This window comes from Scyliorhinus canicula, chromosome 12 (assembly GCF_902713615.1).
Source record: "Scyliorhinus canicula chromosome 12, sScyCan1.1, whole genome shotgun sequence".
Taxonomy (NCBI): domain Eukaryota; kingdom Metazoa; phylum Chordata; class Chondrichthyes; order Carcharhiniformes; family Scyliorhinidae; genus Scyliorhinus; species Scyliorhinus canicula.
In genome coordinates, this window is record NC_052157.1 from 82,997,873 (window position 1) to 83,142,051 (window position 144,179).

At 46.0% G+C, this 144,179-nt stretch overlaps 1 long non-coding RNA gene across 2 annotated transcripts; it reads right to left on the minus strand.

Moving 5' to 3' along the window:
- Positions 1–33,266: 33,266 nt before the first annotated feature.
- Positions 33,267–101,641, minus strand: LOC119974926. 2 transcript variants are annotated; one of them, XR_005462609.1, is made up of 3 exons: positions 101,594–101,641; positions 101,299–101,325; positions 33,267–33,293 (listed from the first exon to the last, which is right to left on the minus strand). It is a non-coding gene; the product is annotated as an uncharacterized LOC119974926 (long non-coding RNA). The 2 variants fall into 2 exon arrangements; XR_005462608.1 differs by lacking the exon at positions 33,267–33,293 and adding an exon at positions 81,452–81,534 and having other exon boundaries at positions 101,594–101,618.
- Between the last annotated feature and the right edge of the window lie 42,538 nt (positions 101,642–144,179).

Consider the following 144,179-nt stretch of genomic DNA (forward strand, 5'->3'; position numbering starts at 1 on the left):
ATGTGCAACATGACAGCCCTCAGCTTGTGTGTACAGAGGGACACAACAATCACAGTGAGACGACTGGTGACTGAGGTGACACAACGTTACTGAAAACCTCATTTGCTCGAACATTTCCACAAGTAAACGCATTCCTCAACGTTTTGACTCCGTTCAGGGAGCATCTCGAAACCTCAGCTGACTCAGGTGAACCAGAAGGGGCTCCAGAGGGGGAGCATAGAGAAGCCAAAACGGAATCAGGTGAAACAGACCAGAATCCAGACGGGAAGCATCCACAAGCCAAAGCTGATTCAAGTAAGTCGGACACGACTCCAGATGGGAAGCACCGCAAATTCAATGGCGGCACCATCAAGGAAACAACAGATGCCACAAAGAACGCGAACACTAGTAACTGTGTGAAGGACTCGTATTATCCATATAGTGTTGTCCTTGAGCGCAACAAACATGACAACAGAACCGACCAACACAACAACAACATCAAAGACAATAACAAGAAACGTACCACGGCTACATTGACAACAAGCACGGCAAAATCAACACCAATGATACTACGGCTGGTACGATATGGTACAATTCTGCAAATGCGGGACACTGTTACTGCTCAACTAAATACAATAATGGACCGTGGCAGGACGATGCATCTGAACAATTGGCTTTTGCTGCACTACCAACATGCAAACTGGCTTTCAGGACAGAAGCCATCAAGAATTGATACTATAAGCATCTAAAACAAGACACAGCCATCCCAATCAGTCAATGAAGTGATTTGAATACCTGAACACCTCCTGATGACCAAACACCAGGATACTGACGGCGTTCACAAGGGACTGACAATGTCACCATTGACACGTCCATTTTAGATCATATAAATTCATGAACTATTGGACTCATAACATTTATTTTGTATTGTCTTATCCTCACAGTCATCACATCTATTATTTAGTCTTGTATACTATTGTATAGTCTAAACAGTCACCATAACTTGTACATAGTATCACTTATCTACCTAGTTTGTTCAATTTATTTTCACACTGTACAGAAAATATGTGACACGAAAAAAGGGTTATGCGGTGATATGCATCACTGGAAATACGCGACGGGTTAATGTAAATATACGTAGACTAGACATACACTAGATGGAGCACCAGAGATTTCACACACAGACATACAACCAATAGGCCAGTTAGATAGGACACGACCAATGGCCATTCATGACACATACCGAGGTGACACGAACACAGAAGGGCACGGCACCAACCCCTATAAAAGGACACAGCACACATGCTCTTCCTCTTTCCAGTGGAGACACTTAGTGAGTACGCAGGGTTGATTGAGACATTACACCAACCACCTGGATTGTAGCAAACTGGGCTGGTTTAGCTCACTGGGCGAAATCGCTGGCCTTTGAATCAGACCAATCAGGACAGCAGCACGGTTCCATTCCAGTACCAGCCTCCGCGGACAGGCTCCGGAATGTGGCGACGAGGTGCTTGTCATAGTAACTTCATTGAAGCCTACTCGTGACAATAAGCGATTTTCATTTCATTTCTGAGTAGATACAGGATTAATAGGAGAGTCGAATCCAAGTAGGAGAATCGTTAACAGTTTAATAAATGAGTTAGAGCTATTTTAAGTCTGAACCTTCTTTTGTCAGAGTGCACATCAAGGAAGCACCTTATGCTACTTCAAGAGCATAACAAAACCAGCTCTTGGCAGGAATTGAATCAGCCGCTGAAAATTGCCGTGAATTAATACGTCAGACGGGCGTCGAGGTAGCTCCAGCGTATATTTCAGCAGGAACGGCGGTTGACCCATTTGCCATTGTACCTTTTCAAACGAACAGAGCAAAATTCTGTGTCCAAACCTATATTGACGGAATGTACCTGGAATTCAGTTGTTGCTGTTGGAATCTAGAATGTAGAAATGTCCACGTTTCAGTCATATATTGAGCGCATGCATTTTTCCTGTGTTAAGTTGAGGATGAAATTGTAATTATGTTGTACTTATGCCCTTATGTTTTGGCAGTTCACCAATTCAGGGACGTGTTAATTCCGTTTATGCCAAGTCAATATAAAGTCGATATTCATGATCCGCATTGCATTTTGCAAGGAGGATGAAATATTTATCATGTCTTTCCTATTTGGATTTCTCAATTTTTTTCTAACATGCTGCCTGTACAGTTATCGGTCACCGTGGTGTCAATTATCCCTTTAAAGATGATTGCCCAAACATGCCAAATGACGATTCCAACATGTAATACAGCAATATAGTTCAAGACTTTCGACCTAATTACTGTCGCGAATTCATGATGGAGCCAGTTATAGACCATTCTCGATATCTAGTTCTGGAAAAGTTATCAAGCGATAGTTTCCAACTGGCCCACTAAAAATAACGTTCGTGTCCTCGTGTTCAACATTTCAGTTTTTCTTTACTAAAACAAGGCACGAGCAAGATCACCAGACGATGATGATCTATACAATACCTGAATACACTGTTTCATCAACTACACATCATGAACTCGAAGAAATCCAGTCGGTCAACGACTGAACAACAATGTTTATGCTCCGGTTGCGACTTTCCCACAGCAATTATATTCGTCCTGGAATGCGGGGACCTGATCTGCACGTAATAATGTTCCAGATGTGGCCTCACCAGTGTTTTTTTTACAATTGCACTATTATATTCTTACTTTTAGATTTTGTATCCCTGTCAACAATCTTGAACATTAGCTCTGCTTTCTTTAGAACCTTGGAGGATTGAACCTTTTGTGACCTGTGTACTTGTACACCACGATCTCTTACTTTAAGATATTCCCATTTACTTTGTATTCACTAAAACCATTTGGCCTTCATCAATGCATGACCTCACACGTTTCTGTGTTAAATACCATCTTCGACTTTACCAACCACGCCAGAATCTATAGCATTTAGGCGAGGTTAACTGCCAAACCACTGTCTGCAATTTGGAAAATATTTGTGTCATCAGGAAATTTTCCAATTATTGAATCTGTTCGAATTCTATTCAGTTGGTCTGTGTTGCTCGTCAGTTGTATTCTTGAACTATTATTCCATTATCGCTTCATCTTTGACCCTTGTTGGAAAGACTAACTGCGGTTTTTCTGCCACATTCAAATGCTTTGCTTTCGATTTCCATTCACATAATGCCGAGTGATTTCCTCCACTCCAGGACCTCTTTTGAACTGAATGCAGCATTTTACGTCACCCACTTTGCAATATTTCGACGCGGAGAAAAGGCTGTGTACCCATAAACATCCCCTGTCTTAGAGATCGATAACCCCAAGCCAAATAAGAAACTATACCAAGGAATCCAGAGCATAAGCACTCAATTTGCTTAGGCGCCTGGTCAGGCCTCAACAATACCTAACATGCTTATCCAGACTTTTAAACAGTTTTAAACTGAGCAGAAAAATCGATGTATTCCAGGAGAAAAATATTATAAAAGTATTGATTAATTTAAAATCATATTTCATTGAGGCAAATGAAAATAAGACAATGTTTCCACTTTTACGACAGCCGAAAAAATCTGGTTACAAACAGTTCCTTCAGATTCATACACGAGTTCGATGAAACCAGATTGCACATGTAATTAAATCCCTTGTTCCGCTTGCATGAATAGGCAAAGATAATACTTGTCAAGTCAATCTTTTATTCGGTTCGGGACATTTGTTCAGGTTTCTTTTAAAATTCTACACCTAGCAATTTTACTAACCTCGCAGGTAGATTTCACTCTGTAAATTTCCAAATCAGCATTTATTGTTTCTCTCGTTCTACACTCTGATCAGCTCCTCAAGCAAACGTTCTGCAATGAGCTGTCTGCCACTAAATGAATTATCGTTATTATGTCTGATTGTCAACGTCTTTTATACAAACGGACAATGCCATGTACCTGCAACTAGCATTCCACTGACAAGTAAATATGTTATCAGACTCTATGGTGGGCTTATTGCTGGTCAAACAAGATAATCCCGAAAGATATTTATCTTTCGTAAATCATCTTGTCTCAATCGGGAAATCCTTGGTAAAGCGGGAAAAGATGGATGCAAGCCTATTCCTCTGAGTGTAATGAAAGCAGTCTTTTATTTCATCATGTTTAACGCCTAATGTTCCATAGAACATATTAGACTCCATTTCAGGATCACAGTTCTCAAGAGGTCCCTGACACGACACAACAATAGTCTGATTTGCTTGTCAATAATATCCTCTGCAATTGCATAATTATGGAATCCTGCCCAATGTCTCCGATTTACCACCTTTTCGACCCACTTCAGAAGTCTGTATGTTAAGTCCAGGATATTTCGAGGACTTCCGGTGGCGGCAATGCGGAGCTAAGGCACACGTTCGACAGATCCCCCTACCGTAGGACGTATGGGCTCTTTTAAGGGCACCAAACGGCGCTGGTGCAATGATTCCCGGTGTGTGAAGGTGTCTGGAGTAATAGCCCGCGGGATTTATGGTGCTGACCCGGAGTAGGGCGAGGAAAAAAACGGCAGCAGCTCCCCTAGAAAAGCGGGGGCAGGTGATCAAAATGGCGGCCGGTGGAGCCCCCGAGGAGTGGAGGCAGTGGGCACAGGAGCAGCAGGCGACCCTTCTGCGCTACTTTACGGAGCTGAAAGTGGAGTTGCTGGACTCTTTGAAAGTTACTCCAAGTAAGCTGCTGGAGACCCAGACAACCCAGGGTGCAGCGATCCGTGAGCTGCAGCAGCAGGCCTCTGAGCGCGAGGATGAGTTCTCGGCCCTCGTGGGGAAGGTGGAGATGCACGAGGCGCTCCACAAAAGGTGGCAAGATTGTTTTGAGGAGATTTAGTTTCGGTCAAGGAGGAAGAACTTGCGGATCCTGGGCCTCGCAGAGGGGATGGAGGGGTCGGACCTGCCGGCTTATGTGGCCGTGATGCTGAACCCGCTGGTGGGGGAAGGATCTTTCTCTCTGCCCTTGGAGCTGGAGGGGGCCCACAGAGTACTAGCCAGGAGGCCTAAGGTGAATGAACCCCCGCGGGCGGAGCTGGTGCGGTTCCATCGGTTCAGTGACCGGGAGTGTGTGCTGCGATGGGCCAAGAAGGTGAGGAGCAGCAAGTGGGAGAATTCGGTAGTGCGCATCTACCAGGACTGGAGTGCAGAGGTGGCTAAGTGGAGTGCCGGGTTCAACTCGACAAAGGCGGTGCTCCACAGCAGGCAGGTGAAATTCGGCATGCTGCCGCCTGCGCACTTGTGGGTCACCTACAAGGTCCGGCATCACTATTTTGAGTCCCCGGAGGAGGTGTGGGCCTTTGTGGTGTCTGAAAGGTTGGACTCGAACTAGGGATTGGGGACTGTGGGTTTTTTTGTATACTGCTAATGCTGTTGCTGGCTATTCTGTTTTTTTTCTGCTTTCGGATGGTGTTGGTTATGGTTTTGTGTTTTAAGGGGGGTGTTGGGGTCTATTTTTTGGACGGGGTTGGTGGATGGGTTGGGACTGCTATTTGGGAGCTACGTTAGGGGGGGTGGGGTGGGGCAGTGTGAAAATGCGGGATTTCACCTGGTTTTCCGAGCCGCGGGACGCGGGGTGTGGAGCTGGAGGCAGGGGGGAGGGTGGAAATCAGTTCCGTTTTCCCGCGCTGGAGCGGTGCCAAGGAGCTGCTGCAGGGTAGGGATGACCCCATATCGGGAGGGGTCGGAGTTAGGGCGTGAGCTGCCGGTGTCAGCAGAAGTCTTTAGGGGCAGCAGGGTAGCATGGTGGTTAGCATAAATGCTTCACAGCTCCAGGGTCCCAGGTTCGATTCCCGGCTGGGTCACTGTCTGTGTGGAGTCTGCACGTCCTCCCCCTGTGTGCGTGGGTTTCCTCCGGGTGCTCCGGTTTCCTCCCACAGTCCAAAGATGTGCGGGTTAGGTGGATTGGCCATGCTAAATTGCCCGTAGTGTCCTAATAAAAGTAAGGTTAAGGGGGGGCTTGTTGGGTTACGGGTATAGGGTGGATATGTGGGTTTGAGTAGGGTGATCATGGCTCGGCACAACATTGAGGGCCCAAGGGCCTGTTCTGTGCTGTACTGTTCTAAGTCAGCTTGCTGATGGGAGTACTATGGAGGGAGTGTCGCGGCTAGGAGGGGTTATTGATTGGGTGTTGGGGGGGGGGGAGAATACCGGGTTGCTGCTGGAATGGCCAGGGAGGAGCTGGTGCAGGTCTGGGGGGGGGGGGGGTCGGGGTGAGGTTCTATCGCCATGGGAAACGGGCCGCGGGGGTGGTGCTGGCTAGGGGCGGGCAGTCGAGGGGCTATGGCTCGTCGGCGGGGGAGGGGGGCGGGGACCCCCTGATCCGGCTGATCACGTGGAACGTCAGGGGGCTGAATGGGCTGGTTAAGCGGGCCCGGGTTTTTTCGCATCTGAAGGGGCTGAAGGCGGACGTGGCCATGCTTCAGGAGACTCACCTGGACCAGGTTCGTCTGAGGAAGTGGTGGGTGGGGCAAGTTTTCCATTCAGGGCTCGACGCGAAAAACCGGGAGGGGGGCGATCCTGGTGGGAAAGAGGGTGGCGTTTGAGGCGTCTGAGGAGGTGGCTGATAGTTGCGGCAGATATGTGATGGTGAGCGGTAAGCTGCAGGGGGAGAGGGTGGTGCTGGTAAATGTATATGCCCCAAATTGGGATGGTGGTGGTTTCATAAGGCGTATGTTGGACCGCATTCCTGACCTGGAGGCAGCGGGCCTGATCATGGGAGTGGGACTTCAATGTGGTGCTGGGTCCCCCACTGAATTTTTCTAGTTCTAGGATGGGCAGGAGGCCGGCGGCGGCCAAGGTGTTGACTGGGTTTATCGACCAGATGGGATCCCTGGAGGTTTGGGAGGCCAAGAGCTTGGGAGTACTGTTTTTCTCCCACGTGCACAGGGTTTATTCCCGTATTGATTTTTTTGTCCTGAGTAGCGGGCTGGTCCCGAGGGTGGAGGATACCAAATATTCAGCTATAGCGATTTCGGCCCATGCTCTGCACTGGGTGGACATGGAGATGGGGGAGGTGAGGGACCAGCGCCCTCTCTGGCGTTTAACAGTGGGTTGTTGGCTGATGAGGAGGTGTGTAGGAGGGCCAGGGGATGTATTGAGAGGTACCTCGAGGCCAATGATATTGGTGAGGTCCGGGTGGGGATGGTTTGGGAGGCTCTGAAGGCAGTGATGAGGGGGAGCTCATTTCCATCCGAGCCCATAGGGAGAGGGCACGAGGAGGGAGAGGGAGAGACGGAAGGGGGAGCAGCTGAGTGTAGATAGGAGGAATGCAGAGGCCCCGGAGGAGGGATTGTTGGGGAAGCGGCATAGCCTGCAGGCAAAGTTTGATTTACTGACCACCAGAAAGGCGGAGACACAGTGGAGGAAGGCGCAGGGAGTGGTCTACGAATACGTGGAGAAGGCAAGCAGGGTGCTGACGCATGAGCTCTGCAAGTGGGACGCGGCGAGACAGATTGATCGAGTGAAGGATAGGGGTGTGAATGTGGTGTGGAAGGGGGTAGAGGTTGAAGGAGTCTTCAGGGACTTCTACAGGGAACTGTACCGGTCGGAGCCACCGTTGGTTGAGGGGGGGGGGGATGGAGAGCATTTTGAACAGGCAGCAATTTCCAAGGGTGCAGAAGAAGCAGGTGGAGGGACTGGGGGCGCCGGACGAGTTGGAGGAGATGGTTAGAGGAATTGGTCACATGCAGTCGGGGAAGGTGCCGGGACCGGATGGATTCGCGGTTGAATTTTATAAAAAATATGCGGACCTGTTGGGCCCCCTGTTGGTTCGTACCTTTAACGAGGCATGGGAGGGGCGAGTTTTGCCCCCCGACGATGTCACGGGCGCTGATTTCCCTGATCCTGAAGCGAGGTAAGGACCCCCTGCAGTGTGGATCAGATAGGCCAATTTCACTGTTGAACGTGGACGCCAAGTTGCTGGCAAAGATCTTGGCCACTAGAGTAGATGACTGTGTGCCAGGGGTGATACATGAAGATCAGACGGTATTTCTAAAGGGGAGGCAGCTGAACACTAACGTGCGAAGGCTGCTAAAAGTAATAATGATGCTGGCGGAAGAAGGAGAGGCAGAGATTGTGGTGGCATTAGATGTGGAGAAGGCCTTTGATAGGGTTGAGTGGGGGCACTTGTGGGAGGTGTTAGAGAGGTTCGGGTTTGGGGAGGGGTTTATTAAATGGGTGAGGTTGCTGTACGGGGCTCCGATGGCGAGTGTAGTGACAAATGGGTGGAGGTCCGAGTACTTCAGGCTCTACCGTGGGATGAGGCAGGGGTGCCCCCTGTCCCCCTTGCTTTTTGCGTTGGCAATTGAGCCTCTGGCCATGGCACTAAGGGAGTCGGGGAGGTGAAGGTGTCTGGTGCGGGGTGGGGAGGAGCACCAAGTGTCACTTTATGCAGGAGTGGGACATGCTGCCACTGTCGTTGGCGGGTCGAGTACAGTCCGTTAAAATGACGGTGCTCCCGAGATTTTTGTTTTTGTTCCAGTGCCTTACCATCCTTATTCCGAGGGCCTTTTTTAGGAGGGTGAATAGCAGCATCATGGGATTTGTTTGGGGCATGGGACTCCGAGGGTGAGGAGGGGCGTTTTGCAGTGGGGCAGGGATGGAGGGAGCTGGCGCTGCCCAGCCTCTCTGGGTACTATTGCGCCTCTAATGTCTCGATGGTACGCAAGTGCGTACTGGATGGGGAGGGGGCAGCATGGAAAAGGATAGAGATGGCGTCCTGCGGAGGCACAAGACTGAACGCACTGGTAACGGCGCCGTTGCCGCTCCCTCCCACGAGGTACATCACAAGCCCGGTGTTGGCGGCTACCCTCAAGATTTGGGGGCAGTGGAGGCGACACAGGGGCGAGGTGGGGGGCTCGGTGGAGGCCCGCGGCGGGGGATCCAACGGTTTGTCCCGGGGAATATTGATGGCGGGTTCCTGGGGTGGAATTTGACGGGCATAAGGAAGTTGGGAGATCTGTTCATTGACGGGAGGTTTGCAAGCCTGGGTGAGCTGAAGGAAAGGTTTGAGCTCCCCCGGGAATATGATCAGGTACCTTAAGGTCAAGGCGTTTGCTAGGCAGCAGGTGGAGGGGTTCCAGTGCTGCCCCCGCGGCATAGGCAGGGATAGGGTGCTTTCGGGGGTGTGGGTCGGGGATGGGAAGGTGTCTGATATCTACCAGATGATGCAGGAGGTGGAGGAGGCGTCGGTAGAGGAGCTGAAGGCTAAGTGGGAAGTGGAGCTGGGGGAGCAGGTTGAGGAGGGGACAAGGGCGAACGCCCAGGAGAGGGTGAACTCCTCCTCTTAGAACATAGAACACAGAACAGGCCCTTCGGCCCTCGATGTCGTGCCGAGCCATGATCACCCGACTCAAACCCGCGTATCCACCCAATACCCGTAACCCAACAACTCCCCCCTTAACCTTAACCTTACTTTTTAGGACACTACGGGCAATTTAGCATGGCCAATCCACCTAACCCGCACACCTTTGGACTGTGGGAGGAAACCGGAGCACCCGGAGGAAACCCACACACACGGGGGGGACGTGCAGACTCCGCACAGACAGTGACCCAGCCGGGAATCGAACCTGGGACCCTGGAGCTGTGAAGCATTTGTGCTAACCACCATGCTACCATGCTGCTTCATGTGCGAGGCTTAGCCTCATCCAGTTCAAGGAACAGAACAGGGCTCATATGTCCGGGACGAGGATGAGCAGGTTTTTTGGGGGTGAGGACAGGTTCATTAGGTGCTCGGGGAGCCCAGCGAATCATGTTCACATGTTTTGGGCATACCTGGCACTGGGGGAATTCTGGCAGGGGGTGGCGAGGACGGTATCGAGGGTAATAGGTTCCAGGGTCAAGCCAGGCTGGGGACTCGCGATATTTGGGGTTGGGGTGGAGCCGGGAGCGCAGGGGGTGAAAGAGGCCGGTGTTTTTGCCTTTGCGTCCCTAGTAGCCCGGCGGAGGATCTTGTTGCAATCGAAAGATGCGAGACCCCCAAGCGTGGGGGCCTGGATAAATGACATAGCGGGATTCATTAAGCTGCAGAAGGTCAAATTCGCCCTGAGGGGGTCGGTGTACGGGTTCTTTCGGCGGTGGCAGCCTTTCATCGACTTTCTGGCTCCACGATCGGGGACTAGGTCGGCAGCAGCGGCAACCCGGGGTTAAGGGAGGGGGGTGTTCAGAGGTTTATTGTTTATGTTAATTTAATTAATTTTCAATGTCTTTTATTGTTCATCGGGTTTGGGGGGGGGGGGGTCGTTATATGCGTTGTTACGGCTCCGGGGGTGTTTATTATTGTTATTATTATTGTACTGTTGTTTCAATAAAAATTATTAATTTTTTTAAAGCTCCAGGCTATTTCTGCAATGTTCAATTGAACGCATGTATTTGCTATATTAATTGGTACTACTTAATTTTGTTACTTTTAAGATGGAAGAATAAGGAAAATAGCAATCGTTTCGTGGTACCTGCTGATTCGAGGAGCTGGCTCAACTTCACGATCACTGTTAGAAAAGATAAAGAGGCCGTGACAAATTGTCCATTAATTGACGCATGAGGCACATGTTAGATAGAAAGCGGCAAACAAAGGTAATATTGATATCTTGGATCAGATAACACCTCGCATCTACACGTGGTGCAAGCAACATGACATAAATGGAAAGCACAGCTTCAGCCACAAAACTTGATTCCCAGAATTGGAAATATGTCCACGGCAACAAACATAACTATATATCGGTCAGTCCAGATGAATTCAGTTTTGTCCACCGTCTGTATTTAAGCCCCATGACATGGCTGGAGTTTTCTCACAAATAAGATGTTCAGAACGACTGTGCCATGATTTTACACATGAAAAATAGAAATTAAATAAAGAGGACTTTTTTTTCACTGAACTCTTGCAGAATGATACCCGGGGATTGCACACTGAGTTATGGATAGTAATACTGCTGTAGCACAGAAATGCAGTTGTCGCTACATTAATGCTTGTATCGGCTTTCTGTAAAAGGAACAAAATCAGTCCATGTAACAGTTTTAAATGACAGAATATGTCCGATGGATACTACAAATATGTACGTAACCAAAGGCATTGAGATCACCATAAACTCGTTTATCTTGAGTCTTATTTAAAAATACTTAGTTGGATTTATTTACGTGTTTTGCTATTCAGCACAGGTAAGGCGTAATGTGAAATGCTCACATAAATGGACCAGAAGATAAAACAGAACAGGCCCTTCGGCCCTCGATGTTGTGCCAAGCAAAGATCACCCTACTTAAACCCACGTAACCCGTATACCCGTAAACCCATAAGCCAACAATCCCCCCATTAACCTTACACTACGGGCAATTTAGCATGGCCAATCCACCTAACCCGCACATCTTTGGACTGTGAGAGGACACCGGAGCACCCGGGGGAAACACACGCACACACGGGGAGGACGTGCAGACTCCACACAGACAGTGACCTAGCCGGGAATCGAACCTGGGACCCTGGAGCTGTGAAGCATTGATGCTAACCACCATGCTACCGTGAGGCCCCTTAACTGATTATTAACTGGTGCAACTGGGCTTCTTGTGACGGGGATGTGGATGAGATGTCGCTCAGAAGATGGCTCTCTTCCCGCGAATCTGAAGAATATGCACTTTTTGACAGAAAAACGTCGGCAAAGTACACAAACCATCTCCACACCACTAACTCAATGAAGAAATAAGGACAAAGATCAAACAACAGCTACTCCAGATGACGCACGGGGACCTGGAGTGGGAATCATCCGCTCAAACTGCAATCTGCTGCACTGAACAGCACATGTGACGGCGAAACTCGGACGTTGCCAGACCAAGAGGAACTGACCGGCCACGAGAGAAGCGCCCACGTCCCCACCACCACACCACCCCCCCCCCCCCCAACCACCACACCAGGGGATGAAAGTAGGACGTTACTCTCAAGAGAGTTGACGGATCACTCAGATGCGACAAAGTCAGACAAAAAAGGGGTGAAGTCTGCGTTGGAGAAAGCTCTGGCAAACATGCAAATAGCCCGGGACAAATCTGAAAAGCGACGGGAGACCCAGGAGCAAAAAAACACAGATATGAAAGGGCTGCAAAAGACCTGAGTGACCGGATCGTCCCCCTGGAAAAAGTGATTGGCAAGGCGGGTTGCGACACAAGGCAACTTCAGAGGAATGGTTGAGGATGAGGAAAACCGGTCGGGGCTGTCGAACCTCCATATAGTGCGCCTATCGAGCGGGCTGGAAGTCAGGAAATCCACAGACCATGTGGCCCAAATTCTGGGTAAGGTGGAGGGAAATGACAGCTCCAAGAACCCACCAGAAATCCAGAGGGATCTCCAGTCGCTCCGTCCAAAGCCCAAAACCTGGGGAACAGCCAGGGGCTATAATTGCAAAAAATGAACCGGTCAAGGACCGTGGTAGAATCCTCCGATGGGCAATGAGTCCGAAAACTGCAGCTGTGAATGCCACAACATCCGGATCTAACTGGACATTGGGACTGAACTGGCCAAATTCCGTGTCGAATTTAACAAAGCAAAAGACCCACTGTGTTGAAACAGCATCGGATTCGGAATGTTGTACCCAGCCAAGGTCCTGAATACGCATCAAGTCAGGGAACGCATTTTCATGTTCCCTGCGGACGCTGACATCTTTGTTGCAGAGGACGGCCAGGAGATTTGGCAGTAGGGCCAACGATGAAGAGGCCGCAGAATTAGACATTTAAAACACATAGTTCCAACAAAAACGTTTCTACCCCTTTTACAGTCTTTACCGCCCACATTAGACCATGACTACAACGACAACTTTACGGGGAGAACACTGTCTGGATTTCGAGATGGGTGTGATAACAGGAGGAAGGAAGATAGAAGTATAGCTGTGCACAAGGTAACGTGGAGAAATTGCGGGCAGAGTGCTCAGAGGTCGGGCAATGGAAGGCATTGCATCAAATTCCGAGTGGGGGATAACTATACTTGCGAGTTAGCTCGCACTGGACTTCACGTGGAAGATAGAAGCCGCGGCGCGTCCCCCTCAAGGGGGAATGTGCCTGGCAGAGGGACGGGGCAATAGCGGACATGAATGTGTAATCAGTGGAAGACAGGCGGATGGTGTGTAGCTATGGGATTGGGAAAGCAAAGGTTGGGCGCGGGGAAAGACACCATACGGGATAAAAAGTGATCACGGATGCATTAGACTGGCTATAACCGGATGCACGTGGCCACTTTTAACACCAATTCGCTGCAATCCATCACTTCTGAATGACCCTGGATAAAGAAAAATATCGCAATTCAGGGGTTCATCCACTCAGCCAACAACAGTTGGCGGACATGTTGGATGAGTCTTGGGAAAAGGAAAACCACGGGATGCAGTGGCCGGACTTCACAGAGAGAACAGCGACTGCGATCATTTTCGACAGCCACCGAACAAAGGGAAATCACGGCGTTCAGGGGTGCGTCCAAAAGGCAAGTATGGTTGACACCACAGGAGCGGGGCGGACGGGGGGAGGAAAAGGAAACCCACAAGGGTAATCTCCTGGCACGTTGGGGGACTTAACGGCCCAGTGAAAGATCCAGAGACATCGCTAACCTGAAATACATGAAAGCCAACATTGTCTTCCTCCAAGAGACGCACCTGGGGTAGAAGAATGGACAACGGGTAAGGAAAGGGTGGGCGGGACAGACCATGCCTGCTACGTAATAACGACTATGTGGTCGCGATTTTCTTAAATAACAGAACTATGTTAACGGCGACATATGTGGTTACTGAGCCAGAGAGACGGTACAACCTCGTGATCAGTGTCACAGATGGGATACCGGTTGTCCATTGTGATGTGTATGCTCCCAACTGGAATGTTGGAGGGTTTATGCAGAAGACAACCGCGTACATTTTCTACATAGACACTCAACTGGGGCTATTTAGCACAGGGCTACATCTCTGGCTTTGAAAGCAGACCAAGCAGGCTAGCAACACGGTTCAATTCCCGTAACAACCTCCCCGATCAGGCGCCGGAATGTGGCGACTAGGGGCGTTTCACAGTAACTTCTTTTGAAGCCTAGTTGTGACAAACAGCGATTTTCAGTTCATTTCAACTACTGACAATGGCACTTGTGGAATGGGTGGTGATTTTACTATGTAAAGGACCAGCGGGCGGAGAAGTCGAATCCGAAAGCGGGAAAGACCTCCAGCATGGCAAAAGAGCACAGCCTATTCGTGGAGCAGATGAGGGCCGCGACCCATACCGATTCACCTGTCCAGGGGAAAAGGAAATTTCCTTCTCCTCAAAGTATATACCGTCTATTCCCGAAACGACGTCTTTTTAGTGGGAAAATTGGTGCCTTCAGGGCCAAGAGTCCGTGATCATAATATATGAGCATGCTCCACATTATGTGGATGTGGGTTTGGAGACGGGCTATGCGGAAGTTTACCCTCCCCCGGAGGATGGACACGGCTCTCCTGTGTGACAAGGCTTTTTAAGAGAAAATATCACAGGCCATAGATGAGTACATTACTAATAAGCAGAACGGCGAGGTCTCAACCTCCACGGTCTTGTGGGGCGCTGAAGGCTCTGATCACAAGAGAAATTATCGCTTTTAAAGCACGGAGGTACAGGAAAGAGGGCGACTACGCAGAGGTTAGTCGACTTCAGGCTGGATGTGGACCAATTATATTCTGAGAACGAGTCCGCCGAGCTCCTGGTGGAGAAGAAAACACTTTTGAAGGATTTTGATGTCTTCTTGATGAGGAATGCAGTGCACCAACTTCGCCAGCAAAGGGGGCCCATGGACGTAGACAAAGACAAGTCTAGCCGCTGACGCGCTCACCAGCTGAGAAAGTAGACAGCCACGAGGGAAATAGCACAGTTCAGGGACAGCAGACACACATTAGTAGTTGATTTGGACAAGGACGACAAGGTGTTGATCCTTTTCCAAGGGGATGTGCACCTCTAAGCCACCAGTCTGGTAACCAAGAATAATGCAGTTCCTTAATGGACTGTCCATGCCTGTTCTGGATGGGTACAGGAAACTGCTCCTGGAATCACCGTCAGCACTGAGAGTGGTCATGAGGAGAATTAGCTCCATGCAGGTGGGGAAGGCACAGGGACCAGATGGTTTTTCAGCGGGTTTCTGCAGAGAATTAGCAAAACCGCTGGACCCAAATTTGTGGGCATTGTTAACAGACTCGCGGGGGAGTGGCACACTGCCGCCTACACTAGCACAAGCGGAAATCACGCGAATACGTTAAAAAGCCAAATATCCAACAGAATGCATTTTTTCCAGACACATATCAGTGCTTAACGTAGAACCCAAATTGCTGGCCAATATCGTGGCCTGAAGGCAGGATAATTACGTTCCAGAGGTGGCTGCAGGAGACCATATGGGCTTTGTCTTGAGGAACATCAGGCGCCTGCTAAGAGTAAAATAGAAGTACCTCATTGAGGTACTGGAGCAGTTCGGTCATGGAACAGGGTTACTGCCTATGTGAAACACATGTCCAATGCTTTCAGGGCGAGCGTACATACATATACCACCATCTCAAAGAATTTCCATCTGCCTAGAGGCACAAGGCACGGATGTACATTATCCGTGCAGCTGTTGGCCTCATCCATCGAACCACTGGCGATTGTGCTCTGGACGGCTAAGAATTAGAAAGGGATCTGGAGAGGAGGTAGAGAGTGTGGAAGCAGCATGGAAGTAATCATGGTGTTCTTGAAACAGTTCGGAACGTTTTGGGGGTACAAACATAACCTGGGCAGAAGTGCGATCTTATCGATGAACGCGCAAGGGTAAGAGCACAGCCGAGGGGCTGTCACTTAAACAGGCCCGGTACAATTTCCACCAACTGGGATTCCAGATCGCTCACGAGTAGAACGGAACTTGTAAGTCGAATCTGACCAGTGTGATGCAGAGATGGAACACACTCCTTGATTGCGGGCGGGGGCGCAGATGATCAAAAATGAGCGGACTAACCAGCTTCCCTTGCCTATTTAGATCGATCCGGAACTCTTTCCCAAAGGCCTTATTGAACTCAATTGAGAAACTGATTATGGCGGTTGTGTCGGGAGTGAGGGGAGTGAGTGGAGAAGGCAAGTATCCAAAAGAGAGTAGTGCGGAGAACGAGATCCAGGGGTGGCCTAGCTCTCCCAAATCTACAATGTTACTACTGTGCAACGACAGTAAAGACAACAAAAGGATGGATAAATGAGCAAGAATCTGAGTGGGTACTCAAGGAGGTGGATTCCTCCAGGGGTTCATCTCCCCGGGCCCTAGCCAAGGCGGCACTCCCATCCCCACCAAATAAGTGTTCAACGAGACCACTGGTGGTAGCAACAGTCCAGTCGTGGAAGTAACAGTGACAACATTTCGAGTTAACTGATATGTTCGATAAAGCCCCCATCTGCAATATCGCCGGTTTAACGTCGCTGGCCATGGCCGCCTCCTTCAAAACGAGGAATCAGGATGGGGGGACGTTGACAGGTAGGGACCAACAACAGGGTAACAACGCTCGAATAGCTGACTGAACGATCCCAGCAGAGGTGGAGGTGTCAGACGAACCGAGGTGCCTACAAAACATCCGCCGAAAAAAAGTAAGGATGTAGCCACGACCTTCCCGACTGCCACTACCAGAAGACCTGTTGAACGCGGATGTCTTAGGGGAAGAAAACACAGCGTGACATGTACAGACGACTTTAGGGGGCGCAATATCCAATTGGATGAGAAATGTTAGAAGTGGGAGGAGGACTTGAGTTTGAAATAGTGTGGAGCCTCTGGAGGGAAGCACTGTACAGGGTTCACTCCACATTCATGCGTCCAAGGCTGAGCCTAATGCAGCTAAAAGTGGTACACAGAGCCCAGTTCACTGGAACCCGAAAGAGTAAGTTCATCGTGCAGGTGGAGCACAGATGCGAAAGGTGAGAACTCCCGGCGAACCACGCCTATATGTGATGGTCTTGCCCCAGACTTTCTGGAGACTGGACAGCCTTGTTTGAGGCCACATGCAAAGCGATGGGGTGAGTGAGGATGGGCCATGCTCTAGATGGCAGTCTAAGGGTATCAGAACAGCCAGATCAATTCATGGAGATGAGGGTGGCGCTCTTCCCTTTACCTCACTAATTGCCTGCTGCAGACACCTGTTCGGGTGGCGGTGAGGTGCACCACCGAAAGCTGTACACTGGCTGTCCGGCCTGTTGGAATGTCTTCAAATGAAGTAAATCAAATTCGCCACCCGAGTGTCGGAAGAAGGCGTTCACGAAACTTGAGAGCCATTCACTCGGTTGATCCGAGTCCTACGTCAATAACTAGGACGCCAAATATGAGGAAGGTGTGGCCATGACACAGTAAGGGAACTGGCGAGTGGGGAGTGAGGTCAAGGGAACAAGAAACAAAGACAGCCCAATAAAACATCCAAGAGAAACAAGGGGAGGGGACAACCTGAACTAAAGGGAGAAATGCGAACAGAAAACACTTGTGTAGCGAAACGCAGGCGACCACAGTCACCACAATCACCATGGCAAACACTGTAAGGGAGGAATACAAGATAATGAAGGGGAGATTGTGATGTATTTATGAAAAGTGTCAAAACCGATCTCTGTGTTAATAATTCTAATTTATCTGACATGTTATGTTGATTAACTCCACTGTTTGCTCGTATGGATATCAATCTTGCTCACCCAAAACTCAATGAAAAATATTTTTTATAAAGTAGTGCAAGTTGAATTAATATATTACTTAACACTATACTTTTAGAAGAGGTTAGCTGACTTACAGGATGTTGGTATCAGATACAAAAATATTTTAGCCCGCGGTGCCTTTGCAAATTCCTTCCAGCCAAATGAACTCAACCAGTGCCATTCTGTCATTTGTTCTCAATGAATAATTTTCCCCTCTTCACAAAAAAAATACATTTTAGTTGGGCAGTGATGACGGTGTTTTCGGCCAACATGATCTCGACAGATCACTTCACATATTGGCCGAAATTCACATAAATTGCGTTCGTCAAATGACAGTTGCTGCAGTCATCAACCACCTGAGATCATTGTCCTCGAGTTCTCGAAGGTGCCAACAAAAATATAGTTATCTTCCCACATTCTCTGCTAAGCCACCTCTCGTTCATAACATTCCTGTGAATCTTGACGCATCTATTCGTTCTACAAACTGAAGAGGCTAATTTCCGTAAAAGTAGTAACTTAGTGCGATCCACTACCTCTGGAGCCCTTCTCTAGACTACTTCCATGAATGAATTAACGAGGGAGATAGTTCATAAATTGAAGCAACGGTCACTTTAAAATGCTGCTTTTAATGAGAAAATCAAGCTACGTGTATAGTTCTGAATGTGCACACAAACGGAGGGTAGCATATCTTATTTTTAATGTATCTCAGGGAAAGAATGTCACTGGATTTTCCCCGCTTCACAAAGGGAACGGGCGAGAGGGGAGTGAGGTCAAGGGAACAAGAAACAAAGACAAGCCCAACAAAATCATGGGCAGAGGGTAACGATAAGTCAATTCATGAACTGCCTACCTCGTTATTTAATTTTTTAAAAACTGCATAAAATTTGTGTCGTGACACAATTAATCAAAATCGTGGACGCAATTTTTAGAGTTATCTGCAATTGCATTAACCTTCATATAAATAAAGAATATAGTCAAATTAGTTACAGTATAATGGAGGAGGCATTTAAATAGTTGATTGGGAATGGTTTCCTGGAGTAATATGTTAAGTAACGAACAAAGGAGCTGATCATATTGGACAGGTTGTTGTGTACTGATAAACGATTAGTTTGCAATCTAGTTGCGATAAAACGTTTGGGAATGAGTGACCATAACATGGTGAAATTCATTATCAATGTCAATAATTAAGTTGTTGACTCTGAGATCAGGGTACTGAACCACATTAAAGGTAACTATGATGGTATTAGGCATGAGCTAGCAATGACGGACAGAGAAACATAACTGAAAGGAAGGGCTGCGGATAGACAATGACAAGTTCCCAATGAATAATTTGGTGAACTCCAAAAATTGTGTAACCCTATTTGGCACACGAGGAGAAAGGGAATTGTGGTCAAACAATGGCTTTGAAAGGACATGATAGATCGTATTGGAAACAAAGAAGAAACAGTCAAATTAATAGGAAAATGTGATAGCCCTGAGGATTGGGAACACGTCAAAATTTAACTAAGGAGGAACAGGGTTTGATGAACAACTGGAAAATACAATTTGAAGTAAACTATCAGTCAACATACACACTGACTGCGCTCAAAGAGTGATGAAAAGAATCTAGGCCCCGAAAAGTAAGAAACGGGGTGATTCATGACAGTGAACAAAATGATGGCTGCGGAACTACTTTCACACTTTGCATCTCACCAAGAAAGACGTCGATAATTTACCGGAAGTTTTAGCAAAACCCTGGTATCGGTGGGGGCCTGAAGGAAAATAATCTTATGAAATATATCACTTGAGGGTAATTAAAGGAACTGAAGTTGGCTAAATCTGCAAGGTCTGCTGATCCTCATTCCAGAGTACCTAAGATGTGGCTGTGGAAAAAGCAGATTCATTGCTGGTCATTTTCCAAAATTACTCGGACTGTGGACATGCTCCAACCGGTTTAAGGTATTGAATGTCATCCGATATTCAAAAAGGGATGCATAGACAAATCATAGAATTTACAGTGCAGTGCAGAAGGAGGCCATTCGGCCCATGGAGTCTGCACAGTCCCTTACAAAGAGCAACCCACTCAAGGCAACGTATCTACCCTATCCCCGCAACCCAGCAACCGCCACTTAGCTTTTTTGGACACTAAAGGCAATTTAGCATGGCCAACCAACCTAACTCGCATATCTTTGGACTGTGGCGGAAAACCGGAGCTCCCGGAGGAAACCCACGCCCACACGAGGAGGACGTGCAGACTCCGCACAGACAGTGACCCAGCCGGGAATTGCACCTGGGACCTGGAGCTGTGAAGCAATTGTGCTAACCACCATGCTACCGTGCTGAACTATCGACTAGTGTGCCTACCGTCCGTTGTATCACAGCATTTAGAATGCAGTCATGTAATTAGGCAAAATCAGCATGGATTTGCGAAAGGAAAATCATGCTTGACAAATCTGCAATAAATCTGTGAAGACATAACTGGTACAGTTAATCTGAGAGAACCGGCGGATGCTATATTTCCAGACTTTCAGAAAGCTTTCGAATTAATCTAACATAGCAGATTGATATGTAAAGAGAATTGGATTACGGGTCGTATCTCGAGATGGAAAAAACGCTGGTTAGCAGACATTTGAATAACTGTATTTTTTTCTGACTGGAAGGCAATGCCTATTCGGGCTCCGTAGTGATCTGTGCAAGGCCTCCAACTGTTAATTATTATAATAAGACGAAGGAACTAAATTCTATTTTGTAGGCAAGACAATGTGTTGTGGGAGGGTGAGCTTTGAGAATAATGCAGATATGCCACAGCGTAATTTGTTCAGGCTGACACAACGGGCAAATGCATGTCGAATGTATTACGATGTGAATACATGCGGTTTATCCACGTCGAGAGGGAAAATTGGAAGGCAGATTATCATTTGGATTAATGTAAACTGAGAGAAGTAGATACTCAGCGAGGCATTGCTTCCTTCTGCACCAATCGCTGGAATTAAGTGGGCAGGCAGAAAAGAAGGCGAATGGTGTGTTGTCCGTCGCACTGAGAGGATTTGAGTACAGGGATAGATATAGAACATAGAACATAGAACGATACAGCGCAGTACAGGCCCTTCGGCCCTCGATGTTGCACCGACATGAAAAAAAAACTAAAGGCCATCTAACCTACACTATGCCCTTATCATCCATATGCTTATCCAATAAACTTTTAAATGCCCTCAATGTTGGCGAGTTCACTACTGTTGCAGGTAGGGCATTCCACGGCCTCACCACTCTTTGCATAGAAAACCCACCTCTGACCTCTGTCCTATATCTATTACCCCTCAATTTAAGGCTATGTCCCCTCGTGCTAGCCACCCCCATCCGCGGGAGAAGGCTCTCGCTGTCCACCCTATCTAACCCTCTGATCATTTTGTATGCCTCTATTAAGTCACCTCTTAACCTTCTTCTCCCTAACGAAAACAACCTCAAGTCCATCAGCCTTTCCTCATAAGATTTTCCCTCCATACCAGGCAACATCCTGGTAAATCTCCTCTGCACCCGTTCCAAAGCTTCCACGTCCTTCCTATAAGGAGGCGACCAGAACTGTACGCAATACTCCAAATGCGGCCGTACTAGGGTTTTGTACAACTGCAACATGACCTCATGGCTCCGGAACTCAATCCCTCTACTAATAAAGGCCAACACACAATAGGCCTTCTTCACAACCCTATCAACCTGGGTGGCAACTTTCAGGGATCTATGTACATGGACAACGAGATCCCTCTGCTCATCCACACTACCAATAATTTTACCATTAGCCAAATATTCCGCATTCCTGTTATTTTTCCCAAAGTGAAGCACCTCACACTTCTCCAAATTAAACTCCATTTGCCACCTCTCAGCCCAGCTCTGCAGCTTATCTATGTCCCTCTGTAACCTGCAACATCCTTCCGCACTGTCTACAACTCCACCGACTTTAGTGTTGTCTGCAAATTTACTCACCCATCCTTCAGCGCCCTCCTCTAGGTCATTTATAAAAATGACAAACAGCAACGGCCCCAGAACAGATCCTTGTGGTACAACACTCGTAACTGAACTCCATTCTGAACATTTCCCATCAACTACCACTCTCTGTCTTCTTTCAACTAGCCAATTTCTGATCCACATCTCTAAATCACCCTCAATCCCCAGCCTCCGTATTTTCTGCAATAGCCGACCGTGGGGAACCTTATCAAACGCTTTACTGAAATCCATATACACCACATCAACTGCTCTACCCTCGTCTACCTGTTCAGTCACCTTCTCAAAGAACTCGATAAGGTTTGTGAGGCATGACCTACCCTTCACAAAACCATGCTGACTATCCCTAATCATATTATTCCTATCTAGATGATTATAAATCGTATCTTTTATAATCCTCTCCAAGACCTTACCCACCACAGACGTTAGGCTCACCGGCCTATAGTTACCGGGGTTATCTCTACTCCCCTTCTTGAACAAAGTGACCACATTTGCTATCCTCCAGTCCTCTGGCACTATTCCTGTAGCCAATGATGACCTAAAAATCAAAGCCAAAGGCTCAGCAATCTCTTCCCTGGCTTCCCAGAGAATCCTAGGATAAATCCCATCCGGCCCCGGGGACTTATCTATTTTCACCTTGTCCAGAATTGCCAACACTTCTTCCCTACGCACCTCAATGCAATCTATTCTAATAGCCTGGTTCTCTGCATTCTCCTCCACAATATTATCTTTTTCTTGAGTGAATACTGACGAAAAGTATTCATTTAGTATCTCGCTTATCTCCTCAGCCTCCACACACAACTTCCCACCATTGTCCTTGACTGGCCCTACTCTTACCCTAGTCATTCTTTTATTCCTGACATACCTATAGAAAGCTTTTGGGTTTTCCTTGATCCTACCTGCCAAAGACTTCTCATGTCCCCTCCTTGCTCGTCTCAGCTCTCTCTTTAGATCCTTCCTCGCTTCCTTGTAACTATCAAGCGCCCCAACTGAAACTTCATGCCTCATCTTCACATCGGCCTCCTTCTTCCTCTTAACAATAGATTCCACTTCTTTGGTAAACCACGGTTCCCTCGCTCGACCCCTTCCTCCCTGCCTGACTGAGATGTACTTATCAAGAACATGCAATAGCTGTTCTTTGAACAAGCTCCACATATCCAGTGTGCCCAACCCTTGCAGCCTACTTCTCCAACCAACACATCCTAAGTCATGTCTAATGGCATCATAATTGCCCTTCCCCCAGCTATAACTCTTGCCCAGCGGGGTATACTTATCCCTTTCCATCACTAACGTAAATGTCACCGAATTGCGGTCACTGTTTCCAAAGTGCTCACCTACCTCCAGATCTAACACCTGGCCTGGTTCATTACCCAAAACCAAATCCAATATGGCCTCGCCTCTTGCTGGCCTGTCAACATATTGTGTCAGGAAACCCTCCTGCACACATTGTACAAAGAACGACCCATCTAATGTACTCGAACTATATATTTTCCAGTCAATATTTGGAAAGTTAAAGTCTCCCATAACAACTACCCTGTTACTTTCGCTCTTTTCCAGAATCATCTTCGCCATCCTTTCCTCTACATCCCTAGAACTATTAGGTGGCCTATAGAAAACTCCCAACAGGGTGACCTCTCCTTTCCTGTTTCTAACCTCAGCCCATACTACCTCAGAAGAAGAGTCCCCATCTAGCATCCTTTCCGCCACCGTAATACTGTCCTTGACTAGCAGCGCCACACCTCCCCCTCTTTTGCCCCCTTCTCTGAGCTTACTAAAACACCTAAACCCCGGAACCTGCAACAACCATTCCTGTCCCTGCTCTATCCATGTCTTTGAAATGGCCACAACGTCGAAGTCCCAAGTACCCACCCATGCTGCCAGTTCCCCTACCTTATTTCGTATACTCCTGGCATTGAAGTAGACACACTTCAAACCACCTACCTGAACACTGGCGCCCTCCTGCGAAGTCAAATCTGTGCTCCTGACCTCTATACTCTCAATCTCCCGTACCCCAAAACTACAATCCAGGTTCCCATGCCCCTGCTGAATTAGTTTAAACCCCCCCCCCCAAAGAGCACTAACAAATCTCCCCCCCAGGATATTGGTGCCCCTCAGGTTCAGATGTAGACCATCCTGTCTATAGAGGTCCCACCTTCCCCAGAAAGAGCCCCAGTTATCCAGAAATCTGAATCCCTCCCGCCTGCACCATCCCTTTAGCCACGTGTTTAATTGCTCTCTCTCCCTATTCCTCATCTCACTATCACGTGGCACGGGCAACAACCCAGAGATAACAACTCTGTTTGTTCTCGCTCTGAGCTTCCATCCTAGCTCCCTAAAGGCCTGCCTGACATCCTTGTCCCCTTTCCTACCTATGTCGTTTGTGCCAATGTGGACTACGACTTTGGGCTGCTCCCCCTCCCCCTTAAGGACCCGGAAAACACGATCCGAGACATCACTTACCCTTGCACCTGGGAGGCAACATACCAAACGTGAGTCTCTCTCGCTCCCACAAAATCTCCTATCTGTGCCCCTGACTATTGAGTCCCCAATTACTAATGTTCTACTTCTTTGCCCCCTTCCCTTCTGAGCAACAGGGACAGACTCCGTGCCAGAGGCCCATACCCCATGGCTTACCCCTGGTAATTCGTCCCCCCCCACAAGTATCCAAAATGGTATACTTGTTACTCAGGGGAACGACCGCAGGGGATCCCTGCACTGAGTGCTTCTTCCCAGTCCCTCTTACAGTTACCCATCTATCTCCAGTCTTTGGTGTAACTACTTCCCTGAAGCTCCCATATATGACCCCCTCTGCCTCCCGAATGATCCGAAGTTCATCCAGCTCAAGCTCCAGGTCCCTAACATGGTTTTTGAGGAGCTGGAGTTGGGTGCACTTCCCACAGATGAAATCAGCAGGGACACTGACGGCGTCCCTCACCTCAAACATTCTGCAGGAGGAGCATTGTACTGCCTTCCCTGATATCACCTCTAGATGATTTACAACAATTGTAATGGGCAATGCTGAGACTACACCTGAAGTAATATTTGCAGTCTGGCTATATAAGGATGGAAGGATTTGCTCTGGAGTGAGTGCAACGGCGGATTCTCAGACTGCTTCCAGGGATGGCAGAACTGTCATATGAGGAGAGCCTAAATCGGTTAGGATTATATTCATTAGAGTTTTAAAGTGTGAGAGAGCAGAGCATAGAAACATTCACAATCTGACAAGATTAGAGAGTGCAGATTGTGAATGAATGTTTCTGGTGGAAGGCGTCTCCAGATATATGGGCCATAATTTGATGTTAAGGGGTAAACCTTTTAAGACACAGAAGAAGAAGAATGTCTTCACACAGACTGTGGTGAATCTGTGAAGTTCACTACCACAGAACGTAGCGCAGGCCGAAATGTTGCCTAATTTCAAGATGGAATTCGATATAATTTTTGGGGCGAAAGGAATCGGGGATATGAGGGGAAGAAAGAATCAGGGTATGGCACTTTTTAATAAGCAATGGTCATAATGAATGTTGGAGCAGGCTTCAAGGGCCGAATTATCTCCTTCTGGTTCTATTCTTAATGTTTCTATGTTTGGAGATGTAACGGCTTTGGGAACACATATTGCGAAACAGAAAAAAAATATAAAAGCAAAACTCCTGACGGCATTATCAGTCAGCATTGTCTGTGGTCAGACGTTCTGTACGGATAATTCCAAGACATTACGCAGACATAGTCATTCTGACCGTCTTCGTTAATCTAACATTTATTTTATTTGGGTCTGCTTAATTTCGTTCTACACTATTGGTCTCCTAGTTTGATTTCACCGAAAGCTTTACTTCAAGTACCAAATTTCCGAAAGGAAAATCCGTAAAAAGGGCATATATACGGCACCTTCATCTTTACGTTTAATTGTTCTTTCTATATATATATAAAAGGAAAGTAAAGAAATATTATTGTTTTATATTCAATTTGATTCAAAGTCGCTATGTCAATATTATCAAAACTGTTAAGGACATTGGGCCATATTCTTTTTATTTGATGGAGCTATATTTGTTTTCGATAGATATGAAATTGTGTGTTTACCTGTCTTCAAAATTTGGAATACACAATTCATTTGATTTCTCCAAGGTCTTGGCCAACCCAACTGCGCTGTACATCTTTGTATTCTTGGGGCAAAAACCAGGCAAACATGGGGAGAATGTGCAAACCCAAACAGTTAGTGAAATTATGTATTTTCCATTGATTTTCTGAAAACAAAACTGCCTTGAAAATATGGGAAAATTTTCGTCACTCATGTTTAATACTTTAGACTCCGACTCTAATTTAATTTCCACTTCATGCGGAGGAAAATTACATTAATTGGAGCTTTGAATTCACACTCAACCCTGTTCGCAAAGAATTAAGGTGAAATTAGATGCTTTTACCAGAACGATGTGCAACGAATATCTGCTGTTAATGTTCATCGCCTTTCGAAAAGACACGGGCGAAATAAGCACAACGAGTAGTTCAGGGGTGGACGCGTCCTACATAATTCTGAAAGATCAAATTCTAAACATGTTTGGGACAGATTTATCATGGTTATCTATCCCAACATACTGAAAAACGCTGGCGAGATTTCACAACCTTCCTTTTTCAACCTATGACATTGGCAAAAAAGTGTTTTCAATACGGTCAAACGGCCTTCGTGGATATTATGATTCACAAAGTGTCTGTCTGGTTTCGAGAATTATTCGTTACAGCTCAATGTTCTCCAAACGACCCAAAATGTACTTGCTTCCTTGAAATACAAAATGTGCAACTGGTGTGGGAAAGATATTGTGTTAAACTCTGCCAATATCGAAGCATATTTTTCAAATCTCGGTCAGTTCTTTGCAATTCGGTTCTCTGTCAAAATAGTTTAATCTAATCTCGTAACATTTAATCTCATAATCTTTACTGTCACTAGTAGGCTTATATTACCACTGCAATAATGTTAGTGTAGAAAGCCTCCAGTCGCCACATCCTGGCGCCTGTTCGAGCTCGCAGAGGTAGAAATCAGAATGTCGAAATTACATAACAGCTCATATTTCGGGACTTGTGTGAGGAAATCGGAGATCCCGTCGTCAAGCCACGCAGTCACAGGGAAAACACTCCGCACAGACAGTGCCCCAGTCGTGAAGAGAAACTGGACACTGGCGCTGTGAAGCAACGATGCTAACCACTGTAGGTACTAGGTAACAATACCAACAGACACTGCACATTGCTATGAATTAGTATTGTAAGCGGGCAATGAGTCGGTCGAGCGTATATTTAACCAGTGACGGCAGCTGAACCATCTGCAGTTGCACCATTCTCTGTACTCTAAAACCCGTATTGAAGGACAAATGCTTAAACAAATGCTCCATCCGAGATCAAAGGTCCTATTCACTTTATATTCACGTTCCAACTTCATTTTGAGTGCACGGCGATTTCGCGCATTGCATTGTGGAATTAATTGCTTTACTTATAGTTAAGTATTTTGGGATTTTCCCCATTCGGAAAGCACCGGGATTAGCACTGTTGCTTCACAGATTGAAGGTTCAAGGTTCGATTGCCAGCTTGGGTCATATTCTGTGTGGAGTATGCGTCTACTCCTCCTGTCTGCGTGCGTTTCAGACGGGTGCTCCGGTTTCGTCCCACAAGTCGCGATAGATGTTCTGATAGTTAATTTGGAAATTCTGAATTATCTCACTGAATAGCCGAACAGGCGCCGGAATATAGCGACTCGGGGCATTTCACAGTAAGTTATTTACAATGTTAATGCCAGCCTCCATATGACAGTGAAGATTATTGCTGTTATTACCTACAATAACGCTATTATTCCAGGTTAACAAACAGATAACGTTTATGCTTTCCGTTGCTTTGAGTAAGAACCATGAACTTTCCATCATGCCTTTCCTGTATGAACTTCTCACACTCTGATGGTACAATTCCGGCACACAGATTCGTCGCCCCAATGTTAAATTATACGTTTAAGAATGGTTGTCAAAACATTACATAGTAAGTAATCTGTCCGTGACCTGTTCAACAACGACCATTCCACCATGTAATAGTGTAATCTTGTTCTTGTCATTTATACTGCTGGTTGCGGTTAAGTAGTAATAACTATCGCCACAGAAGTATAGTCCTGCGAAAGTGATCAACCAATAATCTCAAACTGGCTCTTTCAAAATATTGGATTCCTGGTTTTAAAAATGCTCTTTTGTTTAATTTTCAGAAAGACACGAGCAAGCACATCCGTCTGTGATTAACTATACGATATCTGAATTTGCAGTTGCCCCAAGGACAGTTCATGAAATAGGGAAATGATTCAGGGACATGCCATTCGGACAACTAATGCATAGCGAAGCTTACGTTCCACTGCTGTGTCCTGCGATGTTTTCTTACACAAATTAGACAGAGTGAGCATCCTTTTTCTGCCTCCCAAAATGTGACGTCACGTTCCTGATGAAGCCAGCTACAATATTGCGTGTACTACAGATGAACAGCAATACGCATTAAACTGCTTCGCCTAACACTATAACAAAGAAACGTCAGCAGGCGGGGCAAATGATTATTTTCACTGCAGCAAATTTAATTCCCTGAACATATTTCCCATGATCTGCATGGATATATCAGCACCCGATAGATTGCAGCAGTTGAAAAAGGCGGCGAACCATAACCATAACCATGATAGTAATGAATTGTCAAGCTTGCAGGAGGCGCCGACATCTGCTCACGGAGCAGAATGAATTTTACACTTTAGCGCCCCAGTCCTTTGGAATGAAGTACGTAATCGCATGCATTACTCAATCTGTGTTTCGAACAACATTGGTGTTGTTAGGTATAGCTTCCAAGTCTTGAAATTAGACCCTGAAGCACAATTTACTGTTCGTTGCATTTAGATTCTGTTGTACACTTATGCCTTTCGCTCACCTTGACTTCCACCTTGAAGGGTAAAGTTCACTCCTTCTCAAGTTTCCAAATTACAATTAACTGCGCAGATCATTATTTCACAAATAAATTATCAATTCTAAAGCGTTTAATCAACTCATCCTAAAAATGTGTTTCCTTGCGCACCATGAAACTACTCCGTGGTTTTATAGCATTCCATAATTTGTGTTCTGTGCTCTTCATTCCAATGTCCAAATCCTCAATGCAAATCTTGAGCAAAATTGGTTCCAGAAACAAATCATTGAGGCCTATTCAATGCTAGACAATTTGGCCGTGTTCTCGCTCCGCTTACTTCAAAAAAAGAACGCTTTGTTCTATTACCACTTATCCGCTGCCAACAGATTATCTGAACATATGTATGAACATTTTGTATTACACCTCATCCAAGATCGATTAAAATCCAGAATAAATTAAATAAATAGTAGTTATTGCACACTCTCTATTTTACTTCCCAGAAAAAAGGAAAATGTCTGGTCAAGGACGATTTATCCCTTTGAAATCAATGATGCATTTTCATTAATAATTTTATCTTTGACATAGGTTATTCTCGTTGGAATTTAGAAGGATGAGGGGGGATCTTATGGAAACATTTAAAATTATGAAGGGAATAGATAGGATAGATGCGGGCAGGTTGTTTCCACTGGCGGGTGACAGCAGAACTAGGGGGCATAGCCTCAAAATAAGGGGAAGTAGATTTAGGACTGAGTTTAGGAGGAACTTCTTCACCCAAAGGGTTGTGAATCTATGGAATTCCTTGCCCAGTGAAGCAGTTGAGGCTCCTTCATTACATGTTTTTAAGGTAAAGATAGATAGTTTTTTGAAGAATAAAGGGATTAAGGGTTATGGTGTTCGGGCCGGAAAGTGGAGCTGAGTCCACAAAAGATCAGCCATGATCTAATTGAATGGCGGAGCAGGCTCGAGGGGCCAGATGGCCTACTCCTGCTCCTAGTTCTTATGTTCTTATGTTCATATTCCAAAAAATACTAAACAAGGCGTTCAATGCTTTCCTGCACATGTACAATTTGACATCGTCAAACATGGTTGGTCAAAGTGCAGAAGAGTTACAGTCATAGGGGACTCTATAGTCAGGGGCACAGATAGGCGCTTCAGTGGACGTGATGCAGATTCCAGGATGTTGTCTTTCTGGTGCAAGGGTCCAGGATGTCTCAGAACGGGTAGCAGACATCCTGAAGAAGTTGGACCACAAAATCATGTCAACTTTAGACAGATTGGATAGCAAGAAGCTTTTCCCAGAGTTGGGGGCTCAATTACGAGGCGTCACGAGTTCAAGGTGAGGGGGAAAAGCTTAAGGGAGATATGCGTTAAAGTTATTTACACAGAGCGTAGTGCGTGCCTGGAACACATTTCCGGCGGAGGTGGTAGAGGCGGGCACAATAGCGTAATTTAAGATCTATCCAGACAGATACATGAATGGGCAGTCAGCAGAGGGATCCAGATCCTTAGAAAATAGGCGACAATTTTAGATAGAGGATCTGGATGGGCGCAGGCTTGGAGGGCCGAAGGGCCGGTTCCTGTGCTGTAATTTTTCTTTGTTCTTTGTTCTCTATGTACTGCGGGAGGAGAACACATATTGCAGCGAGTCTATATGCGTAGATATCAGGAAATAGAAGGGTACAGTCACAGTGTTGGGAGTTTACTACAATCCTAGCAACAGCCAGCGGGAGACAGAGGAGCAGATATGTAGACAGATTTTGGAAAGGAGTAAAAGCAACAGGGTATTGTGATGGGAGACTTTAACTTCCACAATATTGACTGGGACTCACTTAGTGCGGAGAGACTTAACATGGCAGAGTTTGTAAGGAGCATACAGTCTGGCGTAAAACAATATGTAGACAGTCTATCAAGGGAAGGGGCTATACTGGACTTGGAATGGGACAATGAGCCCGGCCAGGTGGTCGAAGTGACAGTCGGGAAGCATTTCGAGAACAGTGACCTCAATTCAGTAAGTTTCAAAGTGTTGGTTGACAAGGATAGGAGTTGACCTAGGGTGAATGTTCTTATTTTGGGGAAGGGTAACTAACAATTTAGGAGGGGACAGAAGAACCGAGATTGAGGGCAGGTATTTGAGGGTACATCAACATCTGACATGTTGGAGGCTTTCAAATGTCAGTTGAAAGGAAATCAGGACCTGCATGTTCCTGTGAGGAAGAAGGTTACATATGGCAAATTTCGGGAACTTTGGATAACGAGAAATATTGTAGGTCTCGTCAAATAGAAAAAAGGAGGCATTTGTCAGGGCTAGAATGCTCGATCAGAGGACACCTGAATTTAATATATGGAATGTAGGAACGAACTTAAGAAAGGAGTTAGGAGGGCTAAAAGAGGTCACGAAAAGTCATTAGCAAGCAGGGTTAAGGAGCGTGATGGAAAATCCTTACATGAAAAGCAAGAGGGTAGACAGGGAAAGGGTTTTCCAACTGAAGGACAGGGGGCCGGTTGTATATGTGGAGCCAGAGGAAATGGGCAAGGTACCAAATGAATACATTGCATCAGTATTCACCAAAGAGAAGGTATTGGAGGATGTTGACTCTGAAGAAGGGTGTGTAGATAGCCTGGGTCACACTGAGATCCAGGAAGCCGCAGTGTTGGGCGTCTGGAAATATATTAAGGTGGTAAGTCCCCAGGGCCTAGTGGGAGCTACCGCAGAATATTAAGGAGACAAGAGAGGAAAGTGCTGAGGTCTTGACAAAAATATTTGGATCCTCATAATTCTCAGCTGATGTCCCGGAGGACTGGATAATAGCCAATGTTTTTCCTTTGTCGAAGAAGGGTAGCAAAGATAATCCAGGGAACTACAGATGAGGCTTAGGTCAGTGGTAGGGACATTACTGGAGATAATTTTTCGAGACAGGATCTGTTCCCAGTTAGAAGCAAATTGACGTCTTAGCGAGAGGTAGCACGGTTTTGTGAAGGGGACGTCGTGTCTCAATAACTTCATACAGTTTTTCGAGGAGGTCAAAAATGATTGCTGGAAGTAGGGCAGTGGATTTTGTCTATATGGACTTTAGTAAGGCCATTGACAAGGTGCCTCATGGCAGACTGGTACAAAAGGTGAAATCACACGGGATCAGAGTTGAGCTGGCAAGATGGATACAGAACTGGCCAGGTCATAGAAGGCAGAGAATGGCAATGGAAGGGTGCTTTTCTGATTGGTGGACTGTGACTAGTGGTGTTCTGCATGGATCATTGCTGGGACGTTCGCTCTTCGGAGTATATGTAAATGATTTGTAAGAAAATGCAACTGGTAGATTAGTACGTTTGCCGACCACACACAGTTTGGTGGAATTTCAGACAGCGATGAGGATTGTCCGAGGATACAGCAGGATTTAGATCATTTGGGGACATAGGCGGAGAGACGGCAGATGGAGTTTAATCCGGCCAAATGTGAGGTAATTCATTTTGGAAGGTCTAATAAAGATTGGGTATATACAGCGAATGTTAGAAATCTCAAGAGTATTGGCAGTGAGAAATATCGAGGTGTATATCTCCACAGGTAACTGAAAGAGGCAACACAAGTTGAGAAGATTGTCAAGAAGGCATACGGCATGCTTGCCTTCATTGGCCGTGGCATTGAGTAATAAAATTGGCAAGTCATGTTGCAGCTGTTTATAACCTGAATTTGGCCACACTTGTCGAAAAGTGTTCAATTCTGGTCGCCACACTACCAGAAGGATAGACATAGACATAGAACATAGAACAGTACAGCACAGAACAGGCCCTTCAGCCCTCGATGTTGTGCCGAGCAATGATCACCCTACTCAAACCCACGTATCCACCCTATACCCGTAACCCAACAACCCCCCCTTAACCTTACATTTTTAGAACACTACGGGCAATTTAGCATGGCCAATCCACCTAACCCGCACATCTTTGGACTGTGGGAGGAAACCGGAGCACCCGGAGGAAACCCACGCACACACGGGGAGAACGTGCAGACTCCGCACAGACAGTGACCCAGCCGGGAATCGAACCTGGGACCCTGGAGCTGTGAAGCATTTATGCTAACCACCATGCTACCGTGCTGCCCCAAAGGATGTGGAGACTTTAGAGCGGGTGCAGACGATCTTTACCTGGATGCTGCCTGTTATGGAGGGCATTAGTTATAAGGTGATGTTGAATACACTCCGTTTGTTCTCACTGGAACGAGGGAGGTTCAGGAACGACATCATCGAGGTCTACAAAATTGAGGGCAAAGACAAGTGGGTCGTCAGAGACTTTTTCCCAGGGCAGAGAGGTCAATAACTAGGGGGAATAGGTTTAAGGTTTAAGATGCAAGGGGAAAGGTTAAGAGGAGAGTTTCGAGGCAGTTTTTGTTTTTCACAGATGCAAGTGGGTGCCTGGAACTCATTGCCGGAGGACGTGGTGCAAGCAGGAACCAGAGTGACGTTTAAGGGCAACTTGAAAAATACCTGAATAGGATGGGAATGGAGTGATCTGGAACCCGGAAACATTACCTTTTTCTGAGCATTTGTTTAATTGTTACCGCTATCCCAATGTCTTCAATACACTCCTATCCGACGCTGTTGAGAACTCGCGACTGTTTATCGTATGAAATTTATGTAACGCTCAATTATTCTCATACATCTTTTATGCTTATTGACGCCATATTAATTTATTTTGCTCACTGTGTCCGATGATTGATTTTATATAAAAATGAGGATGATAAAAAAAATTCCGTGATACCTGCTGATTCCTGGAGCTTGGTCAACTTCTTGATCGCTGTCAGGATATATGAAGAGACCGTGACAAATTCTCTGCTCATTGAGGTGCATATGGAAAGAAAATGGGGAAAACACGGCATAAGTTGAGACTTCCTGCAAAAACTTGACCTACCGGTAATACAAATCAAGGAGCCCTGGACTCAAAATTGTGAATCGTGATGTAGAGGTACAATTGGACAGAAAGTTCAGGGTGTTGGTCAGAACGCAGTTGATGAGCATACAGTAAATCCGTGAATGGGTAACCACCTAGCTGCATAAGAGAAACAGGCATGTAGTTTTTGTGCTAACTGAGTGTAGCTTGCTTGCCAAAAAAAAAATCAATTTCGATACTGTTAATGTCATTGATTTCTCGACGACGTGCACCCAGTGAAATGCACATGCAATTTGAGTGTGAAAGTTTCTTCGGGTCGGCGGACAAATAGTGACACAGAATTTTACAATCATTTGTTCAGGAAGCCATTTTTGTAACAGTGGACGTAAAACATGATGGCGGCCTGTCTCTCTTTTGCAATGCTGAATCATACACGAGTGAGACTGGCGATTAATTATTCTGTTGTGGGAGAATAAGCAGCGACAGATTGTGTTCAGCATTTCAGCTGATGCATATTTATTAAATTGGATGGGGTCCTGAAAGGGGATTTTCGGTATGTTGGTCAGGAACATAAAATGCAAGAGCTCAAAAGTGGTATCCCTAGGTTTGTGCTGAGTGGCACATGATGATCAACACATGAAGAGAAACATGGGTTTCAACAGTTATTTGGAGAATTGCTGCAAGTGGTGGTGTCTTTGGTTTCTGCATATTTGGGAACATTCCGAAATTCGTTGGACCAGTAAATGATGGACACCTTGGCCTGACGAGCATTATTCTTGTGAAACAAATTTGCCATTTCTCTTTGGGAGTAATGTGTTGCCTTAACAAGTGGATGGCAACAGCGGGATAGCTAAATTCAGATGAACGTAATATTGGTAACGGTAAAGTAGAAACATAACAAGATCAATTGAAAAGGAGTCAAACGCGAGCATCAATTCAACTTAGAGTGCGGAATGAAGCTACAGTCGAAATTAAATACGGTCAACCATTGAACATTCCTTGATGGAATATTGGTATCGCAGGCTGGGACATAATTTTTTTCTATTTATTAAATTAGACAAACCAAAAATGTTTTTCCAAATTAAGGGCCAATATAACATGGCCAATCCACCTAACCTGCATTTCTCTGGGTTGTGGGTCTGTAATCCAGGCACACAGTGACCCAAGGCATGGATTCGAATCCAGGTCCTCAGTGGCGTAGACAGCAGTGCTAACCATTGTGCCACATGTCTACCTTCGCTGGGAGAGCATTTATTGCACATCCCTGAGTGGATACATAGTCAAACACGTTTTCGTTTTTTATTTAGAGAACCCAATTATTTGTTTTGCAATTAAGGGACAATTTAGCGTGACCTATCCAACTAGCCTAGACACCTTTGGGTTGTGGGGGCGAACCACACGCAAGCACGGGGAGAATGTGGAAACTCCACATGGACCGTGTACCAGTGCCCGGAGAAATCCTGGGAGCTCCGCGACGTGAGGCAGCAAGGCGAACGGACTGCGCCACCGTTCTGGTTGTTCAACACCTTTCTGAGCATCTTAAGATACACAAATTCCAGCCACGCGAGGGCTACACATTTCCTTACCTATTTAAAAGATAATATTGTGTGATAATCGACAATAGCTTTTTGGTCATCAGGAATATTTTAATTGCAGTTGATTAGTGAATGCAAATTTTACCATCCGCCGTTGCAAGATTGAAACCCTGGACTCCAGAATATTGTCCTGCGCCTCTGGATTCAGAGTCCAGCGAAAATCGCACAATGTTCCTGCGTTGCTCAAATCTATATTGATGTATTAACTGTCACTGAAAAACTATAAAATTACGTAACCAGGGTTCGAGCAAACTTCGAATGAACTGATCACATGGGGGATTAAAAGGGGCCAGTTGCGTCTCTAGATTCCCGTTCAATCTGGATAGACACATAAATGGGCATGGGCGGGGTGTGTGGAACTTTGTCTGAAGTGAAGCCGATATAAATTAAATGAGCTGAAGTGAACATTAAAAGAATATATAAAAAATTATAGCTGAAGAAAATAATTAGCTTGTATTGTTCATAATTTAACCTTACAATGAACAGATTTTGTCAGGGTAAATGTCACACAATCGAATGTTCGATCTTAGCAAACAATTAGACGGGAATTTGTAGGCAGTGAATTTTACCAATTGAGCATTTCCTAAAGTTGTTTAATCGAAAAAAAAGAATAAGGTAAAAGGTGGCAAAGCCCAAAGCGTTGTAAAAAATGTCTATGCATACTTTCACACGACTGGAACAGTAAGAAGATGCAGTACATTTCAGACCTGGGACAGTCAGAAGTTGAATAGCACTTTTTGAAATGAAATTAAATGGAAATCGCTTATTGTCAGACATTTGGGAACGGCAACCTGGAAGACCGGTTTTGGGTCTTAGAATTGCAAGAAATGGAAAAATATAAAAATCCCTGGAACGGTACATCATCAGAAAAGGTCCTTCGGATCTCCAAGCCTGCGCCGCCCATGTTGCCCATCCATCCAGAAACATTCGACACTTCCAGGGTCCATATCCCTCCATTCTCGTTGCATTCCTGTATTTGTCAAGAAGGCCCTAAAACGTTACTCTCGTACTTGCTTCCACCACCTCGTCCGGCAACCCGTGTAAAGCACCTGCACACCTTTGTCTATAAAACGTCCCTTTCACATCTCCTGTAAACATTTCCCTTCCCATGTTAAATCTCTGGCACCTATTAATTGATCATTCCACACAGATAATAAGCTTCTACCTCGCCACTCATCATTTTGTTCACATCCATCAGACCAATCCATCCTTCCGACGATCCACTGAGAACATAGCAAGCTTATCCTTTCTCTTCTCAAACACAATGCCCTCTATACCAGGCACAATCCTGCCAATCCTCTTCTGTAGAAACGCCCCCCCCCCTCCAGAGCCTCCACTTCATTCTAGTAGTTTGGTTGACTAAAAGTAAACACTATGTTCCACGTGTGGCCTATTAACGTCTATTACTTTGGCATTTTGAAAAGTCAGTTCCCTGCCCGAAGAAGGCTAGCATTTTGTTTGCCTTTTTAGCTAATTTACACACTTCTGTTGCCAGTTTCAGTTTCTTGGGGATGTTTTCACCGAGGCCCCATTTCCTTCCAGTAGTACAAATTATTCTATAATTTACTGTATATTTACAATTGATATAAGGCCTTCGAAAACTGGTTTCTCGGCGGCGTTCACCCAGTGACGGGACATTGCGTAACAAAATTGGCAAGTCATGTTGCAGCTGTTTATAACCTTAATTTGGCCACACTTGTCGAATCGTGTTCAATTCTGGTCGCCATGTGTACGCGTAAACTGTATCTGCCATTGATCTTCCAAAGCCCTTAACACGTCTGTATCCTTCTGTATCCTCTGAGAGTCCTCATCGCTATCCGAATTCCACCAACCATCGTGTCAGTCGCAAATTTTCCATCACCACCTTCGTGTCGTCCATAAATTTACAAAGCAAAAATTAAGATCAAAAACAAGAGGAATCGTTGTTGCAAGTGTTTTCAAGATTAGACGACATTTTAAAACAGCTCTTTTCTCTTTCTATTTGTCATGCATTACATTTCTTGTTGATTTTATGATTTATTTATCTTCAGTGATGGAAGTGGATCATTTATGTGAACAAAGGTTTGTTTACACGTTTTAAATCTCTTTATCTATTTGCATTATGAGTATTCATTGCATAATGTAACGGGTGGCTTACTTCAAAATGATTGTCTGTTTAAATTTGATTATGGGCATAATATTTTAAAAGCGTTGGAGGGCTTTTTGGTGTCAATATCCTTGTAACGCCTGATTATTTTTCGGTTGCAGTTTATACAAAGACTTCAGTCCAGAAGACATCTATTCGGCACAGGAAATTTACGCTGACACTCCGAAAGAGTATACCACTAATGTCAATGCACTATTCGCTATACCCACCAAACCTTTGGACACGGCGGACTATTTAGGAAGGGGAAACTACCTAATCTGCACATCTTTGCATCCTGGAGGGAAACCGAAGAACCCGGAGGAAAAGGCATAGCACGATTGCATAGCGGTTACCACTGCTCCCTCACTCAGCCAGGGACCCTGGTTCAATTCCGAACTTGCATGACAGTCTCTTTCGAATTTGTAGGTTGCCCCCCACATCTGTGTGGGTTCCCTCCCACAGACCAATGATGTGCAGGTAAGGGGGATTGATCTTGATAAGTTGGAGCTTCGTGTCCTGGGATGTGCAGGGTAGCTTCCGGTCATAGTACGGGGTAGTGGACCCAGGCATGGTACTTTTTCAGACTGTCAGTGTATACTTGATAAATTTAATTGTCGCCATCTGCGCTGTCGTAATTGTATGATTCTGATTCACAGTTCTCCGTAATCCTTGCAGACCCGAGGAGGATGGACAAATGCCACACAGTCACCCAAGGTCTGAATTCAACACAGGTTACTGGCGTTGTGAGAAAGCAGTACTAATTACTGGACATTTTGTTCAATATGATTCCGCTTTGTTTCCTTCAATTATATTATTCATTTATAACTATCACAATTAAATGTTGTGTTCTGATATTGCAGGGCGATATTTGTGGGAGCATTTAACGTTCAATGTTAAACATCGCCCAAAAAAAATAATTGTCTGAAAGCAGTTAATATTTAACTTAACGTTTAGCTTCATCAGCTGAACAATGAAGAAGAAACTATCTCATTTTATCACAAATTTATTGCAATTAAATATGTTTCGCACTTACAAACACCGGTGTGCTGGATTTGTAAACGGGATGGAAGGTGGGGTGGGGTGGGGTTAGGAGGTAGGGGGGGAACCTTGAGGGGAGGATTTTCCCAAATTATTAATTGACCACCTCAACATCGGAATGCAGCAGGAGCTGAAGTGCAGTGTCCTGGCACACATCCCCTCTGATATCATTTCTGGGTGTTCTTTCGCAGTACACAGTTAATGGTGGTTGATTAATTGGCTGCAATATCTGTCACGCAGATATCTCACATCAGCTTTCAGGTGGCTCACATGTATCAACTAAAGCATTAAACGTTGTTAACATATTTTATTTAATCACTGAAGCTTCTAAGGATGAAGGGAGACTGGCAAAAAAACTCATCTGAAAAGAACTTGCAAAATCACATTTCACTGTAGCTTTGAATCACCTGGGAGGACATTCATTCTGTCAGCAGTGTCAATGAAGAACTAAATAGCACCAGCATCGAGGCCTTGAAGTCCTTTGGGCGTCCGATATGCTTAGGATGTCAACTTTTGACTTTGGATGACAGTATGTTTGACAGTGCTGGTTGCAAAGAAAATCTTCTGCATCCAGCACAAGGAAGGATCCCAAACTAGAGAAATACAAAAGGAAATCGTCAAAGACACGTTGTAGACTTATCTCGTGATATGGAACATAGTTGTCAAACGCTGAAAATAAACGTATTTTGTGGAAAACCCTGATTGAAGGGTCACAACTCTTCGGAAACACCTGAAGCTTAGAGGAGGACTGGAAAATGGTAACCGGCGACAAATACGACATTTTGGAAACTCCTGCAAGTGATGGATAAGAGCTGTGGCTCAACTGTCACGCTTTTCAGTCTTTCAATGACACACAGAATACATGGGCGGTAACACAGAGTATCTTAGGTGAAGAATCATACACGTTAGCGAGTGGTCACCTGTCCATTCCAGTTCTGTCCACTGTAGTTACTTTCATAGAGTTAAAATCGTTATGACAAATCAACATAAAGAAAAGATTAAAATATCGATCCCTTTAATTATATTTCCATTTTAAGCATATGCATGCACGCGAAGCACTGATGATATATAACTTTAACCTCCCCTATAAAGTCTCCCGATTTCTCGTGCCTCTGCAAGATTGAAAAATGTCTTGTAAACGAAAACGTGTTAAAACTCACCAAGTATCAGGCTAAGTGGCCCAAGGTAGCGCTGCAGCTGCATTTTTCATTCAACAGAGCGGAGCTTGAAGCGGTGGGCGGGGGGGGGGGGGGGGGGCGGCCTGGACATTAAACTTGGCCAGCCTTCAGAGCATGCCTGAATCCTCCCACATCAGTTGTTTTGTCGAGCATTTGCGGAGCACGGGCGCCCCAGATTCATGAATCGTGCAGAAAATTATTGGCCATTGTCCACAGTACCTTCTCTAAAATCTGAAATTTCTGTACTTTACGAATTCAATCCTTTCGTGACTCGCCAACTTAATGTTGACGACTAGACTCCTGGCCTAATTATATCGCAATGTTTACCAATTTTCGGCCTGCATGTTATTTCTGCTTCTTGCCTCTATTTGGCACGAAGCATTAAATCTTACTTACGGTTTGCAAAGCACGCATGACTGTTGTAACATGCGAATCCTCATAATTGGGCAGCTAGGTGGGAGGAACACAAGCACTGCTGCTTCACAGCCCAACTGACCCAGGTACCATTTCGTCCATGCGTGTGTGCCTGTGTGGATCTTTCACTGACACGCTATGTCTGCGTGTGTTTCCTCCGAGCTCCAATTTCATCCCACAGCGCAAAAATCGTCAAGGTAAGTGGATGGTCATGCTCACATGCTTAAACATGTACAGATTAGGGGGTGGGGTTGTGGGGTGTTGAGGCGCAGAAGTGGGCCTCCAGCGTGTGCTCTTTCAGATGGTAGGTGCACACTCGAAGAGGCTGAATGGTCTCATTGAAGACTGTTAGAGTTCTATGACTTTATGATTCACTGAAATGCTTTCTTCAGGAGATTGTTCTAGTTTGACATTCATGACCAGCGTCTCATTTCTGTATCCCCATTTCCGGTTATAATACTGAAGCCATAGATGGCTTGAAACATTTTCTTTCAAGATCATTATGCGGAATACAAATTGCAATAATTGGATAACATATATTTGTCTAGAACTTGCCCTCCTGTTCAGTTTAGATTTTAATTTGGCACAATGGTACTTTTCACAATACTGCTATCAAGTTATCTTTCAATTCCACCACTTGTAAAAAGCTCGTGTTTTATAAGTTATTGACATGATTACTGTGTCAAGAGATAAATTCCATACAAGGATGATTGTGTCGAACTTCCACATTCTCTCCGTCTCCGAAGGTTTCCTCCAGCGAAATTGGTTCCCTCCACAGTCCATAAATGCGGAACTCAGGTGGATCGGACATGCGAATTTTCGGACGTTTCGAAGGATTAGGTGGGATTGCTTGTATAGACTGGGGGATTGTGTTTATGTAGGATGCTAATTCTGATGTTTCGTTCAGACGCACAGGATCGGATAGCATCCTTCTGCAAAGTCGGCGTTCTGTACCTATATGAGACCGATAAATTGGCAGCAGAGTTGCGTATTTTCCATGCGCTTTCTATTTTTTATTTATCTTCAAAACATTTGAGAACAATTTCATGGGGGGAAAGCATCAAATCTATTAATAATAAAATCCCTGCGGTGTTGAAGGAAGCAATTGGGCACATCGAGTCTTAATGGGCCTATGGAAAGATTACCCTATTTAGGTCCAGGGCTCCACTCGATTCCCGCAACCCTACGTAAACGTTTTGCTTTATAAATTTAGAGTACCCAATTAATTTATTCGAATTAAGAGGCACTTTAGAATGTTTAATTCACCTACCCTGCACATATTTGGATTGTAGGGGCGAACCCACGCTAACACGGGGAGAATGCGAAAAGTCCGAGACCCAGAGCCAGATTCGAACATGGGGCCCCGGCGCCCACTGTGTCCCCCTACATAATTCCTTCAGCACTGAGGGGAAATTTAGCATGTCATATGGACATCACCTTCATATTTTGGACTGTGGCAGGAGACCGGAGGATCAAATCGGGTGCAATGGGCATGATGGTTCTCTAGATCTAGTTAATTTTGGAGAGCTACATTTCGATTTTGTTTTTTTGTGACACGAAAGAATTTGTGTTTCATTTTCATCTGGTTTCCAATGCAGGATGAACGTGCAAGTTTGCAATTCCAAGTCGACAGACGGGCAGTCTATATCGGGGAACCTCCTGGGCCGTTCTTGCGGTGCGGTGTGAGGGAGAGCACAGATGTTTTCCACGGATTATCCGTTCGTTCACCATGATTTCCACTGCTCTAGATCTTTGATGTTGCAATCCAGTGTGAAACAATCCCAGCGAACGTTATGGAACACTGGTTCGGCAGAAAGTGCTCTGTCCATTTCCTTACATAAATATTTTGGAAGACATTTGAGACAATAGAGTGTTTAGCGGAAACGTTCTGAAGGGCTTAAGAGATAATTGAAGAGCTAGAATCATCCAGCTTGCAGTGAAAAGGAAGGCCATTCGGCCCGTATAGTGGGCATGGCCCTCACACAGCGCACCCGATTGACGCCCACGCTTATGTTCTATCTTCGTAACACAGTAACCCCACTCGACCCTCTGGACACGAAGGGGAAATTTAGCATGACCAATCCACCTTCCGTGCACATCTTTGGACTGTGCGAGGAAACTGAAACACCTGGCAAATCCCACGCAGACAAAGGAGAAAGGGCAAACTCCACACAGACCCGAGACCGTTATTAAACCCGGGCCCCTGGAGCTGAGTGACAGCAGTGCTAAACAATACTGCGTTTACATTATAGAATAGATGGTTGATTGAATTGAGACAGGAGATTGCAGAACCACAGGATGCTGGGAAATGGGTCTTGAAAAAAATCATTTCCTATTAAAGGTACTTTAGACGTGTTATTTAGAACAGTACAGCACAGAACAGGCCCTTCGGCCCTCGATGTTGTGCCGAGCAATGATCACCCTACTTAAACCCACGTATCCACCCTATACCCGTAACCCAACAATCCCCCATTAACCTTACACTACGGGCAATTTAGCATGGCCAATCCACCTAACCCGCACATCTTTGGACTGTGGGAGGAAACCGGAGCACCCGGAGGAAACCCACGCACACACAGGGAGGACGTGCAGACTCCACACAGACAGTGACCCAGCCGGGAATCGAACCTGGGACCCTGGAGCTGTGAAGCATTGATGCTAACAAGTACTGTCGAGTACTTGAAGATGCTGAATTCAATTGGTTGTTGAATGAAGCAGCGGCTTCACTGTCCTTTGCATTACATACAATTAACATGACGAAATGTCCTTTCCGATCTTAAAATGGACGGAAGTTCAGTCTCCCATGTCAAACGGAAACCTCTTATTGATCTGATGTCGAGGGGGAACGTCACTGAATACTAAGGACAGAATGCATTGGCTGAGACCATATCGGCTGGAAAGTGAAAACACGCGCATGGCTGACGAAACAAGATTTGTCTGTGATACCAGTGCCCTGTGACTCAATAAACCTCTGTTCTAAAGTGATATGGTTTAAGAGGATCGGTTCCACTTGCCTCGCTTGGTGAACTCCTGGTTCTTTTTCCTCAGTGTTCCCTGCATGTTCTTCACATTTGCAAATCATTCCTGACCTGTGTGGCGAAGGATGCGGCACGCGATCCGACGAATTCAAACAAAATGGCGATGCATTCCGCTTTTCCCTAGACCCGTGTGTCGCCCCCGTTCCGTTCGCTGGTTGCGTTCTATCTTCTCGCCGCTTGTCAATGCCATTTTGAATTCAGCACAGTTAGAAATTTTACATCCCAAGGGTAAAGTCCAATATGTCTGTTTCAGGTCACTAGCTTTCAAAGAACTGCTGCTTCCTCAGATGTATAAAGATATAGGTACCGGGAACATGTATATAGACGAAGTTAAACAGACAAAGCGATATTTAAATGCGAGCACTTGCATTTAGGTCTTTAAGTCTTTACAGATCGAGAGGGAGTGGTGATCCCACGTCGAAGAGATGTGAATTGCCTGTAGCCAGGACAGTTGGGAAAATTTCGCAAGCCAAGGACAGGTGGTGAACTCCTGGTTCTTTTTCCTCCGTGTTCCTTGCATGTTCTTCACATTTGCAAATCATTCCTGAACTTTGTGGCGAAGGATGCGGCATGCGATCCAACGAAGTCAAACAAATGGCGATGGATTCCGCTTTTGCGTGGCCCCGTGTTTTGCCCCCGTTCCGTTGGTTAATGTAATGCGTCATGAATCCAAGGACGAGTTGCGCCCTCACTCACGTGTGCGGAACTTGGCTACAAGTTTCTGCTCGGCGATTGAACGTTTTCGTGAGTCTTCACAGCTGCCTTAGAGAGCGCTTACACGAAGATAAGAGGCAGAGTGCCCTTGATGGCCGAAGTGTTCCGCGATTGGAAGGGAACATTCCTGCCTGGCGATTGTCGCCGGATGGCGGTTCATCCATTGTCGTAGCGTCTGCTTGGTCTCACCAATGTACCATGCTTCAGGACATTCTTTTCTGCAGCGTATGAGGAACACAACTTTGGCCGAGTCAGACGAGGATGTTCACTGTAACTGGTGGTTGGTATTCTCACGTGTAATTGTGGTAACAAGCCGATAATATGGCACGTCATCCAGAGATCGGCATGGCAAGGCTTTGTCTTGTCGTGAACAAAGAACAAAGAACATTACAACACAGGAACAGGCCCTTCGGCCCTCCCAGCCTGCGCCGATCCGAATCCTTCATCTAAACCTGTCTCCGATTTTCCAAGGTCTGCTTCTCTCTGTTCCCCGCCCGTTCATATACCTGCACAGATGCATCTTAAATGATGCTATCGTACCCGCCTCTACCACTCCGCTGGTAAAGCGTTCCAGGCACCCACCACCCTATGCGTAATACACTTTTCACGCACATCTCCCTTAAACAGTCCCCCTCTCACCTTGAAATCGTGACCCCTTGAAACTGACACCCCCACTCTTGGGAAAAGCTTGTTGCTATCCACCCTGTCCATACATCTCATAATTATGTAGACCTCAGTCAGGCCACCCCTCAACCTCCGTCTTTCCAATGAAAGCAATCCTAATCTACTCAACCTTTCTTCATTGCTAGCACCCTCCATACCAGGCAACATCCTGGTGAACCTCCTCTGCACCCTCCACAAAGCATCCAAATCCTTCTGGTAATGTGGCGACCAGAACTGCACGCAGTATTCCAAATGTGACGGAAGCAAAGTCCTATACATCTGAAACATGAGCTGCCAACTCTTGCACTCAGTACCCTTTCCGATGAAGGCAAGCATGATGTATGCCGTCTTGACCACTCTATCCACCTGCGTTGCCTCCTTCAGGTACAATGGACCAGACCTCCCAGATCTCTCTGTACATCAATTTCCCCCAAGACCTTTCCATTGGCCACATATTCCGCTCTTTAAATTGATCTTCCAAAATGCATTACCTCGCATTTGCCTGGATTGAACTCCATCTGCCATTTCTCTGCCCAACTCTCCGATCTATCTATATTTTGTTGTATTCTCTGATAGTCCTCCTCGCTATCTGCAAATCCACCAATCTTAGTATAATCTGCAAACTTGGTAATCAGACCACCTATACCTTCCTCCAGGTCATTTGTATATCACAACAGTGGTCCGAGCATGGATCCCTGTGGAACACCGCTAGTCACCCTTCTCCATTTTGTGACACTCCCTTCCACCACTACTCTCTGTCTCCTGTTGCCCAGACAGTTCTTTATCCATCTAGATAGTACACCCTGAACCCCATACGACTTCACTTTTTCCATCAACCTGCCATGGGAAAGCTTATCAAACGTCTTACTAAAGTCCATGTTTATGACATCTACAGCCTTTCCCTCATCAATTAACGTTGCCACTTACTCAAAGAATTCTATTAGTTTGTAAGACATTACATTCCCTGCACAAAACCATGCTGCTTATCACTGATAAGTCTATTTTCTTCCAGATGTGAATAGATCCTGTCCGCCAGTATCTTCTCCAACAGTTTGCCTCCCACTGACGTCAAGCTCACAGGTCTATAATTCCCTGGATTATCTCTGCTACCCTACTGAACCAAAAGGACAACATTAGCAATTTTCCAGTCCTCTGGGACCTCACACGTGCTCAAGGATGCTGCAAAGATATCTGTTAAAGCCCCAGCTATTTCGATCCTCGCTTCCCTCAGTAACCTGGGATAGATCCCATCCGGCCCTGGGATGTCCAACTTAATGTCTTTTAGAATACCCAAAACTTCCCCCTTCCGTATGACAAGTTGACCTAGAGTATTTAAACATCCATCCCTAGCCTCAACATCCGTCTTGTCCCTCTCCTTTGTGAATACAGATGCAAAGTACTCGTTAAGAATCTCACCCATTTCCTCTGAGTCCACGCATAAATTCCCTCTTTTGTCTTTGAGAGGGCCAATCATTTCTCTAGTTACCCTCTTGCTCCTCACATACGACTAAAAGGCTTTGGGATTTTCCTTAACCCTGTTAGCCAAAGATATTTCATGACCCCTTTTAGCCCTCTTTATTGCGCGTTTGAGATTCGTCCTACGTTCCCGATATTCCTTCAAAGCTTCATCAGTTTTGAGACGCCTCGATCCTATGTTGGCTTCCTTTTGCATCTTAGCTAGTCTCACAATTTCACCCGTCATCCATGGTTCCCTAATCGTGCCATTTCTATCTTTCATTTTCACTGGCACATGTCTGTCCTGGACTCTAATCAACGTTTTCTTAAAAGACTCCCACATTTCAAATGTGGATTTACCCTTAAACTCTTGCTCCCAATCCACATACCGTGCTCCTGCTGAATTCTGTTATACTCTGCCTTTCCCCAATTTAGTACTCTTCCTTTCGGACTACACTTGACCTTGTCCATGAGTATTCTTAAACTTAAGGAATTGTGATCGCTATTCCCAAAGTAATCATCAACTGAAACATCAACCACCTGGCCGAGATCATTCCCCAATACCAGGTCCAGTTTGGTCCCTTCCCGAGTTGGACTATTTACATACTGCTCTAAAAAAACTCTCCTGAATGCTCCATACAAACTCTGCTCCATCTGCGCCTCCAACACGACACAAATCCCATTCAATGTTGGCGAAGTTAAAATCTCCCATCACAACCACCCTATTGCCCCTACATTTTTCTATCATCTGTCTGCATATTTGTCCCTCTACTTCATGCTCGCATTTGGGAGGCCTGTAGTAATGTCCCAACAATGTTACTGCACCCTTCCTATTTCTCAGTTCCACCCATATTGCCTCAGTGTTCGAATCCTCCATCGAGCCCTGCTTAATCACAGCTGTGATACCATCTCTGTCGAGCAATGCAACTCCTCCACCCCTTCTACCTCCCTCTCTATCCCTCCTGAAGCACCTATAACCTGGGATATTCAGTTATCAGTCCTGCCCTTCCCTCAACCAAGTCTCAGTAATACCAATAACATCATATTCCCAGGTATTAATCCAAGCCCTAAATTCACCTGCCTTACCTGCTACATTTCTCGCATTGAAACATATTCACCTCAGACCCCCTTTCCCTTTGCGTTCATCATCTCTTCCCTGTCTACTCTTCCCCTTAGTCACATTGAGTTTATTGTCTCGTACCTTACTGGCTTTGGTTGCTACTTCTTTACTGACCTCTAACTTCCTAATCTGGTTCCCATCCCCCTGCCACATAAGTTTAAAACCTCCCCAACAGTTTTAGCAAAAGTATCCCCTAGGGTATTGGTTCCAGTCCTTCCCAGGTGTAGACCATCCGGTTTGTAATGGTCCCAACGCTCCAAGAACCGGTTCCAATGTCCCAAAAATCTGAACCCCTCCCTCCAGCACCATCTCTCGAGCCACATATTCATTCTGACTATTCTTGAATTTCTACTCTGACTGCCCCGTGGCACTGGTAGCAATACTGAGATTACTACCTTCAAGGTCCTACTTTGTAACGTATCTCCTAACTCCCGATTTTCTGATTGTAGGGCCTCATCCATTTTTTTCTATATCGTTGGTGCCGATATGCACCACGACAACTGGCTGTTCAGCCTCCCCCTTCAGCATGTCCTGCAGCCGATCGGAGACATGCCTGACACGAGCACCCGTGAGGCAACATACCATTCGGGAGTCTAGTATTCGACCACAGAAACGCCTGTGTTACGATTGAATCCCCTATGACTATAGCCTTGCCAGTCGTTTTCCCGCCCTTCTGTGTTGCCGAGCCAGTCACGGTGCTATGAGCCTGGCTACTACTGCCTTCCCCTGGTGAGTCATCTCCCCCAACAGTATCCAAAACAGAATACCTGTGTTGGACGGAGATGACCGCAGGGGGCACCTGCACTGCCTTCCTGCTCTTTCTCTGCCTTTTGGTCACCCATTTCCAGTCTCCGTAACCAATTCTAATCTGTGGTGTGACCTACTCACTAAACGTGCTATCCACGACGTCCTCAGCATCGCGGATGCTCCAAAGTGAGTCCATCCGCAGCTCCAGAGCCGTCATGCTGTCTAACAGGAACTACAGCTGGGCACACTTCCCGCAAATGAAGGAGTCAAGGGCATCGGCCGCGTCCCTCAACTCTCAGATTGCGCAAGAGGATCATAACACAGGTCTGGGATCTCCTGCCATTTTACCCTTTACCTAAAGTGATTACAAATATAGTAGCAAATAACTAATAAGTGAAAAGAATTAAATTTTGCTTAAAAATCACAATACTCACCAACACACGAAGAGTTACATTTCTCCCAGCAACTGCTATTTGGAGCACTTTCCTTACCAGACAATCAGGTCACTGCTTTGCTGTGCTGTCACCCTTCAAGGTAAGTTTTTAATATTTTAATTTTTTTATTTTTAATAAATTTAGATTACCCAATTATTTTTCCAATTAATGGGCAATTTAGCGTGGCCAATCCACCTACTCTGCACATTTTTGGGTTGTGGGGGCGAAACCCACGCAGACACGGGGAGAATGTGCAAACTCCACACAGACAGTGACCCAGAGCCGAGATCGAACCTGGGACCTCAGCGCCGTGAGGCGGTTGTGCTAACCACTAGGCCACCGTGCTGCCCCAAGGTAAGTTTTTAAAGAGTTAAACTTACCTTCCTGACAACCACGGTTGTTTTTTTTTTGGTTAGAGGAGGCGGTAGGGAGAGAAACACTGTGGAAGTGTTTCGGGTTTAACTGTCACTTGACAACAGCCCCTCCACAAACCACCTTCAAATTACGCTGACCGCACTGCACGCATGCAAATCTCCCTGAAACAGGGGACGGCTGGTTTGTTTGCTGAAAACAATGGTTTGTTTGAGGTTGCGTGATTATTTGAAGGCAAGTCGTGGTGGTGTGGAGAAGAAATTGTCAAGATATTCATCTTCATCGATGAAGCATTGAAGGCTGCAAAGAAGATGTTGCAGTTTCTCCGCTCCAGGGAAGTAATGGGCGACGAAGATTACTCGGTCTGTTGTGTCCCGTGTTTGTCTTCTGAAGAAGTTGGTGTGATTTGTTTACTGTGGCACATTGAAACTGTCAATCGATCAGTCGAGTGCCATTTCCCGTTCGGAGGAGATCATCTTTCAGTGTTTCACAAGGAAAACACAGCTTCTGTCGCGACGTGACGTGCTTCTTACAGAATCTCAGCACCCATGGACCAGTTGAACCAGGAACCTTCTCGTCACAATAGACGCATCGGCACTCTGCACCAGCATTTCCATGACGAATAGATTGCTGCAACAGCCTCACCAACAACTGCCAATCTCCAGAATAAATTCTGCAACTCATCTGCTTCATTCTGGATAACGACGTCTTCACCTACGACAACATGTTCTTCATTCAAACACACGGATGAGCCATGGGGACCAAATTCGTACTTCAATATGCAAACATCTTAATGCACAACTTTGAATAAGGCCGCCTCACCACTCAGGACATTCAACCGACCAGATATATCGATGACATATTTTTTCTTTGGACCCACGGCGAGGAATCACTGAAACGACTTCAAGATAACATCAATAAGTTCCATCCCACTAGCAGACTCACCATGGACTACTCTCGGAAATCGCTTGCAATTTTGAACACACTCATCTCCATCAAGGATGGTTACCTCAGCACTTTGCTATACAGCAAAGCCACGGATGACCTCACGATGCTCCACTTCTCCAGATATCCCCCTAAACACATTTAAAAAGCCGTCCACTCTGGCCAAGCCCTCTGTATACTCAAGATCTGCTCAGACAAGGAGGAGCGCAACAGACATCTACAGACACTGAAAGACTCCCTTGTACGAATGGGATATGGCGCTCGACTCATCGATCGACAGTTCCACCGCGTCACAGCAAAACACCACAGCGATCTCCTGAGAAGACAAACACGGGACACAACCGACAGAGGACCCTTCGTCGTCCATGTCTTCCCGGGAGCGGATAATCTACGACATCTTCTTCGCAGCCTTCAGCACATCATCCATGAAGATGAACATCTTTCCAAAGTCACCCCACATCCCCACTACTTGCCTTCAAACATCCGCGCAAGATTAAACAAACCATTGTTTGCTGGAACCTACCCAGCCGCCAGAACAGCAACCACGTCACCACACAACCCTGCCATGGCAATCTCTGCAAGACGTGCCAGATCATTGACATCAGTACCACCATTACATAGAACACAGAACATAAAAACTAACAGCGCAGTACAGGCCCTTCGGTCCTTGATGTCGCGCCACCCTGGGAACCCCTCTAAAGTCCCTCTACACTATTCCCTTATCATCCATATGCCTATCCAATGACCATTTGAATGCATTGAGTTTTGGTGAGACTACTACTGTTGCAGGCAGGGCATTCCACGCCCTTACTACTCTCTGAGTAAAGAACCTACCTCTGACATCTGTCCTATATCTATCTCCTCTCAATTTAAAGCTATTTTTTTTAGAACAGTACAGCACAGAACAGGCCCTTCGGCCCTCGATGTTGTGCCGAGCAATGATCACCCTACCTAAACCCACGTAACCCGTATACCCGTAACCCAACAATCCCCCCATTAACCTTATACTACGGGCAATTTAGCATGGCCAATCCACCTAACCCGCACATCTTTTGGACTGTGGGAGGAAACCGGAGCACCCGGAGGAAACCCACGCACACACGGGGAGGACGTGCAGACTCCACACAGACAGTGATCCAGCCGGGAATCGAACCTGGGACCCTGGAGCTGTGAAGCATTGATGCTAACCACCATGCTACCGTGAGGCCCCTGTCACCGCGTGCTGGACATCACCATCCTAGGCAAAAAGCTCTCAATATCCACCCTAACTAATCCTCTGATCATCGTGTATGCCTCAATTAAGTCACCTCTTGACCTCCTTCTCTCTAACGAAAACAGCCTCAAGTCCTTCAGCCTTTCCGTAAAAGATCGTCCCTCCATATCAGGCAACATCCTGGTAAATCTCCCCTGTACCATTTTCAATGCTTCCACCTCCTTCCTGTAATGTGGCGACCAGAACTGCACGCAATACTCCATATGCAGCCTCACCAGAGTTTTGTACAACTGCAACATGCCCTCATTGCTCCGAAGCTCAATTCCTCTATCAATAAAAGCTAACACGCCGTACGCAATCTTAATAACCCTCACAACCTGGGTGGAAACTTTCAGGGATCTACGGACATGGACACCGAGATATCTCTGCTCTTCTACACTACCAATAATCTTACAATTAGCCCAGTATTTTGTCTTCCTGTTATTCCTTCCAAAATGAATCACCTCAGGCTTTTCTGCACAAAACTCCATTTGCCACCTGTCAGCCCGGCTCTGCCGCTTATCTATGTCCCTCTGTAACTTGTAACATCCTTCTGCACAGTCCACAACTCCAGCGACTTTAGTGTCATCTGCAAATTTACTCACCCATCCTTCTACGCCCTCCTGCAGGTCATTTATAAAAATGACAAACAGCAGCGGCCCCAAAACAGACCATTTTGGTACACCACAAGTAACTGGATGCCAGTCAGAACATTTCCCATCAACCAACACACTTTGTCTCTTATGAGCTAGCCAATGTCTGATCCAAACTGCTAAATCACCCTGAGTCCCATGCCTCTGTATTTTCTGTAATAGCCTACCGTGGGCAAACCTATCAAACGCTTTACTGAAATCCGTATACACCACTTCAACTGCTTTACCCTCACCCACCTGTTTGGTCACCTTCTCGAAAAACTCAATGAGGTTTGTGAGGCACAAAACCATGTTGACTATCTCTAATCAAATTATTCCTTTCCAAATCATTACACATCCTATCTCTTATAAACCTTTCCAAGACTTTTCCCAAAACAGAAGTAAGGCTCACTGGTCTATAGTTAGCGGGGTTATCTCTACTCCCCTTCTTCAAGAAGGGGACAACATTTGCTATCCTCCAGTTTTCTGGCACTATTCCTGTAGACAAAGACGACTTAAATATCAAAGCCAAAGGCTCAGCAATCTCCTCCCTCGCTTCCCAGAGAATGCTAGGATAAATCCGATCCGGCACAGGGTCCTTTCCTATTTTCACACTTTCCAGAGTCGTTAACACCTCCTTGTTTTGAACCCGAAGCCCGTCTAGTCTAGTAGCCTGTATCACAGGATTCTCCTCGACAACGTTGTCTTTTTCCTGTGTGAATACAGACGAAAAATTGTCATTTAGCACCTCTCCTATCTCCTCGGACTCCACGCACTAATTCCCACTACTGTCCCTGACTGGCCCTACTATTACCTTAGATATTCTTTTATTCCTGACATCTCTATAGAAAGCTTTAGGGTTATCCTTGATCCTATCTGCCAAATACTTCTCATGTCCTCTCCTGGCTCTTCTTATCTCTCTCTTTAGAGCCTTCCGAGCTAACTTGTAACACTCAAGCGCCCTAACTGAACCATCACGTCTCATCTTTACATACGCCTCCTTCTTCCTCTTGGCAAGTGTTTCAACTGCTTTAGTAACCGATGGTTCCCTCGGTTCACAACTTCCTCCCTGCCTACCAGGTACATACTTATCATGGACACGCAGTAGCTGTTCCTTGAACATGCTCCACATATCCATTGTGCCCAACCCCTGCAGTTTTACTCTCCAGCTGACGCATCCTAAGTCTTGCCTCATCGCATCATAATTGCCCTTCCCAAAGCTATAACTCTTGCCCTGCGGTGTATACCTATCGTTTTCCATCGCTAAAGTAAACGTAATCGAATTGCGGTCACTATCACCAAAGTGCTCACCTACCTCCCAATCTAACACCTGTCCTGGTCCATTACCCAGTACCAAATCAAATACGGCCTCGCCTCTCTCCGGCCTGTCTACAACCTGCATCAGGAACCCCTCCTGCACACATTTGACATAAAGGGACCCATCTAAAGGACTAGAACTATAGTGTTTCCAGTCAATATTTGGAAAGTTCAAGTCCCCAATAACAACTACCCTATTACTTTCGCTCCTATCCAGAATCATCTTTGTAATCCTTTCCTCTACATCTCTGGAACTTTTCGGAAGCCTGTAGAAAAGCCCTAACAGGGTGACCTCTCCTTTCCTGTTTCTCAACTCAGCCCATACCTCAGTATTCGAGTCCTCATCAAATGTCCTCTCAGCCACCGTAATACTGTCCTTGACGAACAATGCCACCCCTCCCCCTCTCTTACCACCTTCCCTGAGCTTACTTAAATATCTAAACCACGGCACCTGCAACAACCATTCCTCGCCCTGCTCTATCCATGTCTCCGAAATGGCCATAACATCGAAGTACCAGGTAGTAACCCATGCGGCATGCTCACCCACCTTATTCTGGATGTTCCTGGCATTGAAGTAGACACACTTTAAACCACCTTCCTTCCTGCCGGTACACTCCTGCAACTTTGAATCCTTACTCATGACCTCACTACTCTCAGCTTCTTCTGTAATGGAGCTACAATTCAGGTTCCCAATCCCCTGCTGAACAAGGTTCAACCCTCCCGGAGAGCATTAGCAAACCCCCCCTCCCCCCCCCCCCCCTCAGGATATTAGTACCCATCTGGTCCAGGTGTAGACAATCCCGTTTGTAGAGGTCCCACCTACACTAGAATGAGCCCCAATTGTCCAGGAATCTGAAACCCTCCCTCCTGCCCCATCGCTATTCAACTGCTCTCTCTCCATATTCCTTGACTCGCTAGCACGTGGCACGGGTAACAACCCAGAGATAATAACTCTGTTTGTCCATGATCTAAGTTTCCACCCTAGCTCCCTGAAATCCTTCCTTACACCCCTATCCATTTCCCTACCTATGTCGTTGGTACCTATGTGGACCACGACTTGGGCCTGCTCCCCCTCTCCATTAAGGATCCCGAAAACACGATACGAGACATTGCAGTCCTGGCACCTGGGAGGCAACACACCATCCGCGTCTCTCTCTCGTTCCCACAGAATCTCCTATCTAGCCTCCTAACTATGGAGTCTCCAATGACTAATCTTCTTCTCCTCTTCCCCCTTCCCTCCTGAGCAACAGGGACAGACACTGTGCCAGAGACCACTACCCCATGGCTGTCCTCTGGTCAGTCCCCTCCCCCCAACAGTACCCAAAGCGGTATACCTGTTACAAAGGGAACGGCCACAGTGGATCCCTGTACTGTCTACTTCACCCCCCCCCCCCCCGCCCCTCTCACCGTCACCCATCTATCATTATTCTTTGGCGTCATTACCTCCCTGAAGCTTCTTTCTATGGCCACCTCTGCCTCCCGAATGATCCAAAGTGCATCCACCTCCAGCTTCAGTTCCCTAACACGCTTTTTGAGGAGCTGGAGTCGGATGCACTTCCCACAGATGAAATCAGCAGGGACACTGACGGCGTCCCTCACCTCAAACATTCTGCAGGAGGAGCATTGTACTGCCTTCGGGTGCCTTTCCCTCTAGACAATACACAAGAAAAAGAAAGGAAGAGCTTATATGTTATTCCCTCAACCCCTTTGGTTAGAGCAGGTGAAAGGGTGCGGGACATTGCAAGTGTAGTGCGTCGGGTTTAGCAACCACCCGACATGTATACAGGTACTCACCTTACCGACAGGTCCCTGCTCCGGCTGAAAATCCGGAGGCTGCTCCCGCTGAAAGGTAAGCAAATTTAAAGGCACTCACTCACCATCACAACAGGCCCCTGCTCCCTCCGAAACTCCGGAGGCCGCTCCTGCTTGCCATCAACCGCAGTTTTTTTTGGTTAGAGGAAGGGGTAGTGGGGGAAAGACTGAGGAAATGTTTCGTGTTGAACTGTCACCTGACAACAGCCCCTCCACAAATCAGCTTCAAATTACGCTGACCGCACTGCAAATATGCAAATTACCCCGGAACAGCCAATCAGTAACTCCACTTTACTGCCCTCTGCTGGATGCCTGCCTTCACTTGAACACCTCGGGTCTCTTGCAAAGGTACACCTTCAAATTATGCTGACCGCACTGCACGTTTGCAAATTTACCCGGAACAGCCAATCATTAGCTCCACTCTACTGCCCTCTGAGAACACCACACACCATGTACGTGGTACATGTTTGTGCGATTCGGCCAATGTTGTCTACCTCATATGCTGTCGGACAGGATGTCCCGAAGCGTGGTACATTGGCGACACCATGCAGACGCTGCGACAGTGAACGGAAATCGCACGGTAATCGCGAGGCAGGAATGCTTCCTTCCAGCCGGGGAACACTTCAGCAGTCAAGGGCATTCACCCTCAGATTTTCGGGTCAGCGTTCTCCAAGCCAATCTTCAGCATTCGCAACAACGTTAAATCGCCGAGCAGAAACATATAGCAAAGTTCCTCACACATACGTATGGCCTTAACCAGGACCTTGGATTCATGTCACATTACATGTACCCCCCCCCCCTCCCCCGCCACCATCTGGCCAGGGCTTGCGAAATCCTACCAACTATCCTTGCTTGAGACAATTCGCAACTCTTTAACGTGGGATTACCCCGTTCTCTGGACCTGTAAAGTCTTAATTACCTGCAAATGCTACATTCAAATTATCGTCTTGCATCCTTGGCGTTGTCCACATGTTTGTTTCGGGAACCTATCTCTCCATTGTCCCCAAGAAGGAGCAGTACTCCGAATGCTAGTGATTTGAAAAAAGCCTTTTGGACTTTAACATGGTGGTGTGAGACTTCTTCGTGTGCTCAACGATCAACGCCGGCGTCTCCACATCATTTTCAATTGAAGCAAGCCCATGCCAGCAGGAAACCCACGAGTTGGACACTACCGGCCCGAGTAGAGAATCCCACCGACCGGATAACTCACGTGCTGCGGCAAAGATTGACATAAGTGAAGAAACTATCATTGAAGAAGACAATGACATGGAACGCCAGTCCTGATCTAAATGTGTTGCACCGTTCACAGACGTGAACGACAGGCGGAGTGGAATACGGAAAATAGTGTTGGCAAATATAGTGCAGGGATTGAAAAGATGTCAAGAAGTCAAATTTTCATAAACCGAACCAGTATGTTCAACCAAAAATGCACGGCACGTTTGTTTACAAAGCACACAGTCTCACAGTGTACGGTGGCATATTGAAATTCTGTTGGCAAAACAAAGGAGGCGCAATAGTGCAATTAATGACGGCAGCCACGAACATTTGTAAGCCTGTGCTGCGAAGCAAAAATATCAGTCAAATTTAGCTCCGAACAATTATATTAGAGAATTTTTTAAAAAATGTTTTCATGGCTTATGGCAATACAACTAACAGGCCCTCCTATAGGATAGCGCAGATCTTCTACTATGCGGAATGATAGTTCAGATACCACGAACAATATGAAAGAAAACAATATATTGGAAAGGGGTGTGACAGCAATCGGATCAGTCCATAACAGAATCGCCCAAAGGGAGCCCACGGGCAAAAGCCTGAATATTTTCTTATTAGCGTTTTACTAACTGATTGGATGCTCACTGACACCGTGATTGCAGAGGTTACTGACGCAATGTGTGGGCCGACTGATTAGCAGTGATTAGGCTATAAGCATTGCGTTCTGATCAGTGAGTCAAGATGGTCAATTAAATTATAAAAACAGGAAGGCAAAGTAATTGCTGCAGCTATGGAGAGGACGGAGGAATTAAAAATATCCCAAAGGAGCCAGTAGGTCAAGTAATGTTTAACGAAGATAAAACAAGTTGTACGGAAGTTACATATTTGCAAAAGTAACCAAAATAAATTTGAAGAAATTCTCATTGGCTGATGTTTAAAGGAAGTCACTGGATGTCCAATGAACAGAAACCATATTGAGAAGGTTCAATGGAAATAAATACACTTCCCAAACTAACAAGCAGAAGAGCAGGGAGATACATTGTTTATGCCCAGGTCGACATGGATATTCAGTCGATAATCCAAAAAAACATGTGACAGCTTGAGGTAAAAACTAACCCTGGTGTAAAGGTAAACGATAAACTATCACGTGCTAAATTAAAAAGTATACATGAGAAGCATTTGAAAAATAAACTGAATTTAGTGCCGCTTTGAAATTGGTGTGTGGAATGGTGAGGATATCCGCACAAATTATCTGAGGCGCAGGGCCCACTGAGGACATCATGCTACAAGATAACGCATGCACCTTACATGGGCAAAACCTCAGATAAGAAGGCAATGACTCATGTGTAGACATTATTATTCATGTTAATGTATCTATCTACTAAATCTATTTTTTTCTGGTAATCACGGTTCGGAGATGAATCATTTCCCAGACCGTGAACTTTGTGAACTCGCGCAAGAAATGCCCTTTTGAAACGTGAACGACTTGAGAACCAGAAGCTCTATCTGCAGGATAGGGGAACTCTAGTCCTCTCTAAATGCTTGGATTAAAAACGTCGATATGGCTTTACCTGAAACTGTTGACGGTTTTCTGTATTTTGGCACCAAAGTATCCAGACCAAAGTCTGGTTTGGCTCACCAGGCTAAATCGCTGACTTTTAAAGCAGACCAAGCAGGTACCAGCCTCCCCGGACAGGCGCCTGAATGTGGCGACTAGGGGATTTTCACAGTAAATTCATTGAAGCCTACTGGTGACAATAAGCGATTTTCATTTTCATTTCATTCATTATGCCACAAGCAAATGCGAAACATTTAGCACTTTCCGACGAGGAGTAAATCATTCATAAAATGGGCTCGCATGTAAGGCTGCACGTTTCTTAGCAAAAGTCATCCGAGGATCAAGTTACTGAAGAAAAAGAAAGCCAATTATTCCTTTATTGAATCCTAAAATGTGTGCCACATGAAATAAAAAACACATCTTACAGCATGTGTTGAGCACAATGCAGTGAACTGCTATATTGATGTTCGAATCAATGTGCAGAATGATTGTTAATGTGTACCTATTCCTTTGGTTTCACAGCTGCACCATTTTCAGTGCATGTAAATCATGCTTCCATGCTTTTCAACATATTGCCATTACTCAGCGGATATTCAGGACGCCAAAGCACGTACTGATGCAGTGGGGATGGTAACACTGACAAAAGAGAGTACTTGCAGGCAAGGAGATGGTTTGAAGTGTGTATACTTCAATGCAAGAATAAGGTGGGTGAACTTGAGGCATAGATCGGTACTTGGGACTACGATGTGGTGGCCGTCACGGAAATTTGGATAGAAGAGGGGCAGAAATGGTTGTTGGAGGTCCTGGTTATAGATGTTTCAACAAGATTATGTACGATGGGGTGGTGGCATTCTTAATTAGAGATAGTATTACAGCTGCAGAAACGCAGTTCGAGGGGGATGTGCCTACTGAGGTAACATGGGTTGAAGTCAGAAATAGGAAAGGAGCAGTCACCTTGTTGGGAGTTTTCTATAGGCCCCCCAATAGTAGCAGAGATGTGGAGGAACAGATTGGGAAACAAATTTTGGAAAGGTGCAGATGTCACAAGGTAGTAGTCATGGGTGACTTCAACTTCCCAAACATTGAATGGAAACTCTTTAGATCAAATAGTTTGGATGAGGTAGTGTTTGTGCAGTGTTTCCAGGAAGCTTTTCTAACACAGTATGTAGATTGTCCGACCAGAGGGGAGGCCATATTGGATTTGGTACTTGGTAATGAACCAGGGCAGTTGATAGATTTGTTAGTGGGGGAGCATTTTGGAGGTAGTGACCACAATTCTGTGACTTTCACTTTAGTAATGGAGAGGGATAGGTGCGTGCAACAGAGCAAGGTTTACAATTGGGAGAAGGGTAAATAAAATGCTGTTAGACAAGAATTGATGTGCATAAGTTGGGAACATAGGCTGTCAGGGAATGACACAAGTGAAATATGGAACTTGTTCAAGGAACAGCTGCTCCGTGTTTTTGATATGTATGTCCCTGTCAGGCAGGGAAGAGATGGTCGAGTGAGGGAACCATGGTTGACAAGAGAGGTTGAATGTCTTGTTGAGAGGTTGAAGGAGACTTATGTAAGGCTGAGGAAACAAGGTTCAGACAGGGCGCTAGAGGGATACAAGATAGCCAGGAGGGAACTGAAGAAAGGGATTAGGAAAACTAAGAGAGTGCATGAAAAATATTTGGCGGGTAGGATAAAGGAGAACCCCAAGGCCTTTTACACATATGTGAGACTTATGGGATTGACTAGCGCGAGGGTAGGTCCGATCAAGGACAGCAGCGGGAGATTGTGTATTGAGTCTGAAGAGATAGGAGAGGTCTTGAACAAGTATATTTCTTCAGTATTTACAAACGAGAGGGGCCATATTATTGGAGAGGACAGTGGGAAACAGACTGGTAAGCTCGAGGAGATACTTGTTAGGAACGAAGATGTGTTGGGCGTTTTGAAAAGCTTGAGGATAGACAAGTCCCCCAGGCATGACGGGATATATCCAAGGATTCTATGGGAGGCAAGAAATGAAATTGCAGAGCCGTTGGCAATGATCTTTTCGTCCTCGCTGTCGACAGGGGTGGTACCAGAGGATTGGAGAGTGGCGAATGTTGTGCCCCTGTTCAAAGTAATGGAAAGGGTACTGAGGGATAGGATTTCTGAGCATCTGGAAAGACAGTTTGATTAGGGATAGTCAGCAAGGATTTGTGAGGGGTAGGTCTTGCCTTACAAGTTTTATTGACTTATTTCAGGAGGTCACCAAGCATGTGGATGAAGATAAAGCAGTGGATGTAGTGTACATGGATTTTAGTAAGGCATTTGATAAGGTTCCCCATGGTAGGTTTATGCAGAAATTAAGGAGGCATGGGATAGAGGGAAATTTGGCCAGTTGGATAACGAACTGGCGAACCGATAGAAGACAGAGAGTGGTGGTGGTTGGCAAATATTCAGCCTGGAGCCCAGTTACCAGTGGCGTACCGCAGGGATCAGTTATGTGTCCTCTGCTGTTTGTGATTTTCATTAACGACTTGGATGAGGGAGTTGAAGGGTGAGTCAGTAAATTTACAGATGATACGAAGATTGGTGGAGATGTGGATAGTGAGGAGGGCTGTTGTCGGCGTCAAAGAAACATAGATAGGATGCAGAGCTGGGCTGAGAAGTGGCAGATGGAGTTTAACCCTGTCAACTGTGAGTTTGTCCATTTTGGAAGGACAAATATGAATGCGGAATACAGGGTTAACGGTAGGGTTCTTGGTAATGTAGTGGACCAGAGAGATCTTGGGGTCTATGTTCATAGATCTTTGAAAGTTGCCACTCAAGTGGATAGGGCTGTGAAGAAGGCCTATGGTGTGCTAGCGTTCATTAGCAGAGGGATTGAATTTAAGAGCCGTGAGGTGATGATGCAGTTGTACAAAACCTTGGTCAGGCCACATTTGGAGTACTGTGTGCAGTTCTGGTCACCTCATTTTAGGAAGGATGTGGAAGCTTTGCAAAAGGTGCAAAGGAGATTTACCAGGATATTGCCTGGAATGGAGAGTAGGTCTTACGAGGAAAGGTCCAGGGTGCTAGGCCTTTTCTCATTAGAACGGAGAAGGATGAGGGGCGACTTGATAGAGGTTTATAAGAGGGGAAAAGATAGAATAGACAGTCAGAGACTTTTTCCCCGGGTGGAACAAACCATTACAAGGGAACATAAATTCAAGGTAAATGGTGGAAGATATCGGGGGGATGTCAGAGGTAGGTTCTTTACCCAGAGAGTAATGGGGCCATGGAATGCACTGCCTGTGGAAGTAATAGAGCCGGAAACGTTAGGGACCTTCAAGCGGCTATTGGATAGGTACATGGATTAGGGTAGAATAATGGAGTGTAGATTAATTTTTTATTAAGGGCAGCACGGTAGCATTGTGGATAGCACAATTGCTTGACAGCTCCAGGGTCCCAAAATCGATTTCGACTTGGTTCACTGTTTGTCTGGAGTCTGCACATCCTCCCCGTGTGTGCGTGGGTTTCCTCCGAGTACTCCGGTTTCCTCCCACAGTCCAAAGATGTGCAGGTTGGGTGGATTGGCCATGATAAATTGCCCTTAGTTTCCAAAATTCTATGATTAACCTAGAACAAAAGTTCGACACAACATCGTGGGCCGAAGGGCCAGTTCTGTGCTATATTTCTCTATCTATCTATCTATCTATTACGGTCAAACCTATTAAATTATTTTGTATTCTTATTTTGTGTGCAGTCGGAACCATGTACAAAGTGAATATAGAAATATAAGCTATCCGACAGACAGTGAGAAAATGGCACACTGGTCACAGATATACCGGTGGCTAACAGGTAAAATTCTAAATAAATTCAACAAATCACCAAGAACAGTCTTCCAATATCAAAAACAACCATTTTGCTTCATGCAAAAGAAGTGAATTACAGATCGGAAAACAGTCATGATTCATTCCTCTACTAAAAGAACCCCTTGAAAACAAAAGTAAATAAAAATGTCAATCTATCAAGTAGGCTGACATATTGAATGTAACTGGAATTCAGGAGAGTGGCAAGACTTTGCACATCATTTGTCTGGGAATATGTTTGCGTTTGGTGACAAATTCACAACTTTACCGAATCGTATGCTGGGACACGCAGACGTGCAGCAAGAAAACTGTGTCCTCCTACTCCACTGCCAATGTCACTGCAGGCTTGTTAGAATGTCCACAACCATGTCACTGGACAGACGACCGAGTCGTCTTGCCTGTCACTCCATGCTACATCTAATACTGTCAACCCCTCTCAATCCACTGTCCTTGACTCTCTCGCATCCTGCTTGAAAAAAGCTGCCACAGCCAATCAGTCCATCCATCCTGCAACGCACACTTTCAGCGGAACTATTCGAAATAACTTAAACATTTTTGTAAGTCGCAGTGGCTATCAATCAGCTGTCGGTCCCAATGTGATTGAACTGCTGACATAAACTTCTGTCAATGGCCAATTTGCTGAACATAAGAAATAATTATAACGGTTGTATCCGTTTCTGCAAATTAAAATCGTCAATCGCATCCTGCCGTCAGTGTCGCAATGTTCGTAACTAGTTACCGACCCGTCGGTCACCGGCCACCCTTGATACATTTATAAATCATTGTTGACGTAAGTTATTTGCTTATTTACTGTACTTTTATGTATTAGTTTTCATGACTTTACCTCTCCGCGTGTGTGAAAGGGGCTGAGTTGAATTCTCAGCAAAACGTTACTCCTTTTCCATCGGCACAATAGGTTACTGCGGGAGCCGGTTTGGGATTGCGGTTGGGGGTGTTTGGCGCGCGGGGGGCGATTATTTCGTGCGCTTTCATTAGCACATTTTGCACTCCTGGGAATTCACATGACTAACGATTGGCGAAATATATTTCCCCTTGACTGCAGAATACTAATTCTACATGTCTTCTGAAAAGCAATGCAGTTTAACGCCGATTTGCATTCAACTGATCACGTCGCCGCTCAATCGAGTCTCTGTATTTCAGTTTCTGCTGTTTTGCTTCCTGTGTAAGAAACACCATTCCAAAAGTGTTCTTTCAATTTTGCGTCATCGTTCCCCTAAAATGGCCAATCTCGACGCAGTCATGCATGTAATCACTGTGTCAGTGAAGTCCATAATGTAATTCATCTGCAGTTATCAAGTTAGGTAATGCATCGGAAAGTGACTGCCATGTGTCCCAGTGATGGAACTTCTCTCAATTTTTGATGATCTTACACTGATTGATTGAAGCATCCATTGCAATTTCCATGGGTGCCTGAATCTCAGTGCATGATGGGGACTCACCTTCACATGTGCGTTCTTATCCTGCAGCTCATACGATTTCTCAGAGCAGTGCATTTTTGGAAACATAAACAACATGAGGGGCAGAATTCTGATAGATCCACGATGGAATTGCATGCTGTAAAGTTCAGAGTTCTGAGTCTCAGCTCGACACAATCTTAGATGGTTTAGTTATGCGCATAATTTGATGGTTTCCATTGATGATATGCTTCATTCGTCTTATTTGTACGAGGTAATTAACGTGCTCCTTTTTCACTTGTTGTTCAATTGGTATTCCAATTGCGGTGTGATGCCAAAAGGTAGCACCTGTTAATAAATCAGCGTTTTGTGGGCGCTGTGATGGGATTAATCGTCCAACGTGCTCAGCAGGCTTGCCTACATTTTACTTTCATGAAAATCATTCAAAATTGATAGGGCAGGTTTCCATGAGAATTTATATTCCTGCTTGCGCTCGGTCTGGCTCAATAAAACATTTGACTCGCATTAGCAAATTTAGAAAAACAACGGTTATTGTGCACGTATGGTCTGGCGTTCCAATATTCTGTCAGCAAACACTAAAGTTGTGAAAACTGAATTGCGTTTAATTTCCTTGCACCGAATTATGCACAAATTAGCAGTCACTGTCGGTTGTCGAAATTGCTAAAATACCAACGGCGTATTTCAAGTTTCAGCATTACTCTTCAATATTGTTTTTGGATCATCTTGCCATTGCTGGACTTACTCAATTTCTGATCTTCGAATTACTATTATCAATTTTTAAATAATTGCTTTCCTCTTCCGGCAATATTGAGCCCCACAAAACCGAACTGTACGCCTGGCTGGAGCTTAATGACTTGCTTTCGGATGAATCAAGTCCTTCAATTTAGGATTTGAGATTTTGTGATGGATTATTGGGCGACTGAGGGAAGCAACAAATATTTTGTCATTTTGGAGTACTTCAGAAAGTTATTTCCCTCCATCATTTGCAGAAGCAGAACAATTAATGACTGTCGCAATTATGTGTCCATGTCTGTGTATGAAGGAAGTGGAATTATGTACTGTTCCCGTTTTCGTATTTAATTTAAACCCCCTTATAACTGCTGTTTTGACATGAACAGCATTGGAAACGTCAAATATCAGTTTGATCCTTGTGTAAGTCGATGGTGTGGATTCTCCCTATCGGGATTCGCTGATGCGCCGTGAACTCTACGACGCCGAGCAAGGTTTGGGGGTCTGGGCTGACCAAAATGCGAAACTTCATCAGTCGTCTGGGGAGACGGAGCATCCCACCAAGAATGTTATACATCACATTTAAGTCTTTGTTTCAATTCAGAAGTAGTTGTTACAATTTTTTCCCAACATGGATTATTTTACGCAGTCAATATATTTTTTTAAATAAATTTCGTTTCCAGTTAAGGGATAATTTAGCGTGGCCAATCCACGTACCCTGAACATATTTTGGTTGTGCGGGCTAAACTCACTAAAACTCAAACTATGTAGAAACTCTACACAGACAGTGACCCAGAGCCAGTATCAAACCTGGGACCTCGGCGCCATGAGGTTTACGCTGTCAATATGTCCAGTGTTTAAATTGCCTCGATCTCCTAAAAGGCCGGCCTGAATTATGCAAGTCATTTCCCTTTCTGCAAAGCTCTGTTGTAAGCTGGACGCTCGAGAGGCGTTGCCATCAAACCCACAGATGCACAAAGTGCATTGCAGCAGAAAAATGAAACACTGACTCTGTCCGAGACTCAGCACGATAATTTTTTTTGAGCAGTGACAGATAGCACGTCTGATAATGAATATGAGATATTAAGCTTGCCTACATTTCATCATAAGCACTTTCCTGATGTAAGAACTGGATATTTCGATTTTAGCTTCCACTGCGAGGATTACGCTCCATGCAATTTGGCTCAGGGTAAATTCTCAATGTGATCTGTAACGTGAACATATTGTACCCGCATTACCTGAGTCCGTGCTACAGAAACGGTGCACCATGGGACAAGCATTGGAAAAAAAGTTCGATTTTCGGAGGCGAAGACTGTGGGCGGATTCTCAGTTTTTGAGTCTATGTGTGGACACCTTCGGCGCAAATCACTCAACAAATCTGGTGCCAGTAAGTGGCACCGAGTAAAATGCCCGAGGGTTGCGCTGAAAACGGCCTCAGATTGACCGGGTCCCGTTTGCGCAGACTGACGGCCTGCACCGACCGGGCTCGACAACATGGCTTCGCACGTGCGCGAACTCAACCCGCCAACCGCGACCCCGTTACCAACACCCTGTTAACCCACTGGCCACCCCACCAGTCTTCCCAGCCCTTGCAGAAGCCGATCCCATGCCAGCGGCACGGGTTCTGGCCGAGTCTGGCGTTGCCGGCCAATGCAGGCAGCCGTCAGGCGACACACGTGGGACCCCAGGCAGCCCGGTCGGGGGCCAGCATCGTGGGTGGACTAGCCGTTGACCAGGTAGTGACATAAAATGACGTGCGGCTAATGTTTGGAGGGTTCAGACTTGCAGGGGTACTCCTACCGAACGGCGATCGCGATTTGGGCGTCGGGATACGGCGAATCCAGCCCTATGTATTTCAAAATAGTAATAAAACATGTGCATGTCTGACTCATGCTGACGTAACACATTTTGTATTCGCATTAGAATCAGGGAACTGGTATAAATTTTCGATAGCATTGGGTACGACTGATAGATGACTTAGTGGTGCAGGCACAGCGAAACACATTCAGCAAGTCGAGAACAAAACAGGTCTGTAGATTCTAACATTTTTCTGGAACGGATCTGAATCCCATTTTTCTTAAGTTTCATACTTATTGTCCCACTTTCTTGTTGCGTACTGAAATTACATTCGCTTAGTTCAAAACAATGGTATCTCACCTAAATCTAGCGTGTTTCAGAATTTTAAGAGCGATGCACAGATAACATCACTATACACATCTTATAAGCACCTGGGAAATTGGACTCATACCATTGTCAGTGCATTCATCTGGCAATGTGTATATGTCACATGTATCGAATCAGTAATTTTCCTTTTTCATTTACTCCCTTCTATGTCCTGGCGTTAGTCTCATCCTGGAATGTACTTCTCATCACCTATAATAGAAACTGATGAAAATGGCTGATCAATTTACCTGCCAGCGACTTGAATTCAATGACCAATTAGGACACGATCCAATCTTTAATTATTATGTTTCAATACGTTTTATAATCAATATATAGATCTCACTCTTTTTTCTCTTATTCGCTAATTTTACTCTGTGTTAGTATTTTAGCCAAGCTTTGCTGTTTCTTGTACTCTGCACAATATTCAAATGTATCACTATGTATAATCAAATTGTAGGTTTGATCTTTAAGTTTAATGTCTCTTTAACATTTCTCGTTATGCCTCAATGTCACTACTGCCATCGGGCTTTTACTTACTATTGGTCTGTACTTATTCTATTCAATCTTTAGGTAACCTATATTTAACGCTTTCCATAGCATCACAACTGACCAACATCATAACATAATTTTTCCACTGAGGGTGCTCAAATTTGATGTCATCTTAATTACTTTCCATTTACCTAAAACATGGAGTTTCCCAGTTGGTTACCTCTTCCTCAAACAAATGTCCTATCAATTACATTATGGCTTTTGATTTCTGTGGGCTTCTTCGATGTAGAATCTTGAATTACCTCAGTTTTGTTGCGGAAGACATATGTAGCAGGTTTGTTCTCTGCTTTTCTCCGGAACATGCTGTTCAACAAAACAATCCGAAAGCTTTCACTGACTCATTCAGAAGGACGAAGTTTGATCATCTGACGTTTCAGATCTATACATAAATTGAAATCCATCTTGTCCAAAGCTGTATCTCTCTGAAAATCGTCAATTATTTATATCACTTAGCTGCACCCCACCATTTGTTTACAATGACCGATCTTGTACACGACTCACCCAAGGAAATTCTGACCCTCAGCATTTCTGATCCCTCCCAAACACACATCCGCGATTGCTGATATTAAGTCATTGTTTTCTGTTGCAAACAATAGATACTGGAAATGGTAGCAGAATCGTTAGGACACTTGCTTCACAGCACCAGGATCACAGGTTCTATTCCCGGCTTGGTACAGTATGTGTGTGGAGTGTGCACTTTCTTCCCCTGTATGCGTGGGTTTCCAGCGCGTGCTCCAGTTTCCTCCCACAGTCCCAAGATATGCAGGTTTAGGTGGATGGGCTATGTTATATTTCCCTTAGTGTCCAAAGACGTTTGGTGGGGTTACTGGGTTGCGGGGAAGGGGTGGGGATACGGGCTGAGGTCGGGTGCTCTTTTCAAGGGCCGATGCAGACTCGGTGTGCCGAATGGCCTTCTTCTTCACTGTATGTTTTATGTACTCCATATACTATCAAAATGTCATAATTAATGGGAATTGCAATCACACGACATTTGTTCGATGGATTCCCTTTAGCCATCACAAATCACTTCCCAATGCTTGTCAATACGCAACTATGTGTCTGGAATTCTTGTTACATCGAATTTGTCTGCACATATGCTCACTTTGAGATCACGGACTGGGCTCTCCAGTCACCTTCCACACGTGTTTCGGAAGCGCATCGTTTGCTGCCGGCAGGATTCGACCTTCTCATAGTTTTTCAATGGGATTTTCCATTTAAGACATTAGTCACTCGACGAAAACCGGTGAATGAGGTTGTGCTACCAGCCGGAAAAAACAAAATTCCCAACAACCGGAGTATTCAGGCATTTTAAACACTCCATCTAGACCAGGGGTGGGCAAACTACGGCCCGCCAAAGGTATTTCTGCGGCCCACCAAGTCATTAAAAAAAAAAGATTCAAAAAAAAAAAAAAAAAATTTTTTAAGGTTAATTGGGGGGGGGGGCTATTGGGTTACTTACTGGTATAGGGTGGATACGTTGACTTGAGTAGGGTGATCATTGCTCGGCACAACGTCGAGGGCCGAAGGGCCTGTTCTGTGCTGTACTGTTCTATGTTCTATATGAGGCGCCCAGAATCATAACCGGGTGAAGTAATTATTTTACTTAATATACTATGAATGTGGCCCTTGCACGGAAAATTTTGCCCACCCCTGATATAGACCATTTCCGCCTGGATTAACTAATCAACCACAAGTTCCCATAAGCTGCAGCCGTTTGCATCGTCTGTACTACGACAATTAGTGCCTCATAGCACATCGTGTTCTTATATTTTTCAATGACATGTTTTACTTTTTATTTATATGTGATGGCAACTAAACATTGACAAACAATTATCGAAGAGCTGCAGACCTATTTTAATGTGAGGAATAGGAAAAACCATACATACCAGATCATGACGAAATAACTACAGTCTTTTCGTTTAGCAGTTCAACATCACATACTGAAGACAAGAAGTTACAAAGCGAAAGTGAAGCTAGCAACTGTCTCCTTACCTTTGTAAAACTCGTTATTTCCCATATGTCAATACGATATTTAATTGCCTTTTCTTGCTTTGAACTTTTATATTTACCTATTTGACTCTGTGCACTGAAATAATACTTTGCAACAAATTCTCATATACACTAAGTCGATCTTTAACTCACTATTTCACTGAAGAGGAAATCACTCGAAATAGTGGAGTGCTTCTTGTATAATATTCTCACAACATCTTCCGGCGGGATTCAGAACTCTCGCCAGATGTTCGGTCTCGATTCCTCTGTCTCACTGTGACACCCGAAGATGAGACGTTCAACTAAATATGATGTCTCATTTGGAGCATACAAATGTGTTCGTGAAATGCAGTTCCCCAGCAGCTTGTTAGTACTTATTGTTGGAGATATTTATGCGTTCTACCTGGATCTGGGTTGTTGTTGAAAACTCAGCACTATTCTTAAATGTCCTCCTATAACAAAAAGGGTCGATATCGTAAATGGTGATCAGGGATTCTCACTCCCTGACTCCGATGCAGGCTTCAGTGGGTGCTATTCAGGGCAAACTATATTTTCAAGTTATCCCCCGGTATAACCCATACCTTCACCGAAGATATCATCTACTTACCACTGAGCAGCATCGATCCTGGGTCCCGCAATGCTAAGTAAGTAAAGTAGATTCTGGAAGAACCATTGTTTCAGGTTAAATCAAGATATTTTATTACTATTTTTCTTGTAAAAGCTGCAATCACTTTATTTACAGAAAGGTAAAAATATCTTGCTTCTGGGTCATTCTGTTTGGTTGAATGGACCTTCACGCCCAAATTGACAATCAAACTTCATTTTAAAATCTGGTCTTCTTTGGATGTATTCGGGGGTGCGCTCGGTTGCAATGTCCTATTTTTCCCATGTACCGAGCTGTGAGAGCTGACTCTGCTGGCTATCTCTGAGCTAACTCTGAGCTGACTCGGCCTCTTCTTCAAATTATAGTCTTCCTTAGATATATTAGCTGGTTTAGCTCGGCTGCCATGTCTTATCTTTCCCATGTACCAAGCTGTGAGAGCTGACTTTGCTGGTTATCTCTGAGCTGACTCTGTCTCGCCTTTAAATTCTAGTCTTCCTTATATGTATTAGTTGTTTTAGCTCGGCTGCTATGTCTTATCTTTCCCATGACCTAACTGACTGAGAGCTGACTCTGCTTACTTATCTTTTTCCTTCCCTGCTTCTCTCTCTCTCTCCCCTCTAGTACTGGTAGGTCCTGCTCTGGTCTCTGGAATTATATTCTCTTTCTAACAGTTAATATGTTTTTATGACTTTATTGTAAAGTCACCTTTATTTCACTTTGATTGTAAAAAGTATATTTGTTCTAAAGATTATAATACAACTAAGTATTCATTTTGACATGCCCTCACCTCTCAGCTCTCTGATTACATTGTTTCTTTGTGATGTTCAAAGTACATTTGTGATATTGAAAAATGCTTTGGTTTTAATAGGGGTGGGAATCGTGGTTCCTGTATTTTCCATCGTTTTATTTTCCAATTGTTCACACAGCTCATAATTTTGACTTTGCTTTTGGCTTTAAATTATGTTTGTCTTCGACTTATAGTCTTCAATTTCCTTTAATTTGCCTGATTTCTGCAGAGCTTCACACCTAGAATTTTCACCAAATTCAATTGAACCTCACCCTTCCCTTTCAAGGTGCTTAATTTCGATGCAAGTGTGAAACATTGCTTTTAGCTGTATGATAAAAATCCACTTGTTTATAACTTGAAATGATACATTGATCACTTAACTCAACTGAAACCCTCATCCATGCTTTTCCAGATGCTGACTGAGATAGATAATTTCAATGAAGGTGTGAACTGTTGTTTGCAGCTTCATACAAAAATCATGTTTGGGAGAAGGAATCTGCACTTAATTATTCTGCTCTTTGCAGCTGCAATTAAACATTCGTGGGATCGTTCCCTACATTCTCTCATTTTTCTCCCAGATCAGATATTGCCAGACACCCTTGTCTCAAATGTCATCTTTCGATATTATCAATTACATGGTGCACACACATACTTGAAAACATTCTGTGTCGCTCTTTCTCTCTGACTGGTCGTATCTACGTCTGTCTCTGGACCACTGTCGCGGGACACCAAAATATTTCCTTTCACTTTATTATGGACTCTTCTCTCTTGGACAAATAATCGGGTAGAAAATGATGGTTTCTTGATCAAACGATTGGGAGAGCACAGCTCCAGTGATAAAACAACGGGCCGAAGTCGACCATGGTAAATAATCAGGTAGCATTGAAACAGAGTTTGCAGATGCGTCACAGAGTGTAGCGACACAGGAAAGAATATTGTTTACATTTGGCCATGTCTGATTTACATTTTCCATGAAACAAGTGTGATTTACTCTGCATTTCATCTGTCTACGGATCCCTCCGAAATCACGCTAATCTTCCCACTTGGTTCCAGTTCTGACAGCGGTGTCTTTAGATGGTGATATAAAGACATGTCTCTTAATGTTTATGCTGGCAGTTGCAGAGTGTGTCTTACAAAATGGAACAGCTTGACGTCGCTGAAAATGGTTTACGTCGAATGCATTATTTTATTCTTATTCTTACTGCTAAAGAAGCTCCCACGTCAGATTTTAGGTGACATCCTTATGTAATTGATTTACTATCCTGTTGTACACTTCATTGAGGGAATATAGATAATTATCCAAATAGACTATTGTTAATACATTCTAATTATTGCCTTCCCTCTACAGGTTTTATATTGTTTCTTTACCATGCATTGTTTGTGACGGATCACTAAAGATATATCTGTACACTCAGTGGTGCAGACGTGCCAGAAAATGGCACGCAAATTAATCTCTAAATAAAAGCAGACATGTCTTACATTTCTAAACCTAGGGTAAAATATGCAATTATCGATTACGCCACACACTACTTTGTCATTTTCTTTATCCACAGCGGAATTATTAGACAAATTAACCGATATCATTAATGGATGATCCAGGGTGCAATCGAACATGAAGGCATACGTACTAAAGAGGAGCCTCCTTATCAAGGTACACTCGTGTTTCTTTCTAAAATATCTCTGGTCATATTATAAATAAAAATGCAGAATTCCAACCATGTCTTGCCCGTTATATCAAGGCAGCACGTGAGTTCAATTCACTGAAAATCAACGTGTAATGCATATGCTGGTTGAGACACACCGACGACGGGACAATGTGGTTTACACTGCTGAAGTTTAGTCGTTTCTGCCATGGTCAAATGTGCTAGGCCTATATATTTTCAAAAGTTGCATCAATCCCAGAGATTCTTCACTGCACTCACCGGATCAATTAATCTTCACTTATTTCATCAATGCCTGCCACGCTACAAAATAAATTAAGTTGAGTTGCTCCATAAGGAGCCCGTAATCTTCCAGAGCTTATCACAAAATGTGACGGACTGGTTAAAAACTCGTCCTCATTTCATCAATCATTAAGCAACGTTTTACATTATCTCTCATCCAGATACTGAAAAAGTGATGGAGGAAAATTGGGACGAGCTTACTGAAGATAACAAAATAATTGTCAAAGTAAAATGGAAACATTTGATGAAACTGTAGTGGAGTGCGACGAGGTGAGGTATTCTTACTGAGACTTTTTGAATGCGGATGAAATCGAATGGACTGCTGCTTAACTGTGGGCAGTCAACTATTTATCATTTACCGAAGCCGTATTTGTCCCCATTTAAAATTCTCTGGTCAACAACAAGTTACCTTGGCAGCATAGAATTTCAAGAAAACGTTGTGTTCAAGGAACAACATTCTGAATAACCTGACTGGCTTCTATCGTCCCAGCTGCGTGTTTTTGAGCGGAGCACCATTTATTGACGGCTGGATTTTCTTTTCCCGCTTTTTGTCTGTGGCTTTTCCTATTAAAGATATCCCAAGCCACCCTGAAAAGCGCAGACGGACAAGCAAAACCCATCACTGTTGAAACGTTCTACGACTTATCGCCATACAGTGACAATATTGTGTTTTTTACCCATCAGGTCGGCCTCAATAAAACTCGAGATGGAATTGTAGGTAAAGTATAATTTATTTTCAACCAACTTGCAAGGCTGATTCGCTCCACAGAGGTTCAGAACACACAGGCGGTCTTCTGAAGCTCCGGGCCGAGTGAAATCGGAGACAAATACATCTAGAACAGTACAGCACAGAACAGGCCCTTCGGCCCTCAATGCTGTGCCGAGCCATGATCACCCTACTCAAACCCACGTATACACCCTATACCCGTAACCCAAAACCCCCCCCCTTAACCTTACTTTTATTAGGACACTACGGGCAATTTAGAATGGCCAATCCACCTAACCCGCACATCTTTAGACTGTGGGAGGAAACCGGAGCACCCGGAGGAAACCCACGCACACAGGGGGAGGACGTGCAGACTCCACACAGACAGTGACCCAGCCGGGAATCGAACCTGGGACCCTGGAGCTGTGAAGCATTTATGCTAACCACCATGCTACCCTGCTGCCCCAATCTCTGCAAATATCATTCAAATGGCATCAAGTTTCACATACAAGATTTCCATAGGTCATCCTATACACCACCTGACCTGGCCATATATCCTGATTGCCTCAGTTCGCATTCCCCAAACCTTGGCCTCTTGTTACCCAGCATCCGTTCCCCCATCCTCCACGAGGCAGCCCTCCACCTTCCTTGCCATGCTTTCTGAATCCCTTTGTCCTTTGTTTGTGAACTCACTACTATCAGACTGGCTCACATTTACATTATTGTAACTAATATTTTAACTCCTTTATATCACAATCGTTTGTTAAATTCCTCATTCCTTCCTTTTATCATTTCATGATAACCTATCAATCCAATCCGTAGCTACGGCCCCTCATCTAAGAAGATTCGCCGCTGCATTTCGAATTCTTGTTGCAGCACACCGTCATCCGCTTCACCCTCGTGGATCCTAACATTCAAGATTCTAGGGGCGTCTATCTGTTCCAGTGAACCCTGCATTTTACCCATCACGCATTTAAGGATGGCCAGGCCCACAAAGATGCAACCGAGTGCCACTGCTAAATACATGGCCATATTTATCAACCAGTCCTTCCAACCTACGAATCCGCAGTTAATCCAAGAGCCAGATTCCTGCATACCGTCCAGGTGATCCCGAAAGCGATCCATACATTAGTGATGTTAGCGGTTAAGTCTTGAAATCCTATGATACACTTGCCCAGCACCATGGCGCATTACCCACTCTTACAGTTCAAGAGCATACTGGCTCTGCATGGCAAACAACAGCAGCTGAGACAATTCCTTGGTTATTGCCCCGAGGGCTCAGAAGGATTCGTTTCCCAGGATGGTAAGGCCACAAATAAAATAATTCCTATCGCTGACCGCCAAGGAACCCCCCACACCTCCCAATGTTAAGACGCTCAGAATTCTCCATCTGGCTGAGTGGCCCCTGTTGGGTGCTGGAACCCAAGGTTTTTTCCAGTTCTCGCAGAATTCGTCTGAGACTGCCCAGCGTGCCACCTGTTTGTGCAATATCCAGGCAGAGGGGCAGGGGACTGCGGTAGGGAATAAAATCCCGATAGCAATTTGGCGGGGTAATGGGGGTGACAACACATTGGTCGCTGTGTCATTAAAAAAAAGTAGTATCCTTGCTCCGTGGACAGGCTGGCGTCACAATCAGTATATTGGTTGAGCAGGGATCCCTCAGTAGCCCAGTTTATCCAGCTTTGGAACGCTCATTCGGGCCTCCTAGCAACGAGGAAAGCTCTAGTCCCAACAGTGATATCAGAGACATTCGCCCAGCAACAAAGGAGCTGTAGACCGACGTTCAATGGAACGCAGGTGATGTTGTAACAGACGCATTGGCAGGAGGCCTGAGTGACGTAACGCCTCCTGTCTGCACAAGTGGGAAACAGACATGTTATATTCGATTCCACCTTTAAGAGTAAACAGCGGTATCCCTCACTACTGAAACAATTATCGTACGACAGGAGTCTCTATTGGGAGTGAAGTGGCTAGGTATATACGCTCTTCACCTTTGAAGCTTATCATACTGTCAGAGGGAATTATCCCCAGGAAGGGGAAGGAAAATAGCCGGTGATGCTGAACCCGGATCGTAAGGAAGAGTGATTGCTCGGGCGGTGGCTCGGAACGCTGACAATGAACAACAGTTTGTGGAGTGCCACAAAGCGGTGAAACAGAAAATAACCTAGACACCGATGCGGGGTTCTGGTAGCAGACAACCAGACCCTGGCCATATAAACGGTGGTAGATCTGGTAGAAGAGATTCATACTGCCCAGGTTTCCCTCATTGTACGTCCTAAATGAATTAAGTATATCTCCTGATAGCCTAGTTGTACTCCCCTTCTCACAGGCTCCGTCCTCTCTCTCGTCCCCCTGTCTCTCTCACAACCTCATCCTACCGTCTCCGCACTGTCTGACTTTACCTTTATGGCACCAATTTTAACACATTCAAAATCAAATTTACATGCACTCCAAAAACAAGGCAATGTCCATGCAATGTTCCCTTCCCATCGCCGGGACCGGTGCAAATGTTTCCTGCTTTGTCCGTTAACCTGATGACCTTCCATGAGACGATACCATGTCCTCCTATATGGGGGCAGCGAAGAACGACCCCTCTGCATAAGTGAAATGTCCTTGTAGTTTGGTTGGGGTTTCAGATGTAGATCATATTTCCCTTTTCCATTTCCGCCGCCGATGTCACTCCAAGTGAAGCTCGGCCGAAGATTACACAGGCGGTGCGTAGCCACCCCATCATGCTCCACACCTGTTAAACAGCGCTGGGGAAGGGAGGCAGATTAGTGACCGATCTTTTTACAGTGGTGGAGGTGGACACAATCACGCCGCCCCTCCACTTTAACTGCAGTGTGGGTGGTAAGGAGAACTTGTAAGGGCCCCTCCCATCGTGACTCTGACCCTTTCCGAGTCCAATTTTTGACCATGACATAACTACCAGGCGGCATTGACAGTGAGCTATGTAATGTGGACGGTGACGGGTGAGCAGCGCGGACCTGGCCCTGGAGCTTCTTGAGGACCTTACTGAGGGCTAGAACATAGGTAATGATTTCTGCAGTCATATGGTGACATTGAACTAGTCTGGGAAAATGCAGGTTCCAGGGAGTTCTAAGGGGCCTGCCATAAAGGATGTCGGCAGGAGAGAGCCGGGCCGGTCCCGCAGTTGTTAGAGGGCTGGAAGAGGGCAACGGGGAGCAACGTCAGCCATGTCAGTCCCGTGTCTGCTCTTAATTTAGCCAATTTAGTTTTTAGGGTGCGATTGTGTCTCTCAAACAACCCGGCCGCTTGCGGTCTGTATGCACAGTGTAACTGCCAGCGTATGCCGAACTAGGAGCAGAACTCCGTGTTAATCTGTCCAATAAAATGAGGCCCGTTATCAGAACTTAACTCAGCTGTTATGCCGTACCGGGAAATGATTTCCCGCATCAGAACTTTACGCACAGTAGCAGCTTTATTATCGGTAGTCGCATACACCTCAACCCATCTGCTGAACACATCCACAATGACCAAAACATATTTATGACATTGCCACCTTTCCAACTCAATTTAATCCGTTTGAAGTGTCTCAATGGGACCACTGGGCAACGGGGTTTTCCCCATACCACAAAGGATACCTCTGCCGGTGTTATACTGCCGCCAAATCAAACACCGATTACTGATACTCTGGGCCAGCCCTGCGTGTTAGGGTGCCGCCAAGTGTCCAGTAACAAATCACTAGTCCCCCGAGCCCCACAATGAGATGCAAAGTGTACACATTCGATGACCCATAAAGCAAGTACATCAGACATACAAGTCTGATGTGCTGGCGTGGTCCATAAAGAAGAAACAGAATCATATGTGCAAACGTTTCCACATTTGTTTATCACTCTCAGGAGCGTCCTCCTGTAACGCTATGACGTCATGCATGGTGGGCATCGGCTTGTCAGAGGCAGACCTATTTATTGCTGAACGTTTAGTCTGACTTAACATTTTAGGCACCATCACTTGCTGAGTTTGCGCGGCTGTCCGCGCTGCACAATCTGCTCGTTCATTACCAACGTGAACTGGGGTCTTACCATTCGTATGGGCAGTACATTTAATGACGGAAATATGCGCGGGCAAAAGGAGGGCATGCAACAGGTCATTAACTAAACCCCGGCGGGATATCGCCGTGCCCACCGAGGTAAGGAATCCCCGATTCTTCCAGAGTTATCCGAAGTCATGGACTACCCCGAAGGCCCCAAGTATACATGCATGGGTAAGGGCAAAACGTTCGGCTTGTTGGGCTGAATAAGGGGTCTGAAAAGCGGCCGCTTCTCGGGTCAGGCCATCCTGATCCACGATGGCGTAACCGGCCAGTTCCGGCCAGTGGGGCTTATTAATGCATTGTCATCAACATACATAATCATGTCAGGTTGATCTAACAGAATGTCGGTCCGATCCTCCCTTATTGTGGTAGCTTCCTGAAACAAGGCTAGACAGTCGTGGCCAGTTGCCTCTTCATGGTCAGGAGGACCGCTAAGAAAACAGGCTGGATTGATAGTGGTACAATATTTACATTTCAGACGTGGATTGTTTAAAAGGTATATTTCATACCTATTCTGACGAGCTGCGGTAAGATGCTGAGTCTGCAGTTGCCCCAGTAGTGCGATGACCGAGTGGGAGCTATGCACCGTAATGTCCTGTTGGACAGTTATATTGGCAGCAGCCTGCAAACTACTGTATATCGCTGCCAGGATCTGGGCGCAAAGAGGGTGGCCCAACGACACTAGATCAAGTTTGGAAGAGTAATGTGACACGGGTCGGTCCTTATTCTCATGTTGCTGGGTGAGTACCGCTGTTGAACACCCTTTCAGAACAGTACAGTATATCTGGGACGGTCGGTCGGACAGCGGCCTACCGAGGGCCGGTGCTTGTAGCAAGGCCTGCCTCAGGCAACGGAAGCCTTCGAGTGCCTCGGTGGTTAGAGTAAAATTACACCCTTCTCTAGTGTAATGCGTCAGCAGCTTTGTACAGGCAGCGATGTTTGGTATCCACTGCATACAATAATTCACCATACCCAGCCAATGACGGACCCCCTTGGCTGTGGTTGGGGCGGGGTACTGGCAAGTGGGTTCAATTCTACTGGGTTTGAGACTTCCGTATGTGGCCGTCAGTAAAACCCCTAAGAACTTGACCTTTGTCTGAGCCGCCAGGACCTTTGGTAGTGAATCAACGTAACCCAACGAGGATAGGTGGTTCAATAATTGGATCACATCTTCCCTGTTACTGGGCTCGTCGGGACTCGCTACCAATAGGTCATCTACATACAGCACTCGAGTAGAACCACGCTCCAATATGAAGGCCTGCTGTTGGGTCTGTAGACATCTGGAAAAGAGCGTAGGTGAGTTTAAGAACCCCTGAGGCGGTCGAGTCCAGGTATACTGCTGTCGATTGTAAGTGAAGGCAAACAAATATTGGATTTCAGATGCGAGTGGAAGGACAAATAAAGCGTCCTGCAGGTCCACTTGTGATGGGTATTCTGCCCAGACCTATGGGTTGACATATTCCAAAACGTCACGTCCCAGGTGATGCCGAAGTCGAGTGTTAATCGTTTCAGGGACCTCAAAATATTTTATGGAAGTGCCGCCTGGCATGACTTGAAGTGCACACTCTGTTCGATCTGAATGATCCACTGCCCTCCTTGCCATAGGCCCCAGATCCTTGGCATGGTATTGGTCGAGGACGTGACGTGTAATATGAAGGCCTACAGAAGCTGAATGTGGCCATAAATGTGGTGGTATTGTAAGAAAATCGGCTGTACCTTATTTTCCCGTGACTGTGGCTGTAAACGTGACTGGCGATTCGGTCCCAATTAACGGCCGGTATTTGTCCTCCAACTCTCGGTTCTGTCCGGTTCTGTCATTGGCCAGGGTAACGTGGTGCAGTGAATGTTCAATGTCTAACGTCCACCACTGGGGTGTAATAGAAATATAGCACTGTTGTCTCATCCTCATTGATTGAACCGTTACCCCTTCGTCTCCGCACTGTAGCTCTAGCTGGAATATACACAGTAATTTTCGGGCCAACAAGTTACAGTCCAATCCAGTAGTCACCACATACTGATGATCTGTAGACTTATTCTCATAAGTGACTGTCACAGGTTCATTTATAGGATACTCACACACCTATCCTTGGAAACCCGACAAATGCTGGGTGTGGTCGGATAGTGGTCGTTGAAGTTCTGATTGCACCGAAGACATGGCTGCTCCAGTGTCGATTACAAATGGGTAATTTTGATCTCCTATCCGCAGAGAGATAATGGGTCCCCTGTCCAATTGGAGAGTCCGTATGAATAATTAGCTCGTCAACCTTGTGTTGGGAAACGGTTTGCCTGGGAGATTTCGGTGTACCTCGTCTGCCCTCCCCTTGGTGGGTACCCACTCCTTTGGTTCGGGTAGTTTCCTTCTGCTGCTCGTATTTTAAAGGGGGATTCCTGATGCCAGTGATCTGTACGGCCCACAATTAAACATGCATTGTTCCCTCTATATCTGCCCCGTCCTCTCTTCCCAGTAGACCAATGGCCCCTCAGAGGGGGCGGCAGTTGTAAAGCTGTGGGTGCATACGGTGGGCCATAAAGAGGGGCTGAGGCTCCATTTGAGTGGTTTTGATATCCTCCGCCGTGTTGATCCACCCACCCAAGGTCACAATATTGGGGTTCCAGATGGTAAGCCACTGTATCTGCAGCTGGTTGGGGTCTCAGATCATCCTTTTTCATTACATACTCAGTCTTAATGTTTGTAACTGAGCCTCCTTCCTGGCCTACAACCTCCTTCCAATAAAATATGACTGCCCGGGCCATATGGGGAGGGTCGTTTTCTGTCCAATTCATGTTATTACAATTCACTGCATTAGCCACGGAAGGTGGTAGGCAATGCATTTACATAGCACAACATTGAGGGGAATTCTGAACATTTTGGTGCAGCAAAACGCGTGACAGCCCACGGTAGATTTCATTAAAGCGTTCCAGAAATTCCTCTGGCTCCTCATTCTTTATAGGTTTGAGGTCTAAGACAGCAGATATGTTGATGGGCTTTTGAAATGTGGCATTCAACGCAGTCAGGATTTGTGCCCGTCTATCATCGTCCAAGGCATGGGCGTGCTGAAGTGCGGCGTGGCTAGCATAATTCAAGTGGATGAGGTGACAGCGGTACTCTGCTGGGTGTTAAAACCTGCTGGACTAGGGCACAGAGGTCCCTAGAATAAGCTTGATAAACTGAGATGGTAGTTCTCAGATCGTCCACGAAAGCAGGAGATTGCAGCCAGAATAGCAATCATCTCATTGGGTCTACATGGAAAATAAACGTCTATCGTGGGCTTGGCTTCTGCTGTTGCAGCATCAGGGTTGGGTATTTTCCTAATCGGCAACTGTCTCAGCTTTAGCGGATTCCTCTGACTCTTCAAAGACTTCGACGTCCTTCCCCTCCGATAGGGGGAGCTCCGGCCACTCAGAACCATTCCAGTCCTCTTTCTTTGTTCTCATACTTTTCTGTCCTACCATATCGGCCTTAAGGGATCTACGTGGTATGCGTACTTGTTTCTGGATAGGATCAGTCCCCTCTCTCATTGTCCAAGATCGGGTCCCAGAGCTAAATGAGCTTCTGGAACAGAGCTCCCCATGTCTTACAGACGGAGAAGGTGCAGAAATAGGACCCAAACTATCAACTGAAGGGACTGGAGAGGCTGGCATGATTTGCATCTGGGAAGCAGTGACTGGATATAAATTATGATACTCTTGTGGTTCTGGTATTAGTGCAGACAATGCTACTGGTGTAGTCGGGACTCTACCCGACATGGTCCAATTCTCTCGGTCATCATCTGCCTCTGTTAATGCAAGGACAGACATTGAACTACGTAGCACATTTTTTTTTTACTCTTGTCTGCCCCGCTAGGTGTTTCCCTCTCTTTACTTGCACGTTTTTGAAAGAAAACTCCTATTTCAAGATCGCCAGAGCTGTCTGGTCCCCCCCCCCCTCACTAATTGGAATCCCAATGTTAACGGCATTTTCTTGCCAACATGATAACATGATCTTATCCCTCTCCTCTTGACAATATTGTCTCCATAATCCAATCAACTCTTTGGCCAGTATACTTTGGTGTTTCTTCCAGATTTTACCCTGAACTTTTTAAATAATCTCCAGATCTTTTGGGCCCCCTAGTGGCCATTCGTCACCTCATTTCTTCCTTAACGTTGCTGACATTTTTCTAAAATCTCTCGCTTTATCTGGATAAATATCACATAATATTTGCAATGAACTGTTTGTATCACTCGTGTTATCCAAGCAATTCCCCATAATCTAGAACTAGTCCTCAAGACTGCGTTGTTCGCCACTACAGTCCAAGTGTACAATTTTAGCTTTATCAACTATAGTTTCCAAAACACACGTGGAATTGAACCGCCCTTCCGACGTCCCATCAATTCCGTAATCAACCCCTAACTGAACTATCAATATATGATATCCCATCAGTCTTTTTCAACCCTCAGTCGTACCTACATCGACTGAACTTTTAAATTTTCTAATCCACAGACTGACCTTTGATTTCGTCGAGACGATATTTCCGTACCAAACGCGAGTGACCAGACCAATCAGACCATGAGAAAAGGGGAAAATCAATATGGTAATTTTCCAGCTACTCACATTGTGGGTCAATTTCCACTTTCCTTATCCAACATCAGACTAATTCTGATTTCGCAGCTGGCCGGTGACCGTCTGCAGAAACCCCGGGTTTTCGGCACCAAATGACAATATTGAGTTCTTCACCCATCATCCGGACTCAATAAAATTCGACATCGATTTGTAGGCATAGCGTTATTTATTTTTAACCAACTTGCAAGGCTGACTCGCCCCACAGAGGTTCAGAACACACAGGCGGTCTTCTGAAGCTCCAGAACCGAGTGAAATCGGAGACAAAGAAATATCTGCAAATCTCATTCAAATGGCATCAATGTTCACATACAAGATTCCCATAGGGCATCCTAGGTGTACACACCTCCTGACCTGGCCATATATCCTGATTGGCTCACTTCGCATTCCTCAACCCTGGGCCTCTTGCAACCCAGCACCCTTTTCCCCATCCTCCACGAGGCACCCCTCCCCCTTCCTTGCCATACTTTCTGAATCCAGTTGCCCTTACTTTGTGGACTCTCTACTATCAGACTGGCTCACATAAAATTCTTGTAACTAATATTTTAACGAACTATTTTATATCACATTCGTTTGTTCAATTCCTCAACAGCTTTCCACCTTAAATATAGTAAGGTTTCCCTTGCGAGTAAATTCATATAGATCAAATGTGGCAGTGCATAAGTCAATCTTACAAAATCAAAACACCTCAAACGTCCAAACGTACTGGCCAGAAACTACAAAGCACATGCCGCCGTTTTATAGAATAGATTTCATTTACTGCATGAGTGCTCATCCGACAAGTCTCGGGAATTATAAACAATTCTGGTCAAACTATGAGATAACCACATTGCCCATTTCGACATTCGTTATCAATTGCAGTTTCTCTAGTCTGTTCCTTAGCAGGTATGCCAGTCAGAAAATATCCCCTTTCAGGGGAAATATGACAGCGGAAATGATTTGAAGATCAGCAATCAAATTTACAATTCCAGATTAACACCCTTTGATAAAGTAAGTCCAAGTAGGGTGCAACCGTGCTCTGACCGTACAAAGAACCAACAGGCCGTGCTCCTCCGCCATGCTTTCCGTCCGGACCTGGATTTGCAGTGATTTCTCGATTGGACATGCTTGCAACATCAATGGCCAACATGACAGCTGTAATAACTAGGAATAATTAATGTGATTTCGTCATTATATTTCCAACTAAAATGTAGTTAGCACATTCAACAGAAATTTCCATTATGCAGTAACAGTATCAACTGCTAACTGGCAAGGGGTACGATAATATTGCACTGTTATATCCGTGTGCCTGCCGAATCGGCATTGCTGTTGGATTTGTATTTACGAACAACGAAGAAACAACACCGAAAACAGTGCTGTTTCAGCGAATCACAAATATCGATTATTTCACAGTGATGCACTTTTGCATTGTGGTTACTGGAATTATGTCTGAAATACATGCAGGGCGAAAAAAAATTATCCATAAAAAATCTGTATTTCAGCAACCATTACAGTCGGAAGAATGTGAACGTTTCATCGAATCTTAAATACGACCGGTGTCACAACATCCGTATCAGAAATATGAACCAACATATCAGCCAGCGTCGGACATTTGCTAAATTCTGTATTTCCGTATTCATTATCTATTAAAAAAAACTAAATCAATTTTTTGCACAACATTTAATTGGAGCAGTGCTGCAGGTCTAGGATGGACGTGTAGGCATAGTTGCAAGGCGCTAATCTAAAATTCAGTTTGAAACCATGGATCCCGAAAGACGGAATGCATTTTGCAACACAGGCATCCTGTTTTTGTATTGTATTCGATTTTAGGGAATTGGGGCTGGCGTGTGTAATAAATTAATTTGAAGGCAGTGCAAGTGAACTGTTAAATCATCGAAACGTAGTGCGTGGGCTGGTGCACAGACAGGAGCAGGAGGAAATGGAGTTGTTGTTGCAGCATCCGGGAAAAGGCGTGAGAAAGTACATTGGGATGGCTATATTTGATGGAGTCCAGGGCAGCATGGCTTTGCAGACCGTCCTTTTTTTTAATAAATGTTTTTTATTCAGTTTTCATGTTTTATATTGAACAAATCACAAATTGTTAGAGAGAGAGAAGAGAAAAAATAAATATATAAACAAACAAATCAAAAATAAATTTAAAAAGACACGCAAAAATGACAATATATATTTACAGGTAAGCATCTTCGTAATACTAACTGTGGCCTCCCCCCTTTAGCCGGCATACATATTTTACATTCCCCAATATGGCCGAGGCGCATGTTTATTGGCACTTATTTACAGTTTGGTTTTGGGCCTTAGCTAGCCATCAAACCCCCATAACGAACCGGTAGCGCCCCCCCCCCCCCCCCCCGCTACCTTCCCCCGATTCCCATCCATTTTCCCCTGATACTTGGCCACCCGACTATTCTTCCTCTTGTATGTTGGCCACAAACAGATGCCGGAACAATTGCATGAATGGCTCCCACGTTCTGTGGAAGCCATCGTCCGACCCTCGGATGGCGAATTTGATTTTCTCCATTTGGAGAGATTCCGAGAGGTCTGACAGCCAGTCTGCAGCTCTGGGTGGTGCTGCTAACCGCCAGCCAAAAAGGATTCTATGCCGGGCGATCAGGGAGGCAAAGGCAAGGGCGTCCGCCCTCTTCCCCAGGAATAGATCTGGCTGGTCTGAAACACCGAAGACAGCCACTATCGGGCATGGCTCCACCCTCACCCCCACCACTTTGGACATAGCCTCGAAGAAGGCTGTCCAGTACTCCACCAGTCTGGGGCAGGACCAGGACATGTGGGCGTGGTTGGTCGGGCCTCTTTGGCACCGTTCTCATCTGTCCTCCACCTCCGGGAAGAACCTGCTCAAACGGTTTCTTGTTAAGTGGGCTCTATGTACCACTTTTAGTTGCGTCAGGCTGAGCCTTGCGCACGTGGAGGTGGAGTTGACCCTATGTAGTGCTTCGCTCCAGAGTCCCCACCCTATATCCATCCCCAGGTCGTCCTCCCATTTCCTTCTTGTTGCGTCCAGTACGGTGTCGTCCCTTTCTACCAATCGGTCATACAAGTCGCTACAGTTCCCTTTCTCTAGGATACTTGCGTCCAGTAGGTCTTCCAGTAGTGTCTGTCGTGGCGGTTGTGGGTACATCCTTGTCTCCTTTCGTAGGAAGTTTTTGAGCTGGAGGTACCGCAGCTCGTTCCCCCCAGCTGGCCGAAATTTCTCTGTCAGTTCGTCCAGTCTTGCGATCCTGTCGTCCGTGTATAGGTCCATGATTGTCAGTGTCCCCCCGTCCTGTCTCCACCTTTTGAAGGTGGCGTCAGTCAGTGCTGGTGTGAACCTATAGTTGTTCCAGATGGGAGCCTTGTCCGACATTTTGGTCAGGCCAAATTGCTGCCACAGTTGGTTCCAGAATTGGAGGGGGCTGTCACCACTGGGCTGCTGGAGTGTTTTTTGAGTGGGGATGGGAGTGCTGCTGTGGCGAGGGCCCTGAGGGAGGTCCCCATGCAGGAGGCCTCCTCCGCACGCACCCACACGGCTTCTGGCTCCTGGATCCATCCCCTTTCTCCCTCGGCTGTTGCCGCCGGGTGGTACAATTGTAGATTCGGGAGAGCTAGCCCCCCCCTGGATTTTGTTTTTTTGTAGGACCTTCTTTGGGATCCTAGCATTTGTACCCCCCCCCCCCCCCACATACGAACGCCATGATAAGTTTGTCCAGCACTTTGAAGAAGGCCTTGGGATGTAGATCGGAATGGATCTAAACAGGAAGAGGAACCTGGGCAGTACGTTCATTTTAATCGTCTGGACTCTCCCCGCGAGGGAGAGTGGGAGTGTGTTCCATCTTTGCAGGTCCTTTTTTACTTCCTCCGCCTGGCTGGTGAGGTTCCATTTGTGTATCCCTTTCCAGTCATGGGCTATTTGGATCCGCAGGTAGCGGAATTTATATCGGGCTTGTTTGAACGGCAGCCCCTTTAGTGCTGCCCCCCCCCCCCACCTTGCTGGTGTACTGGGAAGATCTCGCTTTTGCTCATGTTGCGTTTGTAGCCCGAGAAGTCTCCAAACTCTTTCAGGAGCGCGATGATTCCGTCCATGCTGCTTTGTGGGTCCGAGATGTAGAGGAGCAGATCATCTGCATAGAGTGAGCCTCTGTGCTCTCTGTCTCCCCTTCGGATTCCCCTCCAATTTTTTGCTGCCCTGAGCGCGATTGCTAGCGGTTCGATTGCTAGTGCGAACAGCAGCGGGGACAGTGGGCATCCTTGTCTGGTGCCCCTGTGCAGCTGGAAGTATTTGGAGTTGGTATTGTCGGTCCGTACACTCGCCATGGGAGCGTTGTATAGGAGCTTTACCCAAGCGGTGAACCCTGTTCCAAGCCCGAACCGCTCCAGTACCTCTATGAGGTATTTCCATTCGACTCTGTCGAAGGCCTTTTCTGCGTCCAGGGAGACGATCACCTCTTGTGTTCTCTCCCCGGAGGGGGTCATTATCACGTTCAGCAGGTGCCTGATGTTCTAGGTGAGCTTTCTACCTTTGACAAAGCCCGTCTGGTCCTCTGTGACCACCTCAGGTACACAGTCTTCTAGCCTTTTGGCTAGGACTTTGGCCGGTATTTTGGCGTCTGCGTTCAGCAGAGATTTGGGTCTGTATGACCCACATTCCGTTGTCTTTCTTAGGTATTAGCGAGATTGAGGCCTGTGCTAACGTGGGCGGCAGTGTGCCCCTAGCTAGCGAGTCTGTGAATATCTACCGCAGGTGCGGGGCCAGCGCTGTCGCAAACTTTTTGTAGAAGTCCGCCGGGAATCCGTCCGGTCCCGGCGCCTTCCCCGTCTGCATGGAGCTGATGCTGTCCATGATCTCTCCCAGTGCTAGTGGTGCTTCCAGGTCCCGTTTCCTGCCCTCTCCCACGACTGGTATGTCCAGTCCATCAAGGAACCGGTTCATCCCAGCCTTCGCCGTTGGGGGCTCTGAGGTGTACAGCTCTTGGTAGAAGGCCTTGAAGGTTTTGTTAATCCTCTCTGGTTCTGTTTCCAACATGCCTCTGGTAACCCTGAATTGCGCAATTTCTCTGGTGGCTGCCTGCTTTCTCAGCTGGTGTGCCAACAGGCGGCTGGCTTTGTCTCCATGTTCGTACAGGGTCACGCGCGCCTGGTGCACTGCTTCCCTGGTGGAGAGCAGGCCAAAGTTCCTTTGTATTTCTTTTCTCTCCGCCAGGAGCTCTACGGTCAGGGCCTCGGAGTATTTACGGTCTACCTCCAGTATGGAGTCGACCAGCTTCTGCACAGCCACCCTTTCCTCCCTATCTCTTTGCGCTTTGAAGGCAATGATTTCCCCTCTTTGTACGGCCTTAAGCGCTTCCCAGAACATGGAGGATGATACCTTCCCGTTTTGGTTGTTCTCCGTGTACTCCGCTATGGCCCATGCTATCCTTTCGCTGAAGGCCTTGTCAGCTAGGAAGGCACCGGCCAACCTCCATGTGGGGCGCTGGGCCCTTCCCGTCTCCAGCCGCACGTCCATGTAGTGTGGGGCATGGTCTGATATCACAATTGTGGAGTATTCCACTTTGTCTATCCCTGGAAGCACCGTTTTCCCCACCACAAAGAAGTCAATTCTGGTGAACACGTTGTGTACTGGGGAGAAGAAGGAGAATTATTTCTCCCCTTGGTGGGCAAACCTCCAGGGGTCCACAGCTGCCATCTGCTCCATAAAGTGACCGAGTTCCCTTGCCATGTTTGAGGTTTTCCCCGTTTTGAGGTTTGATCTGTCCGTCTTTGGGTCCTGTACACAGTTGAAGTCCCCCCCATGATTAGTTGATGCGTTGCTATGTCCGAAATTTCTGCCATGGTCTTTTTGATGAAGCTTGTGTCGTCCCAGTTGGGCGCGTACACGTTGACTAGGACTACTGGCGCCCCCTCCAGGGCCCAGCTGACCATGACATACCGTGCCCCTGGGTCTGTAACCGTCTTTGTCGCCCTACACATTGTCCTCTTGCCGATCAGTATCGCCACCCCCCTGGCCCTTGTCCCATAGCAGGAATGGTAGGTTTGTCCCACCCAGCCCTTTCTTACCCACAGTTGGTCCTGCTCCCTCAGATGCGTCTCTTGGAGGAAGGCTATGTCGGCCCTAATGTTTCTGAGGTGGGTGAGGACTCTAGATCTCTTCACTGGGCCGTTAAGTCCCCTTTCGTTCCAGGTGATTATCCTGGTGGGAAGCTTATGCCCCCTCGTTCCTGTGGGATTAACCATGTTTGTCTGGTGGACGAGCCCCTGCCCTCCGGGGTTTCCCTTTGTTAGGGGGCCGTCCAGGATGGCCGCTACCACTGCTCTCCCCATGCGGTCGTGTCTCTGCGCTCCGGGGTTTCCCCTTGTCCTGGGGGCACCCGCCATGGCAGTCCACTGTGTGTCCGCCACGCGGGTAGTCCCCTGCACTCTAGGGGGGCCCTTTGCCCACAGACCGTACTGGGTGGGTGCTTGCAGCGGTTCCTTGTTCCGAGCCCTTGGTTGTGGTACTTTGTAGCCCTGTTCCTTTTCTGGCCTCTTTTGTCACTTTGTCCCTACCTTTCCCCTCCCTGGTCTCTCCTTCTCTCTGTGCCCCCCCTGGTCTCTCCCTCTACCATCCTCCCCTGTATACCCCTCCTTTGCCCCTCTATACCCTATTCCGGTCCCCCTTTGCTCTCCCGACTTTGGTGGGTGATCTGCCCCCTCCCCTGCCTGGCGCCTTCCCCCCTGTTGGGGGTGCGCTGCGGCCCTGCTTTGTTGCGTGCCCCCGGTGCTAGCTTTCCTGCTAGTACGGTGGCTCCCCTCTCGGAGGCTGTTGTCTCGCTTCTCCTCTACCTGGCCTCTCCGGTTTTCTTCCCGCTCTTCCCCCATCCTACCCGTTGGCATGCCGTTGCTCCTTGCCAGGGGCCCCTCGTCCCTACCTCCCCTGCTGTTCTTCCAGCCCGTGATCCTCGACGAACCTATTCGCCTCAGCAGGGGCTGTACAGAAATGTTCCTTGTTTTGGTATGTGACCCAGAGTTTCGCTGGGTACAGCATACCAAAACGCACTTTGCTCCTGTAGAGAGCTGCTTTCGCTCTGTTAAACTCAGCCCGTTTCTTAGATATATACACTCCAAGATCTTCATAAATTCGGATGGTGTGCCCTTCCCATTTGCAGGCTCTATTTTCCATGGCCCAGCGCAGGATTTTCTCCCTATCCCGGTACTGGCGCAGTTTGGCTACGACTGCTCTTGGTTGTTCCCCTGCCTTGGGCTTCAGGTGCAGCGACCGATGTGCTCTGTCCAAATCCGGTGGGTTGGGGAAAGCTTTCCTCCCCACTAAGTTGCCCAGCATTGCAGCCACGTATGCTTTGGGGTTTTTACCCTCGGTCCCCTCTGGCAGGCCCACTATCCTAACATTTTGCCATCTCGAGCTGTTTTCCTGGTATTCTACCCTGCCCTTCAGGCTCCCCTGTGTTGCGCCCAGTCTCGCCACTTCCCTCTCCAGGGCCGTGACCCGGTCGCTCATGTCTGTCGCTGCCTTCACCGCTTGAGCCTCTCCTGCCTCCGCACCTCTCCAGCTCCTTAATGGTTGCCTCATGGGCTTCCAGTTTCCCCCCTTGAGCTTCCAGTTTCTTCCCTTGTGCATCCACTTTCTCCTCCAATCTGGTCAGAGCCTGCTGCACCCCTGACATGGCCCTGGCCACTGCTGCCTGTGCTGCAGCCTCTGCGTCTGCTTTCACCTCTGCCTTGATTGCCTGCAGCTGCTCCCTCACCACCCCAGTAAAGGCTTCCTTCCTATTCCATCCCCCCTCTATCCCCGGGGGAGAGGGTACCTGTCTGTCCGGCTCTTTTTGATGCGGTGATACATCCGTCCCACCGCTTTGTGTGCTAATCCGCCCGCCTGAGCTGGTTTGCCCTTTGTCCCGTCTGCTGATGGTGCCCCCTTTCCCTTGGCTCCCTTCTGGCGCTTTTTTCTCCCCCTTCCCTGTCATCTTTTCTTCTCCCCTTGTTTTTCATTTCCCCCTTTTGTCCGCGCCCCATTTTTATTTTATTTATTTGTTTGTTTGTTAACTATTTCCCCCCCCCCCTTTTATGCAACTCCTCTCAGGTGGGCTTACTTTGATGGGAGTGGGTGTAGAAAGAGAGAAAATAATATATATATCCCTCCCCCTTTCTCTTTAACAGTTTTCTTTTTAAAATAAAAGTCCTCTTCTTTTTTTTTCCCCACTTTCCCCCTTCCTCTCTCACGCAGGAGAGAGAGAGAGAGAGGATTTTGTCCAGTCCTTTGTTCTTGCCACGTGGTGGTCGCTGCCGGTTTGGGGGGGGGGGTGTGGAGACTCCGCTCCGGGCCTTGAGGGGGTGGGTGGGTGTAGTCGCCGCTCCGCTCCGGGCTTGGTGGGAGGGGGTAGTCGCCGCTCCACTCCGGGCCTGGAGTGTCCGGGCTTGGTGGGAGGGTGTAGTCGCCGCTCCACTCCGGGGGGGGGCTGTGTAGTCGCCGCTCCGCTCCGCTCCTGGCCTGGGGGGCGGGGTGGACCTGCCGCCGCTGGGCCTCTCCTGCCTTCACCGCTTGAGCCTCTCCTGCCTCCGCACCTCTCCTGCCTCCGCACCTCTCCTGCTGCCGCCGAGGATCGTCCGATGACCGGTTTGTTGTGGGGGGGGGGGGGGGGGGTTGGGTGCACGTCCTTTTCCTTCCCTTCCCTGTTCTCCGCCGCTACGGAAGCCCCTCTCCTTGCGCTGCAGACGGTCCTTGACAGCTCCTTGCGGCTGTTAAAGGTTGCTGGAGGGGTGTGCGTTGAAATCTTTAGTGGTTGCATCGTTTAGGACATAGTTGTTACGGCGGAACCACGGTTCTGACATTCCGCTCGCAGTAGGGTGAAAAACCAGAACACGAGATGCAAAGTCATGGTTCTGAGATATGTGACTGGTGGGCCGTTCAAAGGGCTCACCTCCCGCAGATGGGTGGAAGACTGTCGAGTGACCTATGAACGACAGTGACGTGGGATGGGGGCATGCGGCGGAATGATGTGCGTCCGGATGGCGGGGGATACTCAGTCCAAAAATACGTCAGAAAGGACTTAAACCAAATGTAAAAATGCCGCAAAACTAAGCAAGCATGGCAGCATCTGGAAAGAGACAAAATAGCTAACATTTAGAGTCCGGATGTCCCTTTGACAAAGTTAAAAGCATGGAATTTGAGAGATATTCATACAGTAAGTTGAGGGAATTATAGAAACCAACGGAACAGAGTGATAATGACAGCCTCCATAGATAATAAAAGGTGCGGAAGGCCAAACACCAGAGAAATTAAAATCAGAGGGTAAACTGTGACAGTTCTAGATTTGTGGAAAGGGTAGACGTGTGTGGGAGATAGGTAAAATGATAAAAGGGAGGGATGGGGAAGTAATGGGGAGAAAAGGCAAGGGGATGGCATAGGTAAGGGGGAAAGCGTGCTGGCAGAAATATATATAAAGGAAGACAAGAAAGAAAGAAAAGGAAAAAGGCAGTAAAAATGAAATGGAATGCAACTAAAGTGTTCAGGATGGGGTAGTGCTAATAATCTGAAGTTGTTTTCTTCAATGATGACACCGGAAGGCTGTAGCGTGCCTAACTGGAAGATGAGATGCTGTACCTCCAGTTTGCGTTGAGCATCACTGGAATTTTGCAGCTGGGCAAGGGCAAAGATTGGACATGGGAGAATGGTCATGTATTAAGATGGTTAGCAACGGGAAGGTCACGGTTCTGAGTGCGCACAGACCGAGTGTGCTCAGCAAAGCTATCATCCACTCTACCTTTTGTATCTCCAAGGCAGAGGAGACCGTGTCTGCAGCAGCGAATGCAAGAGACCAATTTCTAAGAGATGCAAGTAGAATTATGCTTAACCTGCAAAGAATGGTTTGGGCTGGAATATTAAGCATGGATGATGTTGAGGTGTTAGACCTTTTGCGATTGCACGGGAATGTTCCATGGTTGGTGGGAGAGGTGTTGGATATGGTGGATGAGTCGATTAGATAATCCCAGAGGGAGCGGTCTCTGTGGAATGCTGACAGAGGGAGTGAAGGGAAGATGTGTTTCGTGATGGGATCTTCCTGAATTTTGCGAAAATGTGGGAGGATTATGCATTGCATAAGAAGTGAGAACGAGAGGGACCCTCTCCTGTCCTGGGAGGGAGAGAAAGGGGAGTGTGTATTGCCACGGTATATGGACCGCATGCTGTTTAGTGCCCTGTCAACAACTCGAGATGGGTGATGACGGTGAGGAAGAAGGAACACATGTTCGAAGCATCACTTTCGAAAGTGGCATCATCGGAACAATTGCGAGCATGGGGCTGATTTAGCTTACTGCGCTACATCGCTGGCTTTTAAAACAGACCAAGCAGGCCAGCAGCACAGTTCGATTTCCGTACCAGTCTGCCCGTCAGGCACCGGAATGTGGCAACTAGGGGCTTTTCACAGTAACTTAATTGGAGCCTACTCGTGACAATAAACTATTTTCATCTCCTTTCATTTTCAAACAAGATGAGAGAAAGTGAGAGCGTCTCACAGGGTGCAGGGTGCGATAAGACTATCTTCCACAATCCATTACATGTCCACTGACTCCCTGAGCTTTCTTGGTTATAACTCATCGAACCCTACATTCTGCAAGGACTCCATGCCTTTCTCAAAGCCCCTTCGCCTCAATCGCATTTGTTCCGGTGATGCCACTTTCCAAAGTGGTGCTTCACATGAGTGTCCATTATTTCTCAACCATCATGTCCAACCTACATTTGTTTACAGGGCCCTCTACAGCAAGCGGTCCATCTCCCGCGCCGCTCCACTCTCCCATCCCCTCCGACCCAGAACAAGAACAACGTCATTTTGGTTCATATAATTCATGCCACCATCCTCCGTATGGAGAGACCAAACGTAGACTGGATGCTCTTTTTGCTAAGCACCTTCCCTCTGTGCGTATTCTGAACCCTGGACGCCCGTTGCTTGCCATTTTAACACAAGACCCTGCTCGTATGACCACATGTCTGTTCTTGGCGTGCGGCAATGTTCCAGTGAAGCACAATGCAAACTGGAGGAAGGGCGTCTCATATTTGGGTTCGGCACGATGCAGCCTTCCGGCCTGAACAGTGAATTCAACAACTTCACATGATTAGCTCTGCTCCGCCCCGATCACTTTTTCATTCCAGTTCCTTTTATCTGTCTGATACCTTTCATTTTTTTCTTGCCTTTCTGAATGCCAATTTCCCTCCCCGTCCCACTCTTTTCCTATCTTATACTCCCAATTCCTTACCGTTTCTCGTCTTTGCAAACCCCTTACCACATTTTTCTCATATTACCTATCTCCCCCTCCCCCCCCCAACATAAACATCTGAAAGTTTGTCTGCTGTTTAGCCTTTCACTACTTTTACTCTTCCTGGGGACTGCCATGAGAATGCTTTCTCCCTTGGTTTTAGTGACTATAACTCATTTTTCATTCCTATACCCTGTAGTATAAATATCTCCCACTTCATAAATCGTTTTGCTTTGATAAAGCGTCATCTGGTTCTAGAAACGTTAACTATTTCCTGTCTCTACAGATGCTGCCAGACCTGCTGAGATTTTCCAGGATTTTCACTTTCGGTTTTATATTCCATCATCCGTAGTAACTTTATTTGAACCAGAAAAGACTGAAGCACTGTTTTCTAAGGTGACATCATTGGAACTGGTGCTCTGAGTCGCAGGTACTTGGAGAGCAAGATGCAGCCATTATAGGGAGCAGCGAATGAAGATGGATTGCCACTATAGCTGTGGGCGCTGGCGGCTTCTTGATGAATATCAGTGATCAGACAAAAACATTTTTAAAAAATAAATTTAGTGTACCCAATCATTTTTCCAATTAAGGGGCAATTTAGCGTGGCCAATCCACCGAGCTTGCACGTTTTCGGGTTGCGTGGGCGAAACCCACGCAGACACGGGGAGAATGTGCAAACTCCACACTGACAGTGACCCAGTGCCGGGATCGAACCTGGGACCTCAGCGCCGTGTGCTAACCACTATGCCACCGTGCTGCCCTGTGATCAGACAATAATGAGAAGGGAAGGGATTTGTCGGAGATGTGACGGCGGGAGAGCAGTAGAAATTAAAATCAAATCGATAGATTTTACCTTGTCCAGACAAAAGCATGAGGCGGCACCAATATAGTATTCGATATAAAGGAGAGAGACTAGTCGAATAATGCCTGGGTATGATTCGTACAATGATAGCCCACATAATCTACAAATAGGCATATTACAGCAACTAGTACACATACATGGCAGGACAAATAAACACACATTTTATTTTTAGGAAGTGACAAAAGTTAAAGTTGTTAGTAACAGAATACATTTACATCGGTAGGGTAGGCTGGTCGTGGGGACTGCACAGGCTTCTGCACGAACAACATGCGTGAGCCCTCAGGCCATCGTGGTGAGGGATTGGTCGTCCATAGTAAAGTGCCGCCCTTCGGGCCGGAAAACTGGGTATTGTTGATGTGGCGCAGAGCACCAGAGAAATCGAGTAATGTTGTTTGGACCCTGTGATAAAAGGGTGGAGGGAATGGCTTCTTGACAGGAAGAAATTATTTCAGTTTGGCGGTAAAAAATGCTGAGACGGTGGATGGACGTGGGGAATCCTGAATTTCGATATCGTGAAGCAGATCGAAGTGTGTTGTGCGGGGTTCGGTGAGTATGACGTTAGAAGCTATGGAGAAAAGTTCGATGTATTGGTGTTACATTCCTGGGTTGTTGATCCAGGGTAGGTTGGAGACACGTCTGTAATTTGGCGCTCAGAGCATGAGAGGTAAATATCAGCCCTTTAGACAGCTGCGCCTTGTCGGCTGGTCTGATAGCCAGGTCAGAGCTGGAATTTGAAAAAGAAGATAATAATTTTCGTGGGATCATAACACAGAAACTGAGGTTGCCGAGATCGCAAAGGCAGTTTTCAATGAAAGTATGAAGATCACGTGGAAGAACAAAGGAATTGGGCATACAGAGAGAGAATCGGGAAGACGGGTGAAATTATCTAATTATGAGACGGAGAACTCTCTAGTCAGAAAACAGAATTAAATTCAGATATATTTTCAGTATATTTATAATGTCAGTAATTAATGTCTGGTTGTCGAATTCTGGCAGATCGTTCAATGACATGGCATCATTCTCAGACGTCTTTCACTTTTGAACAATTATGATTGTTTTTCCTCAACCACCGATGCTGTATGCTTTTTAAAATGTCTATCCTTCCAGCAGGGATACACTTTTGCTTACAGTTATTGAATGTCTCCTTAAAAGTCAACCACTGATTTTTCCTAATCTATCTGTTTATGTGGCTTACCAGTTCAGTTGCGCGGGCACAGCTATCTTTGTTCTCTACAGAACATAATGAGGCGACATGACTCATCGTGCTCGTAATGGCACGCAGAAGAGCAACCCAGCTAATCCCATTCTCCAGCCCTTTCTCTGTAGCCCTCTAAATTTATCGTCTTCAAATATCTGTCCAACACTAATTTCAAACTTCCTATGTAATCCACATCCACTCATCTCACAGGCAGCACATTCGAAACCACAGCAACCCTCTGTGTAAAGACGTTTTTCCTCATCTCACTCCAAGCTCTTGAGAGATATTGCGACTACAAGTCACTTACAGCTAGGAGAAACAGAATACATATCTTTATTCTGTCAAATATGCTCATCGTTTTGAACATCTCAATAAGGTCACTTATTTATTGTCTCTGGTCTAAGGTGAACGAAAACAATGTTTACTGCATTTTCTACAATATTTTCTTTTACTGAAAGTCCTCATTCTGCAATCATACCACTCTGCGTCTCCTCTGCAGATCTCCTCTGCGCCCTCTCCAGAGCTCGAACAGCCTTCCGTAACTAAGGTGACCAGAATTGAACACAATACTCCAAATGTGGTCCGGCCAATGACGTGTAGATTTGCAGCATCATATCCTTGCTTTTATGACTCTCATTTTTTAAAACAATGAATTTAGTGTACCCAATTCATTTTTTTCCAATTAAGGGGCAATTTAGCGTGGCCAATCCACCTAGCTTGCTCATCTTTGGGTTGTGGGGGCGAAACCCACGCAAAAACAGGGAGAATGTGCAAACTCCAATGACTCTCTTTATAAACCAAGATCTGCTAAGCCTTCTTAATAGCTGTTTAATTTTGCCGAGCCACCTTCAGAGAAGTGTGCACTTGAACTCAATGGTTGCGAGGTAATTTTTCTTCATTTGCTTTAACTGTATGTTCCGAAACAACCCTGGTTTCAGACAGACATCCGCCCACCCCAACGAACTGAAATCAAATCCTAAGATCATATGCTTCTTGTTCTTTCCTTTCCGGCGCGACCATGCATTAATTGTGTCGTTTTGTCCACGACCAGATATCACTGTCAGAAATACGGTCCAGATTTGTTTCTGTAATGACATCCAAAACTAACACTCAACTAAAATAATTTTCCAGGTCAATTCCCAATATGCATGTACATTACAGTCGCAAATAATTGTGACGTTACTAATAATCCTACACTGTGCAAATGAACATTACTGCATATTCTGTACTAAGGTGCACAAACTTTCAGGGGCGCAAATCTGGTCAAATGCATGCCGCATTTTTTTTTACATTTCTTAAATCTACGGAAATTAACTCTTCCCATTTCACTAGCCTGCTCTGATAAGCTATCATAAATATACTCATGCTATTATTAAATTATCTGACTGCACGAGCAACTTTTCATAGGTTCCTGTATTTTACGAATAGCTACTACGCGGAAATATTCAGGGCCCGACCTTCGCCACCTTGCGATCATATTTCTGTGCGCATATTAGTTTATTTCTATATACTTCCACGTGTGCAAATGATTTGTCCGCTTTGGGGGAGTGAGTGAACGAACCCACGAAAAGACAATTTTCTGTTGTTTTTTCCCCACAATGTAGTGATGTATCTGTCTTGTACTCTTCAAGAAGTTATTTCAAACTATTCTGGACCTACTCTCGGTGTGTTCTGCCATTTTACTTGACGGCTCTCCAGCCTTGTTGTTTCGCTTTGGTTCCTTCATCTTTAGTGAAAAGGTTCTTCTTCACCATTCCAGTGCTTATTTGAATATAACCTGTTTCCTGCCTAGTTCCATGATTAGCCAAAACTTTGGACAACGTGAAGCCCGCTACCTCCGCCACGCTGCTGGCACTGCGTCAGTGAATTTAACTCATTATTCCCATAGCATACTTTGAACTAACCATTAATCTAGTTACCGTATTCCCAATAATTCTTAATAACAATTTTATTTCTGGTCAGGTTAGAATTTATTAGATTTTGGGTTTTTTTTATTTTGTAAAAACAGCCGGTAGCTGCTGACGATGGCTTAGGAGAACAGTTTTTTCTGAAAACAGTTCAATACAGTTTTCAAGAAGCGAACGGAGACAAATAGTTCACATCCCTCCCACTTTATTTTCCCCTCCAGTCCAAAAAAATGTATCGAATCGTGATACCAGCCAGGCTCCTTGGAAAGCCTGAGTAATGCTGCCAGCCGCAGAATGTCTACAAGCATGGCGATGCCCACAAAGACCACTGAATTCGATTCATGGCTCGGCCACTGTGGTACGGAGTGCGCACTTTCTCCCGTGTCTGCGTGGGTTTTCTCGTGGTCATCCGGTTTCCTCCCGTTGTCCAAAGTTGTGCAGTCGAGTGGATTGGCCATGCTAAATTGTCCTTAGTATTGTAAATGAGGGTGGGGATGTGGCGTTCGGTATGGTGTTGTTTCTAAGGGGCGGACTCTGTGGCCGAATGGCCTCCTTCTGCACTGTTAATTCCGTGAACTTGGAAATATATCATATTGCTTCAACTGCTTGCTTTAAAATGCTGGATATATAAGTTATCACTTCTGATTTGCAACATCCGCATCTAGAGATGTAAACTACAAGCGCCTCTGTCCTTCTGAATAAGTGAAAGGAATGGAGTGTTCTCAACATCCACGTTCGAGGCACCCTCCGCCCTTCTAGCCAACTCAATGACAACCGAATATGTCGACGCCACCACAAGCAGTTTTTTACCTGGATGACACAGAATTCCACTAATTAACATATTATTCAGTCGCAACACGGAGCTGCATACGAACTTATTTATTAAACGTACATATGTGTTCACGAAATGCACCCAACACCTCCTATTTATTATTATTATTGCTTACAATGTAACATCTCATAAAATCTTTCAAATACTGTTAATCTAATTCTATTGAAGATGAATAAATAGTATTATTGGATAATCATCAAGTAATCACCCAGCTGCTTCGCTGCGTTGTCATAGAACAGTACAGCACAGAACAGGCCCTTCGGCCCTCAATGTTGTGCCGAGCCATGATCACCCTACTCAAACCCACGTATCCACCCTATACCTGTAACCCAACAACCCCCCCTTAACCTTACTTTTATTAGGCCACTACGGGCAATTTAGCATGGCCAATCCACCTAACCCGCACATCTTTGGACTGTGGGAGGAAACCGGAGCACCCGGAGGAAACCCACGCACACAGGGGGAGGACGTGCAGACTCCACACAGACAGTGACCCAGCCGGGAATCGAACCTGGGACCCTGGAGCTGTGAAGCATTTATGCTAACCACCATGCTACCCTGCTGCCCCTAGGTTATGTTAATCTGTTATGTTAATCATATGTTAATCTTTCTTATTTCGACCCTAAGCCTGGCGAACAGCCGATTCGGCAGCAACTTGACGCGCTGTTCTCCATTGACAAAACAAAGAACAAAGAAAAGTACAGCACTGAAAAAGGCCCTTCGGCTCTCCCAGCCTGCGCCGATCCAGATCCTTTATCTAAACCTGTCTCCTATTTTCCAAGGTCTACATCCCTCTGTTCCCCACCCGTTCACATATCTGTCAAGAGTCATCTTAAATGATGCTATTTTGCCCGCCCCTACCACCTCCGCTGGCAAAGCGTTCCAGGCACCCACCACCCTCTGCGTAAAAAACTTTCCACGCACATCTCCCTTAAACGTTCCCCTTCTCACTTTGATATCGTGACCCTTTGTAATTGACACCCTCTATCTTAGAAAAAGCGTGTTGCTATCCACCCTGTCCATACCTCTCATAATTTTGTGGACCTCAATCAGGACCACCCTCAACCTCCGTCTTGCCAACGAAAACAATCCTAATCTACTCATCCTTTCTTCATAGCTAGCAACCCTCCATACCACGCAACGTCCTGGTGAACCTCCTCTGAACCCTCTCGAAAGCATCCACATCCTTCTGTTAATGTGGCGACCAGAACTGCACGCAGTATTCCAAATGTGGCTTAACCAAAGTCCTATACAACTGTAACATGACATGCCGACTCTTGTACTCAATACCCAGTCCAATGAAGGCAAGCATGCTGTATGCTTTCTTGACCACTCAATCAACCTTCGTTGCCCCCGTCAGGGTACAATGGACCTGAACCCCCAGATCTCGCTGGACATCAATTTTCCCCTGGACTCTTCCATTGACCATATAGTCCGCTCTTGAATTTGATCTTCTAAAATGCATCACCTCGCATTTGCCTGGATTGAACTCCATCTGCCATTTCTCTGCCCAACTCTCAAATCTATCTATATTTTGCTGTATTTTCCGACAGACCACTTCCACCAACTCCACCAATCTTAGTATAATCTGCAAACTTGCTAATCAGACCACCTATCCCTTCCTCCGGGTCATTTATGTACATCACAAACAACAGTGGTCCGAGCACGGATCCCTGTGGAACACCACTAGTCACCCTTCTCCATTTTGAGACACCACCTTCCACCATTACTCTCTGTTTCCTTTTGCTCAGCCAGTTATTTATCCATCTAGGTTGTATACTCTCAACCCCATACGACTTCACTTTTTCTATCAATTTACCATGGAAAACCTTATCAAACGCCTTACTAAAGTCCATGTATACGACATCTACAGCCCTTCCCTCATCAATTAACTTTGTCACTTCCTGAAATAATTCTATTAGGTTTGTAAGACATGACCTTCCCTGCACAAAACCATGCTGCCTGTCACCGATAAGTCTATTTTCTTCCAGATGTGAATAGATTCTATCCCTCAGTATTTCTCCAACAGTTTGCCTACCACTGACGTCAAGCTCACACGTCTATAATTCCCTGGAGTATCGCTGCTACCGTTCTAAAACAAATGGACAACATTAGCAATTCTCCAGTCCTGCGGGACCCCACATGTGCTCAAGCGTGCTGCAAAGATAGTTGTTAAGGCCCCATCTATTTCGACCCTCGCTTCCCTCAGTAACCAGGGGTAGATCCCACACGGACCTGGGGACTTGTCCACCTTAATTTATTTTTGAATACCTAAAACGTCCCCCTTCCGTATGACAACTTGACCTAGAGTATTTAAACATCCATCGCTCGCATCAACCTCGGTCCTGTCCCTCTACTTGGTGAATACCTATGCAAAGAACTCATTATGAATCTCACCCATTTCCTCTGACTCCACGCATAAATTCCCTTTTGTGTCTTTGAGTGGGCCAATCCTTTCTCTAGTTACCCGATTACTCCTTGCATACGAATAAAAGGCTTTGGGATTTTCCTTAACCCTGTTAGCCAAATATATTTCATGACCCCTTTTAGTTCTCTTTATTGCTCGTTTGAGATTCGTCCTACTTTACCGATATTCCTCCAAAGCTTTATCAGTTTTGAGTTGTCTCGATTTATGTATGCTTCCTTTTTCCTCTGAGCTAGTCTCACAATTCCACCGTCATCCATGGTTCACTAATCTTGCCATTTCTATCCCTCATTTTCACAGGGACATGTCTGTCCTGCACTCCAATCAACCTTTCCTTAAAAGACTCCCACATTTCAAATGTGGATTTAACCTTAAACAACTGTTCCCAATTCACATTCCCTAGCTCCTGCCGAATTTTGTTATACTCCGGTTTTCCCCTATTTAGCACTCTTCCTTCAGGACCACTCTCGTCCTTGTCCATGAGTATTCTAAAACTTACGGAATTGTGATCGCTATTCCCAAAGTAATCTCCGACTGAAACTTCTACCACCTGGCCGGGATCATTCCCCAATACCAGGTCCAATATGGCCCCTTCCCAAGTTGGACTATTTACATACTGCTCTAAAACAAACTCTCCTGGATGCTCCTTACAAACTGTGCTCCATCTACGCCTCCAACACTACACAAATCCCATTCAATGTCGGGGAAGATAAAATATCCCATCGCAATCACCCTATTGCTCCTACATTTTTCGATAATCTGTCTGCATATTTGTACCTCTACGTCATTCTCGCTTATGGGAGGACTGTAGTAAAGTCCCAACAATGTTACTGCACAGTTCATATTTCTTAGCTCCACCCATATTGCCTCAGTGCTCAAATCCTCCATTGTGTCCTCCTTAATCACATCTGTGATATCATCTTTGACTAGTAATGCAACTCCTCCACCCCTTCTACCTCCCTCTCTATTCCACCTGAAGCATCTATACCCTGGGATATTCAGTTGCCAGTCCTGCCCTTCCCTGAACCAAGTCTCAGTAATACCAATAACATCATATTCCCAGGTATTAATCCAAGCCCTAAATTCACCTGCCTTACCTGCTACACTTCTCGCATTGAAACAAATTCACCTCAGACCACCTGTTCCTTTGCGTTCATCATCTCCTCCATGTCTACTCTTCCCCTTAGTTACATCGAGTTTATTATCTAGTACCTTACTGGCTTTAGTTGCTGCCTCTTTACTGACCTCTAACTTCCTGATCTGGTTCCCATCCCCTGCCACATAAATTTAAAACCTCGCCAACAGTGTTAGCAAAAGCACCCCCTAGGACATTGGTTCCAGTTCTGCCCAGGTGTAGACCATCCCGTTTGTAATTGTCCCACCACCCCCAGAACCGCTCCTAATGTTCCAGAAATCTGAACCCCTCCCTCCTGCACCATTTCTCAAGCCGCGTATCCATTCTGACTATTCTTTCATTTCTATTCTGGCTGTCCCGTGGCACTGGTAGCAATCCTGAGATTACTACCTTTGAGGCCCTACTTTTTAACTTATCTCCTAAATCCCTAAATTCTGATTGGATGACCTCATCCCTTTTTTTTACTTATACCGTTGGTGCCTGTATAGCATTGTCTCGTCAAGCACAGCTTTTCTCGATTTTTCTTGAATTAAAGTTCCACTGGCGATGTGCTTCGTCCTTTGAAACATCATTGGTGTCCTTCTAGAGATAAACAAGCGCCCTACTTTGGTTAAATCTTGCTCACCATGCAATATGGGGATCAATGGCTGTTACGCACAATTAACTATTTGTCTCTTCTCCGCATGTTCCTGCTGTGGTTCCTTGTTGTGGTGGATAATTATTTAGAATATGAGCGAAAGTCAATTTCACAACCAAAATGTTAAAGCGTAGACTTCTGCTGCCTCAAAAAACCGACGAGAATGATTGAATGTGTAAGCCACGCTTGATGTATTGCAATCAGGAGGACAGATGGTTGAGTCCGATGGACAAGAGGGCATCGTTTCTATGCACACCATTTCATTTTCTGTTTAACTTCTAAAGTAATTCTTCAAAATTGAAAGTTTGAACACCCGCCACACGCACACATACTTAAGCCACACACCTCCCAGCACCGCCCCACCCCCAACCACTACCCAAACACACACACGTCTCCAGTTATACCCTCCCGCAGGTATGCCATCCACTTAAGAGGCATCACCACAGTCCCACAGCGCCACTTTTATTCACCGAGTTCTCCATTGAATTCGGAACTTTGTTAGTGCAACATAGCCCCATGTCAACTTTTAATATGTCAGATTGTTTCTCAGGATGCCTGAACTTCAATGTGTGTGACTAATTGCCGCAGTCATAACGTATTGGCTGCACCGGTCACATGGGCTGCTTCAATTCTTACAACACCAGAGGTTCTCAGGCTTTGATTTTAATGTTCCAACCTTGGCTGTATGTTCCAATCGATATGCCTGTTGAAAAAGTCCAACACTGAACAATCAGTCATCGACGTTGAATAATACAAGAGATTTGAGATCTTCAGCAGGCTTTACTAATCTGCAAAGCGCTATCTCCATGAATATTGTGAGCAGAGATGTAAAATGGGCAAATAATAAAAGTATATGTTTAACATAAACGTCATCACGTACTCAATGCAGAAGATTAAAAAAAAATCTTATTTTAAATCGCCAACTGACATAATTTGCAGAAATCGTTGAATAATAACAATTAATCACTTACCTCGGTGCCAGTGATTCGAATAAAGTACACTCTATTTGAACATTCGACACTCTCCTTTTGACGCAATAATGTCACATCAATGGCCCGAGAACAATTATTCCAGTGTGAATAACTGCTGTCAGAATGTTACTCCTTGGCATCGACTGATACACATTTTGTACCGGTAAGCGCTAAGTTGACTAATCACAGCTGCTAATTTTTGCACTTCTCAGTGATCGACTAGAGAGCAAAATACCCAACCCCGTGGCCTCAATCAAGATCATCACAATATAAACAATGAAGTCCTAATCGTGGAACCGCATTTCTGACCCAATGCGGAACTCCGTCTTTGGATAACTGTATGGAAATGTTGCGTGTGTGGCTAAAAATGATCAAATTATTTGCAAAGATATGGAAAAAGCAGCTTATATTTAACACAATGTTCAAAAATGAGTTACATGTGCAACACATACAATGTTGCTGCTTATTTGATATGTATCAATGCGTTCACAAATAGCTATGGACTCAGAAGTACTGATAACGAGGAATACCAACTTTCACTGTTGCGTAACATCTTCAAAGGTCAACACAAAATTGCACAATAAACAACTTCTCTTTGCAGCCACTGCACATTTTTCTAAACTGACTCCAATGAACGGAACGCATATTTTTAAATCTCCTTTTGTCATGCCTTTGCCACGCAAAATATACCACGGTTTGATGGATCTCTTGGCAATGTTGTCGTGTCGCAGACACTGAATATTATCAACGAGTTTCTGAAAATGTCTCAGATTCTATGAGGAGTCATGTATATTTGGCATAAAATGCATACGACTGAGGACTGGGAGCAATTATGAGTTGAGCAGAATAAGGATGAAGAGATTGATTATAAAGCAAAACAGTGGTCTGGGAATGAACATGAGATTAACATAAAATAGGGCTTTAAAAGCTTTTGTCGGTAGTTCAAAAGAAATAAATTATCCGTGAAGACAAATGTCGGCCCTTGATAGCAACTGTATAATTTCTGATTGCAAACAAAGAAAAGCTTGATTAATTAATGAAGCAGTTCAGTATTGTCTGAAATGTGGAAAACGGAATACATTCGACGAAATGCTCAGGGCGTATTTGAAGTGAAGCTGGATACCTGAATAGGGCGACAAGGTGGCACATTGTTCAGCGCTGTTGCTTCACAGCACCAGGTTCCGAGTTCAATCCCAGCCTCGAAGACCTGTCTGTGTGGAGTTGGCACTTTTCCCCGTATCTAAGTGGGTTCCATAGGGGTTCTTCAGTTTCCTCCCAGAGTCCATAGAAGGTCAGGTGCATTGGCTGTGATAAATTACCGATCAGTGTCCAAATGCTTTCGTCGGTTGACTGGGTTACGGGGATAGGCTGGAGACGTCGGCTTAAGATGGGTGTTCTTTCCAAGGTTCGGTGGAGGCTCAATGGGCCGAATCGCCTCCTTATCTACTGTAAATGTTAAGAATCCTCGAATTTACAAGAACAAAAAAGTCTTACTCAGGAATACTTCCTTAATTTTGGTGTGCTCTGCTTTCAACATGTATCTCAGAAACGATGCAGTTGCGATTGAAAGAGTGCACCAAAAGAAAACCAGGTAAATTTATGTGACAGTTCGTTTGCCTATGAAGACAGGTTTGGATTGAATGGGCCTGTATGCAAAACTGTTTACAATAATGAGTGGTGACCAAATTGAAATATGTACAGTAATGACAGCGATAAGCAGGCTGGATGCGGTTATGATTTTTCCTCTGATTCTCTGGTGCGCTGTGGGTGGCGGGAGTAGGGCGGATGCTTTATACATTGAATCACGGTTTCACGTGCGGCGTAGACCATTTATGACTGAATGAGGAGACATATCTTCACAGACACGGTGGTGAAACTGAAATTCGCAACCACAGGAGGTTGTGAAGGCGAACCCAGTGCATCTACTTAAGAGGGAAACTGATATATGCTCTGTCACCAAAGGTGTCAAGCGGCTTCGGGAGGGTAAGAGAGAACGGTGCTCAGATAGAGGATTAACTGTGGTAATGGTGCAAAAATGTTCAGGTTGCAAGGTCTGACCGACATCCTACTGTTCCTCTTCTCACTGTTTCTGTCTCTCCTAACTTTTCCGTAATTTGCGCATGTACACATACATGGGTAGGCAGCTTCATTTCCCAACAGCCAAGGTGTTGCAACAATGTGAAGCAACATTGTTACATGTATGCTGAAGAATAAACATACGCATTAGAAACGTTCAATCACTCTCACTTTGCAGGTGACTCGAAACCTGTTGAAATTCCCCAGCATGTTACCTTTTCATTCTGAGTCGTGCATCCGAAACATTCTGATTTTAGTTTTCGAGTTAGTCCCATTGCTGGTTGTTTCATTTATGAACTTCGCCATGTAGTGTTCACGCGAACGGAGAACCTCAGCAGAAATTACCGCCAGTATTCAGCCTTTGTCAGCATATTAACACGTTACTTCTGCAGTACAAAAGTGTTAGAAAATGGCTACCTGAACAAAACAAAAATCTGATGACATTTGTTTGACGTTGACGATTTGCTCTCTGACAATATTCCACCAATAATTGTAATAGTGTTGTCGGTACTATAGGCTCACGAAGCCAAACATATGCTTGTATGATCCAGATACAATATATACACCATCACAAATAGCCTTGAAACGGACTATCCCGAGGCCTTGTCCACCGTGTTCAGTCAGGCCAAGCTAAAGAGTGTACTACCAAGTTACCACCAACACGTTACCTGTTACACCAGAGGTCCAAACATCCTGGACTACTGCTACACAAATATCAAACATGCGTACCGCTCTACCGCCCGCCCACACTTTGGCAATTCTGATAACAAGACGGTGCTCCTTTTCCGGGAGAAGAAAGTTTGCCACATTGGTCTGATGAATCGGATGACCCCCTACGGGACTGCTTAGTGTCAATGCACTCTTCAGTATTTAAAAACTCTGCGACCGTCCTGAACGACTACGCCATTACAGCATCTGACTTCACTAGTAAGTGTGTGGAAGACTGCCTGCAAATGAAGCAAATCCGCGGGAGGTTTCCCAACTGGAAACACGGGATGAACAGGTATAGACACTGCTTGCTGAAGTCCGGCAACCGTGACATGTACACGAAAGCAGAAATATTATATATCGAAATTATTCAGGGATGCTAAAAGACAGTATCGGAACAACGACGAGTCCCAGGCTAGCCACAAGGACCCCCGCCGACAGTGGAAAAGTCTGTAAGGCATAACGGTATACAACATGGCGGCATGTAAAATCATCGACTCCAACGGCCCCTTCCTGATGATCTCAACGCATTCTGCCCCGCTTTGAGCAAGAGTTCAGCAAGACCTCCACCCTGGAAGCTTCGGATGAACTTGTATCCATGGTCACCATTTCAGACGTCAGAGCAACCTTCTCGAAGATCAGACAACGGAAATCGACTGTCTCGGATGGGGTAACCGAAGGGGCGCTCAGGTCTTGCGCGGATCAGCTGGCGGAGGTATTCTCAGACATCTTATGTCTCTATCTGTTTCAAGAAGACGATCATCAATCCTGTACCAAGGAAAAGCCAAGCAGCATGTCGCAATAACGATAGTTTTGTGGCTCTGACATACATAGTATGAAGTGCTTCGAAAACATAGTAATGGCACGAAACAACTCCAGCGTCCAGGATTGCCTGGCTTCACTAGAGTTCTCCTACCGCTGCAAAAGGTCCACAGCAGATGCCATCTACCTGGCACTGCACGCAACAGTGGAACACCTTGATAACAACGACACCTATGCCAGACGCCGATTTATTAAGTAAAGCTCACCCTTCAGCAATGTTATTCCTGCGAAACACATCTCCAAACTCGGTGGCCCGGGACTCGGTTCCTCCCTCTGTGTCTGGATGCTGAACTTCCTAACCCACAGACCACAATCGAGAAAAGACGAGGTGATGGGCGGCTTGAAAAATATTAAGGTAGGTAAGACCCCAGGGCCTGATGGTATCTACCCCAAAATACTGAAGGAGTCAAGAGAAGAAATTGTTGAGGCCTTAACAGACATCTTTGGATCCTCACTATCTTCAAATAATGTCCCGGATGACTGGCGAAGGGCCACAGTTGTTCCTTTGTTTAAGTAGGGTAGCAGGGATAATCCAGGGAACTACAGGTGGTGAGCCTTACGCCCGTGGTAGGGAATTTACTGAAGAGAATTCTTCTAAACATGATCTATTCCATTTTAGAAGCAAATAGACGTATGAGCGAGAGGCAGCATGGTTTTCCGAACGGTAAGGTCGTGAATCACTAACTTGAAGAGTTTTTCAAGAGGTTCCAAAGATGATCGATGCAGTTATGTTAGTGGATGTAGTCTATATGGACGTCAGTAAGGACTTTGACAAGGTCCCTCATGGCAGACTGGCACAAGAGGTAAAGTCACATATGATCAGGGGTCATCTGGCAAGAAGGATCCAGAACTGGCCATGTCTTAGAATGCAATGACTAGCAATGGAATGGTGCTTTTTTGATTGGAGGGCTGTGCCTAGTGGTGTTGCGCATGGATCAGTGAAGGGACCTTTGCTGTTCGGAGTATATATAAATGATTTGAAGGAAAATGTAACTGGTCTGATTAGTACGTTTTACATACGACACAAAGGTTGGTGGAATTATGGATAGCGATGAGGAATATCAGAGGATACAGCAAGATTTAGATCATTTGGAGACTTTGGCGGAGTGACGGCAGATGGAGGCTAATCCGGACGAATGTCAGGGAATGCATTTTGGAAGGTCGAATGCAGGTAGATATTATACAGTGAATGGTAGAACACTCAAGTGTATTGACAGTCAGATAATTCTAGGTGCACAGGTCCACAGGTCACTGAAAGGGGCAACACAGGTGGACCAGGTAGTCAAGAAGGTATATGGCATGCTTGCCTTCATTGGCCGGGCCATTGAGTATAAGAATTGAGAAATCATGTTACACCGGTTTCGAACATTAGTTAGGCCACACTTGGAGTACAGCGTTCAATTCTGGTCGCCACACTACCAGAAGTATTTGGAGACTTCAGAGAGGGTGCAGAAGAGGTTTAACAGGATGTTGACTGGTACGGAGGGCATTAGCTATAAGGAGCGGTTGAATAATCTCGGTTTGTTCTCAATGGCACGACGGAAGTTGAGCGGCGACCTGATAGAGTTCTACAAAATTATGAGGGGCATAGACAAAGTGGATAGTCAGAGGCTTTTTCCCAGGGTAGAGGGTTCAATTACTAGAATTTAAAGTATGAGTTCAAGCTAGTTAGTGATATAAAGGAAGAGAGGGAGAGTATTTTCCAATATGTAAGAGGTCAGCAAGACGCAAAACTGGACATTGGACTGCTGCAAAATGTGGCTGAAGAAGTAATAGTAGGAACCAATGAAATGGCAGAATAACTAAATAGTTATTTTGCATCAGTCTTCACGGTGGAATACCAGAGCACCAGGAGAACCGGGGGAAGAGGTGCGTGCAGCGGCCATTACTAAGGAGAAGGTTCAGAGGAAACCGAAAGGTCTTAAGGTGGATAAGTCACCTGGGCTGCTGGACTACACCATTTGGTCTTAAATGAGATAGATGAGGAAATTGTAGAGGAATTGGTGATTGTCTTTCAGGAATCACTGGAGGCAGGAAGGGTCCCAGCAGACTGGAGGGTGGCTAATGTAGAACCCTTGTTTAAGGCTGGAGGGGGGAAGAAGACGGGAAATTATGGTCCGGTGAGCCCGTGTCGGTCATTGGTAATATTTTAGAATCTGTTGTGAAAGATGATATCGGAGGTACTCGGAAGTGCATGGTAAAACAGGACTGAGTAAGCACGGATTTGTCAAAGGGAGGCCGTGTCTGACAAATTTGTTACAGTCTTTGAGGAAGTAACAAGCTGGTTACACAAAGGAGAACCGGGATACGTGATTTATTTAGATTCCGGAAGGCCTTTGACAAGTTTCCGCATCGGAAACTGGCAAATAAGTTAAAAGCCCATGGTGTAAGGGTAACATCCTAGCATGGATAGAGGATTGGCTGACTGGCAAAAGGAAGAACGTGGGGATAAAGGAGTCATTTTTCATGATGGCAGCCGGTGACGAGTGGTGTGCCTCAGCCGTCTGTGCTGAGGCCACAACATTTCACAATATACATAAATGATCTGGAAGAACTAAAGGCACTGTTGCTAATTTTTCAGATGATAAAAAGACCTGTAGAGGGGAACGTAGTATAAGGAAGCAAGGGGGTTGCACAAGGAAATGGACAAGCTAGGAGAGTGGGCAAAGAAGTAGCAAATGTAATACAATGTGGAAAAGTGAGGTTATGCACTTTCTTTTTTAAAAAATAATTTTTATTGGAATTTCTTTACAGAAAATATAACAATAAACAATAACACGCAACAATATAACACCATAATACTTGTAACACCCCCAAGAACGTATGAACGCATGTATCACACCCCCTCCCCACCCCTCCCAAACCTAGTAAACAACAAGAAAACTTACAAATATATTAAAATTAAATAAGAAAACATAGTCAACGTCCCCCCCCCCCACTTTCGCCCCCTCCCCCTTGGGTTGCTGCTGCTGCTGACCCAGTACCCTATCGTTCAGCCAGAAAGTCGAGGAAAGGTTTCCACCGCCGAAAGAACCCTTGTACCGATCCTCTCAGGGCGAATTTGACCTTCTCTAACTTAATAAAACCCGCGATGTCATTAATCCGTACTCCACGCTTGGGGGTCTCGCATCCTTCCACTGTAGCAAGACCCTCCGCCGGGCTACTAGGGACGCAAAGGCCAGCATACAGGCTTCTTTCGCCTCCTGCACTTCCGGCTCCACCCGAACAACAAAAATCGCGAGTCCCCAGCCTGGCTTGACCCTGGATCCTACCACTCTCGACACCGTCCTCGCCACCCCTTCCAGAACTCCTCCAGTGCCTGGCATGCCCAGAACATATGGGCATGGTTCGCTGGACTCCGCGAACACCTCATACACCTGTCTTCACCCCCAAAGAACTTACTCATCCTGGACCCGGACATGTGGGCCCGGTGCAGCACCTTGAATTGGATGAAGCTAAGCCGCGTACACGAGGAGGAAGAGTTAACCCTCTCCAGGGCATCAGCCCATGTCCCGTCTTCGATCTGTTTCGCCAGTTCCCCCTCCCACTTAGCTTTCAGCTCCTCTACTGATGCCTCCTCCACCTTCTGCATTACCTTGTAGATATCAGATACTTTCCCCTCCCGGACCCAGACCCCCGAGAGAACACTGCTCGCCTTCTCCCCATACTCATATACCGCGCCTTGCACCCTCCTCCACTGTGTCTCCGCCTTCCTGGTGGTCAACAAATCGAACCTGGCCTGCAAACTATGCACTTTCGAAGGAGGAATCTAGGACTAGACTATTTTCTACATGGGAAATGCATAGGGAATCAGAAACGCAATGGGGCTTGAGAGTCCTTGTTTATGATTCTCTTAAGGTTCATGTGTAGTTTCAATCGGCAGTTAAGAAGGCAATTGCAATGTTAGCGTTCATGTTAAGAGTGATACAATACAAGACCAGGGATCCAGGGATGTACTTCTGAGGCTGCATAAGGCTCTGGTCAGAAAGAAAGAACCCTGTCACTCACCCCCCTCGCGGGAAGCGAAGGGAATCCCTCCACCTGCCGCCTAGCAAACGCCATCACCTGCAGATACCTGAACATGTTCCCCGGGGAGCACAAATTTCTCCTCCAACTCCCCCAGGCTCGCAAACCTCCCATCAATGAGCAGGTCCCTCAGCTGTCTGATGGCCGCTCTGTGCCAACCCTGGAACCCCCCATCCATCCCCCCGGGATGAACCGATTGTTCCCCCTTAACGGAGCCTCCATCGAGCCCACAACTTCCCCCCTATGTCACCTCCACTGCCCAAAAATCTTGAGGGTAGCCTCCACCACCGGGCTCGTGGTATACCTCGTAGGAGGGAGCGGCCATGGCGCCGTTACCAGGGCCCCCAGGCTTGTATCTCCACAGGACGCACTCTCCATCCGTTTCCATGCTGCCCCGTCCCCCTCCATCACCCACTTGCGCACCATCGACACATTGGCGGCCCAATAATTGCCCGAGAGATTGGGTAACGCTAGCCCCACTCTCAGGGGGGCATCTCTCCCCGCCATCTCTCCCCACTCCATGAAGACCCTCTTCAACGTCGGGGTCCCATGCGCCTAAACAAAGCTCATGATGCTGCTACTCACTCTCCTAAAAAAGGTCCTAGGGATAAAGAACGGCAAACACTGAAAGAGGAAGAAGAACCTCGGGAGCACCGTCATTTTGACGGAATGAACTCTACCCGCCAGCGATTGCAAATTGTTTACACGGTCACAGCCTGTCTTAGATTGAAGGCTTGTTTTTCTCCATGTGTTATTGGGAACTCACTATTTTAAATGTTCGAATAATATGAACAATAATAACAAGATATTCACAACCATTGTTATCGACTGCAGAACTTTCAAAACTGAAAAAAGATCTGATCGATAAAGGTAAGGAAGTTATAAATTCGCTAATATTCTATTTGCAACTTTTCATTCAACTACCTGCCTTCTTGTTATTAAAGCCTTCACATTGCACTCAGGTAGGCATCTTTGTCCAATGGAAGAGATACAGCAGTAATGTCATTCTGTTAAAAACACACAGAATCGTAAAACAATGGAATGTAAAGTCCTTTCGGCAGATTGTGGATAAGTCGGCTTTGCAATGGAGTAGGCACAGTACGACGTCTTAAAACGATAGGCTAATGTCCAGCAGGTTTGTCTGGAATTACAAGCATGACCAGCGCAGTTCCTTCAACAGATGAGTCCTGAAACTCAAACGAGCAGGCCCTCCACGTCTGCGCTCCCCACAGTGCAGTCGAGGGGACTTAGCTGACTTTTCAGAATCCTCTCCTGCAGCCTCTATTGGATGATCATCTTCCTCTTGTTTGATACTGGAATGTTCTTCGGTTACCCACAGTGAAGCCGACGTGACTGAGTTGACTCCTCCCAGAATCTACGTGACTGAGTTAACTCCACCCAGAATCTACTTCTGCTGCCTCTTTTGGACGATAATATTCCTCTTTGTCACTGGAGGGGTTCTTCGTCTCCTCACAGTGCAGTCGAGGTGAACTGTGTTGATGTCTTCCAGAATCCTCGTCTGCCACTTCAACTCGAACACCTGGAAGGGTTCTTTGGCTATCCACCGTACAGTCGACGTGATTGCGTTGACCTCTCCGGAATTCCCTCTTGCCACCTATCTTTATCGATCATCTTCCTCCTGTTTGTCACTGTTGACTTTCTTCGGCTGCCCACAGTACAGTCGAGGTGACGGCGTTGATATCTCGCAGACTCCTCTACTGCTGCTTCTATTTACGATCATTTTCTTCTGTTTGTCACTGGAGTCGCTCGCCGGCTACCCACAATAATGTCGACGTGACTGAGATTTTTTCTCAAAGAATTATATTTTTCCGCCTCAACAGGACGATGATATCTGCTCCGTTCACTGAAGAGGTTATCTACCCACAGTACAGTCGAGGTGAATGTGTTTACTTCTCCCGGAATCCTCGTCTGCAGCAGCATTGAATGATGATCGTCCTCCTGATTGCCTCTGGAGAGGCCATTCGGCTTGGTACAGTACAGTCGAGCAGACTGGCTTACCCTTTCAAAAAATCCACTTCAGCTGCTTCTATTATACGATGTTCTTCCTCCTGTTTGTACTGGACGGGTACATCCACAGTACAGGCGATGTGACTGAGTTGACTTCTCCCAGAATTCCCTTCTGCTGCTTCTATCTGAAGATGATCTTCCTCCCTATTGTCACCGAAGCGGCTCTTCAGCTCCCCAAAGTCATCCGACGTGACTGAGTTCACATCGCCCAGAAATCTCTTTCGCCAGCTTTATTGGGCGATCTTCTTCCTTCTGATTGTCAGTGGAGTGGTTCACTGGCTACCCACCATACAGTCAAGGTAATTGATTTAACCTGTAACCTGTCTTTTATCGCCTCAATTGGACGATCGCGTTTCTCCTACTTGTCACTGGATGAGTTCTTCGGCTATCCACAGTACAGTCGACGTGACTGCCTGGACCTCTTCTACAATCCTCTTTTGCCGCCTCCCTTCGTTGATCGTCTTCCTCTTGTTTGTCACTTTAGACGTTCTTCGGCGAAACACAGTGCAGTCGAGTTGACTGCGTTGTTTTCTCGCAGAATCAACTACTGATATATCCATTGGACGGTGAACATCCTCCTGTATGTCACTGAAGGGGTTCTTCGGAGACCTACAGTACAGTCGAAGTGAGTGAGTTGTCACCTCCCAGAATCCTAGTCTGCTGTTTCTATTTACGATCATCTTCCACCTTTTTGTCACTGGAGGCGTTCGTCGACTTCCCACAATAAAGTCGAGTATTCGGAGTTGACTTCTCACAGAATCCTTCTTTGCCACCTCTATTGGGCGATGATTTTTCCTCCTGTTTGTTCAGTCGAAGACATCACCGCTAATCTGCGTCTGCCGCCGCTATTGGACGAAAATCTACCTCCTGTTTGTCACTGGAGAGGATCTATCGCCAACAACACTTGAGACGAGGTCACTGAGTTTACTTCTCCGTGTTTCGTGCTCAGCCGCTCTTAGACACCAATTCTTCGGCTCCCTTCAGTACAGTCGAGATCACTGACTTTAGTCTTCCCAGACACCTCTTCCACCATCTCAATTGGACGACGACCTTCCTCATGTTTGTCACTGCGGTGATTCGGCGCCTATCCACAGTACAGGTAACTCATTTTACTTCTCCCAGAATCCTCTGATGCTGCCTCTATTTGACGATCATTATCATCCTGTGTGTCACTGGTCGGTGTATTCGGCTACCCACAGACTAGTCGAGGTAACTCAGTATATTTATTCCAGAATCTGCTGCTGCTGCCTCTATTGGATGGTGATCTTTTCTCCAGTTGTCACTGGAGCGTTTATTCGACTCCACATCGTCGAGTCGAGGTCACTAAGTTGACGTCTCCAAGGATCCTCTTCTGCCGCCTCATCTTCCTCTTATTTGTGACTGGAGAAGTTCTGCAGAATCCACGACTGTTATATCCATTAAACCGTGAACATCCTCCTTTTTGTCACTGAAGGGGTTCTTCGGCCAAACACTAAGTCGAGGTGACTTAATTTACATTTCCCTGTATCGGGCTTAACCGTTCTTCGGCACCAGTGATTCGGTACCCCACAGGTGAGGTGACTCTTTTTACTTCTCCAAGAGTTCTCTTCTACCACCTTTATTTGAGGATGCTCTTCCTTCTCATTGTGACTGGAGTGCTTCTTTGGCTCCCCAGAGGACAGTCGAGGTGACTGTGCTGACGTTTCCCAGAATCCACTTCTGTCGCCTCCATTGGACCATAACCGTCCCCCTGATTGTCACTGGATGGCACCTTCGGTACACAAAATACCGTTGGGATGATTGAGGTTCTTTTTCCCAGACTCCTCTTTTTCCGCCGCTGATGGACTATGAACTGTGTCATGTTTGTCACTGCCAGTTTTTCTCGATCACCCACAGTAAAGTCGCGGTGACTGAGTTGATTTCCCGCTGAATTATCTTCTACCGCCTGTATTACATTATGCTATTATTTCTGATTGTCACTGGAGTGTTTTTATGGCTGCCCACAGTACCGTTGAGGTGACTGAGTTGGCTTCTGCCAGAATGCTATTCTGCCGCCTCTATTTGACGATGATCTTCTTTCTGCTTGTCACTGGAGTGTTTATTCGGCTACCCACGGAAAAATCGAGGGGCTTCAGTTAGATTTTCCAAGAAGCCTCTTCTGCTGCATCTATTGGAATCTGCTCTTCATCCTGTTTGTCATTGGATTGGTTTTTCGACCATCCACAGTACAGTCAACGTGAATGTGTTGAATTCAGGCAGAATCCTCTTCTGTCGCCTCGATTGGATGATTATCTTCCTTCTGATTGTCAATGGAGATGTTCTTCTGGTACCCCCTGCACAGTCGAAATGATTGATTTAACTTCTCCATGTTTTGGGCTTAACCACTCATTCACCCCAGTTCGTTGGCTCCCCACAATACAGTCGAGGTGACTGAGTTAACTTCTCCCAGAATCCGCGTCCATGATTGGATATTGATCTACCTCCTGTTCGTCACTGGAGGAGTTCATCGGCTCGCGACAGAACAGTCGAGGTGACTAAGATGACTTCTCCCAAATTCCCCGTCTGTCGCTTCTATTGGATGATGACCTTCCAACGTTTGTTGCTGGAGAGATTCATTACTTAACCGCTCTTTAACATAAATTCTTCGGCTTCGCACAATACAGTCGAGGTGACCGAGTTTACTTCTTTGGAGAATCCACTTCTACCGCCTCGATTGGACGACGATATTCCTCTTTTTTATCATCTTCTGAAAAATATCTGGAAATAGCTGCGCCAAAAACAATTGAACATGAAAAGTACGAACATTTCTGAATTCCAATACATATTTCGATTGTCAGGGATGTAACAATTCTTCGAACGGGTGTGATGATAAGGTGCTGATCAGCCGGATCGTCTTCGTGGACATCATCGATGTATCTGTTGGAAATGAGTAGTAATAGACTGCAGATATTGAGTGGAAAATGTTCAATTTTATACCTAGTATTAACCTCACCAATGTTAATGCGCATGACTGAAAACCGTTTCTGTATATAACAGATATTTAATCATGATTAAGTTAAATTAGATCAAAACATTTTCAAAACCGGCGGCTTGGAAACAAAGCTTTTAGTGTAAAATATACGATAACCTTTGCTTTTCAGGTTGTTTTTATCTGAAAACAAAATTACATTCACAGATCTGAAAGATCAGCGTGTACGCGAGAGTGAGTAAACAAAAACAAGTATCTCGCCTCACTTAATTTTTTGCCATGGAATCAGCCAACCACAAATGAGGGAAAGAATAACTATTGTCATGGAGGGCACGTTGCACTGATGGCATCTGCGGCGTTACAGCACACCACGCAACCATCAGTCAACAGCGTCCTATATGTTCCAGCTGATGGTCAATTGCATGAAACAAAATGGAATTGTATTTCAACCTGTCATTCAGCGAGACTGCAACGCATTGGAATCAATTATCTTGATTTCCCGAAAATAAAATCCCAGAGAGGCATGTTGAGGTGAATGCACAAAGCGTGATGACTTTCTGTTTATATTGAAGAGGTAGAAGAACTTCTTGAAAACAAAGGTAAGAAATTTGATATTTGGGTTCATATACTTATGTTGACATGTGGTTTATTGTTTCAATTTAAAAATACCTTACTACTTTTTAAAAAAAATAATTTTTATTGAACTTTTTTACGGAAAATATAACAACAAACAATCAAAAGCAACAATAAAACACCATAATAACTGTAAGACCCCCAAGACCGTAGCAGCGCATGTATCTCGCCCACCACCACCCCACCACCCCCCCCCCCCAAACCCAGTAAACAACAAAAAAACTTACATTTTCCCCTCCCCCGCGGGTTGCTGCTGCTGCTGACACAGTACCCTATCGCTGAGCCAGAAAGTCGAGGAAAGTTTGCCACCGGCTAAAGAACACTTGTACCGATCCTCTCATGGCAAATGTGACCTTCTCCAGCTTAATAAATCCCGCCATGTCATTGATCCAGATCTCCACGCTTGGGGGTCTGGCATCCTTCCACTCAATCAAGATCTTCCGCCGGGCTACTAGGGATGCAAAGGCCAGAACACCGGCCTCTTTCGCCTCCTGCACTACCGGCTCCACCACATCCCCAAAAATCGCGAGTCCCCAGCCTGGCTTGACCCTGGATCCTACCACCCTCGACACCGTCCTCGCCACCCACTTCCAGAACTCCTCCAGTACCGGGCATGCCCAGAACATAAGGGCATGGTTCGCTGGACTCCCCGAACACCTGACACACCTGTCTTCGCCCCCAAAGAACCTACTCATCCTAAACCCGGACATGTGGGCCCGGTGCTGCACCTTAAATTGGATGAGGTAAGTCACGCACATGAGGAGGAAGAGTTAACCCTCTCCAGGGCATCAGCCCTGTCCTATCTTCGATCCGCTCCCCCAGTTCTCCCTCCCACTTAGACTTTAGCTCCTCTAATAACGCCTCCTCCACCTCCTGCATTACCTTGTGTTTATCAGATATCTTCCCATCCCCGACCCAGACTCCCGAAAGCACCTTGTCCCTCTCCCCCCTCGCGGGAAGCAAAGGGAATCCCTCCACCTGCCGTCTAGCAAACGCCTTTACCTGCAGATACCTGAACATGTTCCCCGAATGGAGCCCAAATTTCTCCTCCAACTCCCCCAGGCTCGCAAATCTCCCCTCAATGAACAGGTCCCTCAGCTGTCTGATGCCCGCTCTGTGCCAACCCTGGAACCCCCCATCAATGTTCCCCGGGACGAACCGATGGTCCCCCCCCCCAGCGGAGCCTCATATCCAGCCCCCCACTTCCCCCCTATGTCGTCTCCACTGCCCCCAAATCCTGAGGGTAGCCGTCATCACCGGACTCGTGGTATACCTCGTAGAAGGGAGCGGCAATGGCGCCGTTGCCAGGGCACCCAGGCTTGTGTCTCCACAGGACGCCATCTCCAACCGTTTCCATGCTGCCCCCTCCCCCTCCATCACCCACTTGCGCACCATCGACACATTGGCCGCCCAATATTACCCCGAGAGATTGGGTAACGCCAGCCCCCGACCATCTGTACCCCGCTCCAAGAAGACCCACTTCACCCTCGGGGTCCCATGCGCCCAAACAAAGCTCATGATGCTGCTAGTCACCCTCCTAAATAAGGCCCTAGGGATAAAGATGGGAAAACACTGAAAAAGGAACAATGACCTCGGGAGAACCGTCATTTTGACGGACTGCACTCTACCCGCCAGCGATAGAGGCACCGTGTCCCACCTTTTGAATTCCTCCTCCATCTGCTCCACAAGCCTGGTAAAATTAAGCTTATGTAGAGTCCCCCAACTCCTGGCCACCTGCACCCCCGGGTATCTGAAACTCTTCACTGCCCTCTTAAACTGGAGCCTCCCAATTCCCTCCTCCTGATCACCCGCTGTACTACAATTACCTCACTCTTGCCAGATTTAACTTATAGCCCGAGAAGCTCGCAAACTCCGCCAAAAGCTCCATCACCCCCGGCATTCCCCCTTCTGGGTCCGCCACATACAACAGCAGGTCATCCACATACAGCGATACCCTATGTTGTTCCCCACCCCGTACCTGGCCCCTCCACCTCCCCGACTCCCTCAGCGCCAAAGCAAAAGGTTCTATCGCCAATGCAAAGAGCAAGGGGGACTGGGGGCACCCCTGCTTGGTCCCACGGCAGAGCCTGAAGTACTCCGATCAACTTCCATTGGTAACTACACTCGCCATCGGGGCCTCGTAGAGCAACCTCACCCATTTGATGAACCCCTCCCCGAATCCGAACCGCTCCAGCACCTCCCACAGGTACCCCCACTCATCTCTATCAAATGCCTTCTCTGCATCCAGTGCCACCACTATGTCCGCGTCCCCCTCCACCGCCGGCATAATAATAACATTTAGCAATCTCCGCACATTTGTGTTGAACTGCCGTCCCTTGACAAATCCTGTCTCATCCTCGTGTATCACCTCTGGCACACAGTCCTCTATCCTGGTGGCCAGGATCATCGCCAGCAACTTAGCGTCATCATTGTGGAGCGATATAGGCGTGTATGAGCCACACTGCAAGGGGTCCTTATCCCGCTTCAGGATCAGAGAGATCAGCTTCCGCGACATCGTCGGGAGCAAAGCCCCCCCCCCCCTCCCATGCCTCATTGAAGGCTAGCACCAACAGGGGGCCCACCAGATCCGCATACATTTTATAAAATTTCACCGGGAAACCATCCGTCCCTGGCGCCTTACCTGCCTGTATTTGACCAATCCCCCTGACTATCTCCTCCAACTCTATCGGCGCCCCCAGCCCCTCCACCAGCTCCACTTGAACTTTTGGAAAACATAGCCTGTTCATGAAGCTCTCCATCCCCCCCACCCACATCGGTGGCTCCGACCGGTACAGTTACTCGTAGAAGTCCCTAAAGACCCCGTTTACCACTGCCCCCTTCTGCACCACATTCCCACCCTTATCAGGGCAGCACGGTAGCATGGTGGTTAGCATAAATGCTTCATAGCTCCAGGGTCCCAGGTTCGGTTCCCGGCTGGGTCACTGTCTGTGCGGAGTCTGAACGTCCTCCCCGTGTGTGCGTGGGTTTCCTCTAGGTGCTCCGGTTTCCTCCCACAGTCCAAAGATGTGCGGGTTAGGTGGATTCGCCATGCTAAATTGTCCGTAGTGTCCTAAAAAATAAGGTTAGGGGGGGGTTGTTGGGTTACGGGTGTAGGGTGGATACGTGGGTTTGAGTAGGGTGATCATTGATCGGCACAACATCGAGGGCCGAAGAGCCTGTTCTGTGCTGTACTGTTCTATGCGAGCACTTTTCCAGGAGACTCATCCGGAGTGAGACTCATCCAGAGTGGGGGATTGAAACTTGGTAATTTGGTGCAGTGAGGTAAATCAGCAAAGATCGGTGGAAAATCTAAATCTGCTGTTTTTCAGTTAAAAGTGCAGTGTGGAGCTTAGAATCTGATTGGTTGAAGCTGCCCCAACCCTAATTGCTGAGAGGCAGTTATATGTCAATCACCTGAGGCCTGTTTAGGGGCACATTGTATTCTTCTCTTTGAAGTTAAGGTATTTTTTGAGTTATCGGTTAGCTGAGGTCTGTATAAAAGACAGACAGACAGCGCACACAGTAAGCGAGCACTTTTACAGGAGACTCATCCGGAGTGAGACTTATCCAGAGTGGGGTATTGAAACTTGGTAATTTGGTGCAGTGAGGTAAATCAGCAAAGGTAAGTGGAAAATCTAATTCTGCTGTTTTTCAGTTAAACGTGCAGTGTGGAGCTTAGTGCCTGATTGGTTGAAGCTGCCCCCACCCTAATTGCTGAGAGGCAGTTATATGTCAATCACCTGAGGCCTGTTTAGGGGCACATTGTATTCTTCTCATTGAAGTTAAGGTATTTTTTTGAGTTCTCGGTTAGCTGAGGTCTGTATAAAAGACGACAGGCAGCGCACACAGTAAGCGAGCACATTTCCAGGAGACTCATCCGGAATGAGACTCATCCAGTGTGTGGGATTGAAACTTGGTAATTTGGTGCAGTGAGGTAATTCGCTGCAGTGTGAGGAGGTGCTTTTTAACCCTTTTAGTGACTGGTAATAATTCTCTCTTTTTCTTTTCATTGTCTAATTTATTTATTTTTATTTTGAAATTCTAGTTGTTTAAGTTTACCAAGGGTTTAAGACATGGCAGGAGATCCCAGACCCGTGGCATGCTCCTCGTGTGCGATGTGTGAGCTCAGGGACACGTCCACTGTCCCTGCCTCCTTCACGTGCAAGAAGTGTGTTCAGTTGCAGCTCTTGTTTGACCGCTTGACGACTCTTGAGCTACGGATGGACTCACTTTGGAGCATCCGCGATGCTGAGGAGGTCGTGGATAGCACGTTTAGCGAGTTGGGCACACCGCAGGTGAAGGTTACTGAGGGAGATAGAAAATGGGTGACCAAAAGAAAGAGCAAGAGCAGGAAGGCAGTGCAGGTGTCCCCTGCGGTCATCTCCCTGCAAAACAGATATACCGCTTTGGATACTGTTGAGGGAGATGGCTCACCAGGGGAAGGCAGCAGCAGCCAGGGTCATGGCACCGTGGCTGGCTCTGCTGCACAGCAGGGCAGGAAGGAAAATGGCAGGGCTATAGTGATAGGGGACTCGATCGTAAGGGGAATAGACAGGCGGTTCTGTCGACGCAATCGAGACTCCAGTATGGTGTGTTGCCTCCATGGTGCAAGAGTCATGGATGTCTCGGAGCGGCTGCAGGACATTCTGGGGGGGGGGGGGGTGAACAGCCAGCTGTCGTGGTGCACATAGGCACCGACGATATAGGTAAAAAAAAACGGGATGAGGCCCTACAAGCGGAATTCACGGAGTTAGGTGTTAAACTAAAAATTAGGACCTCAAAGGTAGTAATCTCAGGATTGCTACCAGTGCCACGAGCCAGTCAGATTAGGAATGTCAGGATAGATAGGATGAATGCGTGGCTCGAGAGATGGTGCAAGAGGGAGGGATTCAAATTCCTGGGGCATTGCGACCGGTTCTGGGAGAGGTGGGACCAGTACAAACCGGAGGGTCTGCACTTGGGCAGGACTCGAACCGATGTCCTAGAGCTGTTTTCTAGAGCTGTTGGGGAGGGGTGAATAAGCCCAGTAATAACAAAAGCAATAAGACTGGAGATGTTAAGATTCAAAACAAAGGTAAAAAAACCAACATAAGTGTACTTTACCTGAATGCTCGTAGTATTCGGAATAAAGTAAATGAGTTGATGGCACAAATCATCGTAAATGACTATGATTTAGTGGCCATTACTGAAACATGGTTAAAGGATGGTCACGACTGGGAGTTAAATATCCGAGGGTATCAAACTAGTCGGAAGGACAGAGTGGATGGTAAGGGAGGTGGTGTTGCTCTGTTATTTAAGGATGACATCCGGGCAATAGTAAGGGATGACATCGGTGCTATGGAGGACAAGGTTGAAGCCATTTGGGTGGAAATCAGGAATAGTAAGGCGAAAAAGTCACTTATAGGAGTAGTCTATCGGCCACCAAATAGTAACGTTATGGTGGGGCAGGCAATAAACAAAGAAATAACGGATGCATGTAGAAATTGTACAGCAGTTATCATGGGGGATTTTAATCTACATGTCGATTGGTTTAACCAGGTCGGTCAAGGCAAACTTGAGGAGGAGTTTATAGAATGTATACGCGATAGTTTCCTAGAACTGTATGTAATGGAACCTACGAGGGAACAAGCGGCCCTAGATCTTGTCCTGTGTAATGAGACAGGATTGATTCATGATCTCATAGTTAGGGATCCTCTCGGAAGGAGCGATCACAATATAGTGGAATTTAAAATACAGATGGAGGGTGAGAAAGTAAAATCAAATACTAGTGTTTTGTGTTTAAACAAAGGAGATTACAAGGGGATGAGATAAGAACTAGCTAAGGTAGACTGGGAGCAAAAACTTTATGGTGGAACAGTTGAGGAACAGTGGAGAACCGTCCAAGCGATTTTTCACAGTGCAAAGCAAAGGTTTATACCAACAAGAAGGAAGGACAGAAGAAAGAGGGAAAATCGACCATGGATATCTAAAGAAATAAGGGAGAGTATCAAATTGAAGGAAAAAGCATATAAAGCGGCAAAGATTGCTAGGAGATTAGAGGACTGTGAAATATTTAGGGGGCAACAGAAAGCTACTAAAAAAGCCACAAAGAAGAGTAAGATAGAGTATGAGAGTAAACTTGCTCAGAATATAAAAACAGACAGTAAAAGTTTTTACAAATATATAAGACAAAAAAGAGTGGCTAAGGTAAATATTGGTCCTTTAGAGGATGAGAAGGGAGTTTTAATAATGTGAAATGAGGAAATGGCTGAGGAACTGAACAGGTTTTTTGGGTCGGTCTTCACAGTGGAAGACACAAATAACATGCCAGCGACTGATAGAAATGAGGCTATGACAGGTGAGGACCTTGAGAGGATAGTTATCACTAAGGAGGGAGTGATGGGCAAGCTAATGAGGCTAAAGGTAGACAAGTCTCCTGGCCCTGATGGAATGCATCCCAGAGTGCTAAAAGAGATGGCTAAGGAAATTGCAGATGCACTAGTGATAATTTACCGAAATTCACTAGACTCTGTGGTGGTCCCGGTGGATTGGAAATTAGCAAACGTGACGCCACTGTTTAAAAAAGGAGGTAGGCAGAAAGCAGGAAATTATTGGCCAGTGAGCTTAACTTCGGTAGTAGGGAAGGTGCTGGAATCTATCATCAAGGAAGAAATTGCGAGGCATCTGGATAGGAATTGTCCCATTGGGCAGACGCAGCATGGTTTCGTAAAGTGCAGGTCATGCCTAACTAATTTAGTGGAATTTTTTGAGGACATTACCAGTGCAGTAGATTACGGGAAGCCGATGGATGTGGTATATCTGGATTTCCAGAAAGCCTTTGACAAGGTGCCTCACAAAAGGTTGCTGCATAAGATAAAGATGCATGGCATTAAGGGTAAAGTAGTAGCATGGATAGAGGATTGGTTAATTAATAGAAAGCAAAGAGTTGGGATAAATGGGTATTTCTCTGGTTGGCAATCAGTAGCTAGTGGTGTCCCTCAGGGATCCGTGTTGGGCCCATAACTGTTCCCAATTTACATAGATAATTTGGAGTTGGGGACAAAGGGCAATGTGTCCAAGTTTGCAGATGACACCAAGATGAGTGGTAAAGCGAAAAGTGCAGAGGATACTGGAAGTCTGCAGACGGATTTGGATAGGTTAAGTGAATGGGCTAGAGTCTGGCAGATGGAATACAATGTTGACAAATGTGAGGTTATCCATTTTGGTAGGAATAACAGCAAACGGGATTATTATTTAAACGATAAAATATTAAAGCATGCCGCTGTTCAGAGAGACTTGGGTGTGCATGAGTCACAGAAGGTTGGTTTACAAGTGCAACAGGAGATTAAGAAGGCAAATGGAATTTTGTCCTTCATTGCTAGAGGGATGGAGTTTAAGACTAGGGAGGTTATGTTGCAATTGTATAAGGTGTTAGTGCGGCCACACCTGGAATATTGTGTTCAGTTTTGGTCTCCTTACTTGATAAAGGAAGTACTGGCGCTGGAGGGTGTGCAGAGGAGATTCACTAGGTTAATCCCAGAGCTGAAGGGGTTGCATTATGAGGAGAGGTTGAGTAGACTGGGACTGTACTCGTTGGAATTTAGAAGGATGAGGGGGGATCTTATAGAAACATTTAAAATTATGAAGGGAATAGATAGGATAGATGCGGGCAGGTTGTTTCCACTTGCGGGTGACAGCAGAACTAGGGGACATAGCCTCAAAATAAAGGGAAGTAGATTTAGGACTGAGTTTAGGAGGAACTTCTTCACCCAAAGGGTTGTGAATCTATGGAATTGCTTGCCCAGTGAAGCAGTTGAGGCTCCTTCATTACATGTTTTTAAGGTAAAGATAGATAGTGTTTTGAAGAATAAAGGGATTAAGGTTTATGGTGTTCGGTCTGGAAAGTGGAGCTGAGTCCACAAAAGATCAGCCATGATCTAATTGAATGGCGGAGCAGGCTCGAGGGGCCAGATGGCCTACTCCTGCTCCTAGTTCTTATGTTCTTATATTATGTTCTATGTTCTTATCCGTCACTCCACCGATTTCGCTAGCTGCATCTCGCCTTCGGATGAAATACGCTTTTCAGCAGCAACAAATTGGTTGATAAACAATCTGCCCCAAATTTAAAACTCGTAAACTTAAATTAAACAAATTAATTAATTAGAGATGGCTGGTCAGGTGATGTGCTTAAGCTGCTTGATGTGGGAGCTGGCAGATCCAATTGCGAGCTGCAGCGACCACATCTGCAGTAAGTGTTGGCTGCTCGAAGAACTCCGGCTCAGAGTTGATCAGCTGGAGTCTGAGCTTCACACACTGAGGCACATCCGGGAGGGGGAGGCTTACCTGGACACTTTGTTTCAGGAGGCAGTCACACCTGTCAGAGTAAATAGTTTAAATCCTGCCAGTGGCCAGGGACAGCAGGGTGTGACTGCAGGTCAGGCAGGTAAAGGGAACCAGCAGTCAGGAACTCAGGAGCCTCAGCCCTTGACCCTGTCCAACAGGTACGAGGCACTTGCTCCGTGTGTGGATGGCGAACAGGGCTGCAGGAAGGATGAGTCAGCTGACCAAGGCACCATGGTTCAGCAGGCCATTCAAGGGGAGGAAGTAAATAGGCAAGTTGTAGTTGTAGTGGATTCTATTATCAGAGGGATAGATAGTATCCTTTGTGAGCAGGATAGAGGGTCCCGCATGGTATGTTGCCTGCCCGGTGCTAGGGTGCGGGACATCTCTGACCGGCTTGAAAGGATATTGGAGAGGGAGGGGGAGGATCCAGTTGTTGTGGTCCATGTCGGTACCAACAACATAGGCAAGTCTAGGAAAGAGGACCCGTTTAGAGATTATAAAGAGCTAGGATTCAAATTAAAAAACAGGTCCTCAAGGGTCATAATCTCCGGATTACTGCCCGAGCCACGTGCAAATTGGCATAGGGAGGCAAGAATAAGGGAAGTTAACACGTGGCTGAAAGAGTGGTGTGGGAAAGAGGGGTTCCTTTTCATGGGACACTGGCATCAGTTTTGGGACAGGGGGGACCTATACCGTTGGGATGGTCTCCACCTGAACCGAGCTGGGACCAGTTTTCTGGCGAAAAGAGTAAATAGGGTGGTCAATAGGACTTTAAACTAGAGATTGGGGGGAAGGGAAAGTCAGGGAACCAAGAGGTGAAGGAATCAGTGGGAAGCGTAGCTGCTTAGAATTCCAAAACAATCACGAAAAGACAGAGCTCAGGAGAGGTTACGATAGTCCCCATCTCACAAAATATGACACAGTGTATGGAAAGGCTCAGTAAACCAAGGACCACCACACCAAGAAAACAAAAAGGGACAGTCAATAGGGAACTAAAGGTGCTATATTTAAATGCCCGCATTGTACGGAACAAGGTAGATGAGCTTGTGGCCCAGATTGTGACTGGCAGGTATGATGTGGTAGGCATCACGGAGACGTGGTTGCAGGGGGTTCAGGACTGGCAGTTAAACATCCAGGGATTTACAACCTATCGAAAAGACAGAGAGGTGGGTAGAGGGGGCGGGGTTGCCTTGTTAATTAGAAAAGAAATTAAATCAATAGCACTAAACGACATAGGGTCTGACGATGTGGAGTCTGTGTGGGTAGAGTTGAGGAATCACAAAGGCAAAAAAACCATAATGGGAGTTATGTACAGGCCCCCTGACAGTGGTCAGGACCAGGGGCACAAAATGCACCGCGAAATAGAAAGGGCATGTCAGAAAGGCAAGGTCACAGTGATCATGGGGAACTTCAATATGCAGGTGGACTGGGTAAATAATGTTGCCAGTGGACCCAAAGAAAGGGAATTCATTGAATGTTTACAGGATGGCTTTTTGGAACAGCTTGTGATGGAACCCACGAGGGAACAGGCTATTCTGGACTTAGTGTTATGTAATGAGCCAGAATTGATAAAAGATCTTAAAGTAAGGGAACACTTAGGAAGCAGTGATCATAATATGGTAGAATTCAGTCTGCAATTTGAAAGAAGGAAGGTAGAATCAGATGTAAAGGTTTTACAGTTAAATAAAGGTAATTACAGGCGCATGAGGGAGGAACTGACGAAAATCGACTGGAAGCAGAGGTTAGTGGGAAAGTCAGTAGAACAGCAATGGCAGGAGTTTCTGGGAGTAATTGAGGACACAGTGCAGAGGTTCATCCCAAAGAAAAGAAATGTTATCAGAGGGAGGATTAGGCAGCCATGGCTGACAAAGGAAGTCAGGGAATGCATAAAGGCAAAAGAGAGAGCCTATAATGTGGCAAAGAGTAGTGGGAAGTCAGAAGATTGGGAAGGTTACAAAAACAAACAGAGGATAACAAAGAGAGAAATAAGGAAGGAGAGGATCAAATATGAAGGTAGGCTAGCCAGTAACATTAGGAATGATAGTAAAAGTTTCTTTAAATACATTAAAAACAAACGGGAGGCAAAAGTAGACATTGGGCCGCTCCAAAATGACGCAGGAAATCTAGTGATGGGAGACAAGGAAATAGCTGAGGAACTTAATAAGTACTTTGCGCCAGTCTTCACAGTAGAAGACATGAGTAATATCCCAACAATTCAGGAAAGTCAGGGGGCAGAGTTGAATATGGTTGCCATCACAAAGGAGAAAGTGCTAGAGAAACTAAAAGGTCTGAAAATTGATAAATCTCCGGGCCCAGATGGGCTACATCCTAGAGTTCTAAAGGAGATAGCTGAAGAAATAGTGGAGGCGTTAGTTATGATCTTTCAAAAGTCACTGGAATCAGGGAAAGTCCCAGAGGATTGGAAAATCGCTGTTGTAACCCCTCTGTTCAAGAAGGGAACACGAAAAAAGATGGAAAATTATAGGCCAATTAGCCTAACCTCGGTTGTTGGCAAAATTCTAGAATCCATCGTTAAGGATGAGATTTCTAAATTCTTGGAAGTGCAGGGTCGGATTCGGACAAGTCAGCATGGATTTAGAAAGGGGAGGTCGTGCCTGACAAACCTGTTAGAGTTCTTTGAAGAGATAACAAATAGGTTAGACCAAGGAGAGCCAATGGATGTTATCTATCTTGACTTCCAAAAGGCCTTTGACAAGGTGCCTCACGGGAGACTGCTGAGTAAAATAAGGGCCCATGGTATTCGAGGCAAGGTACTAACATGGATTGACGATTGGCTGTCAGACAGAGAGTTGGGATAAAAGGGTCTTTTTCGGAATGGCAACCGGTGACAAGTGGTGTCCCGCAGGGTTCAGTGTTGGGGCCACAGCTGTTCTCTTTATATATTAACGATTTGGATGACGGGACTGGGGGTATTCTGGCCAAGTTTGCCTATGATACAAAGATAGGTGGAGGGGCAGGTAGTATTGAGGAGGTGGGGAGGCTGCAGAAAGATTTAGACAGTTTAGGAGAATGGTCCAAGAAGTGGCTGATGAAATTCAACGTGGGCAAGTGCGAGGTCTTGCACTTTGGGAAAAAGAATAGAGGCATGGACTATTTTCTAAACGGTGACAAAATTCATAATCCTAAAGTGCAAAGGGACTTGAGAGTCCTAGTCCAGGATTCTCTAAAGGTAAACTTGCAGGTTGAGTCCGTAATTAAGAAAGCAAATATAATGTTGTCATTTATCTCAAGAGGCTTGGAATATAAAAGCAGGGATGTACTTCTGAGGCTTTATAAAGCACTAGTTAGGCCCCATTTAGAATACTGTGAGCAATTTTGGGCCCCACACCTCAGGATGGACATACTGGCACTGGAGCGGGTCCAGCGGAGATTCACACGGATGATCCCAGGAATGGTAGGCCTAACATACGATGAACGTCTGAGGATCGTGGAATTATATTCACTGGCGTTTAGGAGGTTGAGGGGAGATCTAATAGAAACTTACAAGATAATGAATGGCTTGGATAAGATGGACGTAGGGAAGTTGTTTCCATTAGCAGGGGAGACTAGGACGCGGGGGCACAGCCTTAGAATAAAAGGGAGTCACTTTAGAACAGAGCTGAGGAGAAATTTCTTCAGCCAGAGAGTGGTAGGTCTGTGGAATTCATTGCCACAGAGGGCGGTGGAGGCCGGGACGTTGAGTGTCTTTAAGACAGAAATTGATAAATTCTTGATTTCTCGAGGAATTAAGGGCTATGGGGAGAGAGCGGGTAAATAGAGTTGAAATCAACCATGATTGAATGGTGGAGTGGACTCGATGGGCCGAATGGCCTTACTTCCGCTCCTATGTCTTATGGTCCTTATAACAAAGTAGACCCCGGACTTGGAATTGAACCGATTGCACAAGTCTGTCCATCGAACACGCCTCACGTATACAGCAAAATATGCACATATGCAAACATCAAAGTCGATCGTTACTGATGCACACAGTTTTCGGCGTATTCCATATAAAGTATTGACTACAACAACTGTCTAATGCGCCTTCTTAGCTTCTTCCATACTCGCAAACACTGCAGTTTGGAGGACACTTTACAATAACGTGCAGCTCTCACTCCGCTGACACAGGAATGGAAAGTCAATACTTGCAATTGGGAAACATTTTTTCTTGTGTTCAGGAAGATCTTTCAGATTCCTTTTCGAAAAAGGCCTCTTCTAGCGCCTTTCTTAACATTTCACGGTTTCTTAGCATATCATATACCTGTACAAAACAGGATTGTATTTTTCTCACCCAAAGCCCTGCAAACGCTCCACAAACAATCGTTCTCAAAGGATTGCTCACTTGGACCCATTATTGTTATCTTGGCCACTCCCTTTATGGAAAAAGACGGAGCAATGCGATATAACTTTTTTTATGACAAGTAGACATCAGATGAATGAAGTCCATTCCAATATATTACCATATTACATTCGGAGTAGAACATCAGCAATCAAATTTTCTTTTGGACTGTTGATGAGTTCTGTCGAAGTACTTCTGATGCTAACAAACATGACATTGGTCAGTTTGATCGGCTCTATAATTGTACACAACAGATCTTTGTCAATAATTCAGTTGCATGCACCTGTTTGGCATTACAAGCAGAGTTTTCACTGTGCTCATTGATGTTAATTTTCTCTCTCAAAACGGAGGTGTCACGTGAGGAAACTATTGGGAGCTTGGGTGTTGAAATGAGATTAAATATGCAGCAGGCAAACAAATGGTGAAGACGATTGTGGCAAAGGGTGAAATTGTTGTCTACGTCCCTGAGGTCCGTTTTCGAATCCCGGCCCTGGGTCACTGTCCGTGTGGAGTTTGTACACTTCCCCCGTGTTTGCATGGCTTTCACCCCCAATACCCAAAGATGTGCAGGGTAGGTGGCTTGGTCACGGTAAATTGCCTCTCAATTGGAACAAAATTAATTGGGTACTGTAAATTTGAACAAGAAAAAGTGCGGCAAAAACTGCTACCACGGGGTCAGAGAATACGCCCACACCAGACCTGGGTTGCATTGTCGCAGTCAGAGTTGAACTCGGCAGATTGGTGATGGTTCTTGCAGCCTTCATCATCTGTTCTTCACAACTATCATTGGTTTTCTTTACCGCCTCGTTTTCTTTCTGTTGAGGATATCTATGATAAATGTTAACAGACTTTGCATTCGGACAGTGTCAAACCTCAGTAATTCCCTGTTCTAAAGTGGCTGACAATTCTGCTCCGCTATTACCAGCTCTTCAACCTCCAAATTCCGAATTCCACTGTGGACAATGCTCTCTATTAAATGTTGAGAATGCTTGCGTTTTTCATATCTCTCTGCTGACCAGATCGCAGCATCATTGCTTCCTTTGTTCCCGTCATGAGAGGAAATTGACTGATCCAACAGCTTCTCTATTTCTGCAGATTATTTCATTAATATCTGCTATATTATCTGCTGTGTATGGTTGTTTTTTTCACTGTGGCCAGTGTTTATGGCGCAAGATACAGACTACAGGTTTACAAACGTGGTACAGCGACCGAGAAAATGCTTTCATTATAAAACAGCTGCAAGCGAAAGCTTTCGTACCACCTGATGATTTGCTGTTTTGTTTGAACAATTTCTTCATTCTTTAGATGCACAAACAGATGAAATTTTGGAGCAGTTCTTGTCTTATTTCGAGTGTACATGGGTAGGAATCATGCAACGCGGTAGACGTCGACGCCCAATATTTTACATTTATTTATGGTCCTGTCACTCCAGAGTTCTCAGTGATCTCCCAAAACTAACAACTCGCTAGGACGGTGGCACCACGCCTTCAGTAGAAGAGTCAATGTCCATCACCCTAATTTATCCAAATTAATTCAGAACCTTAGGATTGAACAGTCAAGCACTGAAATTATAATAGAACAGGCATTATCAGGGGCTGATGTGGCAAAGGAAAACAAAAAATACATTCGCCTCAAGAAAAGACTCCAAAAACTTGTACTCAACTACAATGCTGAAGATGGGTTGCAATTTTTACGTGCATGTGCACATAATTGTATGTAAGAGTTTTTAATAGACTGTTCCTGTCTTTTTTTATATAAATGAGTAATTTTTTAAATAATCGTTAATAAATAATATTTAATAAATAATTTGTTGTATTTGTATTTCTATTTCGCCTATCCCTTTTATTCTTTTATTTTTAATAAGTGTCGGCCAATTGTCCTGTCTGTCAATTGTCTGTCGGCCAACTGTCTGTCGGCTAATTGTCTTTCGGCGAATTGTCCGCACACGATAGAGAGTAGGTCAGTTCCTTGTTTTCCGTGTTTTTGCTCCTCTCAAACCTATTCAGACGCTTGCTGATATGATGGAGCTCGTGGGCAATCTGATAATGGATCTCAGCTTTCTTCCGAATCGGCCTTTACAGTTTTACTTCCTCTTCCATATTACCAACATGCTGCCTCCTGCTGGATGCGGTTCCATGCTTGATGCTTATTCACTTTATTTTCTCCATTGATTCTGTCAAGGAGTTCCATTTATCGTTCAAGTGCATCAACCAACTCGATCAGTACCTGTGCTGTTAATCGCTGATTGAGGATGCATGGCTATTGTTTAATCAGACCATTGTTTCCGACAGCCACATCGTGCATAATTATTATTTTTTTCCCGTCGCCCCTTGCATGTCGCCCACCCACCCCCCACACACAAAAACACACCACCCCACGCAGCCCTATATGCCTGCAATGATTCTTTAGGTTATTTTGCTTTTCATCAGGAAAATAACACGATAATATCCACTAAACTTTGAATGGTTCATCATTGTTCAATTTTATTAGAGTAATGTGGAATTTGGATTTCAGAATCCTACGTATTGTAACTCACCTGCGGAACGCACCAACCACCAACCCCCCTCCCTCCGGCCTCCATTTATCAAGCACAAGTCCGGAGTGTGATGAGATAGTCTCCACTTGCCTGGATGAGTGCACTTCAACAAAACTCACGAAGCTCGACACTATCCAGGACAATGCAAGAAATGTATTCGCTCCGTCTTCTACAAACATTCAAACCCTCCCCCACAAACGAACAGTGGCATTCGTGTGTATAATCGACAAGATGCACTCCTGTAACTCACTAAAGGTTCTTCGAACACATTCTAACCCACGACCACGACAACTAGAATAACAAGAGCTACAGATACCTGGGAAACCCAAAGTCTACAACTGTCAATCGAGGTACCTCAACACGCTGACTTGGAACACTCTCGCCACTGTTTCACTGTCGCTGGGACACCTGGAACTTCCTCCATTACAGCACTGTGGGTGTACTAAACCTCAGGGTTCAAGAAGGCAACTCACAAGCATGCTCTGAAGTTCAAATAGGGATGGGCTATAATGGTTAACCTAACCAGTGAAGCCCACAACCAGTAAATTAATATTTGAAATGGTTGGATTACCATTACCAGGTACCCTTCTCCAGGAGTCACGATGCTTAACATTTTCTCTTTCGACCCTACGTTTCAAAAGTAAATTTTAGCATATTTGGCTTTAACAATCTGTGGTACCTCCTTCTGTGCCGCGTTCTTATCAAATCATTCATCTTGTTCACTTTCCTTTCAATCTGATTAGGCCCAGTGAATCTTGCTTTTAATTCCAAAGAGAAAATGCTGAAAAACCTTAGCAGGTCTGGAAGCATCCGTAGTGAGAGAAAAGATCGAAGCTTCCGAGTCCTGATGTCCTTTGTCAAAGCTTAAGACAGAGAAAGTGGGACATATTTATACTGTGGAGTGAGAATGAAAGTCAGTCAGACACACAAAAACCCATGGACACGGGGTGCTAATACCGACAGATACCGCCGGGAAAGAGTGTTCATGGCAGTTCCCAGAGAGAACAAAACATGTTATGGGCCAAACAGCAGAACATCTAACACCAGAGGGAAAACTGTGACAAATGCAGCTGTGAGGGCTGGGGGTGGGGGGTGAAGGGAGAAGCAACGGACAGAAAAGGTAAGGACAGGTGGATAAGAGGGGGTGTTAAATATATATATAAAGGAGGACAGGAAAGAAAGAACTGATAAAATGCAGTTAAATTAAATAAAATGGGTCGCGTTGGGTGAGAGCTAATCATGTGAAGTTGTTGAATTCGATCTTGAAACCGGAAGGTTGCAGCGTTCCTTACCGGCGATGATATGTTTTGTCTCCAGTTTGCGTTGAGCTTGACTGGACCATTGCATCTGGCCAAGGACAGATACGTAGGAATAGGAGGAGGCTCTTGTGTTAAAATGGTAAGGAACGGGACGGTCAGGATCCTGAATGTCCACATACTGGAGGTGCTCAGAAATGCTATCACCCAGTCTGCGTTTGTTCTCTCAGATTTGGAGGAGATCACATTGACAGCAACGAATGCAATAGACCAGATTGAAAGAGGTGCAATTGAAATGCTGCTTAACCTGAAATCAGTGTTTTGGCGTGGGTGTAAGCATGAGAGGTGTTACACCTTTTGCGATTGCAGGAGAATGTTCCGCGGGTGATGGGAGTGGTGATGGGTATAGTGGAGAAGTGGACGAGATTGTCTCGGAGGGAACGGTCTCTGCGGAATGCTGATAGAGGGACTGAAAGGAAGATGTGATTGGTGGTGGAATCAGGCTGGAGTTGGCGAAAATGGCGCAGGATTATGCGTTGTTGTTGGGTGAAGTATGAAAGCCAAGGGGACTCAATCTTTGTTCTGGGAGTGAGGTAAGGGAGCTACCGTAGTGGTGCAAGAGATGGACCGCACACTGTTGAGGGCGCCGTCAGCAACTCGAGCTGGGAAATCACGATTCAGGAAGATCATTTTGGAAACTGACATCATCGGAACAAATGCAATTGAGCTGAAGGAGCGAAGAGAAAGAGATGGAGTCCTTTCAGGGCGTAGGGTGCAAAGAGCTGTAGTCCAGATAGCCGTGCGAGTCCGTAGGTTTGGGGCTGGTTTATCACAGGGTTAAAACGCTGGTTTTGAAAGCAGAGCAAGGCAGGCCAGTAGCACGGTTCAATTCCCGAACCCGCCTCCCCGAACAGGTGCCGCAATGTAGCGACTAGTGACTTTTCACAGAAAATTCATTGAAGCCTACTTGTGACAATAAGCGCTTTTCACTTCAATTCATTTCAGAAGGCAGTCTGTTGCCGGAATGGGTGACAGAATGATAAAGGAAAGGAATGGAAGTGGATCGGATGGAGAAGTTGAAAGGGATGGGGGAGTGGAAACTGGAATCGAAGTTGATATATATTTCAAGGTCATGACGAGAGCATGAAATGGCGCCAAAATAGTCATCAATGCACCGGTATAGGAGTTATGGCATGGGACCCGGGTAGGCGTGGAATATGAATTGCCCACATAGCCCATAACAAGGCAAGCATAGCTCGAACCCATGTGGCTACCCATTGCAACACCTTTGATTAGGAGAATATAGGATGAGATAGAGGAGAAGTTGGTGAAATATAGAACAAGGTCTGTCAGGCGGAGGAAGTGGTGATGGATGGAAATTGACAAAGAATCAAAGAGCTCTCAGGCAATCCTGGTGTGGGATGAAGGTGTTAAGAGTTTGCACATGCATGTTGAATAGGATTCAATTATGGCCCACGAACATGAAGCTGTCAATATGACACAGGGCATCAGAGGAATCCCGGAGGTACGTGGGGGGTGAGCGCACCCATGTGAGCGAGGATGGAGTCAAGATAAGAGGAAATCATTTCGGCGGGGCAGCAGCATGCTGACACCGTGGGCCTGCCGGGATAGTCCGTTTTGTGGATTTTGTTCTGTAGGTAAAACGGAACGGTAAATTTTTTCTCGAATGTCATCGTACACCGAATTTGGGGTTGTGTGTGGCAGTAGCTTTGTTACCGCTAGTGCCTTGTCAATTTCCTGACATGTGTGACATGTTAAGTGGAAGAAGGAGGCCTATGTGAAGATGAGGCGTGAGGTTTCAGTTGGGGCGCTTGATAGTTACAAGGAAGCGAGGAAGGATCTAAAGAGAGAGCTAAGACGAGCAAGGAGGGGACATGAGAAGTCTTTGGCAGGTAGGATCAAGGAAAATCCAAAAGCTTTCTATAGGTATGTCAGGAATAAAAGAATGACTAGGGTAAGAGTAGGGCCAGTCACGGACAGTGGTGGGAAGCTGTGTGTGGAGGCTGAGGAGATAAGCGAGATTCTAAATGAATACTTTTCGTCAGTATTCACTCAGGAAAAAGATAATGTTGTGGAGGAGAATGCAGAGAACCAGGCTATTAGAATAGATGGCATTGAGGTGCATAGGGAAGAAGTGTTGGCAATTCTGGACAAGGTGAAAATAGATTAGTCCCCAGGGCCTGATGGGATTTATCCTAGGATTCTCTGGGAAGCCAGGGAAGAGATTGCTGAGCCTTTGGCTTTGAGTTTTATGTCTTCATTGGCTACAGGAATAGTGCCAGAGGATTGGAGGGTAGCAAATGTGGTCCCTTTGTTCAAGAATGGGAGTAGAGATAACCCCGGTAACTATAGGCCGATGAGCCTCACGTCTGTTGTGGGTAAAGCCTTGGAGAGAATTATAAAAGATACAATTTATAATAATCTAGATAGGAATAATATGATTAGGGATAGTCAGCATGGTTTTGTGAAGGGTAGGTCATGCCTCACAAACCTTGAAAGAAGACAGAGGGTGGTGGTTGATGGCAAATGTTCAGAATGGAGTTCAGTTACGAGTGGCATACCACAAGGATCTGTTCTGGGGCCGTTGCTGTTTGTCATTTTTATAAATGACCTAGAGGAGGGCACAGAAGGTTGAGTGAGTAAATTTGCAGACGACACTAAAGTCGGTGGAGTTGTAGACAGTGTGGAATGATGTTGCAGGTTACAGAGGGACATAGATAAGCTGCAGAGCTGGGCTGAGAGGTGGCAAATGGACTTTAATGTAGAGAAGTGTGAGGTGATTCACTTTGAAAAGAAAAACAGGAATGCGGAATATTTGGCTCATGTCAAAATTATTGGCAGTGTGGATAAGCAGAGGGATCTCGGTGTCCATGCACATAGATCCCTGAAAGTTGCCACCCAGGTTGATAGGGTTGTGAAGAAGGCCTATGGTGTGTTGGCCTTTATTGGTAGAGGGATTGAGTTCCGGAGCCATGAGGTCATGTTGCAGCTGTACAAAACTCTGGTACGGCCGCATTTGGATTATTGCGTACAGTTCTGGTCGCATCATTATAGGAAGGACGTGGAAGCTTTGGAACGGGTGCAGAGGAGATTTACCAGGATGTTGCCTGATATGGAGGGAAAATCTTATGAGGACAGGGTGATGGACTTGAGGTTGTTCTCGTTAGAGAGAAGAAGGTTAAGAGCTGACTTAATAGAGGCATACAAAATTATCAGAGGGTTAGATAGGGTGGACAGTGAGAGCCTTCTGCCGCGGATGGAGGTGGCTAGCACGAGGGGACAGAGCCTTAAATTGAGGGGTAATAGATATAGGACAGACGTCAGAGGTAGGTTTTTTACGCAAAGAGTGGTGAGGCCGTGGAATGCCATACCTGCAACAGTAGTGACCTCGCCAACATTGAGGGCATTTAAAAGTTTATTGGATAAGCATATGGATGATAATGGCATAGTGTAGGTTAGATGGCCTTTAGTTTTTGACTTCCCATGTCGGTGCAACATCGTGGGCCGAAGGGCCTGTACTGCGCTGTATCGTTCTATGTTCTATACGAAGATTGGGGGAGTTGTGGATAGTGATGGCTGTTGTCGGCTGCAAAGAGACAGGTTTCATTTTTCATTTTCATTTTCAGGTATGCTGCAGATCTGGGCTGAGAAGTGGCAGATGGAGTTTAACCCTGAAAAGTGGTGATGTCCATTTTGGAAGGACAAATATGAATGCGGAATACAGGGTTAACGGTAGGGTTATTGGCAATGTGGAGGAGCAGAGAGATCTTGGGGTCTATGTTCATAGATCTTTGAAAGTTGCCACTCAAGTGGATAGAGCTGTGAAGAAGGCCTATGGTGCAAGCGTTCATGAAAATGAAAAAATGAAAATCGCTTATTGTAGGCTTCAATGAAGTTACTGTGAAAAGCCCCTAGTCGCCACATTCCGCACCTGTTCGGGGAGGCTGTTACGGGCTGTTACATTCGCAGGGGGATTGAATTTAAGAGCCGTGAGGTGATGATGCAGCTGAACAAAACCTTGGTAAGGCCACATTTGGAGTACTGTGTGCAGTTCTGGTCACCTCATTTGAAAATTAAATGAAAATCGCCTATTGTCACGATTAGGCTTCAACGAAGTTACTGTGAAAAGCCCCTAGTCGCCACATTCCGGCGCCTGTCCGGAGCGGCTGGTACGGGAATCGAACCGTGCTGCTGGCCTACTTGGTCTGCTTTAAAAGCCAGCGATTTAGCCGAGTGAGCTAAACCTGCCCCCTTGTAGGAAGGATGTGGAAGCTTTGGAAAAGGTGCAAAGGAGATTTACCAGGATGTCGCCTGGAATGGAGAGTAGGTCATACAAGGAAATGTTGAGGGTGCTAGGCCTTTTCTCATTAGAACGGAGAAAGATGAGGGGCGACTTGATAGAGGTTTATAAGATGATCAGGGGAATAGATAGAGTAGACAGTCAGAGACTTTCTCCCCGGATGGAACACACCATTAGAAGGGGACATAAATTTAAGATAAATGGTGGAAGATATAGAGGGAATGTCAGGGGTAGGTTCTTTACCCAGAGAGTAGTGGGGGCATGGAATGCCCTGCCTGTGGAAGTAGTTGAGTCGAAAACATTAGGGACCTTCAAGCGGCTATTGGATAGGTACATGGATTACGGTAGGATGATGGGGTGTAGATTAATTTGTTCTTAATCTAGGCTAAAAGTTCGGCACATCATCGTGGGCCGAAGGGCCTGTTCTGTGTTGTATTTTCTATGTTCTATCTAAAGCAAATTCAACTACATCATTAAGCATTCCAGGCCAAAAAAAATGTCTTCGTACTTTTGCTTGAGTCTTTATCAGCCCTAAAGACCAGATAATGGAAACTAATGTGCTACCCCAAAATCCCCAATATGCAAACGTGCTGCTGAAGGAGTTTGGGAATTTAAACTTATATCGGGTAAAGAAGGTTGTGAGGAAAAAAGGGTCGGGTCGAAGTACAAAAAAATTGCGATTGATTATGGAATTGCCATTGCTATGCCACATAAGAACATCAGAACTGGGAGCAGGAGTAGGCCATTTGACCCTAGGACCCTGCTGCGCCATTTAATTAGATGATGGCTTATCTTTTGTGGAATCAGCTCAAGAAGAAATCCGGCATCAAATATTGTCATACAATCGCAGAATCATAGAAATTACAGTGTGGAAGGTGGCCATTCGTCCCATCGCGTCTGAATTGGCTATGCAACGAGCACCGTAATACGCCTATACCTCCACCTTATCCCGTAATCCATTAACCCACCGATCCTTTTTGACACGAATGGACAAATTAGCATGCCATTCTACCTACAATCCAACTCAGACACGAGGAGAACATGCAAACTCCGCACTGATTCCAGATTTTTGGATGGAGCAGTGTCCAGGGGCCTGATGGGAAGGTAAGTTTACCTCTTTAAAAACTTACCTTACAGGAGAGGCGGCCTCCAGATTTTCGGCGGGAGCAGTGTCCAGGGGCCTGTCAGGAAGGTAAGTTTACCATTAAAAGCCTTACCTTACAGAAGATGCGGCCTCCAGGGTTTCAGCGGGAGGTGTGTCCAGGGGCCTGTTGCTAAGGTAAGTTTACCATCAAAACCCTTAGCTTGCAGGATAAACGGCCTCCAGATTTGTTTGTACCTGTATATAAGGTGGATGGTTGCTAACCCCGAGACACTAAACTTGTAATTTTCCCCACCGTTCCCCATCCTCTAACCTAAGGGGTTGAGGGAATATCAGGTAAGCTCTTCCTTTCATTTTCTTGTTTTATCTCGTGGGGAAGGCAGAGAAGGCAGTGCAAATAGATAAGTCCCCGGGGCCTGATGGGATTTATCCTAGGATTCTCTGGGAAGCCAGGGAAGAGATTGCTGAGCTTTGGCTTTGATTTTTAGGTCATCATTGGCTACAGGAATAGTGCCAGCGGACTGGAGGATAGCAAATGTGGTACCTTTGTTCAAGAAGGGGAGTAGAGATAACCCCCGTAACTATAGGCCGGTGAGCCTAACATCTGTGGTGGGTAAAGTCTTGGAGAGGATTATAAAAGATACGATTTATAATCATCTAGATAGGAAAAAATATGATTAGGGATAGTCAGCATGGATTTGTGAAGGGTAGGTCATGCCTCACAAACCTTATCGAGGACTTTGAGAAGGTGACTGAACAGGTGGACGAGGATAAAGCAGTTGATGTGGTGTATATGGATTTCAGTAAGGCGTTTGATAAGGTTCCCCACCGTCGGCTATTGCAGAAAATACTGAGGCTGGGGATTGAGGGTGATTTAGAGATATTGATCAGAAATTGGCTAGTTGAAAGAAGACAGAGAGTGGTGGTCGATGGAAAATGTTCAGAATGGAGTTCAGTTACGAGTGGCGTACCACAAGGATCTGTTCTGGGGCCGTTGCTGTTTGTCATTTTTATAAATGACCTAGAATGATGGGTAAGTAAATTTGCAGACGACACTAAAGTCGGTGGAGTTGTAGACAGTGCGGAAGGATGTTGCAGGTTACAGAGGGACATAGATAAGCTGCAGAGCTGGGCTGAGAGGTGGCAAATGGAGTTTAATGTGGAGAACTGTGAGGTGATTCACTTTGGAAAGAAAAACAGGAATAAGGAATATTTGGTTAATGGTAAAATTCTTGGTAGTGTGGATGAGCAGAGGGATCTCGGTGTCCATGTACATAGATCCCTGAAATTTGCCACCCAGGTTGATAGGGTTGTGAAGAAGGCCTATGGTGTGTTGGCCTTTATTGGTAGAGGGATTGAGTTCCGGAGCCATGAGGTCATGTTGCAGCTGTTCAAAACTCTGGTACGGCCGCATTTGGAGTATTGCGTACAGTTCTGGTCGCCTCATTATAGGAAAAACGTGGAAGCTTTAGAACGGGTGCAGAGGTGTTTTACCAGGATGTTGCCCGGTATGGAGGGAAAATCTTATGAGGAAAGGCTGATGGACGTGAGGTTGTTTTCGTTAGAGAGAAGAAGGTTAAGAGGTGACCTAATAGAGGCATACAAAATGATCAGAGGGTAAGATAGGGTGGACAGCGAGAGCCTTCTCCCGCGGATGGAGGTGGCTAGCACGAGGGGACATAGCCTTAAATTGAGGGGTAATAGATATAGGACAGAGGTCAGAGGTGGGTTTTTTACGCAAAGAATGGTGAGGCCGTGGAATGCCCTACCTGCAACAGTAGTGAACTCGCCAACATTGAGGGCATTTAAAAGTTTATTGGATAAGCATATGGATGATCAGGGCATAGTGTAGGTTAAATGGCCTTTAGTTTTTTCCATGTCGGTGCAATATTGAGGGCCGAAGGGCCTGTACTGCGCTGTATCGTTCTGTGTTCTATGTTCTATGTTCCTCCTTCATAATGTTTGATGTGATGGACGCCGAACGTGTCCCTGCTGATTTCATCTGTGGGAACTGCACCCATCTTCAGCTCCTCAGAAACCGTGTTATGGAACTAGAGCTGGAGCTGGATGAACTTCGATTCATTCGGGAGGCAGAGGTGGTCATAGATAGAATTCTCTGGAAGATAGTTACTCCGAAGATTAGAGGTAGATGGGTGAAGGTGAGAGGGATGGGAGGAAGCAGTCAGTATAGGATCCCCTGTGGTCGTTCCCCTTAGTAGCAAATATATCGCTTTGGATACTGTTGGGGGGGGGGGGGCGTACCAAGGGTAAGCCATGGGGTACAGGTCTCTGGCACAGAGTCTGTCACTGTTGCTCAAAATGGAAGGGGGAGAGGAGTAGAGCATTAGACATTGGAGATCCATAGTTAGCGGGATAGATAGGATATACTGTGGGAATGAGAGAGACTCGCGGTTGGTGTCTTGCCTTCCAGGTGCCAGGGTCCGCGATGTCTCGGATTGTATTTTCGGGATGCTGAAGGTGGAGGGGGAGCAGCCCCAAGTCGTGGTCCTCATCGGTACCAAAAAATAGGTAGGAAATGTGATGGGGATGGAAGGCAGAAATTCAGGGAGCTAGGGTGGAAACCTAGTTCTAGGACAAACAGAGTTATTATCTCTGGCTTTTTACCTGTGCCACGTGCTAGCCAGACGAGGAATAGGGAGAGAGAGCAGTTGAACGCGTGGCTACAGGGATGGTGCAGGTGTGAGGGTTTCAGATTCCTGGATAATTGGGGCTCATGCTGGGGTAGGTGGGACCTCTACAAACGGGATGGTCTACACCTGGGCCAGAGGGGTACGAATACCTGGGCGGGAAATTTTCTAATGCTCTTCGGAGGATTGAAACTAGTTCAGCAGGGGATTGGGGACCTGAATTGTAGCTCCAGTACACAGGACGGTGAGAGGGATTGAGTCAAGAGGTCAAGAGTCAATTCGATGTGCATCCGGATTAAGATTGGTCAACTTGCGGCATGGGTTGGTACTAGGACTTCGAATTTATGGCCATTTTGGAGACATGGATAGAGCAGGGACAGGAATGGTTGTTGCAGATGCCGGGGTTTAAAATATTTCAGTGAGCTCGGGAAAGTTGTTAGAAAGGTGGAGGGGTGGCATTGTTCGTCAAGGAACAGCATTACGGTGGCAGAAAGGACGTTTGATGAGGACTCGTCTATTCAGGTAGTATGGGCTGAGGTAGAAACAGGAAAGGAGAGGTCAACCGTTAGGGATTTTGTGCAGGACTCCGTAAAGTTCCAGAGATAGTAGACAGGCAAAAGGATTGCAAAGATGATTCTGGATAGGAGCGAACGTAACAGGGTAGTTATTATGGGAACTTTAACTTTGCAAATATAGACTTGAAACACTATAGTTTGAGTACTTTAGATAGGTCCGTTTTTGTCCAATCTGTGCAGGAGGGTTTCCTGATGCAGCCGGTAGCTAGGCGAACTAGAGGCGAGGCCGTATTGGATTTGGGACCGGGTAATAAACCAGGACTGGTGTCAGATTTGGAGGTAGATCAGCACTTTAGTGATAGTGACCACAATTCGATTACGTTTACTTTAGTCATGGAAATTGATAGGTATATACCGCAGGACAAGAGTTATATCTGGGGGAACGGCAATTATGATGCGATGAGGCAAGACTTAGGATACATCGGATGAAGAGGAAATCTGCAGGGAAGGGGCACAATGGAAACGTGGAGCATGTTCAAGGAACAGTTGCTTCGTGTCCTTGATAAGTATGTACCTGACAGGCAGGGATGTAGTGGTCGAGCGAGGGAACCGTAGTTCTCTCAAGCAGTTGAAACACTTGACAAGCGGAAGCAGGAAGCTTATGTAAAAATGAGACGTGAAGGTTCAGTTATGACGCTCGAGAGCTACACCGGTGAACGAGGAGGATCTAAAGAGAGAGCTAAGAAGAGCGAGGAAGGACATGACACGTCTTTGGCAGACTGGATCAAGGATAACCCGAAACATTCTGTAGATATGTCAGGAATAAAAGAATGACGAGGGTAAAGTAGGGCCAGTGAAGGACAGTCATGGGAAGTTGTCCATGGAGTCCGAGGAGATAGAAGTGCTAAATGAATATTTTTCGGCAGTATTCACACTGGAAAAAGACAATGTTGTCTAGGAGGATACTGAGATCCAGGCTACTAGACTGGTAGGGCTTAAGGTTCATAAGGAGGAGGTGTTAGCGATTCTAGAAAGTGTTAAAATAGATAAGTCCCCTGCGCCGGAAGGGGATTTTTCCTTGTATTCTCTGGGAAGCTAGGGAGGAGATTGCTGAGTCTTTGGCTTTTAACTTTAAGTCAGCTTTGTCTCCAGGAATAGTGCCAGAAGACAGGAGAATAGCAAATGTTGTCCCCTTGTTCAGGAAGGGGAGTAGAGACAATAACTATAGACCAGTGAGCCTTACTTCTGTTGTGGGCAAAGAATTGGAAAGGTTTATAAGAGATAGGATGTATAATTATCTGGAAATGAATAATGTGATTAGAGTTCGTCAACATGGTTTTGTGAAAGGTAAGCCGGGCCTCACAAACCTCATTGAGTTCTTTGAGAAGGTGACCCAAACCGATGGATGATGGGTAAAGAAGTTGATGTGGTGTATATGGATTTCAGTTTCGCGTTTGATAACGTTCCCCACGGTAGGCTATTTCAGGAAATACGTAGGCATGGGATTCAGGGTGATTAGCAGTTTGGATCAGAAATTGGCTAGCTGCATGAAAACAAATGGTTGTTGTTGATGGGAAATGTTCAGACTGGAGGACCAGTTACTAGTGGTGTGCCACAAGGATTCTGTTTTGGGGCCACTGTGTATGTCATTTTATAAATCACCTGGAGGAGGGCGTAGAAGAATGGAAGAGTAAGTTTGAACAGTAAATTCGGTGGAGTTCTGGACAGTGCAGAAGGATGTTAAAAGTTATAGAGGGGCAGAGATAAGCTGCAGGGCTGGGCTGGCAGTGGTAAATGGAGTTTAATGCAGAAAAGCGTGAGGTGATTCATTTTGGAAGGAATAACGGGAGAATGGTAAGATTCTTGTTAGTGTGGCTGAGCAGGAGAGATCTCGCTGTCCATGTGCATAGACCCCTGAAATTTGCCACCCAGGTTGAGATATGTTGTTAAGAACGGCGTACGGTGTGTGAGCATTATATTGGGAGAGGAATTGAGTTTTCGGAGCCCTGAGGTCATGTTGCAGTTGTACAAAACTCTGGTGTGGTCACATTTCCCGTACCAGCCTCCCCGGACAGGCGCCGGAATGTGGCACCTAGGGGCTTTCACAGTAACTCATTGAAGCCTACTCGTGACAATAAGCGATTTTCATTTTTCATTTTTCATTTTATTTTCATTTCATTTTCATTTGGAGGATTGCGTGCAGTTCTGGTAGCCGCATTATAGGAAGGATGTGGAAGCATTGGAAAGTGTGCAGATGAGACTTACCAGGATGTTGCCTGATATGAAGGGAGGAACGTACGAGGAAAGGCTGAGGGACTTAAGGCTGTTTTCGTTAGAGAGAAGAACGTTAAGAGGTTACTTAATTGAGGCATACAACGTGATCAGAGGATTAGATGGGGTGGGCAGTGAGAGCCTTTTTCCTCGTATGGTGATGTCCAGCACGAGGGGACATAGCTTTATATTGAGGGGAGATAGATATAGGACAGATGTCAGAGGTAGGTTCTTTACTCAGAGAGTCGTAAGGGCGTGGAATGCGCTGCCTGCAACAGTAGTGGACTCGCCAAAATTAATGGCATTTAAATGGTCATTGGATAAACATATGGATGATAAGGGTGTCGTGTAGATGGGCTTTAGATTGATTTCACGGGTCGGCGCCAAATCGAGGGGCGAAGGGCCTGTTCTGCGATGTAATGTCCTATGTTTTATGTTCTGACAGTTACCCGAGTCCAATATTGAACCCAAGACATTGAAGCTGTGATGAACTACTTTCAAACAATGTGCAACCGTTCGTCTTCAATGTTTCACCTCTGTCAACTTCCTCCGCAATGTGGACCGATCTTCGCCTCCTTCATCCATCTATTCAGACATGTCCCCGTCAAGGCACCCACCTCCTCTCCGGCCGTTATCATGGCCCCTGAGCTGTGTCTCATTCCCTGGATCTTCTGAAGTTGGCTGCTGCGTGTGTCGTGTTGCCTCCCTCAGTGTTCAAGCACACTGTCCAGGCGTAACGTTCTGTTTGGGATGCAGGCCCGCCCCCACTGGAATCGACTTGGGATGTGCAAAGTGCTCACTTAGGCACTGTGTGCAATTTCCTGTTAGCGATAGCCTTCAGCCGCGCGGCCTGAGGCCTCGGCAGACCGTTGGGGTTATGGGTTGTCGTTGGGCTGACAGGCAGGGAGAAAAGTTGCCCCATGAGTGCATATATATGATTCAGTTGTTCGCATGGAGGTGCCACGGGAAATTGCATTCTGGTTGCCACGACACCCATCCACCAGCCCATGGCATCCCATCCCTGCGGTGGATCCTCGTCTCCAAGCCGATTCCCGCTTTCCCTTACCCCCTACCGAACACTAGGCTGGAAATACCAGCACCCTCGGTTTCCTTGCCTATGAGCAAAGATTGATAATCACCTCCTCGGCTCTCCACTGAAGCCCTTTTGCTACCTTCACATTTTTCAAAAGGAGTACTAATCGGCGCCAGCGGCACCATTTACTGGGGCGTCGGATGAATGGGTAAAGGCCGTTAGATATGGGGTGGCTCTCGCTGAGTGTATAGTATATAGATCTTTGTCGTCTCCTTTTTAAAATTAGGGATCTCACCAAGTGGAACATTATTTATTCCGGGCATCAGCACCAGGATAATAATGACAGAAAGTGTGATGTATACGCCAGTTGATAATCATCATCTTCATTCGCGTCACAAGCAAGCTGACATTACCACTGCAATGAAGTTACACTGAAAATGCCCGAATTGCTACACTACGGCGTCTATTCAGGGATGTTGAGCGAAAATCCATGCAGGAAGGAAAGGCAAGAGTTGGTGATATGAAGCATAATCTTGCCTTTCATTACTACAAAGAATTCTCAATAGATAAGGAAAATGTTTCGGCACAGGAATGTGATAATTTATGAGGCCCACTATGATCTGTGAAAGTACAGTCCAACTATTTGTGTGAACAAATAAAATTGCTTGCCATTTCCACACTAAAACATTTCTAAGTGTTATTGCAATGGGAACGCACTTTTGTGGCTTATATTATTTGATACAGTTGAAAATAGAAATCTGCAGTCGCAGCCTGAATGTCACCATTTTCTGAGATCATAGATGCATTCCAAAATTTCGTTATTTTGAATGTGGCATTCCTACGTTCACCAGATTGTACCCGCCTTCGTCCCATTGACGGTGATATTCCTGGAACCAATATTTGCGAAGTCGTTGTTCTGATGTTCCTTGGTGATTCACTTAATTTCTGCATTCATCATTTAAAAAGTGATAATTGTGGTGTCTTCGAGGTTTTGTTACCATGAATT